Here is a 132,148-nt window from a genome sequence, read left to right as displayed (position 1 = left end):
TTCACTAAATTCTTAGCGTTCTGTGCAAAAAAAAGAAAAATTAAAATAAAACCAAAAAAAAAGCTTTTTTTAAAAAAAAATTTTAAACAAGCTATGTTATCCAATTCAATCAAAAATGTTTTGCCCTCAAACTTTATTTGACATCCTGGGTTTTGTCTGTCATATTAATCAAAGTGAAAAGCTCTGTTTAATTGTTAAACATGTAAAAGAGAGAGAGTAGGATTTAGTTGGCTCTTTTATACCTCATTTTAGGTCGCTATCCTCTCGTCTGTCAAAATATGTGCTGTGAAGTCACTCTATTTTCCTTCTTCCTTCTATCTCTTACCAGCGTTCCACTGGGATTGTTGGTTGCGCCGCTGTGCTTGCACAAGTCCCAGACTGCTTTCTGGAACAAACTTCAAGCGGCTAGACTGGAAAATAGAAGGAAGGGGAAATATGGTGGCGACAGAGAGTGTAAAGAAGTGAGAGGATCTTCCAGTGCCACGGAGTCTCTTCAATTATTCAAATGGTCGCTGTCCCACTGCGCTTGTTCTCTCTTCTTGGTTTGAATACTAAAATGGCTAATCCCAAAGAGACAGATATCCACCAGACGATTCCCATACAGCAAGCATGTGATGTGCACTTGACTCCTCGTAGCCTCACCACAGAAGTCGATGAAGGGTAGACACGTAAAGAAATTGACTCCCAAGAGAAAAACATTGCTCTCACATTTGGAAAAATAGCTTTATGTGTCTACCTGTTTTTTAAGAGACTTTGAAGGAAGATTGATACTACCTCAGTTGTAAGAATATCTTTTATTTCTCCAAATGGTATTCATATTCATATTTTTTGAACAGCAGCACGTTAGCCGACTGGTTAGAGCGTCAGCCTCACAGTTCTGAGGACCCGGGTTCAATCCCCGGCCCCGCCTGTGTGGAGTTTGCATGTTCTCCCCGTCCCTGTGTGGGTTTTCTCCGGGCACTCCGGTTTCCTCCCACATCCCAAAAACATTCATTAATTGGAGACTCTAAATTGCCCGTAGGTGTTACTGTGAGTGTGAATGGTTGTTTGTTTGTATGTGCCCTGCGATTGGCTGGCAACCAGTTCAGGGTGTACCCCGCCTCCTGCCCGATGACAGCTGGGATAGGCTCCAGCACGCCCGCGACCCTAGTGAGGAGAAGCGGCTCAGAAAATGGATGGATGGATGGATATTCATATTCATATTTTTTTAACAGCAGCACGTTAGACGACTGGTTAGAGCGTCTGCCTCACAGTTCTGAGGACCGGGGTTCAATCCATGGCCCCGCCCGTGTGGAGTTTGCATGTTCTCCCCGTGCCTGCGTGGGTTTTCCCCGGGCACTCCGGTTTCCTACCACATCCCAAAAACATGCATGGTAGGTTAATTGACAACTTTAAATTGCCCGTAGGTGTGAATGTGAGTGCGAATGGTTGTTTGTTTGTGTGTGCCCTGAGATTGGCTGGCAACCAGTTCAGGGTATACCCCTCCTCCTGCCCGATGATAGCTGGGATAGGCTCCAGCACGCCCGCAACCCTAGTGAGGAGAAACGGCTCAGAAAATGGATGGATGGATGGATGGATATTTTTTGAACAATCGAAAGCAACTTTTCAGTAATACAGTCAGGGTGAGACACTTCTGGGCGCTGAGAGTCAGCAGCTTATTGTATTGCAGTAGCTTCGACTCACTTTCTATTTTCTTTCTTTCTTTCTTTCTTTCTTTCTTTCTTTCTTTCTTTCTTTCTTTCTCATTTACTGTATTTTCCCTTCCATTTACAATTTTTTTTAAATATTTTGGTCCAACATGTATTGTTAGGGAATGTCAACGCTCTCGTTTGCATTGCTTCACCTACAACTGTGAGGCTGTCGGGGTAGGTCTACAGACTACTGAAGGTCTGCAACGCTTTTAGATCTGGGGATGAGGAAGGCCTGAGGACAGCCACGGCCAATTTGTCTCGCGGCATCGGGGAAGCCAAGAAAAGTACTCCAGGAAGATCGCCCCACCGCTTCAGTGACAGCAGTGACACCAGGAGTCTGTGGCGTGGTAGTCAGACCATTACGGACTATAAACCCTCACCACAGACCTGCAACAGCTCCATCCCCCTGCTAAATTACTTTTTTGCTTGCTTTGAGGCGCACAACAGCACACAAGACTCCACCCCCTCCTGGTGATCAACTGCTGACACTGACCCGGGACAGCGTGAAAAGATCTCTCGACTGGATCAACACACGAAAAGCCCCGGGTCCTGATAACATGCCTGGTCGTGTTCTGAGGGACTGTGCAGCTGAACTCACAGATGTCTTCCCAGACATCTTTAACACCTCCGTGAGTCAAGGTGTTGTCCTCACATGCTTCAAAGCCATCACAATCATCTCGGTCCAGAAGACGTCGTCTCCCTCCTGCCTCAATGACTACCGTCCAGTAGTACTCACTCCCATTCTGATGAAGTGCTTCGAGCGGTTAGTCATGCACCACATCAAGTGCCCCAGCCCCCCACCCCCTCCTTGGACCCCTTCCAGTTTGCATATCAGTCCAACTGGTAAACCGATGACGCCGTCTCCACCACCCTCCACTCTGCCCTCACACACCTGGACTCTAATGACTCATGTCGGACTGCTGTTCATAGACTTTAGCTCAGCATTCAATACCATTATCCCTCAACAACTGAGGACAACACACATTGGACGAGCTGGGGCTCAACACTTCGATGTGCAACTGGCTGCTGGACTTTCTGATAGGGAGACCGCAGGCAGTACCGGTTGGCAGCAACACATCCAGCACCATCACTCTGAACACGGGGGCCACTCAAGGTTGTGTGTTGAGTCCCCTCCTCTTCACTCTGCTGACACCGACATACAGCTCCAACCTCTTTATCAAATTTGCACACAACTGTGGTGGGTCTCAACAGCAACGGGGACAAGACAGACTACAGGAGTGAGGTGAGCCGCCTGGCTGGGTGGTGCACGAACCACAATCTCTCCCTAAATGTGGAAAAAAATAAGGGTATTGTTGTGGACTTTAGGAGAGAGCACTCCCAGCATGCTCCCCTGAACATCAACGGTGCTGCGGTGGAGAGAGTGTGCAGCACCAAGTTCCTGGGAGTGCACATCACATAAGACCTCTCCTGAACCAGCAACACCTCATCACTGGCCAAGAAAGCTCACCAGCGTCTCTACTTCCTGCGCAAGCTGAGAAGAGCAAGAGCCCCGACCACCATCTTGTGCTCGTTCTACAGAGGGACCATAGAGAGCATCTTGACCAACTGCATCACTGTGTGGTGCGGAGCCTGCACCGCATCCTCCATAAAATAGGCAATTTTACCACAATGACAATTTACATCTTCATCTCATATGTGTAGCAAGAGTTTATTGGTCAACCATACGGTTGAGCTGGCATCTATGGTAAAGGCCTCTATAGCAGGGTTTACATGCAGACCTTTTTGTCATTATGATTGAATTTATTTCAATTGAAGATCTCTGGTCAATTGTTTACATGTGATGTAACCTATTCCAATCAGGTTTATGCATGTCCATTACAATTAATCAGAACAGCCGTGTGACAGGCTAACATCGAAGTAAACGTCACGTCATTTATCAAGATGGAAGTCAGTCGTCTATTTACCACAGTAGTAGGGATTGTTTTTACACTTTTATTAAAACAACCGCTTGATAAAAACAAGTTATAAGTACTTAAAAATACGATCTCCGTCAATTACGAGCTCTGGTTGGAGGCCGCCATATTTACGAGCGTAAACGATGACATCACCACACAGTTACGTCAAGACAGAGCATGCGCAGACTGAGTACAGCCCGGCACCATTCTGATTCACGGTTTACATGATCAAAATTCACTTCTGATCGGTTTGGCAAAAGGAATATACCACTTCTGTGAAGCCAAATGAAATTCCATTCAGATTCGGCCTGTTTATTCCAATTGAGGTGTTTATATGGAGGATTTACTTTTGGTTTGGGCTGCTAACCCGATTCTAATCAGAATACAAGGCTCTGTGTAAATCCCCCTTATGGCCCTTAAAACTGATTCTTTGCTTTCTTAATGTAAAGAATTGTGTCTGTAATAAAAATAATAATGAAAAGATATCAGATATCAATAATGTTGCTGTTACGTTCTCCAAGTAAATAGGCTTTTCTGATCTAATAAAAAAAAAAAATCAAATATCTTTCATTCCTATTTTTATGTGAATTACACTAGTGGTATCACTAGTGTAATATCACGTGGTAATCGTGGTAATCACGTTTTAAGTGGCCTGAAATCATCACTTTTTTATTGCTATGTATGATTACTTTGAAAGAAGGTTTAATTTATTCAGCTACATACTGTAGACATTATTTTCCCCACTATTTTCACTGCAGAACACCAGAGTAGTGGTATTATTGGTATCATTGTAAAAATATTGTAATGTTGTTGTTTTTTCCAAATATTGTTCTGTATGTGGATAACGCTTTGATTCCCACACTTACACACATACACCTTCAACCTATGAACAAGCATCAAGGGAGTGATTTCAGAGGACTGTGAGAACAGAGCAATTTTCCTAAGCGCTCAGGAAACAGCCCAACATTTCTTGAGCAACCAGCCCTCAATTCCAAACTGGCTGGTCTAAAATGGGTCCTCAACTTTTCAGGCCCATATTGAATCTCAGATATGTTTTATTGCACGGATTCTCACGGATTCATCACTGCCACCCTTAGGGTGCAATATCTAAGAAAATCTATTTTCCAAACAGCTCTAAATCCATTTTGATTCTTCTGAGAAAAATATCATTTACCCAGCACTGCCTGCAAATTTTATATTTAAAAAAAATAATAATAATAATTTATTCTGGTAAAACAATTGGCTCAAGCTAAACATTCAGTTTAACCAAAAATAATGAATGACAATGTGATAATCTTTTTTTCAATTTTGTCTGTGTGAACAGCTCTCTGTTTTTGTGACAGACAGGTGGCATTTTCCAAGTGGCGCCTTTCTCATTGTCTCTCACCTGACAGTGTGGGTTATCTCCTAGCTGTCTCCCCCACAGCACGCCCAGGTTACCGCAGTCAAGCAGATGGATTGACTTTTTTAACAGATGCAGTATGCTCAGCAAAAACCTAAACCTCTCATTTGCCATAAATACAATGCATCATAATTACGATTTTTTGTTTTTTAAGTCAGCACTAATGTGCTGAAAGCTGGAGTCCATTCGACTAGTCGCAGTTGACATCATTGATATTCAGTACAATACTATAGTTGGAAAAAAATCACAGCAGGGGGGAATGCATAGCAATAATCTATATACATAGACAATGAACAGCTAATACATCAAATTCAGATGGTACATATACATTACAAAAAAAAATTTTAGGCAGAAAAAAATCTCGCTCGGTCTGTTTGCTGCTGGGACAGCTACGTAAGGTTTGCACAACTTGGCCAAATGGAGCAACCTGTCCTCCTCATGGGCCCACCACAGCAGCGGTTTCAGCAAGGTGGTACTTTGTGATGTTTACAAATAATCACAGACATCTTCCTGAGCGGTGGAATAATTGACTGCTCTCCTTCCATTTTGAAAGTGTGGGCCCAAAAATTTTGAAAATTGTTCAATTGTTCTGGAGTCTTGCTTTTTTACCCTTTACTGGGGCTCCTCCACTTGCTAAAGCTGTGCATTCAGAAAGAGACGACAGTTTAAATCAATTAAGGTAACTGACTACTTTCATTCAGCACACTAGTCTGTTGCAGCAAGTGGGTTCTGCCCCCTCCTCATGCCAAGAACACATGATTAGCGACTAGTCTAGATACACTATATTGCCAAAAGTATTCGCTCACCTGTTTCGACTCGACTCAGATACAAATTTAATTGACATCCTATTCTTAATCCATAGGGTTTAGTATGACATCGGTCCACCCTCTGCAATTGTAACATCTTAAACTATTCTGGGAATGTTTTCCACAAGGCCTTCTCGTCCAACATGAGTGTGTGACCTCACCAATATGCTCCTGGAAGAATGGGCAAAAATTCTCATTAACTCACTCCTAAACCTTGTTGAAAGCCTTCCCACAAGAGTTGAAGCTGTTACAGCTGCAAAAGCGGAGACCAACATCATATTAAAGCATATGGATTTTCACTTAAAGGGCACACAATTAGATAAACCTGAAATACAGAATAAGATGTGTAATGTGTGTAGATTATGCTCAGTAAAATCGAATTGCTCTGTTTTGAGCTGTTGTGTGTTGATTACGTTATTTAGGAGCGTTAAAACATCAAAAACACCTCTTAGTAAGATACAGTGCAATTCCACAACTATGAAAACTACAAAATAAATATATTGTTGAATTTATAGTCTTCTTACAGTGTTCTTCATTAACGTAGCCCTTTTTGATTACCAGTGAAAGCCCTGTGACGTCCCAGCGGAATATATTCCAAAATATATATATATAATATTCTAAAAAAAAAAACATTGTAAAAAATATGTACACATACAAACACTTTGTTGACTTCATAAATTCATTGGTAAACAAAATCTTTTTAAGTAAGAATTTACTTAAAAATTTAAGTAAGAAACTAAATGCCTTTAGAGAAAAAAGGACCACCTCAATGCAGTAATGGAACTTTTTGAAGGAATATCGCTAGAAGAGATCAAGAATTTACTGTTGGTGTTTTTATACACTTTAAAAACATTTGACACTATTATTCATAGTACATTAGTGAATAAATTACAGAGATGCGGTATAAGAGGTTTGGCATTCATGTGGATGAAAGGTTACCTGGATGATCTATTGATACCAATACAATATGTATAATTTAACAATGTAAAATCGAACCAATGAAATGTAATTTCTGGGGTTCCCGAAGAGTCTGTTTTAGGCCCTAAATAAGTGGCGACTGGTCAATAGAGGGCACTAAGGTGCCACCCTACCACGCTTGGTTGTCACCCAATTTTGTATTTTTTTTCTCGAAGACAAAAAAAAATTAAACATTGATAGTAAAATACAAATATTTCAAAATATATGTTTATCTACTTTTAGATGATCAGGATAAATAGCATATTGGTAATGATGAGTAAAGTTGTTTCATTCATCTCTGTTGTCTGTTTTAGTGACACAACATCCACTCTGGGATGCAGATACTGTTTCTTTCCCCATTTACTCTCGTTAGAAAGTTCGACATGTGCAGTAATCTCCTGTTAAATGCAAGAGACAGGGCCACGGCGGGGTGGAATATTCCAGCCTTCATACCCCTGGATGTACTGTAACTTCTGACTGTCCACACATTGGTCTCCACAGATGTCTATACATCAAAAGAGTTACTGTAGCTAAGAATGTATTGAGGGTGAAAAGAGTGTCAGATCAAGTGATGAGGCTGAAACTTGAAATTGAGCGTGTTATGTATAATGTGATGAGTGGCTATGCCCCACAGGTAGGATGTGACCTCGAGTAGAAAGAGAAATTCTGGAAGGAGCTAGGAGTTCTGAGCATCCCAGACACAGAGAGAGTCGTGATTGGTGCAGAATGTAATGGACATGTTGGTGAAGGAAACAGGAGTGATGAAGAAGTGATGGATAAATTTGGCATACAGGAATGGAACTTGGAGGGACAGATGGTGGTAGACTTTGCAAAAAGGATGGAAATAGCTGGAGTGAACACTTTATTCCTGAAGAGGCAGGGACATAGGCTGACCTACAAGAGTGAAGGTAGAAGCACGCTGGTGGATTACATCTTGTACAGACGATGTAATTTGAAGGTTACTGACTGAAAGGTAGTGGTAGGGGAGAGCATGGCGAGACAGCATAGCGCAGTGGTGTGAAAAATGACTGGTGGTGGGGAGCAAGATTAACAAGACAAAGGCAGGAGGACAGGAAGAGCCTCCAGAAAACAGGACCACTGGAACTAAAGTGATCAGACAGACAGGCATGAGAGTACTTTGTGTATCGTCTAGTAGGAAAAGGGATAAGGAGACTTGGCGGTGGAACCTCAGAGTACAGGATATCAAACAAGGAAAGATGTTAGCTAAGAAGTGGGACACTGAGAGGACTGCGTAGAGGAGAAAGGTGTCATGTGTGTGTGTGCGTGTGTGCCAGGTTTTGTCTTCCTCTCTCGTTTCTCACACACCTGCTCCTGTGAGCATCTTCACCACCTGTGCCTCGTTCACCCTAATTACCTATTGTATTTAATCTCGTGTCTCATTCCCTCTCGTTGCCAGTTCGTTGTACCTTGTCGTCACGTTCCAGCATTCCTTGTCACAGACTCACAGTAAGACTTTGACCCTGTTCCGATTATCGACCTTGCCTCTTTGCCTCATGTTCTTGGATACTGTTGCCCTTCTTGGATTGCCTGCCCGTGTACCGACCTATGCCCGTCTATTAAACCTCTCTTTTTGGAAACTGTCCATTTGTTTTGGAGTCTTGCATTTTTGGGTCCTAGCCTCTGTTCCGTTCTTGACAGAACGAACTGGCCATAACATGGACCCAGCAGACTCAGACCCGGTGCGCAAAGCCCTTCAAGCGCAGGGTCAACGCCTCTCGAAGCAGGATGAGCAGCTTGCTGCCCTCCACCTTCATCTAGAGGGACTGTCAAGGCATCAGGACAATATGATGAGACAGGTGGCCTCACAGTTTGAACTTCTTATGAAAATTATCCAAGACAAGGAACCAGTTGGCACCACACCCAATACCGCCACGGTATTTCCATGTGAAACAGTCAACATGCAGCCACCTGCCACCTCCGCTGCTGTCTGCCCACAGCTCTCTCGACCGGAGAGGTTCTCGGGAAATTCTGGGAACATTAAGCCGTTCATCACGCAGTGCGAACTCCACTTTGAGCTCCAGGCAGCTGCCTTCCCCACCGAGCGGGCAAAGATCGCTTTCGTCATTTCCCACCTGACTGGTCGTGCGGAGGCGTGGGCTACTGCTGAATGGAGCCGCAATTCCGCCACGTGTCATTCATGGGCTTTTTTCGTAAAGACTATGGAGCAAATTTTTCAATTTTCCACTCCTGATCGTGAGGCAGCTCGCTCCCTTGTCACCTTACGACAAGGCATGCGCAGGGTGTCAGATTACGCGATTGAGTTTCGCATTCTAGCAGCTGAGAGTCATTGGAATAATCGGGCGCTACTCGATGCCTTTTTTCAAGGACTATCCCCCGCCGTCAAGGATCATTTAGTGCCGCTAGACCTGCCGACCGACTTGGACACTCTCATCGCTCTCGCCGTAAAAATCGACAGGAGGCTTTTGGATCGCGAGCTGGATGGAGATCGGCGGAAGGCTGCGTCACCGCGCACTTTGAGGACAAGCCTCGGTGACCAGCCAAACCAAGGCAGATCCCCTGGTTCCGGTCTCAGCCCACTGGCTAACGTCCCCACGGAGGAACCCATGCAACTGGGCAGGTTCCGTCTCTCCCCTGAGGAACGTCAACGCCGGCTGAGGGAAGGGCGGTGCTTCTACTGCGGTCAGTTGGGTCATTCCGTGAGCAACTGTCACGTCAAAGTTGCCGGTGCCGGTAGCAAGGGCACGGGAGAGGTGAGTCTGAATTTGATGAAGGAAGACCCTACACGGGTTCTTCCTAAAGTGACACTATGCTCTCCTGATCAAGAAATTCATACACCTGTATTAATTGACTCTGGTTTGGACGCAAACTTACTCAACTCCATCCTCGTTAAACGTATGCACCTTAGAACCTTTGAAATAAAACGCCACCGCAACACCTATGCTGCAGACGGCAGTTTTATGGGCAAAATCACTCACCGCACTCAAACACTCACATTGACATTTCCCGATTCTCACTCGGAACGCATTAGTTTTCATGTTTTTGACGCCATGAATCATGACCTTATCTTAGGGAACCCATGGTTGAGATTACATAACCCCCACATTGACTGGTCCTCTGGGCAGGTTATGTCATGGGGCAGCAATTGCGCCCGGAACTGTTTCAAGCCGCCATGTGATGTCCAGGGTCATGTTTCTAAGGACAATCCACAGACAATTTATCTCAAGTGCCCACCTGTTACCAGGATATTAAAGACGTTTTTTCCAAGTCCAAGGCCAAATCCCTTCCACCCCACAGACCTTATGACTGTGCTATTGACTTGCTGCCTGGAACCACACCCCCACGAGGCAGGTTGTTCTCTCTTTCAGGGCCGGAACACAAGGCCATGAAGGAGTACGTGGAGGAATCACTGGCAGCCGGCCTCATTCGCCCATCTTCATCCCCTGCGGGAGCAGGATTTTTCTTTGTGGACAAGAAAGACAAGACCCTGCGACCCTGTATCGATTACCGGGGTCTCAACGATATCACTGTAAAAAACAGGTACCCTCTTCCTCTCATCTCCACCGCCTTTGAGTTCCTGGAGGGAGCCAAGGTTTTCACCAAACTGGACTTAAGAAATGCATATCATCTAGTCAGAATAAGGGAGGGGGATGAATGGAAAACAGCATTTAACACACCAACAGGACATTATGAATATTTGGTAATGCCTTTTGGGCTTACTAACGCTCCAGCTGTTTTCCAGAACCTCGTCAATGATGTCCTGCGTGACATGCTGAATGTTTATGTTTTTGTTTATTTGGATGACATTTTGATTTTCTCCCCGGATGAGGAGACTCACATTATTCATGTCCGCTCTGTTTTGCAGCAGTTACTGCAGAACCAACTATATGTTAAGGCTGAGAAATGTGAGTTCCACAGGGCGTCAGTTTCTTTTCTGGGTTTTGTCCTGGCTCAAGGTGAAGTCAAAATGGACCCTTGCAAAGTCGATGCAGTAATTAATTGGCCTACTCCCACGTCACGCAAAGATGTACAAAGGTTCTTAGGGTTTGCAAACTTCTACAGAAAATTCATCAGGAATTTCAGTTCTATAGCCTCTCCTTTGCATGATCTTACCTCGCCACACAAACCTTTTGCATGGAACCCGCTTTGTCAGGCAGCGTTTCAAAAACTTAAGTCGAGCTTTACCTCCGCTCCCATCCTTACTTTGCCAGATCTCCAACAGCAGTTTGTGGTAGAAGTCGATGCGTCTGATGCCGGAATAGGAGCAGTGCTCTCCCAGAAATCTCTCAAGGATGATAAATTACATCCTTGTGCTTTTCTCTCCAAAAAACTGACCCCAGCTGAGAAAAATTATGACATTGGTGACCGTGAACTGCTGGCAGTCAAGGTGGCCTTGATGGAGTGGAGGCACTGGCTAGAGGGGGCACAGACTCCGTTTTTAGTATGGACAGATCACAAGAACCTTGAGTATATTAAGACTGCTAAAAGATTAAATGCGAGGCAGGCTAGATGGGCTCTGTTCTTTACTAGATTTAATTTCACGCTATCCTACCGACCCGGTTCTAAAAATGGTAAGCCAGATGCTTTGTCACGCATTTTCTCCGAAGAGAATTCTTTGTCCAACCCTAAGACTATTTTGCCCAAGTCATGTTTTATTTCCGCTTTTGTTTGGGACATTGAAACGGCGGTTAAAGGGGCTCTGAAAGACACTCCTAGCCCTGACGATTGCCCTGAAAACAGGCTTTATGTGGTTCCGACCTTAAGGGGAAGAGTCATCCACTGGGCTCACACGAACCGCACTGTATGTCACCCAGGCATTGCCAAGACTCAATCAGTGGTCGAACAGCGCTTTTGGTGGCCTAATATTAGGAGGGATGTTATTGATTATGTCAATGCTTGCCAGGTATGTGCTGCCAACAAGCCCTCTCATCAACGTCCTTCTGGGGAGTTGCGACCCCTGCCAATACCACTACGTCCTTGGTCAGACATTTCCGTAGACTTTGTGACAGGATTACCGGCCTCTAAAGGCAATACCACCATTCTTACAGTTGTTGACAGGTTCTCTAAGATGGCACACTTCATTGCACTTCCAAAACTCCCCTCAGCTAAAGACACTGCCGAGCTGATGATTAATCAGGTTTTTAAGTTCCATGGTTTCCCCAAGAATGTGGTGTCTGATAGGGGTCCCCAATTCATTTCGCAATTTTGGAAGGAGTTTTGCAATCTTATAGGTGCTACCGTCAGTCTGTCATCTGGGTTTCATCCTGAAACCAACGGCCAAACCGAGAGGCTGAACCAGGACCTGGAGACGGGGCTCCGATGTCTCTCTTCACAGGATCCGCGATCCTGGTCTCAGAAATTGGTTTGGGTCGAATTCTCCCACAATTCCCTCCCCTCTGCATCCACTGGTCTGTCGCCTTTTCACGTTGTGCATGGTTACCAACCATCTCTGTTTCCTGCCATAGCCCCTGAGTCCACAGTTCCAGCGGCATTAACCTTGGTGAGACGCTGCAGGAGGACCTGGGAGCGAGCCCGACAGATGCTGCTGCGCCAGGGACGGTCCTACAAAGCCGCTGCTGACCGTCGGAGGACACCGGCCCCGAACTACAAAGTGGGTCAGCGAGTTTGGCTCTCGACCAAACATATTCCACTCCGGGTGGAGTCCAAGAAGCTCGCTCCCAGGTTCGTTGGGCCCTTCCCCATCACAAAGATCATCAACCCTGTCACCGTGAAGCTGAGGCTCCCAAGGTCGATGCGGGTCCACCCTGCTTTTCATGTCAGCCTACTCAAACCAGCCCGGGACTCCCCTCTGGTCCCGCCTTCCAGGCCCCCTCCTCCCCCCCGGTTTGTGGATGGGGGCCCTGTCTTCGCTGTGAAGCGGCTGTTGTCGTCTCGTCGGAGGGGGAGGGGGTTTCAATATCTGGTGGACTGGGAGGGCTATGGGCCTGAGGAACGTTCATGGGTACCGTCTGCGTTTATCATGGATGATTCGCTCATTCGGGACTTCCACGTTGCGCATCCAGGGGCCCCAGGGCCGTCTGGGGCCGGCCGTTAAGGGGGGGGTACTGTCATGTGTGTGTGTGCGTGTGTGCCAGGTTTTGTCTTCCTCTCTCGTTTCTCACACACCTGCTCCTGTGAGCATCTTCACCACCTGTGCCTCGTTCACCCTAATTACCTATTGTATTTAACCTCGTGTCTCATTCCCTCTCGTTGCCAGTTCGTTGTACCTTGTCGTCACGTTCCAGCATTCCTTGTCACAGACTCACAGTAAGACTTTGACCCTGTTCCGATTATCGACCTTGCCTCTTTGCCTCATGTTCTTGGATACTGTTGCCCTTCTTGGATTGCCTGCCCGTGTACCGACCTATGCCCGTCTATTAAACCTCTCTTTTTGGAAACTGTCCATTTGTTTTGGAGTCTTGCATTTTTGGGTCCTAGCCTCTGTTCCGTTCTTGACAAAAGGAATACATGGAGATGCGACGTAGGGTTAAGGTAGAGGTTGCAAAGGCCAAACAAGCGGCATATGATGACATGTATGCCAGGTTGGACACTAAAGAAGGAGAAAATGATCTCTACAGGTTGGCCAGACAGAGGGATAGAGATGGGAAGGATGTGCAGCAGGTTAGGGTGATTAAGGCGAGAGATGGAAATGTGTTGCCTGGTCCCAGTAGTGTGCTGGATAGATGGAAAGAATACTATGAGGAGTTCATGAATGAGGAAAATGAGAGAGGATGAAGAGTAGAAGAGAACCAGGTGAACCAGGAAGTAGCAATGATTAGACAGGGGGAAGTTAGAAAGGTACTAAAGAGGATGAAAAATGGAAAGGCAGCTGCTCCTGGTGACATGCCTGTGGAGGTATGGAAGCATCTCAAAGTTTTTGACCAGGTTGCTCAACAGAATTCTAGTGGGTGAGAAGATTCCTGAGGAATGGAGGAAAAGTGTGCTGGTGTCCATTTTTAAGAACAAGGGTGATGTGCAGAGCTGTGGGAACTATAGAGGAATACAGTTGATGAGCCACACAATAAAGTGATGGGAAAGAGTAGTGGAGGCTAGACTTCGGACAGAAGTGAATCTTTGCGTGCAACAGTATGGTTTCATGCCTAGATAGAGTACCAAAGATGCATTATTTCCCTTGTGGGTGTCGATGGAGAAGTACAGAGAAGGTCAGAAGGAGCTACATTGTGTCTTTGTAGATCCAGAGAAAGTCTATGACAGAGTACCCACAGAGGAACTGTGGTACTGCATGCAGAAGTCTGGAGAACTATGTTAGAATAGTAAAGGACATGTATGAGGGCAGCAGAACAGTGGTGAGGTGTGCTGTAGCTGTGACAGAGGAGTTTAAGGTGAAGGTGGGACTGCATCAGGGATCAGCCCTGAGCCTCTTCCTGTTTACAGTGGTGATGGATAAGATGACAGATGAGGTTAGACTGGAATCCCCATGGAGCATGGTGTTCGAAGATGGCATTGTGATCTGCAGTGAAAGTAGGGAGCAGGTGGAAAAACATTTAGAAAGGTGGAGGCATGCACTGAAAAGGAAAGGAATGAAGATTAGCCGAAGTAAGAGAAAATATATGTGCATGAATGAGAGGGGTGGAGGGGGAAGAGTGAGGCTACAGTGAGAAGAGATAGTGGGGGTGGAGGACTTTAATTACTTGGGATCAACAGTCCAGAGCAATGGTGAGTGTGGTAAGGAAGAAGAAGAAACAGGTCCAAGCAGGTTGCAATGGGTGGAAGAAGGTCTCAGGTGTGTTATGTGTCAGAAGAGTCTCTGCTCAGATGAAGGGCCATGATCTACAGCTTAGAGACATGGGCACTGAAGAGACAACAGGAAGCAGAGCTGGAGCTGGCGGAAATGAAGATTTTGAGGTTCGCACTCGGAGTGACCAGGTTAGATAAAATTAGAAATTAGCTCATCAGAGGGACAGTCAAGGTTCAATGTTTTGAAGACAAAGTTAGAGAGAGCAGACTTCGATGGTTTGGACGGGTCCAGAGAAGAAATAGTGAGTCTATTGGTAGAAATTTGATGAGGATGGAGCTGCCAGGCAAGAGAGGTCGAGGAAGACCAAATAATAGGTTGATAGATGTCGTGAGGGAAGACATGAGGACAGTTGGTGTTAAGAGAGGAGGATGCAGGAAAAAGGCTTTAGTGGAAAAGGATGACCTGCTGTGGCGTCCCCTAATGGGACAAGCCGAAAGGAAATTAATAAGGTTGATGCAAGCTCTCAGGCTGGCAACGCTGTACCTGTACTCTCTGTTGGTCTTGGTTGAGTGGATGGAGGCATAGAATTGGCTTATGGTATCACTCAAAACATCAAAGGTGAAGTGTTGAGTTCGTATTTGTCAGATTTTGTTGCAAGAAGTGTGTTGGCGTTTTAATCGGCTATTTTGATGTTTTCTTAACATTGATTTCATCCTTCTTATATGCAAGTTGATTTAAATCTTACTGAGTTAACTCTTTGGGTCGCTTGTCTCTTCATTTTTCCATCAGTTCGTCAGCAGCATCCCAGTCATTAAAGGTGTTCGAAACACCAAATATTGTAAATGATTAAATCACGGTGGCCGACTGGTTAGAGCGTCAGCTTCACAGTTCTGAGGACCCAGGTTCAATCCCCGGCCCCGCCTGTGTGGAGTTTGCATGTTCTCCCCGTGCCTGCGTGGGTTTTCTCCGGGCACTCCGGTTTCCTCCCACATCCCAAAAACATGCATGAATTGGAGACTCTAAATTGCCCATAGGCATGACTGTGAGTGCGAATGGTTGTTTGTTCCTATGTGCCCTGCGATTGGCTGGCAACCAGTTCAGGGTGGACCCCGCCTCCTGCCCGATGACAGCTGGGATTGGCTCCAGCATGCCCGCGACCCTAGTGAGAAGAAGCGGCTCAGAAAATGGATGGATGGATGATTAAATCCCTCATTATTGTTTTAAATTTTCTGATTTCTGTCCTCAGACTTTTACTCATCAAAAAAATCGGACTATGTCAGGTTGCTATGTTTGCTCGTATAATCTAATGGCTAAGGGTGCTGTGCATTATTTGGAACAATTTAATGATGTTATAACAGGAACTACTTGAGATGTTCGAAAGGTGTACATTATCAGCTTACAGTATAATGAACAATGATGGAATTTTCTGAGCCAATCAAAATCGAGACCATGGTATAATACTGTCTGCTCTCACACATTGTAGCTGCGCTTGCAAGCGCCTTAACAAAACAGATTGATGTACTATCAATTTTTTTTAGATATTCATTTTTTGGTTTGTTTGTTTGAGAAAATAGAGCTGTTGTAACAGTCTTGGAAATATGAATATTGTTCTATATAATAGTTTCCATTTTCCATACTTTTCCTGCCTGGAAATTTATTAAATCAAATTCCATACTTTTCCATACTTTCCATACTTGTGGAGGAACCGTCTTTATAACAATGATTAACCTAATGGCTATTACAGAGTTCAACAAAAATTGTGCTTTAGACGTGTCACTGAATAATAACAAGCAGCATAATTTGCAGGCTTTGGAAAACCCTGTGAGAGGATACAAGGGAACGTGAAACCAATGTCTTTTTTTTTCGGTTTTTTTTTAATTTCTGAAGAAACATTTAAAGTAAATAGTGTGGGAGGATGAACTTTAATGGACATTGCATTCCTCTCATTACAACAGTTTCAGATAATTGAAGTGGCATTTTTGTGTGTACGCATATTACACTAAAGCCCTTTTGTGGATTAAAGGAAAACAAGTCAGGAAGAGAATTAGCTGTGACGACGGTAAAAAGTTTTTTGCTCCTTGAGGCAACAGGATGATTTCACATTTTAATGTGAAGCCAATCTTTACTGAGAAAGGTTTAACATTGATAGAAAAGTAAAATATATTTGTGACTCAACAGATATTGGGGAATTTTTGTAAAAATAACAATTCAACAATCCCACAGTTTCTAAAGTTCCTCCACTTCCATTTATACTTTTGACATGTGCTGCTCAACTCAACTATCCATCCATCATTTTCATTACCGCTTATCCTCACTAGGGTCGCGGGCTGCTGGAGCCTATCCCAGCTAACTTCGGGCGAGAGGCAGGGTACACCCTGAACCGGTCGCCAGCCAATCGGAGGGCACATAGAAACAAACAACCAGTCGCACTCACATTCACACCTACGGGCAATTTAGAGTGTACAATCAACCTACCACGCATGTTTTTGGGATGTGGGAGGAAAACGGAATACCCGGAGAAAACCCACACAGGCACGGGGAGAACATGCAAACTCCAAACAGGAAACAGGCGGGGCCGGGATTTGAACCCCAGTCTCCAGAACTGTGAGGCAGATGTAACCAGTCGATAACTGTGCCTCAACTCAACTATTCAGACTAAATTATTTTTATTTATTATTCCAGGTCGCCACTAAAGTTGAATGACATCCTTGTACAAACCCGAAGTTGGGACGTTGTGTAAACCATACTGTAAATAAACAGGATGCATCCATCCATTTTTCCATACTGCTTATCCTCACGAGGGTCGCGGGCGTACTGGCGCCTATCTCAGTTTACTCTGGGCGAGAGGTGGGCTACAGCCTGAACTGGTCGCCACCCAATCGCAGGGCACATATAAACACACAACCATTCGCACTCACATTCACACCTACGGACAACTTCGTAGTCTTCAATTAACTTACCATGCATGTTTTTGAGGTGTGGGAGGAAACTGTACCCGGAGAAAACCCATGAAGGCACGGCGAGAATATACAAACTCCACACAGGTGAGGCCAGATTTGAACCCAGGTCCTCAGAACTGTGAGGCAGATGTGCTAACCACACAATGCTTGTCTGTTGTATTTGATGTGGTGGGTGTAATCTGAGTCAGATACATAAAACATTTACTGGGCACACAATTAGATAAACCTGAAATACAGAATAAGATGTGTAATGTGTGTCGATTATGCTCAGTAAAATGGAATTGCTCTGTTTTGAGCTGTTGTGTGTTGATTACGTTATTTAGGAGCGTTAAAACATTAAAAACATCTCTTCGTAAGATACAGTGCAATTCCACACCTATGAAAACTACACTATTAAATATATTGTTGAATTTATAGTCCTCTTACAGTGTTCTTCATTAACGTTAGGCCTTTTTAATTACCAGTGAAAGCCCCGTGACGGGCGGCACGGTGGGCGACTGGTTAGAGCGTCAGCCTCACAGTTCTGAGGACCCAGGTTCAATCCCCGGCCCCGCCTGTGTGGAGTTTGCATGTTCTCCCTGTGCCTGCGTGGGTTTTCTCCGGGCTCTCCGGTTTCCTCCCACATCCCAAAAACATGCATGAATTGGAGACTCTAAATTGCCCGTAGGCATGACTGTGAGTGCGAATGGTTGTTTGTTCCTATTTCCCCTGCGATTGGCTGGCAACCAGTTCAGGGTGTACCCCGCCTCCTGCCCGATGACAGCTGGGATAGGCTCCAGCACCCCCGCGACCCTAGTGAGGAGAAGCGGCTCAGAAAATGGATGGATGGATGGAAGCCCCGTGACGTCCCAGCGGAATATATTCCAAAATATATATATATATATATATATAATATTTTAAAAAAAAAAAAACATTGTAAAAAATATGTACACATACAAACACTTTGTTGACTTCATAAATTCATTGGTAAACAAAATCTTCCAAGTAAAGAACGAAATGCCTTTCGAGAAAAAAGGACCACCTCAATGCAGTAATGGAACTTTTTGAAGGAATATCGCTAGAAGAGATCAAGAAGTTACTGTTGGTGTTTTTATACACCTTAAAAAACATCTGACACTATTATTCATAGTGCATTATTGAATAAATTAAACAGATGCGGTATAAGAGGTTTGGCATTCATGTGGATGAAAAGTTACCTGGATGATCTATTGATAGCAATACAATATGTACAATTTAACAATGTAAAATCTAACCAATGAAATGTAATTTCTGGGGTTCCCGAAGAGTCTGTTTTAGGCCCTAAATAAGTGGCGACTGGTCAATAGAGGGCACTAAGGTGCCACCCTACCACGCTTGGTTGTCACCCAATTTTATATTTTTTTTCTCGAAGACAAATTTTTTTTAATATTGATAGTAAAATAAAAATATTTCAAAATATATGTTTATCTACTTTTAGATGATCAGGATAAATAGTATATTGGTAATGATGAGTAAAATTGTTTCATTCATCTCTGTTGTCTGTTTTAGTGACACAACATCCACTCTGGGATGCAGATACTGTTTCTTTCCCCATTAACTCTCGTTAGAAAGTTCGACATGTTCAGTAAACTCCTGTTAAGTGTAAGAGACAGGGCCACATAGACATCTGTGGACATCTCCACAGATGTCTATGCATCAAAATATACTCTCTCAATGGATGTCCACATACAGCATCTCTGCTCTGTCTCTATGGAAGCGACACTTCCAACTTCTGTGTTAACATGTCGGGATCAAGCACAGCGAAGTTCTTTCCTGTCTGTTGAAATTGCTATTTATTTATTTCAAGTTTTACATCTCAAAGTATCTGTGCAACTTGGAAGGTAAGTTTGCTAACAGTTTCTGCTTGCTTGTCTCATGACTTGGTTTGGTGGTACTGGCAACAGAAAGAGTAAGGTCTCAGTCGTCACTCTTGTTTAAATATTATGTATATGATCGAAACGTTAGTGGTGTATTCCTCTGACTGTTGTTTATTATGAAACAAACACATATTATTAAATTGTACGTTTTATCAAGATGCACGGTTGCCAGCTCGTGCTGTGCTCATAAGCCTCAAAAGCTGTGCTTGGCCGGCTGTTGCGTCATCCGGCCGTATGCTCAAGTGGTTAACTTTAAAGCAGACGTATGGCTTTTGGTGATGGTTTTAATCTTGGTCTGGACTCCGTCATTAGACGTGTTTATTTGTAAATTTTACGAAAAGAAAAGCACTTTATTCATTGTAAACCCTGAACTGTATGCAGAATAATGTGGAATACTGTAGTTCAGCCATGCCCAAAGTCTGGCCCGCGGGCCAAATCCGGCCCATGTCCAAATTTCCTCCGCCCGAAGCATCATGTCATAAAATCCATAATATGTGGCCCGCCAGCACAGTTTAGCACAGTAAACAATACATCCATCCATCCATCCATTTTCTGAGCCGCTTCTCCTCACTAGGGTCGCGGGGTAAACAATACAGACATACAAAAAAAAAAAAAAAAAAAAAATCCATTTTATATTTCACCAGAGGGTGGCAGTAGACCTGTGGCCGCACTCTCGTCGTGTGACCCCTTTGTGAACTTTTACCACTGTGGTATGTTTTTAATACATTTCTAAAATGGCAACTGAAACTAAAAAGAGGAAAGTTGACAACGAGGCCCGCAGTGTCCAGGACAAGTGGATTTCTTCACTGACATACGAAACAACTGTGTCTGCCTAATTTGCCAAGTGACTGTTGCTGTTTTCAAATAATTTTATATTAAGAGGCATTACCAGACGAAACATGCTAACTACGACAAGCTACCGGCGAACAAACGTGCTGAAAAACTGAAGCCACTGGAAGCTGTTTTGATACCACAGCAGCGCTTTTTCACAAGAGCCCGTGATTCAAATGAAAATTCTACAATGGCGAGCTACGAGTCTCAGTGAATTGATTTTTTGTGATGATCAAACCACAGTTTTGTCAAATTTCTGTCATCTGATTTGACTATACTATAGTCAAATCAGATTACTATATTATACATTATAATAATAGTATAATCACTATACTAGCTGCATAGTCACTATACTATTATTTGTCAAAATGCACTGGGATGTGATTTGTTAAAACAAAATCAATAAATACATGTTTCTAAAAAATTTCAGTCAACTTTCATAAAATAGTTCATTTGTATTTAATGTATTATTATTTTAACCTTTAACTATCCTGGAAATGCAATTGAAAACAGATTCTCATTGGCAATATCGACCTAGCTGCAGACAGCAAAGTGATATAGTTACATATTTACATGTTAATTTACAATGGTAATGGTTCGAGGAATGTCAGGCCGAATGGTCGGCCCCCATACATTTTCATCTGACCAAATCTGGTCCTCTTTGCAAAAAGTCTGGACACCCCTGCTGTAGTACAATAGTACATTCAGATGTAAGGACAAAGCCATAAATATGTTCCTAGCAACATCGAACTGCAGGCTCATTTCTTATGGAGTTTACATAGAGGAAGTTCAAGATTGGTCTTATTCAGAATGAATAGTAAGTGTCATAAAGGCTCAGTCGTTGACCTTACATTTGTAGGATTGCTTCTGATAACAAGCCATTGATCTTCTGTCATATTCTGCTCATTTCCTGTTCATCTGTTTATTTTGAAGATTCATGTCCTATGATCTATTTTCTGTGTCTCAGCTTTACATTCGCCATTTTGGCGGCCACATTGTTTTCATCTGTTCTATGTGCTACATCAGTGGTTCCCAAACTTGTTTTGTCTTATGTACCCCCTGAACAATTTTGTCATACCATGAGTACCTCCCCACTCATACGTGTGATGATCCTCCAAAAGCAGTCATTAACACAACTGATTATTGAACAAAAATAATGTTTATTTAATCTCCTTAATTTGAACATTTAATTCTAGGGCATTGTCTTCTTTTTAACTCAAATTAATCGTTAAAAAAAATTAAAAATATTTTGTCTAAAATTAAGTCGTGTAAAAAATATGAAATCAAAATGAATAATAAACCTGCCTTTGTTATATACTGGATACCTCATAACATTTACCGAGTGTTGTATGAACCCTCTCCTGAATCCAGAGTAAGTGGATGGATTTAAGGATGTGAAACAATTGCTAAGTTTCATGAGGAATGAAGAAGGATGAGTTGTTTTCAAACTGTCCCTGAAGGCAACACCTTTCTTCGATAGACACTGTGGGGCAAAAAAGTATTTAGTCAGCCATCAATTGTGCAAGTTCTCCCACTTAAAAAGATGAGAGAGGCCTGTAATTTTTTATCATAGGTATACCTCACCTATGAGAGACAAAATGAGAAAAAGAATACATAAAATCACATTGTATGATTTTTAAAGAATGTATTAGCAAATTATGGTGGAAAATAAGTATTTGGTCAATAACAAAAGTCCATCTCAATGCTTTGTTATATACCCTTTGTTGGCAATGACAGAGGTCAAATGTTTTCTGTATGTCTTCACAAGGTTTTCACACACTGTTGCTGGTATTTTGTCCCATTCCTCCATGCAGATGTCCTCTAGAGCAATGATGTTTTGGGGCTGTCGCTGGGCAACACAGACTTTCAACTCCCTTTTCTATGGGGTTGAGATCTAGAGACTGGCTAGGCACTCCAGGACCTTGAAATGCTTCTTACGAAGCCACTCCTTCGTTGCCCGGGCGGTGTGTCTGGGATCATTGTCATCAGAATCAGAATCTGAATCATCTTTATTTGCCAAGTATGTCCAAAAAAAACACACAAAGAATTTGTCTCCGGTAGTTGGAGCCGCTCTAGTACGACAGCAGACAGTCAATTGACAGAGAACACTTTTGAGACATAAAGACATTGAGAAAAACTGAGCAATAAAGGGTTGCTAGTTATCTGGTAATGTCGGTACATTTGTTATTATTTTTTTGACAATTGTGCAAAAAGATGCAGAGTCCTCTAGCACTTAGAGCAGTTCGAATGACTAATCTCGCAATTGTCCGGAGCAATGACCATTGTGCAAAGGGCGCCGAGACTTCAAGGAGTGTATGCAGTTTAAATTGACTAGTAGTGCGATAATCTGGGACAATGTTGATTGTGCAAATGTTGCAGATACTCCTCAGTCAGTGTGCAAATGGGGCAGATGCTACTCTGGCATGAGTGGCCAGTATTGGTCAACAACAGATATGCAAATAGTGCAGCGTGGCGCGACTACTACATTGAGTGCACGAGTAGTATATAATTGGCCCGACAGAAATGTGACAACAAACTCAGACAAAAGAAATTGGCAGCATGTTGCAATGGAATTGTAAATTAGCTGTTTAAGAAGCTGATTGCAAGAGGGAATAAGTTTTTGGAATGTCTGCTAGTTCTCGTTTGCATTGATCGAGGGAGATTATCAGTGGTCTTTTACCTATTGCAGATCAGATATGCAGGTCTTCCCAGCCTGGTGCAGGTCTACAAATTTTTTTCTGGTGTCCTTTGACAGCTCTTTGGTCTTGGCCATAGTGGAGTTTGTAGTGTGACTGTGTGTGTGTGTGTGTGAGAGAGAGAGAGAGAGAGAGAGAGAGAGAGAGAGAGAGAGAGCGAGAGAGAGAGAGAGAGAGAGAGAGAGAGAGAGAGAGAGAGAGAGAGAGAGAGATACTTTATTCATCCCATGAGGTAAATTACATTCACCACCTTCATAGTTATTAAAAGCCAAACATGAGCCAAAACACTCGGTGTGAAATGGAAAAAAGAGGACAGATTAAGGTTTACACACACACACACTCGTAATTATGATATATGAGAATACGTGACGTCACAACAGGAAAATATTTTTTATTCACAGTGACAGGTTTACCTGTGATAATACGGTATTTTAATAGTAAAGCAGTGAGTGATTAGTTACAGGATAGTCAGAATGAAATTTGTATTTAGCTGCGGGCTCCTGGGCTAGCTCGCTACACTAGCCCCCCCCCATAGCCAAAGTCAGCAACAGTCCGAATGACTTTGACAGCTCATTTTTCTTTGTAAATGTTATCCAAAATGAATAAGTCCTCCAGTGAATACGCTCCAGAATCACCGTCCATTCCTTTGCTTTTAAACAAGCCACTTTTGGGAAGGCAACACGGCCATTCAGCCAGTGGCCGTGATGGTTACAGTCCATTTAGCCATGTTGTCACCATTTATCCACTTGTTGCACTGCTAAACTCCTGACAAGGTTGCTCGCCCTGCCAGTGAGAAAGCAGGACGAGTGCTCAAATCAACAACCAGCCTCTCTCTCCCTGCATTAAAAATGCAATCCTGCAAAATAATCCACAATTTTAATAAATGTACCTGCAATCTGATTACATGTCTTTTTTTCAGTAACTATACCGGATTGCAGTTACTTTTTTTTGTTTTGTTATCCTGAATACGTAACGCTGGTACATGTATTCTGTGACACCTGTCCTAGCCTGTTTCCTGTTTACCCCCTGCAATGTGCTCGCATACCCCTGGGAAACACTGCTCTATATAGCCAGCGCTGCCCTTCCCCTCAGTGCCAGATTGTCACTCCATCCCTTTGAACCTGAACCTGCATCTGGACCAATCTGTTCTTGGACCCTGACTGATTTACCCTACCTCTGCATCCGGCTGCCACCTGACTGGGTTTGTACTGTAAGTCTCGCCTGCATGCCTTCTTGTTTTTGTTGTTGTTTTTTTACAATGGAAAGTACCTGTGCAAGATTTAGATTTTTTTTAATTGGAAATTCAAGATAGATAACCGAGTGCTGTCTTTTTGACCTGGATTGGAAATTGGATTTGGATTGTACACTACTACTTCACCCACCCACCTGGCATATCACAAAGCACCACTGTTCACTCTACTTACCTGTCTGCCTCTAGTGTCTCCTCCAGCCTATCTGATCTCCTCTGTCATTGTTTGATAAATGCATCTTCACCCTGTGCCACACTTCAGCAGTTCAGAACTCTTGAGCTCAGTCCATCCACCATTTATAATCCTGACATACAGTATTCTACTAGGCTAACAGTCTGTCTATTAAATATTTCCCTGGTTGTACTGAGTCGTACCTGGTATCTTGACATCTTCGATACTAATGTGAAGAATTTTGAATCATGGACATTTATAGACAAAATTAATATTCAGAAAAAACACAGAAGGAGTGTTATTTGTTGGGGTGATAAAATCTTTATCTTAACAAGACCATTTCTTGTATTTTGAAATACTTCAGAACAGTTCATTACATTTAGTACGACCAATCAAAAGATTTGTTCATTTGAACAAACTGTTGGAGAACGACGCAACACTGCTCAAGCTCCATCTCCCGCTACAAAATAAATGGAGAAAATGTTTTTTATTGTTCACTCTCTCTATGTGGCCCAGTATCAGTCTGCGGCTCAGTGGTTGGGAACCACTGCTTTAGAGTGCCTGGAGAATGACGGGGGTTCTAGTAATCATTGAACACATCTTTCATAATACAGTATATACTAACTACATAATTACATAGACTAGCTTGATCATCCTCACAAAGGCGCTATTCAATGGACTCTATGTATGCAGCACTTCCGCATTCAATGTAAGATGCAATGTTAACTTCCGGCTGGCCACATGGGAAATGTGTTAAAACTGAAATCAGAATTGACGCTGAACATAGCAGCACAATGCAGTGTTGGCTGGAGCACCATTTGCCTCGTCTTTGAAAAATAAAAGGTTTGATGCCATTTCGACCTCAAAAAATAATCGCACCAAACTATTGAATAACTGTTCCACAACCCTTGGTGATCACACAATTAACGACAGAGATTATTTTTCGGTCAAATGGCATTTCATTAGCTGGCAACATATTTACAACGGAAACTGTGATGCCATCTGACATTTACACCAGATATGCCTAATGTGTTGCTGTGCTTATGATCTATTCATGCAACAGAGGAATGGTGAAGACACCTCAAAATGACTGACTGTCCAAGTTCCGATTGCACTGGCCTCATATTTCATGATCTGAACCAACTAATCAAATTTCTGCATTCACCAAATGTCTAATTAAGCATAGTTATCTCCCCTGTGTTATTACATTTGCTTTCCATACAGCAAGTCTTATGTTACTATTAATGCTACCACACTCAACTATTCAGAAATCGGTATTTTTCTCTGGCCGCTAGCAGTTGAGGTTTGTGGAAAGACCACCTGGAGGCTTCTTCACAAATCAATACAAGCTCATGGTCGATGCTATCTCCTTAGGAGACGAGTTAAGATTGATTGTCGTAAGCACTTTACAGGATGGTGACAGGATGAGGATGGCTCATAAAACGCCTACCTACACCTACCCATCGCTTTCAGCAGCAACAGAGTACGGGAAATCAATAGGAATAGGATCAGCAGAAAATAATAAACAAACACTGAAAGAAGGAATAAATCTAATTAAACAATGCACCAATTGAAATCATAGGGAATGCATTTCTTGAAAAAGAATACCATTTGATATAGTCATAGTTATTTGAAATATTTCTGTAAGAAAAATGTTTGTCCATCTGGTTTTGGGTGTATACAAAAACTTCAACCAGTATCAGACAGCAATTATAAACACAACTAAAAATGTAACAACTAAAATAATATACTTGAAACGAGGAGGGAACCTGTGCCTTATTATTGAGTCTGAGTTGATCAATTGATTTTAGTTGATCTATTTCAGCAATAATTGGGCAAATGAAGCAAAAATAAAATAAAACTTTCGTTCGTATAAACAACGGAAAGATGCATGACAAACCAGAAATTATATACATTTGGTTAAAAGTTTTAACCCATACATGTTTCCTTCATGTTCGGTTACAACTATTATTGTTTGATGTTAGAACAGTCTTTTAGATTTGCAATCATACAGGAAATAGTGGTATGGCAAAATGCCAAAATGCTAGTTGCACAAAAGGTATATAATTATCTGGATTTGTGCATAAATTAATCATAGAATGTGATCTAATCTTCATCTAAGTCACAGCAGCAGACAAACACTGTTTAAACTAATACTTTACAAACAATGATATGTTTTCATGTTTTTGTTTGACACACTATGTATGCAGTGCAGGGGGGAAAGTATGTAAACTTCCAGGTTAAAGACTTCTTCAGGAGTTAATCAGAGTCAGGAGTCAGCCAACCTAAAATCCAATCAATGTGACGAGATTGAAGGTGTTGGTTTAAGTTTACCTGCCCTATACAAAAACCCATCAGTTTTGAGTCTGTATTTTCAAAAAGCATTGCCTGATGTGAACCAGGCCTTGCACAAAAGAGCTCTTTGAATACTTACAATTAAGAACTGTTAACTTGCATCAACTGTTAAAATGGAAAGGGTCAGAAAATTATTACTAAAACCATTGATGTTCATCAGTCCATGGTAAAACAGATTGTCTTTAAATGGTGAAAATTCTGTAAGGTATTGGGTTTTTTTTGTTAGAGTGGCCATACTGTAAAGAAAGTGTTGTAGAATGTCCGATGAGTTGAAGAAAAATTCTTGAGAATCGGATTAGGGCAGACAGGAATCTCTGGTGCATGCTGATATCTCTTGTTAATAAATCTACGATAAGTACAATATTAAACAAAAATGAATATCAAGGGAGGACAATAGGCACCAGCTGTCCAAAAACACGGGTTTGAAGTTTGCAAAAGAGTGTTGGAATATTATATTCCACAGCGGTATTCGCAAACTATTTTGTGTTCAGATTAAACCAAAGTAGAATTGTTTGGAAGGAACATACAACACAATGTGTTAAGAAAAAAATAAATAAATCACAGCACACCACCCTCAAAGCCTGATCCTAACTGTTAAGTATGGTGAGGGGGGCATCTGGTTTGGAAATGCTTTGCTGCCACGGGGCCAGCAATGCATCCGTTGCTGTCATCGATGGATTATTTTTCTAGTTTATCAAGTAATTTTCTTGTGCACTTAAGCCTTATGCAGGCATTTTTGTACAATTTTCTCTTTATTTAGTGATCTTTTTTTTGTACTTTTTAGCTTGGAACCCAAATCAAACATGGCTGTCGTCATACATAAATATTTGTTTTCTGTTATTGAATTGTTTACAAAAATCACTACAACAATTTCAGATTTACTCAAAACTACCATAGATTAAATAATTTGTTGGATTTTTACTCTTTAAATGCCAGTTTTATATTTTGATTTATTTCGTCTCTTTACAACAACAAAAAAGTCTAGGCCTCATTAGTAGCTTGGCTCGGTATCCAACCTGTTAAACATTTCCAACAAAAAAATTTCTCAGTGAAAACAAAGGACTTTTCATGCAGTATGTTGGATTAAATTAATTTGTGAAACTGTGGACACAATACAAACATATCATTAAATTGTTGTCTTGAACCATGACCACTTCCTGTAGCAATTAGTAACATTGCAGGCATATAGATATTTGTAATATACAGTAAATGAATAAATTATAACAAAGTATGCAATCGCTTTAAAATAGGATCTTTGAAGATATATCAAGTGCAATGCACTTACAGACATTGCTTGGACTGTTAAAGAAGCAAGAAGGTGTATGATGTCGGACTGAATTGTGGGGATACAGCAGTATCGTGATTTTACATTGTGAAAGCTACATACCTTCATTTTCATAGTGCATGTTTACACTGCTGTACCACGCCATCATCATCATCATGCTGTCCTCTCCTCTCATATCACAGCATTTCCGTCCATTGCCTCTTTCCATCCATCCACCTAATGACATTTAGTCCACGTCATCTCATCAGCCTTTTCAAATGTAGCTGTAAATATTTCATCCATCCATCCATCCATTTTCTGTACTGCTTATCCTCACCAGGGGTGCTATTGTAAATATCCATCAACCTCATCATCACTCTCTCTCTCTCTCTCTCTCTCTCTCTCTCTCTCTCGCTCATCACCTTCCTCTATGCCTCTCTTAACCAACCAGTCAAGGCAGACTGTGGCCCCACACTGAGTCTTGCTGAGATAGGCGCCCGCAACCCTAGTGGGGATAAGCAGTATGGAAAATGGATGGTTGGATGCATACTATTTATTAACAGTATGGTTTACACAAGTCACTGATGGTGTAGTGGTAAACTCGCCTGACTTTGGTGCGGGCAGCGTGGGTTCAGTTCCCACTCAGTGACAGTGTGAATGTGAGTGCGAATGGTTGTCCGTGTCGATATGTGCATATGTGCCCTGCGACTGACTGGCGACCAGTTCAGGGTGTAGTCTGCCTTTCGCCCGAAGTCAACTGGGATAGGCTCCAGCGTCCCGTGACCCTAATCAGGATAAGCGGTGTTGAAAATGGATGGATGGATGGATGGTTTACACAACGTCCCAACTTCGGGTTTGTACAAGGATGTCATTCAACTTTAGTGGCGACCTGGAGTAATCAATAAAAATAATTTATTCTGAATAGTTGAGTTAAGCCGGCCTGGTGGACGACTGTTCTGGGACCGGGGTTCAAATCCCGGCCCCGCCTGTGTGAAGTTTGCATGTTCTCCCCGTGCCTGGGTGGGTTTTCTCCAGGCACTCCGGTTTCCAACCACATCCCAAAAACATACGTGTTAGGTTGATTGAAGACTCTAAATTGCCCATAGGTGTGAACGCGAGTGCGAATTGTTGTTTGTTTCTATGTGCCCTGCGATTGGCTGGCAACCGGTTCACGGTGTACCAAGCCTCCCGCCTGAAGATAGCTGGGATAGGTTCCAGCAGCCACGACCCTAGTGAGGATCAGCGGTAGAGGAAAATGGATGGATGGATATACATATATGAAAATGAACAAAAGCAAAACGAAGGTCATGTTCAATCGTTACTGTCCACAAAAAGATATAAAAATGGAGGCCTATTTCCTAGACGCCGTCGACGACTACATCTATTTAGGCCAACTTGTAACAATGGATGGAAATACAAGCACTGAAGTTGAATGCTGCATAAAGCTTGCCTGGCAGGCTTATGGAAGGCTTAGTGTTTTATATATATATATATATATATATATATATATATATATATATATATATAAACAGGTGGGAAACTCAATGGAAGAGTCCTTGAATGGTTCAGGTCCTACCTGGAAGAAAGGAGTTATTTTGGCTACTTATTATTGATTGATTTAACCTTTACTTATCGAGGTAAGCCAATTGAGAACAGATTCTCACTTGAAATGCTGTCCTGATTGCAGACAGCAGAGTAAAACAAAAATGCTATGGCCATACATATGGGGTCCTTCAAGGGTCAGTTCTGAGATATCTTTTGTTCAGCTTGATTTTGCTACCTTTTGGTTCAAATTCTGCATAGCCCGTTCAAGATGACACCACCCACACCCAAGAAGCTAGGTCAGTCCGCCAGCCCCACTGAAGCGCCCAGGTTGATACCGAGAGTGGTACACAGGCACCAACTACCCAACCCCCGAGCCAGCCACCAAGTAGGAGGGCAAAAGCCCACAACCGGCAATCCAGTGACACAGGTCAGTTGGAAATGCAGGGCCATCACAGGGTAGGGAGAACTCCCACCCCAGCAGCCATCCACCCGAGGGGGACAGCCTTGTGAGTACCCACCTCCCACCCTAATATTATGGTCACCAGGAGCCTTTAATTAACCTACAATGGATGTTTTTTTTTTCATTGTGGGAGGAAATCACAGTATCCAGAAAAACACATCCACAAATACTGAGAGAACATGCATACTCTATTCAGAAAGGCCCAAGCCAAGATTTGAAATGGGAACCTTTGACTGTGAGGCAGATGTTCTAACCAAGACTTACACTGTTGCCAGATGGTTGACATATTTTCAATTTTTATAAAGTAACATAACTGAGCATAAAACACTTTATTTACTGGTCAGTGGGAAATTGAGTTCATTTGGCAGTAAACAACCTCTTAGTGTTTTAAAAAATTCTTGATGACATATTGGAGTCAAAACAACTATTTTGGAGCTCTCATGGTGACTAATTTCTATTGTCCTGTTGACAGGAACATTTTCATATCCCAAAGCCTATTTTTGCTTGAAACATATACTTGCATTTTAACACCAGTGTTACAATTAGAGTCACGTAGGAATAGTGGAAAAAAAAGAGGCCATGTGTGTCCTACATTTGTCTTCACTTGTTCATAAAAGTGGTCAGGATAAGGATAACACAAGGACCCACGAGCTAGACAGCGTATGCCAGTACATTGTAAGTGTAAACGGAATCATGCGCTGTAAAAAGAGGAAGGCACACTCCCTCATCCATCATATTTGAGGCTGTGTGTGCCTATGTGGGCTCCGAGAGAGAGGATGCTCTCCATCTGGGTCTGGGAGATAGGCTGAACAGACGGTGACAAATGACGGATGAGGTGCTGTTACAGTTTCCTAAGAGAACAGAAAGACCCCTATTCTGCTGGCAAGTCCAAATTATGACATAGGTTTTCCAGGCATTTGTAGTAATCAGCCGAATCTTGTGTTATTGCAAGCTTTTTGGTTTTGTGCGCTCATCAGTTTTTTGGGGAAAAGGAAATCATCAGTCACAAGAGCATGTGTTTGGTGTAAGACTTCTTGATTTTTTTTATGTTGCCATGATACTGTTCAAAAATAAGTACTGTATTGAGAGATGTGAAATATGAAATACTAACCGGGCACATCCAGGATTGCATAAGCCGAACGTGCTATATTGCCGCGCAGTTAATTTTGCACGTCGTGAAGAAGTTTATACTAAAAGATTAATTTAGCCCACACAACGTGATTCATTTCGGGCACAAGCCAGTGCAAACTGTAGGCCGGTCCCAAGCCCGGATAAATGCAGAGGGTTGTGTCAGGGAGGGCATCCGGCTTAAAACTTTGCCAAACAAATATGGGCGTTCATCCAAGGAATTCCATACCGGATCAGTCGTGGCCCGGGTTAACAAGGTCCGCCACCGGCGCCGTCAACCTGCAAGGCGCCAGTGGAAATTCACCTACTGTGGGTTGAAGTCGAAGAAGAAGAAGAGGTTTAATGCAGTTTCTTCAGAAGAAAGAGAAGAGGAAAGCACAGAGCCTAGAACTGAATGTGGGGACTTTGAATGTTGGGACTATGACAGGAAAATCTCTGGAGTTGGTTGACATGATGATTAGGAGAAAGGTTGATATATTGTGTGTCCAGGAGACCAGGTGGAAAGGCAGTAAGGCTAGAAGTTTAGGGGCAGGGTTTAAATTATTTTACCACGGTGTAGATGGGAAGAGAAATGGAGTCGGGGTTATTTTAAACGAAGAGTTGGCTAAGAATGTCTTGGAGGTGAAAAGAGTATCAGATTGAGTGATGAGGCTGAAACTTGAAATTGAGGGTGTTATGTGATTAGTGGCTATGCCCCACAGGTAGGATGTGACTTAGAGGTGAAAGAGAAATTCTGGAAGGAGCTAGACGTGTGGGTAAAGTACGTGATGGGTAAGTACGGCATCCAGTAAAGGAACTTGGAGGGACAGATGGTGGTGGACTTTGCAAAAAGGATGCAAATGGCTGGAGTGAACACTTTTTTCCAGAAGAGGCAGGAACATAGGGTGATCTACAAGAGCGGCGGTAGAAGCACGCAGGTGGATTACATCTTGTGCAGACGATGTAATCTGAAGGAGGTTAGTGACTGTAAAGTAGTGGTAGGGGAGAGTGTGACTAGACAGCATATGATGGTGGTGTGTAAAATGACTCTGGTGGTGGGGAGGAAGATTAGGAAGACAAAGGCAGAGCAGAGAACCATGTGGTGGAAGCTGAGACAGGACGAGTAATGTGCAGCTTTTCGGGAAGAGGTGAGACAGGCTCTCGGTGGACAGGAGGAGCTTCCAGAAGACTGGACCACTGCAGCCAAGGTGATCAGAGAGGCAGGCAGGAGAGTACTTGGTGTAGCTTCTGGCAGGAAAGGAGAGAAGGAGACTTAGTGGTGGAACCTCACAGTACATGAAATCATACAAGGATAAAGGTTAGCTCAGAAGAAGTGGGACACTGAGAGGACCGAGGAGAGGCGAAAGGAATACATTGAGATGCGACATAGGGCAAAGGTAGAGATGGCAAAGGCCAAACAAGAGGCATATGATGACATGTATGCCAGGTTGGACACTAAAGAAGGAGAAAATGATCGATACAGGTTGGCCAGACAGAGGGATAGAGATGGGAAGGATGTGCAGCAGGTTAGGATGATTACGGATAGAGATGGAAATATGTTGACTGGTGCCAGTAGTGTGCTAGATAGATGCAAAGAATATTTCAAGGAGGTGATGAATGAGGAAAATGAGAGAGACGGAAGAGTAGAAGAGGCAAGTCTGATGGACCAGGAAGTGGCAATGATTAGTAAGGGGGAGGTTAGAAAGGCATTAAAGAGGATGAAAAATGGAAAGGCAGTTGGTCCTGATGACATTCCTGTGGAGGTATGGAAGCATCCAGGAGAGGTGGCTGTGGAGTTTTTGACCAGCTTGTTCAATAGAATTCTAGCGCGTGATAAGATTCCTGAGAAATGGAGGAAAAGTGTGCTGGCGCCCACTTTTACGAACAAGAGTGATGTGCGGAGCTGTGGGAACTATCGAGGAATAAAGTTGATGAGCCACACAATGAAGTAATGGGAAAGAGTAGTGGAGGCTCGACTCAGGAGAGAAGTGAGTATTTGCAAGCAACAGTATGGTTTCATGCCTAGAAAGAGTACCACAGATGCATTATTTGCCCTGATGGAAAAGTACAGAGAAGGTCAGAAGGAGCTACATTGTGTCTTTGTAGATCTAGAGAAACACTATGACAGAGTACCCAGAGAGGAACTGTGGTGCTGCATGCGGAAGTCTGGAGTGGCAAAGAAGTATGTTAGAATAATACAGGACATGTACGAGGGCAGCAGAACAGTGGTGAGGTGTGCTGTAGGTGCGACAGACGAATTTAAGGTGGAGGTGGGACTGCATCATGGATCAGCCCTGAGCCCCTTCCTGTTTGCAGTGGTGATGGATAGGCTGACAGATGAGTATATACTATATGCAAATAGTGCAGCATGGCGAGACAACTACAGTGAGTGCACGAGTAATACATAATTGGCCCCACAGAAATGTGACAACGAACTCAAGTCAAAAAATTTCCAGCTTGTTGTAATGGAATTATAGGTTAGGTGTTTAAGAAGTTGATCGCAAGAGGGAAGAAGCTGTCGGAATGTCTACTAGTTCTAGTTTGCGTTGATCGGTAGCGCCTACCTGAGGGAAGGAGCTGGAAGAGCTGGTGACCGGGGTGCAGACGGTCCGAGAGGATTTTGCACGCCCTTGTCTTAGTTCTGGCAGCGTGCAAGTCCTCAATGGTGGGTAGGAGGGTACCGACAATCCTTTCAGCAGTTTTGATTGTCCGTTGCAGTCGGAGTTTGTCCTTTTTTGTAGCAGCACCAAACCAAACTGTGATGGAAGAACACAGGACTGATTCGATGACCGCTGTGTAGAACTGTCTCAGCAGCTCCGGTGGCAGACCGTGCTTTCTCAGAAGCCGCAGGAAGTACATCCTCTGCTGGGCCTTTTTGAGGACGGAGTTGATGTTGGTCGCCCACTTCAGGTCCTGAGAGATTGTAATTCCCAGGAACTTGAAGGTCTCGACGGTTGACACAAGGCAGCTGGACAACGTGAGGGGCAGCTGTGGCGAAGGATGCCTCCTGAAGTCCACGATCATCTCTACCGTCTTGAGCGTGTTCAGCTCCAGGTATGCAGACTCGTCACCGTCCTTGATGAGGCCGATGACAGTGGTGTCATCTGCAAACTTCAGGAGCTTGACAGTCGGGTTCGCTGAGGTGCAGTCGTTCGTGTAGAGAGAGAAGAGCAGCGGAGAGAGGACACAACCTTGGGGCGCCCCAGTGCTGATGCTGCGTGTGGATGAGGTGGCCTCCCCCAGCCTGACCTGCTGTGTCCTGCCCGTCAGAAAGCTGTAAATCCACTGGCAGATGGCAGGTAAGACGCTGAGCTGTAGAAGCTTGGTTGAAAGGAGTTCAGGGATGATGGTGTTGAACGCTGAGCTGAAGTCCACGAACAGGATCCTCGCGTAGGTCCCTGCACTGTCGAGGTGTTCTAGGATGAAGTGCAGTCCCATGTTGACTGCATCATCCGCAGACCTGTTCGCTTGGTAGGCAAACTGCAGGGGGTCCAGCAGGGGACCTGTGACACTCTTGAGGTGGTCCAGCACGAGACGTTCAAAGGACTTCATGACCACAGATGTCAAAGCGACAGGGCTGTAGTCGTTCAGACCAGAGATTGCAGGTTTCTTGGGGACTGGAATGATGGTGGAGCGTTTGAAACAGGATGGAACTTCGCACATTTCCAGAGATCTATTGAAGATCTGAGTGAAGACTGGATTGAGCTGGTCCGCGCAGACTTTGAGGCAGGATGGGGACACATGGTCCGGTCCTGCCGCTTTGTTAATCTTCTGTTGTTTGAAGATGCGTCTCACATCCTGTTCATGGATGGTTAACGCATAAGTCAGAGGTGTGGTTGTGGTCACGGGTGCGGCCGGATGGGTGTGTGGAGTGAAACTGTCCTTTTCAAATCTGCAATAGAAGGTATTCAAGTCATTGGCTAGTGTGCTATTGTTCTCAGCTTGGGGGGATCGTCGCTTGTAATTAGTCAGCGATTGGAATTCATGCCAGACTGATTTTGAGTCGTTCGCGCTAAACTGTTTTTCCAACTTTGCTGCATAGATCCTCTTTGCAATGTTAATTTCTTTAGTAAGCTGATTTTTAGCTCGATTATACAGGGCCCTGTCCCCGCTATGATCTGCATCTTCCTTAGCTTGGCGAAGCTGCATAAGTTTAGCAGTGAACCACGGCTTGTTGTTGTTGAATGTCCGAAATGATTTTGTTGGTACACAAACCTCTTCACAGAAACTGATATAGGATGTGACAGTGTCCGTATATTCATCCAGGCTGCCAGCTGAATTTTCAAAGACACTCCAGTCTGTGCAGTCTAAACAGCTTTGAAGTTCCATCTTGGCTTCATTGGTCCACTTTTTGACTGTTTTCACTGTAGGCTTCGCACATTTAAGTTCTTGCTTGTACGTCGGTATTAAGTGAATTAAGCAGTGATCAGACGAGCCCAGGGCTGCACGAGGTATAGCACGGTATACGTTTTTTACCGTAGTGTATTTTCCCTGGTAGGACAGTCGATGTGCTGCTTGTATTTAGGGAGTTCGTGGTTGAGTTTAGCTTTGTTAAAGTCCCCGAGAATATATATATATATATATATATATATATATATAATGCACTACAAACACTGATTTCTCGGGAGACAGTGGGATTTGTGCATTACATGTTCAAAACCATTTTAAAAATAAAGAGAAAATTAAAAAGCAGCTTAAAAAACATTGAAAATTCAACGATCATTGAAAAGTAGAAATATTCTAAAAAGCTTGAGAAAAAAATTAACCCAAGCAATAATATACTGTTGCACATTGACATGAAAACAGCCATTTAGGGTGTCACTGATTAAAATGGTAAACACGGCCGCCGCTGCGGGGGCAGCCTAAAACACTTAATTTAAGCATAAAAAAGCTCAACGTTGCTTAATGTCAGAAAGCTATCCTCAACCATCACCAACAATTTATGTGGATAGCTTCACTTATGCCCCCTTCAACTCTGAAAATATCAGAACGATGGTCCAATTATTATGGATTTTATGGACAAAAAAGCAAGACAAGGTAAATCTATTTATATAGCATATTTCATACACTAGGTAACTCAGTGTGCTTTACATGATTAAGAGCATTTTAAAGTCAAAAAACATTTTTTTATTTTTTTTAAAGGATCTGTATCCGCCGGCATGGTAGCCGACTGGCTAGCACATCTGCCTCACAGTTCTGGGAACCAGGGTTCAAATCCCGGTCCCGGCTGTGTGGAGTTTGCATGCTCTTCCCATGTCTGGGTGGCTTTTCTCCGGGCACTCCGGTTTCCTTCCCCATCCCAAAAACATGCGTGGTAGGTTGATTGAGGACTCAAAATTGCCCGTTGGTATGAATGTGAGTGCGAATGATTGTTTGTTTCTATGTGCCCTGCGATTGGCTGGCAACCGGTTCAGGGTGCACCCCGCCTCCCGCCCAAAGATAGTTGGTATAGGCTCCAGCAGCCCACGCCCCTTGTGAGGATGAGCAGTAAAGAAAACAGATGGATGGATGGATCTGTTTCCCTTTTATGCCGGAGCAGTTTTATTATGTCATGGTGGAGTTTTTAAGCTGCCGCTGTGGTTTCTTCGTATTATAATGGATATTTATTGAGAAACAGAGTCTGTTTCGAGAGGGGAGTGAGAAAAGAAGACAACAACAGACAAAACACTAATTGTAAACAAGATTAAATTAAATCATTACATATCGAGAACAATGACACATTAGATATGAGTGTTGTATGGGGCAGTTGTGCTACACCCTGTGAAAGAAGGACAGGACAAGATAAGACAGGACAAGGACAAGAGAGAAAGCATACAGGACAAGGGTAGTGAACCCGGCTGTACAACTGAAGTGTGGTGGAAGGGGCTATGTAACCTATAAACGATTACATTAGAATCAGAATCATCTTTATTTGCCAAGTATGTCCAAAAAACACACAAGGAATTTGTCTCCAGTAGTTGGAGCCGCTCTAGTACGACAACAGTCAGTCAATTGACAGAGAACACTTTTGAGACATGAAGACAGTGACAAAAAAAAAAACAGTCACTGAGCAGCAAAGGGTTGCTAGTTATCTGGTAATGCCGGTACATTTTTTTTTTTTTTTTTGACAATTGTGCAAAAAGATGCAGTCCCCTAGCACTTAGAGCAGTTCGAATGACTAATATTGCAATAGTCCGGTGCAATGACCATTGTGCAAAGGGCGCCGAGACTTCAAGGAGTGTATGTATATATTAAAGTGACGAGTAGTGCGATAATCTGGGACAATGTTGGTTGTGGAAATGTTGCAGATACTCCTCAATCAGTGTGCAAATGGGGCAGATGCTACTCTGGCATGAGTGGCCAGTATTGGTCAACAACAGATATGCAAATAGTGCAGCGTGGCGAGACAACTACAGTGAGTGCACGAGTAATACATAATTGGCCCCACAGAAATGTGACAACGAACTCAAACTCTTAGTTTGCTGTTTTTGGGAGTATTGTTGACTTCCTCCAGTTAATAGAGTAATCTGATATTTGTGGAAATGTTTTAATGAGATTGAAGACTGCCTGAAGAGATGACTTGGGCTCCTGCAGATGAAGAAGAATATTATCAGCATCCAGATTGATTTTGTGTTCCGTCACTGGCGAGCCGATACCTTTAATATTAGCATTCTGACGTATAGCGGTAGCAAGAGGTTCAATGACTATTGCAAATAGCATTGGTGAAAGTGGTCATCCTTGTCCTTGTCTTGACCTCCCTGGGTCATGGGTGGTCTGTGGCGTCCCCCTTGTTGGGTCTCCTGCTGGACGGACTCGCTGACTCGGCTGGGGTACGGGGGGGTAGGCCGAGCTCACCCTTCCTTGATGTGCCAGCTCATCAACTCCGTACACCAGTTGACTATCATGCATGCGATATGGTGTTCATTCACTAATAAGTTCGATAGAAACACAATAGACTTTAATTACTTGTGCTGGGATCACTTATAACAACACAGGATATATTAACATATGAACTCACAGGTTCTTACAGGTGTTTAGACACACACAAAAAAATAATCCCACAGTATACTCGACAGTAGCACTGCCTTCCTCCTACCCCTTTTCTGTCCTTTCTTATCTGCTTCTCTTGGTTAGTTATTGCATGTCCTCACCAGGTGTCCCCCTAACCCCCACCCCCAATCTAATTGTACAAATAACTGTTGTAATGTTACTTGTTTTTAAATATCGAGATTGTCTCACTATTGTTCTGCTGTGGTTCTCACCGCTAGTCTTCTTGTCCAATCTGTCCCCTAAAACCCTTTTCTGTCTGGCTTTATTTTCAATAAACATCAGATTAATTAAAACAATTTTAAAATTAAGCAGAAGGAGTATTTAAAACTCCCCTGTTTCACAGCAAAACTGTTACAGCACAAAGGCGTACAGATCCATCATTCTGCAAGGCAATGCAGCTGAACAGAACAGGTTTTTAAAGAAAATTTAAAAAAATAAATAATTCCATTCAAGTAATTGTTGAGTTGGCGGCACCACCTCACAGTTCTGAGGACCCGGGTTCAATCCCCGGCCCCGCCTGTGTGGAGTTTGCATGTTCTCCCCGTGCCTGCGTGGGTTTTCTCCGGGCACTCCGGTTTCCTCCCACATCCCAAAAACATGCATTAATTGGAGACTCTAAATTGCCCGTAGGCATAACTGTGAGTGCGAATGGTTGTTTGTTTCTATGTGCCCTGCGATTGGCTGGTAACCAGTTCAGGGTGTACCCTGCCTTCTGCCTGATGACAGCTGGGATAGTCTCCAGCACGCCCGCGACCCTAGTGAGGAGAAGCGGCTCAGAAAATGGATGGATGGATGGATAATTGTTGAGTTGATTAAAAACCACTTTTTTGATAATCTTGGCTATGAAGGGGATGTTTGAGATTGGTCTATAGCTTGCTCACATGGAAGCATCCAATGTTCTCTTTTTTTGAAGAAGCTTAGTGGCAGCTACTTTAAGAGCTTTAGGAAACTCGTCTGACTGAAGTGAGCAATTAATTATTTGCTGAAAATCAGCCAGTACTGATTTCATAATAGTTTTAAAAAGTCAGATGGTATTGAGTCAAGACTGCTAGTTGATGGCTTCAGCTGCTGAATTGTTTTCGCTACAGTTTTTTGGTCAACAGTATCATATTCTGACATGGTAATGGTCTTTTTCTTGGGTGGGTATAGATGTAGCATCATTTTGCTGATTTATGCTGATACTTAACCTGATGGATTGTATTTTTTTCCAAAATAGCAAGCAAATTCATTGTATTTCTGGAATTCTGGAGCTATCTGATTTGGGGGGGGGGGGGGGGTTGTTAGCATCTCAAGCACAGCAAACAGAGTGCGAGTATTGATGAGGTTATACTAATGATTACGAGGTCTAAGATATGACCTTGAGTGTGGGTTGGACTCGTTATAGAGTTTGTCAAGAGAGGTCAAATGTGTCCAGCGTAACAGAGAGTTCTTTGGAATTTTTTTCTATGCTATTGTCAACATGAATGTCAAACATGAAGTCTCCCATTATGACACCATAGTTGTAGTCAGAACAGGTCACTGACAGCAGTTCTGAAAATGTCTCCATAAATTTTCCATTGTACCTTGGAGGTCTATAAATTTTAAAACAATGGCCTTTGGATTGCCTTTTACTAAAAACAGAGATATTTAAAAGAGCTAAAATCACCCAGTATAATTTCTTTACACTGAATTCATTATTTAAAAATGGTAGCAATTCTGCCACCTTTTATCCAATTCGACACTTGTTCATAAAATACAAATTTGGTGGTTTTGCCTCATTTAGAATGGTATTGCAGCTGCTTTCTCTTAACCATGTTTCATTTAGTAGTAAAAAGTCTAGATCATAGGTCGTAATGATGTCATTAATCAACGTTGATTTGTTACCCACTGACATGATATTGAATAGAGCTTGTAGAAATAACTGGAGGCAATAGTTTGTTTGGTCCACATTTTTTTTTCATTTTTAAGCTTGTAGCTCTACTTTCTTTGTGACATATTTCTTTTATCCAACTTTCTGTCCCTTGTAATTACAGGGAGGAAAAGTCTCTGATCTCCACCGGTGTCTAATTTACAGTATTCTGGAGAAGAATTTTGTTTATATTTGATATGCAGCCCCAAGCCTACACATATCAATCTGTTTCGCAGTTACGATTCTTCATGGGTGGAGGACGGGCCCTTCGCATTTTAGTGGCTGTTGGTTTCAGGCGAGCTGGAGTTGGAGGAGTGGGTGTTGCTTTCAGGCGAGGTGGGATGGGAGGACGTATTCCAACAATGCTCTTCATCCTGTCCATGACATCAAATATAGCATTTATGCTGGATGATAGTGTGTGTTGCATTTGGGATTCCTCCAATGGGGGTTGGAGGGGTGTCGGAGACTCCACGTATGTATGGATACATGCTGCTGCCTTTCATGCAGATAGCGCGGGTTTAATTCCCAGCCCAAAGCATGAATACCCAGCCACTGTCGGCCCCAAGCTCGGATAAAAAGTGAATGGGTGGCGACAAGAAGGGAATCTGGCATAAAAAAGGTTTTAAAAATCTATGCCGAACAAATCATACAAGTGTCTCGCTGATGGCACAAGCCTAAAGTCACAACAACAACACAACCTTCACCACCGACAGCATTATTTGGACAATTTGAGTCATATTTTCGATATTTTCTTCAAGCAGACAGTGATTGGCTAGTGCTGAGAGGATTGTCCCTCTATGATTGACTGCCACTCTAAATAGTCAAAACAAATGAGAAGCTCACGTCGCTGCCAGATGCCGTTGTCTGCTACTGTTAGAAAGCTTCAAGCTGAACTCCTTCACACCAATTAATACTAGTTTAACAGGATCTAATACAAAGCGGTTCTCTCAAGTACTACTTTAAAATTATGGGAAAATACAACCTTTTTTATGGGAAAAATACAGCGATTGTAGTCTGTCATCATTTTCCGGCTATGTTGCAACAGGATTAGTTATTTTTGTGCGTCATTGAGTGTCACGAGCGGCAATGCCGTAAGGGCAGATCCCAAAAAATAGAATCCAGGTCAGAGGTCCGAACAATTTTAATGAAATGGCAGAGCATGTGTTGGCGAGACATACGAAACTAAAGGAACTCACAACCAGAGAGAATCAAAAACAGATAACGCAGGGAGACACGACAAACGGTCCGTGTGGTATAATCGTATTGAGCCTAAATTTGGACAGCGGTCAAAATGGCGGCAAACACGGGGCAAAAACGAGTGAATATTCCGACACCCACACACTGTCAAGGTGCCCCCTAAAAAGGCTGATGATTACAATGCATGACAGGTGCGTCACCGATTTCCACGCCAACCTTCGCTCAGCCAGATACTGCAACACAAAGAAACAACTTGAAACACAGGGCCATGACAGTATCCCCCCCTCAAAGGAAGCCCCCTGACGGACCACCCGGCTTCTGCGGGTGGAGAGAGTGGAAGGCCCGGAGAAGGGACGGATCTAGGATCCAAGAGCGGGGAACCCAGGAACGCTCCTAAGGGCTGTAACCCTCCCAGTCGACCAAATACTGCACACCCCTGCCTCTTCTTCTGGAATCCAATAGTTCACCCACCGTGTACACTGGCTCACCATCAACCACCCGCGGAGGAGGAGGAGGCACTGCTGGAGGACACAGAGGGCTGGAGGAAACCGGTTTGAGCAAGGAGACATGGAATACAGGGTGAACTTTCATGGTGGGAGGGAGCCGAAGTTTAACTGCCACCGGGTTAACAACAGAGTCAATTTCGAAAGGACCAATATACCGAGGACCCAGTTTTTTAGAACCCCCGTTCAAATGCAAATCTTGTGTGGAAAACCAGACCTTCTCACCCGGACAGTAGGGAGGAGCTGAGATCCGATGACGATCAGCTAAATGCCTGTTGTGAGCCTCAGTACGGGACAAGGCCGCCCTTGCATCCTGCCACACCCGATGAGCCCTTCGGAGATGGACCTGTACAGACGGGACGACCACCTCCCTCTCCTGAGAAGGGAACAACGGCGGCTGGTAACCGTATGCAGTCATGAATGGCGACCGTCCAGTGGCAGAGCAAACGAGGGTGTTATGCGCATATTCCACCCAAGGCAGGTGAGAAGACCACGAGGAGGGGTGCTGATGGCAAACACAGTGAAGAGCAGCCTCCACATCTTGATTCGCCCTCTCAGCCTGGCCGTTGGTCTGCGGGTGGAAACCGGATGAACGACTGGAGGACGCCCCCAGCGCTTTGCAGAACAACCTCCAGACCTGAGAGACGAACTGCGGCCCCCTGTCAGACACCAGATCAGCAGGAATACCATGAACTCGGAAGACATGGTCGACAAGGAGATAAGCAGTCTCAAAGGAGGACGGCAGCTTCAGCAGAGCAACGAAATGGGCCATCTTGGAGAATCTGTCGACAATACTCAGGATGACAGAGTTCCCTCCGGACAGCGGAAGGCACGTGATGAAGTCCAAGACGACGTGCCCATTGGCGTGCCAGGGGCGGGAAGGAATGGGCAGTGGACGAAGAAGACCAGCTGGAGGACGATGGGACATCTTGCTACGAGCACACACTGAGCATGCCAAAACATATTCTTTAACGTCCCTGCGTAGTCCCTGCCACCAGAACCGTTGGGAAATGAGGAAAAGTGTCCGACTGACCCCAGGATGGCAAGCGACTCTACAAGTGTGTCCCGTAAAACGTAAAACGACCGGAACAAACAATTTGCTATCCGGAACACCTCCCGGGGCCTGGACGTCCCTCCCCGCCTCCTCCACCTTCTTCTCAACCTCCCACTGAAGCGCTCCCACCACCCGGGTCCCAGGTAGAATGGTCTCCACAACAGGCTGAACAGCAGCCGGGCCATGCAGCCTAGACAAGGCGCCAGGTTTGCCGTTCTTCAACCCAGAACGGTAAGTGATGATGAAATCGAAACGGTTAAGGAACAGGGCCCAACGTGCTTGACGGGGATTGAGTCTTTTCGCAGTACGGAGGTAAGACAGGTTATTGTGGTCGGTGAAAACTTGAAAAGGTTCCCTCGTACCCTCCAGCCAATGCCTCCACTCCTGCAGCGCCAGGACAATGGCCAGCAGCTCTCTATTTCCCACATCGTAATTGGCCTCTGCAGGGCTCAGGCGCCTAGAGAAGAAGGCGCAGGGGTGCAGCCTCTGGTCGACCGGGGACCTCTGGGACAGGACCGCCCCCACACCTGAATCAGATGCGTCCACCTCGACAACAAAAGGAAGGTCAGGATTAGGATGATGTAACACAGGAGCCTTCAAAAACAATTGTTTAATATGATCAAAAGTCACTTCTGCTTTAGGGGTCCATACAAATGGTATTTTATTGGAAGTATAAATCGCCTATAAAAGTTAGCAAAACCCAAAAACCTCTGCAACTGCTTCCTAGACGTTGGAGTTGGCCAATCAACCACAGCCTGGATCTTGGCTGGATCGGCCCGAAGCTGGCCCTTCTCCACAATGAACCCCAAAAACTGTACCGACTCCACATGGAACTCACACTTCTCAGCTTTGACGTAAAGACAGTTTTCCATCAAGCGCTGCAACACCATGCGGACATGTTGGCGATGTTCACATAGATCATGGGATAAGATTAAGATGTCGTCCAAGTACACAAAACAGAATACATTTATCATGTCCTGGAGCACATCATTAATAAGACACTGAAACACAGCGTGTGCATTCGTGAGTCCAAAAGGCATGACTAAGTACTCAAAATGACCTGATGGAGTATTGAACGCAGTCTTCCACTCATCTCCCTCCTTCATCCTCACCAGATGATAGGCATTTCGCAGGTCTAATTTTGTGAACACCTTTGCAAACTGCAAAGGGGCAAACGGCGAGTCCAACAGCGGGAGAGGATACTTATTTTTTATCGTGATGTCGTTAAGACCCCGGAAATCGACACAGGGTCGCAGGGTCTCGTCCTTTTTATCGATAAAGAAAAATCCGGCGCCCACTGGCGACGATGAGGGACGAATCAACCCAGCAGCTAGCGAAGTCGAAATATAATTTTTTAATGCCTCTTGCTCAGGCTTGGAAATCTGATACAGCCTCGCACATCGTAGTGGAGCCTCGGGAATCAACTCTACGGAACAGTCGTATGGACGATGCAGAGTCAAAGACTGGGCGCGATCCTTACTGAACACTAGTTGCAAATCATGGTACTCAGCCGGTACTTTAGCCAAATCGATGTGCTCGTCTTGAACACGGGGAGTGGTAGTCAACATGGCAGACTGCAGACAATGAGAATGACAAAATAGGCTCCAATTCACAATCTGTAGTTGATCCCAATTAATATCTGGATTATGAAGTTTTAACCATGTTAATCGCAGCACAACTGGAGCAGATTGACAGGGCATTACAAAAAATCGCCGCGATTCGATGTGGTTACCCGAGAGCTTTAAACACAGTGGAGCCGTAATATGTGTTGTAACCGCCAGGAGACGCCCATCCAAATCAAGAACGTTTCTCGGTTTGCTAAGTCTGTACAGTGGACAATTTAGAGTCTCTATCACACAGGAGTCCACAAAACACTCATCAGCGCCGGAGTCAATTAACGCGGAAACCTTCACACTGCCGCCAAATCCTGATACTTCGCCCGGCAATTGTAGTCTCTTGTTGTTTGATCCAGTTCTCAATTCACCGGGTACCAAGTCTTCATCAAAATACTCACACGATGAGACGTTCTTTCCGGAGGGAGAAGGCGCTGTCACCACCACCTGGCCGCTCTGCTTGGAACGCGTAGCGTCACTTCCCTGTGAAGGTCTCGCCATGCAGGTGTAGCCTTGTGTCCTGGTCGGCCGCAGTACAGACACACCCCCGCTCTCATGCGTCTCCGACGTTCTATCTTCGTCAGTCGCCCCCCGCCGAGTTGCATCGGCTCCTCCACGGCCAGGGCCGGCTCCCTCGTTGACGCCGAGGTGGATGGGGGAACACAGGCGGCGTCTTCCATGGCAGACGAAGAATGTACCGGGGAAGCGGACTAAAAAAAAAAATGCGCCGTTCAGCCGCCCGCTCGCGCTGCCGTTCCCTCAGTCAATTTACCAGTCTAATGGCTAGTCCGATCAACTCCTCCAAATTAGTGGTCTTGTCCCGGGCCGCCATCTCATCTTTGACGGCAGGACAGAGTCCCCGACGAAAAATGCCGCTCAACGCAACATCGCCGAATCCACTCTCTGCTGCCAGGATGCGGAATGAAATGGAGTATTCGGCTACTGACAAGTCCCCCTGGGAATGGTCCAACAACCGGCTACCGGCTTCCTTGCCCTTGACGGGGTGATCAAAAACTCTCCTCAGTTCAGATTTGAATGCCAGGAAGTAGGAACGTAACGCTAGGTTGGCGCTGCTGACCGCCATCGCCCACAATGCCACCTGACCCGTAAGTAGACTCATTATAAAAGCCACCTTCGTCTTATCCTGGGCATACGTGACCGGTTGTTGGTCAAATACTAAGGTACATTGATAAATAAATTGACCGCAGCCGCCGGGCTCCTCAGCATAACGAGGTGAATTTGGGAGACCAGCTTCCCTGGCGGGTGGCACCGCGGCCACCGTGTTGGTGGCGGGTGCTTTTGCCAGAACCGGAGGTAATCCAAGTGCACACACCTGATCAACCCGAGAACTCAGTGTACTGAGATGGTCGTTAAAGCCGTAATTGCCTCCCTGAGCTCGTGTAACGATGTCTCGTGTCTTCCTACCAAATGTCCCTGACTTGCCATAGCGTGGCGAAAAGAGTCTGAGTTTGTGGGATCAATTTCTGGTCGGAATATTCTGTCACGAGCGGCAATGCCGTAAGGGCAGATCCCAAAAAATAGAATCCAGGTCAGAGGTCCGAACAATTTTAATTAAATGGCAGAGCATGTGTTGGCGAGACATACGAAACTAAAGGAACTCACAACCAGAGAGAATCAAAAACAGATAACGCAGGGAGACGCGACAAACGGTCCGTGTAGTATAATCGTATTGAGCTTAAATTTGGACAGCGGTCAGAACGGCGGCAAACACGGGGCAAAAACGAGTGAATATTCCGACGCCCACACACTGTCACGGTGCCCCCTAAAAAGGCTCATGATTACAATGCGTGACAGGTGCGTCACCGATGTCCACGCTCACCTTCGCTCACCCAGATACTGCAACACAAAGAAAAACAACTTGAAACACAGGGCCGTGACATTGAGGGGTTAGCGTATGGATGTGCACAGAGGCACAGTTGCATGCTCAGCTTCAACAGGTTAAAGTAGCAAGTATTTTATGTGAAGTCTTCTTACACTTAAGCCATAGCAGGAATTGAGTGCAGGAGTTGAGCTAAGGGCCTATCTCACTGGCTGAGACCTCGTCGAGACCGCCGAAGCTGATCAGTCGCCGGGACCCGGGAGACCAAAATATAGCTTGCACTCTCCCCAGGAAGATGTCTGGGAGACGTCTCCAGACAACGACAAAATCAAGTCATCCAGAAGTCACTGATATATACAGAATAAATATTATTTAAATCAATATACAACATAACATTTATTGTGTGTGTGTGTGTGTGTGTGTGTGTGTGTGTGTGTGTGTGTGTGTGTGTGCGCGCGCGCGCGCGCATGCACGTGTATGCTCAGGGGACGAGGACCCAGAGCATTCAGCCGTGGAAGGCAGTACAAAACGGTGGTGGTGTAGCTTTTTAATATGAGCCCAAAAATGCAGTGGGGACAAGCTGAACAAAGACAAGAGCTATGCGGCAGCCACATGCTTTTTTATATCGAAATGAGACAGCCTAATTTGGCTAACACATTGCTGCCATGTTCTGAAGGAGGACACTTAGGAGAGTGTCAGCTCAGGATTACCTCAACAATTCGCACAGCCACAAGTATATAACACAGACTCTCGTCGTCTGCTTTCTTTCTGGAGGATGATAGATCCCTTTGTACCACCAGTTACCGTTCTAGTTTTATAACTAAAGTTCAAATGAAGGACTAATCTCACACTCTCAATCCATCTGAGGAAGCGTCCCCCAGTTAACATATAAACAGGGATCTCGCTTTGATGGTAAAATATGTATAAAACAATGTGTCATCTAACCTCAACTTGGCTCACAGTTCTGTTAATACAGATGTACAAGTAACCCGATTAAAAACAAGCCTGCCAGATCTACACTGGATGTATCCAATCATGTTATCCATGAAATACATCGTTGGAATATGCAACATTTCTACAGTGATAGCAGAGATATGGGTGGCTGCGTAGCCACTCTGTCTTTTGGTGGTGTCTTAAAGCAGGGATGTTTGCCAAGAGGAAACTAAGTCCCTTTCCAATCCTTTCATCGCGAATGGTTGTCATTCCTCCAATCCATTAAAATTTGATTTGGCAAAAAATATTTTGCATGACAGAACCTTGAGCTCCACTTGGGGGGAGCGGCGTGGGGGTAATTGGTGGGAGGAGAGAGACACACATGCCCAAGGAAGCTAAATGAGTGGAGAAGAGGATTCCCAGAGCACATACAATATATTTTAATGAAGCTAAGTTCATTTTTGAAGTGTCAGTTTATGGTGCTCGGAGCTGCCAAAGAGAGTCAATATATATTAGAGCAAGGGTGTCCGCGGACACCGTGTCGCAGCAGGCACCATATGAGTCGCCCGTGAGCCTGTTCTAAAAATAGTTCAACACTTGTATGCTTCTTAATTTTTTTGTAATACTGTTCTGTAAAAAATAATACACCACTTAACATTGTGCTGCATCTAGTATTTCTTTGTTGCTATGCTTTTTAAATCGGTGTACATTTGGAAAAAATAGTTCAAAGGTCATATTGTAGCGCGTGACCAAACCGTAGCGTCCGTGGAGAGAAGCGAGCAAGCACAACGACGTTGAGACGATTTAACCCCCCAAAACCATGGCAGACAAAAAACCAAAAACATAACTTTCACAGTAAATGGGAGGATGTTTTTCTTTTTTTTTTTTTTTTTTGAGCCATTGTGAAAAAAATCCTGCGTGTGTCTCATTTGTGGAGCGACTTTGGTGAGGCCAAAGTGGCAGAATGTGGAGAGACATTTCAGAACGGGCCACACAAGCTTCAAGTTGAAGGCAGCTTTGTGCATACTGCAGTCTTTTTTCACAAAAACGGTGAAAAATGCCCAAAAAGTAACGGAAGCCTCATTTAGAGCTACGCACGAAGGCATTTTCGGATGGGGAAGTTTTCAATGAAGAAATGATGATAATTGCAAAAACAGAATTTAAAGACGGGAAATATGGAATTTATGTCCAATTGGGGGCAACTACAATGTTTAGAAGAGTGTCGGCTATGGAACGTGGCCGATCGTTTGGACTGGGATCTGGCAAAGTGCAGGTGGTTTAGCATCCAGCAGAGATGGGGGGACTCGAGTTAAATTACTTGACTCAAATTGACTCGAGTTGCCAGTATTATGACTTTCAACTTGCTTGCCAAATACTTCAGAAGGACTTGACTTTGACTTGCTAGCCAAGAGACTTGACTTTGACTTGAACTACATGACTTGACAAGTCATCTGGTTTAGTGCTGCAAATCTGCATTTTAATTGAGACAGTTTGTCTTTTTTTTTTTTTTTAAAAGTAAAACATTTTAGGGATCATTCGTCCCAACCTGGACACACAGTCTGCACTGGTGCGCACTTGCGAGAGTGACGTAGCCACCTGCATGAACAAGGATGGAAGGACCTCCAAAGACAATGCAATTTGGATTCAAGGATTATGTTGTCGAAGTCTGCAAAAAGAGGATGGCAACATGCATGGTTTGCAACTCCTGCATTAAAGACAACAACAATGACGTCAGAATTCATCCATCACTACAAAACTCACGATTTAACACTTTAGCTAGCTGGTCAAACACTACGTTTCAGAGACCTGTTTGGGACGATTAAAAATTTAAACGATATGATTGTGAACGTTTTAGTACAGCTAAGTAACGTAACCAGGGGTGGGACGGTTTCTGAGAAATGACAGAACCTTTCGTTTCAGTTCATAGGCACGCAAAAGTCTCTCTTTTTTGCTCTCTCTCTTGAGCAGAAAGATAAAAAATAATTTAAAATATATAGCCACCCACAGAATGCAGGAGAAGTGAAGCGGTGTGCCTAGCGTTGTGGAAATGTAAAAAATAAAAAAGGTGCGGGAACATTCTCGGGCATGACGAAAGAGTCGGCGCTAGAAGATGCCAGGTGCGTTATTGGTGTATTGCATCACTTTGCATTACAATCACGTAGATAAAAATGTTGACAAAAGTGTGTAGTACAGTACAAATTGTGAGTAGCTACATGTGAATAGAATTATCATACTACGGTGTGGGGTGCCGTTTGTAAAGCGGCTCGCTCTGAAAATAACAGAAGTTTAGTTTTTAAATTTAGTTTCAAACAGTGTTTAAAAAAACTGGTTTGAATTTTCCAGTCACTTTTCTGCACATTTAAAACAATATTTGTCAACTTTAGAGTTAAATCCAAATATTAAATGTTACACTGAAATCATAAATCTAAATGTAAAATGTAAATTTAAATATTAATATTAAATTTAAACATTAAATATATATCTAAATATAAATCTTAAATCTAAATGTTAAATATAAGGAGGAGGGGCTGCAAATCATGTTCAACCTATATTTAATTGAATACACTACAAAAGCTAGATACTTAATGTTCAAACTGATAAACTTTATTGTTTTTAGCAAATAATCATTAACTTAGAACTTTATGGCTTCAACACGTTCCAAAAAAGCTGGGACATGTGGCAAAAAAGACTGAGAAAGTTGAGGAATGCTCATCAAACACCTGTTTGGAACATCCCACAGGTGAACAGGCTAATTGGGAACAGGTGGGTGCCATGATTGGGTATAAAAGGAGCTTCCCTGAATTGCTCAGTCATTCACAAGCAAAGATGGGCGAGGTTCACCTCTTTGTTAACAGGTGCGTGAGAAAATAGTCGAACAGTTCAACATTGAATGCCCGTGACCTTCAATCCCTGAGGCGGCACTACATCAAAAACCGACATCAATGTGTAAAGGATATCACCACATGGGCTCAGGAACACTTCAGAAAACCAATGTCAGTAAATATAGTTCGGCGATACATACAAGTCCAACTTGAAACTCTACTATGCAAAGCAAAAGCCATTTATCAACAACACCCAGAAACGCTGCCGGCTTCTCTGGGCCCGAGCTCATCTAAGATGGACTGATGCAAAGTGGAAAAGTGTTCTGTGGTCCGGCGAGTCCACATTTCAAATTGTTTTTGGAAATTGTGGACGTCATGTCCTCCGGGCCATAGAGGAAAAGAACCATCTGGACTGTAATGGACGCAAAGTTTAAAAGCCAGCATCTGTGATGGTATGGGGCTGTGTTAGTGTCAATGGCATTGGTAACTTACACATCTGTGAAGGCACCATTAATGCTGAAAGGTACATACAGAAACATATGCTGCCATCCAAGCAACGTCTTTTTCATGGATGCCCCTGCTTATTTCAGTAAGACAATGCCAAACCACATTCTGCACGTGTTACAACACCGTGGCTTTGTAGTAAAAGTTTGCGGGTACTAGACTGTGCTGCCTGCAGTCCAGACCTGTCACCCATTGAAAATGCGTGGCGCATTATGAAGCGTAAAATACGACAACAGAGACCCCGGACTGTTGAACAGCCGAAGCTGTACATCAAGAATGCGAAAGAATTCTACCTACAAAGCTTCAACTACAGTGTCCTCAGTTCCCAAATGTTTATTAATTGAAACAAAAGGTGATGTAACACAGTGTCACCGCCACAACGGGTCTGTTGATGTTCTCTGCTAACGACGTTTGACCGCAGGTTTTCAGAATGAGCAGCCTCGATATTGGCGAACAGTGGCATGCACCTTCCACCTGGTGGAGGGGGACGGCCAAGGCTCCCACGGCTCCAAAATCCTCCTGGCCTTCTCAAAAGTGACGGCTAAACACTATAAGTACACATCAAATAAAGTTTCTCCAAATGTGTTTGTTATTTGATGTAGTTATTATAACTATGATCTGTGTCCAAGAGTCCATTTCCCCAGATAAGATGCTTTTAATGTTATTCTTTTAGGACTATAGACACACTCTGATGTTTAGCTTTTATTTTGGTACTTCCTCCGCCTGTCGGCAGTTTGGATTTGTATTTTAGCTAAATATTTATTTCCACCCGAAACATTTAGCTTTAACATTTATATTTAGATATATTTAACATTTACATTCAACATTTAGAAATTTACTTTACATTTATATATATATTTAATATATATATATATATATATATATATATATATATATATATATATATATATATAGAGGCCTTTATATATATATATATATATATATATGCATGCGTCAAACCTTCACTTCACACAGGGCAAAATGAAACAAACATCTATTTTTGCACAAGAACTGCTTATAAAAGTGCTTCATTTTGGGAATTGCATGCAACTGTTTGAAACGTGTATGGTCTGAAAAAAAGTAATGACACACAAAAAAACTTTTTGTTGTTCTTCCTTGTTGTTTTTATTTTCAGACAACTGACTCCAAACTGCATACATTTCATACGTTTGAAGAAAATAATTGAATGAGGGTCTGCACTGTTATTCTAGGAATGTGTTGAGAGAGCTACTCTCACTTCATCTTCTTCTCCTCCTCTCTTTTCCTTTAACATTTCTATCAGCAAAGTCAGAGCAAGCAAGAAAACAAAGTATGGTCTGGGTGAAAGGATTAAAGAAAGAAGAAGGCCTAGAGCTAAGTGCTGCAGCTAGTCTGATAAGCATGCAGACGAGGCTGATTCATATTGGAAGTTGGCAGAGATCAAACCATTCCTGCTTGCAGAGGACATCAACAAATGCAAGCAAATAATACATCAAGAATGTGTAAGTTAAACCTTTAGCAGTGTTCACTGTAGAGTCCCCCAGTAAAGTCAACCTGACACAAGTAGGCTAGTGCCGTCGTGTGCTTGCAGCCTTTGGCTCAGGTCATTTTGGTTTGGTTAGTAAACAAATGTTGGCTTAACACATCCCTTAATCAATGTCTGCACAGTCGGCTGGAATTATTGAAGTCAATACCTAATATTCACGTATGGTACAATATGGAATGAACAGATTTATAGGTTATATTTAATTATATAAAAAAAGTCTTGATTGACCCTAAGTCTATTACTATTCAATCTTGTAGAATCAGTTAACCTATCAATTATTCCACTGAATCATCGCCCCCCTCTCCTTGACTAATGTTTTTCGATCGCAAAATATTCTGTGTGTGTGTGTCCATTCCGTTCACCCCACTTGTATGATTCATGACAACAGTTCAGAGAAAGCCGTTGAGATACTCATACTGTTTGTAACAACGTAACTTTAAGAACACTTAATTTCAAGGATGGCAGACAAACAGAAAAAGAAAAGGAGCAGACTTTGTTGCGAAAATTAGTGTTACTTACCAAGGTGAACCTCAGCATTCCTGAACTTATCTCTGTAAGGCAACAGCAAAAGTTAATATCCGTATAGTTAGCTTTTGGACGTTTGAGTGAAATTCATGATTTGTTGGTTTTGTTCTTTGAACAGTGACTTTGTTTGCAACTGATGCATGGTTAATTTTGTGTGTGTGTGATGTAATGCGTACCTACAGTCCCCTCCCAAAGGTATTGGAACGGCAAGGTCAATTCCTGTTTTTGTTGTATACTGAAGACATTGGGTTTCAGATCAAAAGATGAATATGAGACAAAAGTGCACAATTTCAGCTTTTATTTCATGGTATTTACATGTGTTAAACAACTCAGGACAGAGCACCCTCTTCTCTCAACTTCGAAACGTTTTGCTTTTCTCCCATAGACCGCTCTCTGGTCTTCATGTTTGCTTAACAGCAAATGCAGTTTTCACAGGTGAAACCCAAAGTAAAAAAAACAAGCACATTCTAATGTTTAAGCAATCAATCTAAAAGGCAACACCTGAGCAAACACCCATCAGTCACATGTTCCAATCCTTTTGCTCACTTGAAAACTGGGTGGCTTCAAACTGTAAAACTTGCCAGGTAGTACCTCCAACAAGGTTAAAGAAACTAGTTAATGGTGAGAACATTGGCACTTAATCCATAGTTCTGGACTTAAAAAGTATTGAGAAAATAATTCCCCCCAAAATTCACTCAGTAGTAATTTTAGGCTCACTTTTTGATGAAATATTTGATTTTCAGACAGATTTTGGCCCGCCCACAATTTGAACACATCAGCCTGTCACGTCGATGGCAGAATGCGAGGACATTTGCTCATTGACCTTCTATGTATTTTCAGATTCATTCCCGCATATGTCAGCTTAAAAAAATAAATAATAATAAGACAATGGCCTTCCATACTATTTAGGTCCTCGTACACCTCTGAAAATATCAGAACAATCGTCCTGGTATTTATGATTTTTTTTTTACACATTTCCACGTCAACCACTTCAATCAGGGGCATTCCAAATGCAATTTGTTAAACAATTGCTCCAAAAAATTATTGATATTATTAGAAAATTACTGCCGGTTTCATTTTCTTGTTGGTGAAATCTGGACCATGAAGAGCACATATCTCATTCAAGAACCACTGCTCTAGATCTACAAAGGCACAATGCAGCTCCCTCTGACCTTGTCTGCACTTCTCCAACCACAATGGATAAGTGGTTAATCTTTACATCTTTGTTGTCACTGGATAGTCTCGGAAAAAAAACGGTCATCGTGTTCAAGTGTTTGTATCCATCTGGAAGGTTAATTATATATAACCCATAATGACATTTGAGCACACCAGAGATGAATAAATAAAATGTCTTGTGTGTGTGGCTAGGTTTTATAATCTACTGTTAAATTAAACATGGTGACACATTAACATTTTCATAATTATTTTCAATTCACAAGCTGGCCATTCATTTTGTGTCATTTTCCAACAGTCTCCATTCAGAACTGTTAAATGAGGTCAAAACCTAAGACAAAGTTTTAAGTGGTCTGGGTGTTTGACTGCTGTGCCAAACACATGGAGTGACTTCTGTCAGTAGGATGAATTGAATGAATACATCACCACAAAGACCAACACAAGTCTTTTACTCAACCGAAAATCAGAAACACATTTACAGTTCCATCACTATCTCAGAGAAACTGATGCAGCACTGAGTATTACTTTTCTCATTGAGATATCGTTGGAAATCACAATGTGAATGGAGGAGTAATTTATAGGCTGAGTGATACCAATAAACACTTACCTTACATGAAATAAGCATACTAGGAACACTGGTAAACACTGCCAAAATACGAGTTGGGTTAAAAGAAAAATAACACAAATAAGTTTTTCGAGGGCGTTCACATGGAGTGCAAACCTGAAGAGAGTCGTTTTTAAAAGGTTGCATCACTAAAGGATGAGGGGCCTCTTTTAGTTTGCTTGAGAAAACAGAAATAAGTAGACTCGTGAATTCACAAACTTTTTGCTAGAACCGCATAGTTAATTATTATTTAATGTAAATCTTTGCAATTGTGGCACTTTGTTTTTACGACCATGAGACAATCTCCTTTATGGCAATTTCATCACGGTTAGGTAGGTTCTGTTCAGTTCTCAAAAGACTTGAGGTTGAGGATTTGAATTTGGGCTCAGTCCTTCCTGTGGAGTTTGAAAAAATCTGGCATTTAACAATTTTGGTCATATTGTGTATGGTGTGCTCCGATGCGCTCCACACAGGACACTGCACACAAAGAATATGTTCCACCGCTGAGCTCAAAGTCTTGCGTGATCACAAGATCTCACAAAAACAAAGACGAGCAGACACTTCGGGTTATGTATGCCGATCTTTGCCGAGTGGATCGGAAGCAGGACAATTGACATCAAAGACTTTCTTTGGAAAATATTTCTTGCCGTCGGGGCAACCCACCTCTATACAAAATACAACATCAGGTAGAACATGTTCGACAGTTTTTGTTGTTTCATTTTGAGGTTTTTGTAGCACGCTACTTGGTTGGCTATATTCCGTTCCACGTCATAATTCATAAGTCGGAGAGTCATCAGCTTCGCCCACAACTGAAGAGATTTGGTTGTAAATTCTGAACACTATTCTATCATTACTTAAGATTGTCGGCCCCAAACTGTTTCAGACCTAAAATCGGGACAAAGCCACTCTTAACATATCAGACCAAAAGACAATCTTAGTGGATAATTTTATAAGATATAACATTGTCTGGCATTTGACAAACTTGGTTGGGATGGGGCAAAATTGGCACAAAAACAGGCCGATTGTCTTTGTGTGTGTACCAGAACTTACGTTGGTTTTCTTCAGGTACTCCAGCTCTTTACTAATTTATATTACGTGACAGGTTGACGTGTCCAAAATCTGGCTGAAAATCAAATATTTCAACAGAAAAATGAGTCTAAAATTAGTACTGAGTCTATTTTGGTGGGATTTTTTTTTTCTGCAGATATTATTTGTAAATCCAAAACCACGGAATAAGTGCCAATGTTCACAGCATTACATAGTCCCTTTAAGTGAATTGAATACTCTAAATCGTCGCAGTAATACACATTTTGCACTAAATTTGTAGTTTAAATAAAATAGTGTGTAACTTGATTGACTAAATTCTCATTATGAATTTACTGATTTGTAGTCCAAGCCCCGTGAAGTCAATGCATCAGTAATTTGTAATGTGTTAAATAATGAAGCCATACGAATGTCAACTGGAAAGTGCTAATATTGAAATGCACATAATCAGTGCAGGAAAAGCCTGACTTTGTAATATCTGCAGGCTTGAGGGATATATTCCCCCCTCCCCCCCTTAAACATTGTCATGTGCTTTTTAACGATAATTCCTCAGTAAGTCACCCACAAGCAACAAAATATCAAAGTAAACAAAACTGTGAGGACTCATCATTTTTTGTCTTTTTATGATATCAGATTGGCTGACATTGTAAGCTTCACAATGTCATTTCAATTTATGGGGGAGTGTAACATTTCCTTCATGAATTAGTTTGCAAGAATTCCTCATCAGTAAAGAACTGATCGGGGACATTTCAGGATCCTCACAATTCAAATTTAAATAAGTGACATATTTGGCTGCTGTCTGTTTAGAGCAGATAGATTGGTGGAGGAAATGGGATCGGGGCAGCAGAGGGAGCTGATTGAAGGAACAACTCGTTTTCAAAACATTTGAGTATGCAGCGGATTAGAAGCATGCTGTGGAAGTGGGTACTAGCACTGTGTGATACCACAACAACAGCCACTCACCTGTAAGTGTGCTACTGACAGAAAAGCCAGAATTAGTAGTGTCAGGTCTTTATTAGGCATATAGTGTGAAACCATTCTCAAAATAAATTTGTGTCAGATGATATTTGTTAAATTATACATACATGATTTAGTATTAGGGCGGCACAGTGGGCGACTTGTTAGAGCGTCTGCCTCACAGTTCTGAGGTCCGGGGTTCAATCCCCGGCCCCGCCTGTGTGGAGTTTGCATGTTCTCCCCGTGCCTGCGTGGGTTTTCTCCGGGCACTCCGGTTTCTTCCCACATCCCAAAAACATGCATTAATTGGAGACTCTAAATTGCCCGTGGGTGTGACTGTGAGTACGAATGGTTGTTTGTTTGTATGTGCCCTGCGATTGGCTGGCAACCAGTTCAGGGTGTACCCTGCCTCTTGTCCGATGATAGCTGGGATAGGCTCCAGCACTCCCGCGACCCTAGTGAGGAGAAGCGGCTCAGAAATTGGATGGATGGATGGATTTCGTATTCAAATAATTTAAAACACAATGAGGCAGACAGTTTTGGTTTTTACATTTGTGGAAAATTTTAAAAATATTTTCCCTTGTGGTATACATATCCATTTATTGTTAGTTTAAATCAATGCAAGAAATCACAATTCCAGATTAACTGAATGTCAATGCTAAAGACGGTGATTATTCCCAGTGCTTAGAGCCGTACTCTCAAAGTCCTTCGGATAGGAGGCCTTCAACTCTGAATCCGCAATCATCGTCAGAATTGCAGAGGGCTGGCATGAAAGGAAAATGATTAAAATATGCTCCCTGATTGAACTTTGCTGACCTTCCTTGAACAAGTGTCTCTTTAAAAGGTGCCTGTAAATGTCAAACTATTCCTTTCTTTTCTACAGGAAAAGCTGAAGGGTCCAGTCCACAATGCTTCATCTGAACAGCAACGTCAAACAAGTAGTCATAGCATTCACACCTTCAAATGAGAAGCAAAGCAACATATATTATTGAAACATTTGCATTTGAAAAGGCATTCACAACTGTTCACATGCTGAGAGGTAAATACTCACATAGTCTTGGCTTTTTCCCATGACTCTCCCCACACATACACTCCATGCCTGCGGACAAGGACAGCGCACGAGTCGGGGTACTCGTCCATGGCCCGAGCCATGCGATCTTTCAAGTCTTTCTCTTCTGGGGTATTCTCAATAATAGGCACGACCAGAGTGTCGTCATAGCTGCAGTATACAACAGGACATTTTGCCCATCAATCAGTAGTATGACATACAGTCACACTTATCAGTGCCTCAAGGCTTGACACTCTGCCGTCACACAGACAAGTGAATAGATCCGATCACAATATTGAGCATGAGACAGTTGACACCTGCTGAGAAATTTACTTAACAAAAATGTCTTTACATTTTATTTACTTATTGCAGGTTTTTGTTTTGTTTTTAGAAAGGGGGATAAAATATAGTCACTGATGGTGTAGTGGTACACTCGCCTGACTTTGGTGCGGGCAGCGTGGGTTCAGTTCCCACTCAGTGAACGGTGTGAATGTGAGTACGAATGGTTGTCTGTGTCTCTATGTGCCCTGTGACTGCCTGGTGACCAGTTCAGAGTGTAGTCCGCCTTTCGCCCGAAGTCAGCTGGTATAGGCTCCAGCGCCCCGTGACCCTAACCAGGATAAGCGGTGTTGAAAATGGATGGATGGATGGATGGGATAAAATATTTGAAGGGTTTTCAACTCAAAGCTTTAATCCCGTGTCCGCTCAATCGTGCTAAAGCAACAGAGAGATGCCAAACCATTGCTCCTGACAATGTCATGACTCTTCCATAACAACACCCTCCACCATCATTGTTTACATTGTAAAAATATAGTGCCTAAAAAGTGGGGGGGGGGGAGCTCTTTCCAGTGGCGCAGAAGTACACTGAATCCTTCTCAAGGGTGATGTCAATATTTAACAAAATTCCTGGAAATACAGTAGGTACAGAAAGTATTCAGACCACTTTAAAATTTTCACTCTTTGTTATTTGCAGCCATTTGCTAAAATCATTTAAGTTAATTTTTTCCTCATTAATGTACACAAAGCACCCCATATTGACAATTTTTTTTTTATTGTTGACATTTTTGCAGATTTATTAAAAAAAGAAAAACTGAAATATCACACAGCCATAAGTATTTGGACCCTTTGCTCAGCCTTTAGTAGAAGCACCCTTTTGAGCTAATACAACCATGAGTCTTTTTGGGAATGATGCAACAAGTTTTTCACACCTGGATTTGGAGATCCTTTGCCATTCTTCCTTGCAGATCCTCTCCAATTCTGTCAGGTTGGATGGTGGATGTTGGTGGACAGCCATTTTCAGGTCTCTCCAGAGATGCTCAATTGGGTTTAAATCAGGTCTCTGGCTGGGCCTTTCAAGAACAGTCACGGAGTTGTTCTGAAGCCACTCCTTTGTTATTTTAGCTCTGTGCTTAGGGTCATTGATTTGTTGGAGAGTGAACCTTCGGCCCAGTCTGAGGTCCTTAGCACTCTGAAGGAGGTTTTTGTCCCGGATATCCCTATACTTGCCCACTTTCACCTTTCCTTCGATTGCAACCAGTCGTCCTGTCCCTGCAGCTGAAAAACACCCCGACAGCATGATGCTGCCACCACAATGCTTCACTGTTGGGACTGTAATAGAGGGCTGCAGTGAAGGTTGACTTTCAAGAACTTTCTCCCATCTCCCGACTGCATTTCAGGAGCTCAGCCACAGTGATCTTTGGGTTCTTCTTTACCTCCCTCACCAAGGCACTTCTCCACCGATTGCTCAGTTTGGCTAGATGGCCAGCTCTAGGAAGGGTTGTGGTTGCCCCAAACTGTCTTCCATTTAAGAATTATGGAGGCCACTGTGCTCTAAGAAACCTTAAGTGCAGCAGAATTTTTTTTTAACCATACCCAGATCCGTGCCTTGCCACAATTCTGAGCTCTTCAGGCAGTTCCTTTGACCTCATGATGCTCATATGCTCTGACATGCACTGTGAGCTGTAAGGTTGTATATAGACACGTCTGTGGCTTTCCTAATCAAATCCAATCAATATAATCAAAGCTGGACTCCAATGAAGGTGTGGAACCATCTCAAGGATGATCAGAAGAAATGGACAGCACCCAAGTTCAATATATGAGTGTCACAGCAAAGGGTCTGAATACTTATGACTTTCTGATATTTCAGTTTTTCTTTTTTAATAAATCTGCAAAAATTTCAACAATTCTTTATTTTTCTGTCAATTTGGGGTGCTGTGTGTACTTTAATGATGAAAAAAATTACTTAAATGATTTTAGAAAATGCCTGCAATATAACAAAGAGTGAAAAATTTTCCGTACCCACTGTAACTCTTGATACAATTCATACTGGAAAGCTCCCTGTAAGAAAGATGACTTACCTCGTCCATGAACCCCTCTTTGAAAGATGATTTATGGTTAGCCAACTTTAATAATTCTAGGTGAGCTATACTGACCTGAATACAAAACTTCGAAGCGCTTGGAGAAGAGTATACACTGTATATAAGATCATGTTAACACATTTTGAGGTGACGTCCTTGATTGCTGTATTTGAATTTGTACTCATCTTGTAAGATAGCAGTACAAGCCTACACTTCACTAAGAAATGACAACTGCTATAGTCCAACTGTTTGATTACTGCTTGATTCCATACCAATAGTTAGTGCCAGTGGTGCCTTTACGGATCCCCTTAATCATCTCCTGGTGTGTTATCCTGAACTCCTTACCAGGATACAGCAGGGTTGCTATGACGGCAGCTTTGGAGTGTGTGTGGATAACAGCCTGTGCTCCTGTGTTATTGTTTTTTTTCAAAAACAAAAACAAAATTCCGTTTGAGGTTTTTCCATTATAAAGGATGCTAGAAGTTAATGCATAAATTACTATCAATAACATTCCCTAACCTTCCCACAGAAATCCATACAACTGTTGATTAAACACAATATCATTCCTTAGATCACATTACTGTAGACCAGTGATTCCCAACCAGTGTGCCGTGGCACATTAGTGTGCCGTGAGCACTCTTCAGGTGTGCCGTGGGAAATTATAAAATTTTACTTATCTATCCATCCATTTTCTGAGCCGCTTCTCCTCACTAGGGTCGCGGGTGTGCTGGAGCCTATGCCAGCTATCATCGGGCAGGAGGCGGGGTAAACCTTGAACTGGTTGCCAGCCAATCGCAGGGCACATACAAACAAACAACCATTCGCACTCACATTCACACCTACGGGCAATGTAGAGTTGTCAATTAACCTACCAAGCATGTTTTTGGGATGTGGGAGGAAACCGGAGTGCCCACGCAGGCACGGGGAGAACATGTAAACTCCACACAGGCGGGGCCGGGGATTGAACCTTGGTCCTCAGAACTATGAGGCAGACGCTCTAACCAGTCGGCCACCTTGCCGCCCAAATTTTGCTTAATTGGTCCAAAAATTATATTTACAATAAATAATGTATCGGTCATCTATTTATGCCAGTGAGGCATAGTGACAGACAGAATGGCTGGAAGTACATACAGTAATTAAAGTATCCAGTTTTTGTGACATTTTTGTCTGTCGGCGTGTCGTGAGATTTTTCAATTGTAAAATATGTGCCTTGGCTCCATAAAGGTTGGAAATCACTGCTGTAAACATCTACTTAATATTTAGCTCAGTTGTTTGTCAACTGTTATCACGCTATAGATGAAACAATTTCACCTCTCATAGTGTATGCATTCATAAAAAGTGGGGTGCATTGGCTCTTCTTTAACTTCTTCCAGGCAGGCGGACAGCTGATGTCTCTCTCCTCCACATCACACACAAACATGTCTTCTGGCTGTGTAACACACACTAACTATTTACACAGAGCACATTAATACAGTATACTACACTATTATCCCTACTAACCTGTATTCTCTCTTTCTGGACCCCTGAAGGCGCAATGTAGATGCGATCTCTGTAAGTAACAGAACAAACATGTTGTGTGTTAATATTAAAGAAATTACAGTTGTTGATGTGCATGTGTGCGTGTTGAATGTGCAATTCAACATTATGGGGGGTTTGGTCCCAAGTGGGTGTCCTGAAACCCTCACACACAGTGAGATACTGTTTTCCTTGCTTTAAAATGTGTTTCGTGGTGTGTGGGAAAACTAGGTGCTCACACAGACTTCCTGGTAAACTGCCCCATCAGAGGCATTAAAAGCAGAGGTGTGGATTCAGACTCGAGTCATGAATTTGATTATTTAGACTCTTTTAATACCAATACGTTAAAAGACATACACTTGGACTTGAAAAGACTCACTAGTTTGACCAAAGCACTGAGACACCAACACTCTGTAGCATCCTCTTTCTTTAACAATATGTGAAATTTGTAGTTTTACAACAGAATAATTTGTTAAATGACAATATAATGCTGAAGGTCCTATTGATTATTGATTTACTCAAAGTGACCCACACGATTATTGCTAATATGTAGCCTATGTGTAGATAGTTCTCATTGTCTTTTGACAGTTAACGCCCTGTCGGACACGCTCTGGTAGAGGTTTTGATAAAAAGGTCATTCTTTCACACACTACCTAAAGTAATGGTTTCATTACAGCTAAATAAGGTATACACTGAAAAAGCAACGACATTTAACGTAACAATCTTCTTTTCCTTGCAGGAAAAAAAAATCCTCATTGCATTGTGGGAATCGCACGGCTTGACATCACATAAGCTTGTTTTCGTTAGCATTAGCAGCTAGCTTTGTGAGCGATCACGCAAATGGTTACACGGCAGGCTGGCCGTGCACCGTCTGGGATTCCTGTATATTACAGTCTGGTTTAGTCAGTGTAGTGTTCTCAAGAATGAGTCTTGAACTGTATTTCTTTTTTTATTCACCAACAGACAACATTCTTCTTCACCTCTTTTTGACGTAATATTTTTACACAGTGCCCCCTAGTGTTCTGACTGAGATACCACAGTTGGATAAAATTGTACCTTTATAATAGGATGACAAACTTGTGTTCCTCCTTTTTAAAATTAATTCCTTAAGTTTTTGACAAGAATTGCCAAGTTCAAACTGAACTATATTTCTCTCTGTTTGAAATTGCCTCACTAGAAATGTAGACAAGAAACAATACACAATGTGACTTTAAGAAAAATACTCTTGATTATCCGAAAGAGGAAACCAATTGGTCGTTCAATATTAGGTGAAATGTCTCACTTTGTCTTGTGTCTTCATAATTCCTCTTTAACTAAGCAAACATATATTTTATCCTTTTACTTGATTATTCTGATAGAATTCTTAGTAGAATACTCGATTACTAACTGCAGCACTACTGGATGCAAATTTTTATTTGTAACAGGTCTGCTTAATGTCACTTCAGAAATAAAGTGAGAAAAAGTAATTGACAGCATAGCATTTTCACAGAATAATTGAAAACTTACTATCAATCGGTTTTGAAGGGGCAATAAACTAAGCCCCACCTTGTCGACTGGCTTTGAAGGTGCAAATAGTTTTCTTTCAAACGTTCAATGCACTTTTCAAATTTGTTTTCATAAATACATATGGATTTTAAAATGTAGTAAACATATAAATGTGGTATATTATAATTACATATTAATTAAATATAAATACTCTATATATATATTAAAATATATTTTTAACTTGTAGGTAAAATGACACGAAACTCAAAGTGTAGGACTTGCCTGTCTCGACTTGAGACTTAACTAGAGACTGGAGGGCGAAAACTTGAGACTTACTTGTGACTTGCAAAGCAATGACTTGGTCCCACCTCTCGAGCCGGGATTTATTCACCTGTTCTTTTCAGACAGAACTCCCCAAAGCAGGACACCAGCATGTCCAAAGCGTGCATACACACAGCCCATGTGGCTCGGCGGATTTAAATACAGTGGTGGCTTGAGATACAGTGCGAGTTTAATTCATTCTGTGACCACGCTCATAATTCAAAACACTTGTATGTCAAATCATCCTTCTCCAGTGAAATGAATGAATACTCAAGGACAATGAACACAAAACAGATTAAAACATGTTTTAACCTTCATGAGTGAGGTCTGTAATGGATAAAAAAAAATCTCTTAACATTTAAAGATTTGTGTGTACCAGGGAGTGTTGGGGAAGTTCATTTTCTACACAAACTAGTTCAAAGTTCAGTTCATATTTCAGAATTAAAAACTTGAAACTAAGTTTACCGTTCCAAAAAATTAACTAGATCACAGTTATTTTTTCGCAATATGTTGCTGCGAGCTGTGACCCTCAAAATACTGGCATTTCTCCATTAGTGCCACTCATTCAGTCCACACTTGTAGCCAGCTTCAGTAGCCAGCTTCAGTTTCCACCCTTCACTCTGAACATGAGGAAAAACATGTTGCTTGAATGCAGTGTTGGGAAAGTTCATTTTCTACGTGAACAAGTTCAAAGTTCAGTTCACTGTTCCAAAAATGAACTAGTTCAGTTCATAATTCAAAATTTTGAACATAATTCACCATTCCAAAAAATAACTAGTTCATAGTTTGTTTTTGTTTTCTCAATATGTTGCTGACGCACTATTACCCTCAAAATACTGGCATTTAATTTTCCCATTATTGCTAACCATTCAGTCCACACTAGTAGCCAGCTGCAGCTTCCACCCTACAATCTCAAAGATTAGGAAAAACGTGCTGCTTGAATTATCTTTTTTAAAATGAGGAAAATAAACAAAAAATGACTTTTGTCCTTAATGTGCAAACAAAAACTGGCAACACAGTATGACAGGAATGATGGTGAAAGAACGTTGATAACTTTACATTCCTTGCAGCTCTGGCTGACTATTAACAAAATATGTTATCATTACAAAACAAAATAAATTCAAATAAATAAAATCATAACAGTGTGATCGTACAGTTACAAATAATAATTTTCATAGTAGGCCTAATCAATTTTTACAATTATGTACTACATTATAAAAGAACTCCCATTTATGCAGTGTCCATGAAGGCACCTCACATTCTCACGCAGCTGCGACGTGCCTGCAATGAATGTCGCTGTGGATGCACTGAATCAGTTGCCAAATAGAGCGTTTATCCGCCAACATATGGAGGCTCATATACTGTGTGTTCAGACGGGTTTTTCCTGGAAGTCCCAAAACAAAACCTAGCACTTTTGAAGGAAAATAAACTTTCGTTCGAAAACTGTTCTGCCAGAATGAGCGTGTTCTCAGTTAGGTTCATCAGGCAGAAATTCATTTCAGTTCAGTTCAGTTCACGTTTGCCCAAAATATGAAATAGCTCATGAAGTTTCGTTCATTGAACTCGTTCAGGTACAACACTGCTTGAACTGTCTTTTCTTTTAAACGACTGTAGTCCTTAATGTGCAAACACACAATCTGAGTTAGGAACCAGGCTGAGGCTAAGGCCAGTAAGGTAACCATAAAATGGTGACTCGTGACTTTGGAGTGCTCCAAAGTCAACTGCTTCACCTGCTTTCTTTACCACAGTATCAACCCCCCCCCCCCCCCCCCCCCCCCAGTGAAATCCAAAGGGAAAATGCTCTTATGACTAAGCAAACAGTAATTTACTTATCGCCATCGCCAACCAATATAGATTAACTGACTGAGGTAACCGCGAAAAGCAGGTGTTTTTTTTTACTCCAGGCATGCATCGCATTTTGATGACGCATGCGCCGATGCGACTGTTGGTGGATGGGGTTGTGTTTATCCCCCGACATAAGAAGGCTCGTTTGCAGTGTCAAACATGCAAACACAAAAAGGCATGAAAAAGGCAACAACAACACATAAAAACATTGTAGTGGGGTGTGGGGGGATCCCCTGGGCCCTCGAGGACTTTTTTTTCATTTTAACATTAATTAAGCAATCTGGAAGACTCTGAAAAGTACAATAAAGCAGAAAAACATTTATTTACACCGCTCAAGTAAATGTTGATGTACAAATGTAAGATTAAAATTCAATTTGCCTCATTTCTTTGCTTTTTTGTTTTGGCCTCCAACTTGAGCCAGGCCCATCTCCACCTGCACTTAAAGCTGTGCCACATGAATAGCATCCACCTCTTTAAGCACTCTCATTCTGGAAAAGAATTGACGAAAATCATTGTCTGATTCACTTATTTTTTCACTGTTACTTAAACTTCAAAGGCGAATCCCAAATGCATCCTCCAGGAAAATATTAAGCACAATATTTTTTGTTTTTATTGGCCATTTCTGAATTTGAGGTTAGTTCACTCTGTGTAGTGACATAATCCCTAACATTGCTTTGTCGCTTAATACATTTAACATTAACATCCGTAAACTAATTAGATTATTGTAGGCGAGTTTCCTAATTAATACAAGATGTACTAGCGGATCAGCTCTTGTTGCCGATGTTACGTGTGCTTCGCGGTTCCGCTGGGACCACAACCACAACCCGCAGCACCTCAAAGCGCAAATACAAAAGACCAGTGCAAAAAATACTATACTCGCTGATCTGATGAGCAAAAATGTTGCTTAAACGTAAGAGTAACAATAGAGGATGTCCGCTCCAGAGGTGGGTAGAGCAGCCAAATATTGTGCTCAACTAAGAGTACTGTTACTTGACAATAATGTGAGTCAAGTAAAAAGTAGTCCTCCAAAAAATACTTCAGAGTAAAAAGTACACAGTGAAATAGTTACTCAAGTACTGAGTAAATAGCACAAACAATTAAACCAATTAATTAAAAAACATTTGCAATTTACTGCACGGTGTTTTCTGAAGTTCTAAATGAGCTGAAATATCCACATTTCGGCAGACAGTGCCTGCCAATCATTACAATACATTAAAGCTGTTGTTTTTGTTCGTCTAAATGTAAACATGAGTAGCACGCCGTTGCCTTTATGGTAACCACGACCTTCCCAAAATGGTGGACACGTAGGCACGACGATCAGCCAGGCTTTTGACGTTTGATTGGTGAACTAGACTTAAACGTCACTAGCGCAAGATTGACGCAAACAGTCGTAGTTTCGCTCACGAAATAGTTGATAAATGAGCAATAATTGATGAATAAAAGTAGCGAGCGACATTTTGATAATTGTAACGGAGTAAAAGTAGGCGGCACGGTGGACGAATGGTTAGAGCGTCAGCCTCACAGTTCTGAGGACCCGGGTTCAATCCCCGGCCCCGCCTGTGTGGAGTTTGCATGTTCTCCCCGTGTCTGCGTGGGTTTTCTCCGGGCACTCCGGTTTCCTCCCACATCCCAAAAACATGCATGAATTGGAGACTCTTAAATTGCCCGTTGGCATGACTGTGAGTGCGAATGGTTGTTTGTTTCTATGTGCCCTGCGATTGGCTGGCAACCAGTTCAGGGTGTACCCCGCCTCCTGCTCGATGACAGCTGGGATAGGCCCCAGCACGCCCGCGACCCTAGTGAGGAAAAGCGGCTCAGAAAATGGATGGATGGATAAAAGTACCGTTACTGCTAGCTGCCACCATTCAAGGAGTACGAAACAGCCTATGATGTCAGCGGCGACGACAGCGACCCCTCCCCCCCAAAACTCATCGGACCAATACGATTCACCAAAATGGCCTATTTTGAGTTCAAAATAGCAAATTTCTCCAAAAACCGACTGATATGCATGTTTGCAGTGTCTTTAGCCGGGTTTTCTTCTGGAAGTGTCTAAGGAAAACCTGGCACTCAAATTAACAAAAATTGACTGTAGTTTAAAAACCGTTCACAGACGCCAGAATGAGAGCGTTCACAATTCTGTTCATCAAATAGAAATACACTAACTATTGTTCATTAAACCTATTCAGGCACAACACCGGTAGCAGGCCTTAAATATCTACTGTGTAAGGTGCAGCTGAAACAATGAGTCATATCTTATCTTACCCAAGTCATTGCATCAGCTTTTTTATTTTGTATTGTTCCAAGAGAATACTGTGGAATTGTGCAATGCAGTTCAATTACTGTCTGATGGGGCATATTGAATTTCAGTTTTTGATTTAAGTTGAAAATGCAACAATCCTCCTCATGTGGATTATGAATTGCTTTCATGTTAAGAGTCTTAATAACTCCCTTAATGTAATGGGTAGCAACAAATATTATGAAGCTATACAGGTTATAAGTGTGAATTAGCCAAACATGTATACATAATATAGACCAAATAAATTAATATATATATATATATATATATATATATATATATATATATATATATACATATAAATATACACATATACATATATATATGTGTATACATATATACATATGTATATACATATACATATATACATGTGTATATATATATATATATATATATATATATATATATACATACATGTATATACATATATATATATATATATACATACATGTATGTATATACACATATATATATATATATATATATATATATATACATACACACATATATATACATATACATATATATACATATATATACATATATACACATATATGTTGGATCTATCTCACCCAACACCTATAAAAATGCACAAAAGGAATGAAGACGCTGGTTTCTTTTGGGCATATGGGAGATTGTTCAGATTACAGCCTCTCATCAGGCTCTAAACAATCTCTCCCGTCGCTCCTGTATTTATTTGAAATAGGGAGGTTTCTGATTTACAAGAGTGACAGTAACAGAGCCACATACATTGTCTGTGTGTCTGTACACTGCAGCACATGGGTGAATTTTGTGCTCATTGAAAAAAAATATAAGACACAGACTGAGTTTTGGAAACATAAACACAGCCGACAGTCAGGGCAAGCCGATAGATAATACAAAGTAAGTCAGCCTGATGTAAAGCTGCCTCGCTGAACTGAATCAAACAGTGATGTCAAACAACTTGCCTCCAGACATCAACGAGTCTAAGAAGTGGAAATTATTTTGTGACAAGCAAACTTGTGCCCGAACTGGTTGCATTTGTGAAAGCAATTAATCAATAGTGTTGTTAGCAGATGAGCGAATTCGGCCACTTCGCTATAGGGTTGGGCATCGTTTGAATTTGAGCGATTCCGATCCCGATTCCGGTTCCTCATTTCGATTGCGGTTCTAAACCATTATCGATTCAGATTCTTTTAGGGGTCTGGGTCAAAAAAGTTGCCATGGTTTAAATGAAGGGTGTCCAAATTATGAACATCGATTATCTTTTTACATTTGATTCGGGGTTCTTTATACCTAGTTTCAATATCAAAACTATGAACTCAAAGGCAATATGTGTGGAACTAACACAATTGACTTAATAATCATTAATGAACGTTTCAGCTAAAAGTTAAATACAGCATTGTTAAAATAGTAATTTCCGACTGTTTTATCACATCATACAGTTTAAATGTATAAGTCTTTAACTTGATTTTCTGTTTATTTATATATATATATATATATATAGTGGGTACGGAAAGTATTCAGACCCCCTTATATTTTTCAATCTTTGTTGTATTGTAGCCATTTGCTAAAATCGTTTCCCCCCCCCCTCCTCATTAATCTACACACAGCACCCCATATTGACAGAAAAAACGGAACTGTTGACATTTTCATCTTGCCACTCTGCCATAACGCCCCGACTGGTGGGGGGCTGCAGTGATGGTTGACTTTCTAGAACTTTCTCCCATCTCCCGACTGCATCTCTGTAGCTCTTTGGGTTCTTCTTTACCTCTCTCACTAAGGCTCTTCTCCCCCGATTGCTCAGTTCGACCGGACGGCCAAGCTCTAGGAAGGGTTCTGGTCATCCAAAACGTCTTCCATTTCAGGATTACGGAGGCCACTGTGCTCTTAGGAACCTTATGTGCAGCCGAAATCTTTTTATAAACTTGGCCAGAACTGTGCCTTGCCACAATTCTTTCTCTGAGCTCTTCAGGCAGTTCCTTTGACCTCATGATTCTCATTTGCTCTGACATGCACTGTGAGCTGTAAGTTCTTATATAGACAGGTGTGTTGCTTTCCTAATCAAGCCCAATCAGTATAATCAAACACAGCTGGACTCCAATGAAGGTGTAGAACCATCTCAAGGATGATCTTAAAAAATAGACAGCACCCAAGTTAAATATATGAGTGTCACAGCAAAGGGTCTGAATACTTATGGCTGTGTGATATTTCAGTTTTTCTTTTTTAATAAATCTGCTAAAATTTCAACAATTCTGTTTTTTTCTGTCAAAATGGGGTGCTGTGTGCACATTAATGAGGAAAAAAATGAACTTAAATGATTTTTGCAAATGGCTGTAATATAACAAAGAGTGAAACATTTAAGGGGGGCTGAATACTTTATGTACCCACTGCACGTCCCGGTGCCTAATGCGTGCTAACGTGTCCGCAGTCTCCAGTTTGAAGTAATTTCATTCTTCCGGGTCCCACACAGTCGCATGCACACAGAGAACCCTCGTCCCTCGCGCCACACTTAAAGGCAAACTTTTCAGGAGACAGTAAGTCATTGGGAGACTGTCAGCTATTTGCGTACTGGCCTTTAAGACACCACGTGAGCGCTGTCGCCCATGTTTTTTTTTTTTTTTTTTTTTTACGGTATCAGTACTAAAATAATATATATATTTTTTTAAAAACGTCAAAATACTTCAGTCCTGTATCGTTACTTGGTGCAACACTAATGTAATACAATAACATTTTGCATACTGTTCAATTGCCCAACATAATCATTAGTCTGTAATCGTTAATAAATTATGGCTTCAATATTTATTATTTTAATGTATTTATTGCATCAACCTTGTAACGGCGGACGCATATGCAGTCAATTGTCTTCACTTGCATGCTATTTTTGTATTTCCTGTATTCACTATTGCCGTTGAAATGATAGAAATTTCCCCATTTTGGGACTTGTGATGATCAGTTCATTGTACACCTAGTAGTGACACTTCGATGTGTACTGCAGAAGAAGTGTTTGCGTGTCTCACTAACAGTGATTGCTGCCAGGTGTGATGAATCTTGGAAGACTCCGAGTCTTCCAATCTCATCGATCTACAAACACGAACATGACAGGACAAATAAAGGTTATTTTACATTCTAAATATTTCTTATAATAATGTACTTTTAACCTTATAGGCCCATTTTCTAAAGAGATGTAGTGATGATGTAGTAATTCATTACCGGTTTCTGGTTCCGGTCCCTGTGTGGCTGTCTAGCTTTATCACGTACTACAATATCTTTTTTCCAGACACATTAATTTGCCTGCTATTCTTTACTATAATGCTGGTTATAAAGCTCACACTGTTAGCATATTTGTAGCTATTAACACTTAGTTCATTGATGGCATTTTTCTGTCGGAGTTTGAAATGTCTTATTGTGTGAGCTGTCTTTGAAACATCGTGTTTTTTCTGCTTCTCTCAACACAGCCATTAACTGTTTGCGCAGCAAACTCTAAAGCAGGGTTCACCAACCCTTTTGGAAACGAGTGCTACTTCTTTCGTACTTTTTCATACTACCAGTTTTAGACACACCTGAAATAATACATTTGTTACTCAAATTATTTGGGGGATTGTCGTTTCATAGCTCATCTCCACGAACGGTATGGTTTAGTACTATTTTTACATGGCACTGTTTTTTTTCCTTAGCAACACAACAAAAATTAAACCATCTCACTGGTGAGCTATTTTTAGAATAGGCCCATGGACACCTTATGTGGTCCCTGTGGGCTACCTGGTGCCTGCAGGTGCCACGTTGGTGACCCTTGATTTACAACTACTGATTACCTGTATTCCCTCACATTTTTTTGTTGTGTGTAGATGGCAAAAAGGACCACAATAAACAAACCAATCAATCAGAATACGAGTCTGAGTTCTCCAGCAGGAGCACACCCCTGTGTACCTTGCCACTCTAAAATACAACTAGCTAGAGACATCATACTTCTTTTTATGATCCTACCCGCCAAAACATGGTTCCGGCCAGATCTATGTGACAAGTGTACTGTATCACACACTTATTTTGGTGTTTTACGACTTCATCTCATGATAGCTTAGCCATTAGCATGGCGTCCCAGTCTTTCTCCTGTTAATTACCCCTCGTCCTCCCTTTGTGATAACCATAATTGTCAGTAGTGTAGCATATTCGCTGCCATCGAGGCAATCATTAGTGACTTATGGTGCATTGCCAACGCATGTCAGCATCGTATTTAGCTGCATTAGCTGTAGCTCATAGGTAGCTGGGGCTGTGCAAAAAAGTGTGCAACAAGCATTCCCCTTATTACCCGAACAGAGGAAAACAGCGAGGTTGGATGACTGTTCAATGTTGTTTTTAAAAAAAAAATTATAATATAGTGTACACGACTGCGTGCTGGCCATGGTTTTTGCTTTCCTAATAACAACATCCTGTTTTGACCGTTTTATTTCTGTGACAAGTCCTTTGGTCCAAAACTGAAAATGCAATTTTGGGTCATTTTCGAACAAAACATTCCAGTGGCATAAATTTTGGGCCATCACTAGATACAATGTTATAGTGTGTGCCAGGATACCAACCAATTTACAATTCTACCAATTCTGCCAGCTAGAAATATGCCACAAACTTGTTGATGGCTTCAAAAAGTGTGAAGTTCAGGTGATGCTTGCAAAGGGACATTTGTAGTTCATAATGGACTTGCAAAATGTTCTAAATTCTGGAGGTTGGGGGGCATACAACCATAAAATTATATCAAAGTAGAATTACACCACAGTCATTCTCAACACAAGCTCATTACATACAAACCCTCTTCTCAAACTGATTCCTCCGCCCGTCCCAGTCACCCATCCCAGCTGGTAGAAGAGCCGGCAGAGTTCTGGAATTAGTACACGAGGATGCTCCTTGTCCTACAACACAAACAAATAATTATGGCCAGTCTTTAAATGGTAACTCACAATTTAATGAACTGGACAGGGTTCCTACACATTTGAGATTTGAAAATTCCAAACTTTTGCCAGACCTTAATTTCCAGACTTCTTGGTAAAAAATGAAAATAATTTGTGACATTTTATTTAATAGATGTTTATCATTCTGATTCTTTACATGCAATTATGTCACCAAAATACTTATCTCATGTTGGAGATGTCAAACGATTTCACACAAAGTCTGCATTTGATTTCTTTATCTATTTGGGATACTTAGCCATCCAGTCTTTATAGTTGGAATTTATGAGCCAGTCGTCAGAGATATGTCAACAATCATACAAGATTGGACACGTATACATCAGGGTTAACGCCGACAAGGTGTACAATTACCAGGGATTAATGGACGACGATCCAGAACCGGATGAGCGGTGTTGAGCGTCACGGTAGCCGACTGGTTAGCACAACTGCCTCACAGTTCTGGGCACCGGGGTTCAAGTCCTGGCACCGCCTGTGAGGAGTTTGCATGTTCTCCCCGTGCCTGGGTGGGTTTTCTCCGGGCACTCCGGTTTCCTCCCACATCCCAAAAACATGCGTGGTAGGTTGATTGAAGTCTCTAATTTGCCCGTAGTTGTGAATGTAAGTGCGAATGGTTGTTTGTTTGTATGTGCCCTGTGATTGGCTGGCGACCAGTTCAGGATGTAACCCGCCTCCCGCTCGAAGATAGCTGGGATAGGCTCCAGCAGCCCGCGACCCTCGTGAGGATAAGCGGAAAAGAAAATGGATGGATGGATGGATGGATGGATAATGAACGACGTGGCAGCGTGAACCGAAAAAGAGCAGAGAACGGTTGCCTCCACAAAGTCCATTAATCTCATTAACCGATCACAAGATCGAGCAATGTGTCTATTTAAATGAGCTGTTCATTTACTGTATATACTTGATACTTAATTGCTCCCAAAAATTATATTTACAATAAATAATGTAGCTTTGTTCAGCTATTTATACCAGTGAGGCATAGTGACAGACAGAACAAATGAATGGTCTTCTATTAGATGACAGGAAGTAAATACAGCAATTAACGTAGCCACTTTTTGTGACACTGTGCCGTCCCTCTCCACCAGGTGGAAGGTGCATGCCACTGTTCGCCAATATCCAGGCTGCTCATTCTGAAAACCTGCGGTCAAACGGCGTTAGAGGAGAACATCGGCAGACCCGTTTTGGCGGTGACGCTGTGTTACATCACCTAATAAACATTTGGGAACTGAGGACACTGTAGTTGAAGCTTTGTAGGTAGAATTCTTTCGCATTCTTGATGTACAGCTTCGGCTGTTTAACAGTCCGGGGCCGATAATGTCAGGCGCAGAATTTTTTTTTCCAATATCCGGAACAATCCGAATAATCAACAAGTCAACGTTCAGTCATATCTGTAACAAAAATATGGCTGTTCCCTAACATTTGAAAGCTTTAAGTACTGTACTAGAGAATGCAGTAATGAGGTGACCATCCGCATCGCTGTCTGAATGATTATACCTGATCTTTCTTTGAATCCACAGCAGAAATTGACCATAACACCCCAATTTAAATACATTTTTCATTCTGTTTTGTCAACCAGGTGAAAAGGGTTCATGGGTGGTGCTCAGTTTGTTTATGTCTCCAAGTCACAGTCCAGCTGCTCTAAAAATAACATATACACACTATTTTTGGCATACACTATAGACAAGCTGGCAGCACAGTGTAAGAGTGGTTAGCAAGTCTGTCTCACGGTTCTGAGGTTTGGGTTCTAAATATTAAGTTGGCCTTTCCTGTGTGGAGTTTGCATGTTCTCCTTGGTATTTCCTCCCACATTTCAAAAATATGCATGTAAGAATCCTCATTATCTTCTTTTAATTGACTTTATTGTAGACACTGATGCGGCACGGTGAACGACTGGTTAGCACATCTGCCTCACAGTTCTGAGGACTGGGGTTAAAATCCTGGCCTCACCTGTCTGGAGTTTGCATGTTCTCCCCGTGCCTGCGTGGGTTTTCTCCGGGTACTCAGACTTCCTCCCACATCCCAAAAACATGCGTGGTAGGTTGATTGAAGACTCTAAATTACCCGTATCTGTGAATGGGAGTGTGAATGGTTGTTTGTTTCTATGTGCCCTGCGTTTGGCTGGCGACCAGTTCAGGGTCACGGGCGTGCTGGAGCCGATCCCATGGATGTGGGAGGAAACCGGAGTGCCCGGAGAAAACCCGCGCAGGCATGGGGGGAACATGCAAACTCCACACAGGCGGGGCCGGGATTTGAACCCCGGTACTCATAACTGTGAGGCAGATGTGCTAACCAGCCCTCACCGTGCTGCCTTCATCTAAAGATGTTGAAGATAAAAAGTTATCAACAGCTTTTCATTTGGTATAATGCTCTTGCCGTGGCGCCATCCTGTTCGCCAAGAAACCAACACTGTTTTGAGAGTCTAAACATGCATGCAAACTCATGAAACTTTACACACAGAGAGGCTGGCAAATATTTATAAATATATTACATTATTTATTATTATTAGTAGGATTATTTTATTAAATACATATTTATAAATATTTACAGCCCCAGCTTCACGTTTCACCTCGGTCTACCAAAATTGGGAGGCATATGGAACAGCCCGTGACCTGCAAAAAAGTGTCTTGGAGCCATACCTTAAATCCAACAGGAAGTCTGATATTTTTTATTTACTTTCAAATTCTGACCTATTTTTCCCCTTTAACAGCCATCATATTTTGACGAACTTCTCCTAAAGATTTTATCCGATCGACTTCAAATTTTGGATGTCTCATCTAAACATATTGCAGATGAAAGCTTTTCGTTTCGTATATCGCTGTCACGGCTGATGATATGCTGTTCACCGTGCTATTCGGCAAGAAACCAACGCTGTTTTGAGGGTCGAAACAAGCATGCAAACTCATGAAGCTTTGCACACACAAGCCTGCCAAAGAATTCAATATTTTATAGGTTTATTTTGCAGTTTTTTAAAAATGGCTCAGTAGCGCTCACTACAAAATTTGAACAAAGCAGCCCCGGCTGTATGTTTCACGTAGGTTTACCAAAAACTGGGAGGCATATGTAAGAGCCCAAGACCTACAAAAAAATATTTTCTGGAGCCATACCCTAAACCCAATAGGAAGTCCCCCATTTTTAATTTAATCTCAAAGAAATTCTGACCTATTTTGTCCACTTTTACAGCCGGCATATTTTTATGAACTCCTACAGATTTTGTCCGATCGACTTTAAACTTTGGGTGTCTCATTTAAACATATTGAAGATAAGAAGTTATTCAAAGCTTTCCATATTGTCTCATGCTGTTGTCGTGGCAACATGCTGTACACCACGCTGTTGTGCTGCAATTAATTGTGAAGTGGAATGAAATGATATACCGTTTTACGAGAATATAAATCTGAAAGGTGCTGTGCGCAATTCTATTCAATGGATCCGCAAAGTGCCAACAGCACAACGTGCCAGTATCCCAAAATGCCAGTACACCAATAGTAGTAATAATAATAGTTGTATTAGTAGTAGCAGCTGGAAAAATGGCTCCTGAATCCTGTAACCTAAGTCTGTATCATCATCACAGGTGACACACTACAACCCCCCCCCACCCCCCAAATAAAGTTCACAACACATTACAGAGAGACAATGTTTTAGAAAATGTTCCAACGCTGCAACATTGATTTCTGTCTCTTAAAAAAATATTTAGAGGGTTAGGTTACAATAAAATTGTCTTTTGTCAAACTTTTGTCCTTTTTACAAGAAGAAATGATACATACTTCTATGTGGTTCCCCCCACCCACCTCCATTTACTGCATTTTACAGCACCATTTATGACAAATTCCTCCTCATTCCTTGTTTTTTCTGTCAAATTATATTTACCTCTTTTTCTGCTGAGTTTTGACCTGTATCTTGGTCGCCATTGTTGGTGCCACACAATGATGACATTTGCTGTGGGAAAACATTCACATTCAGTGGTTTACACACGATTTAACAGAAAAAAAACATTTGGTGTGTGTGTGTGTATATATATATATATATATATATATATATATACACATACATACACACACACACACAAACACACAGTTCTGGGTGACACTACACTACCCCAGGTCTCTGCCAAAAGAGGTCCCTTCCAAATCTGATGTTGCATTTCAAAATAAAAAGTACCCTGATTCTGCATATTTCGTAATCACTACCACTGATTTCAATAAATAATTAAAAAAATATATTTTTGGTATCGCAACACCAGTCCAGTTCTGGGGGACACTAGACCACCTCAGGTCTCCACCAAAAGTGGCCCCATACAAATCTAATGTTGCATTTCAAAATAAAAGTCCCCTTGAATATGCATAATTCACTGTCATTACCATTGATTTAAAAATAATAATAAATACATAATCAAAAAAAATCTATTAGTTTCGGAACACTAGTCCAGTCCTGGGTGACACTATACCAACCCAGGTCTCCACCAAAACAGGTCCCATCCAAATGTGATGTTGCATTTCAAAATAAAAGTCCCCTGAATTCTGCATATTTCACTTTCATTACCCCTGATTTTTAAAAAAATCTTTAAAATAAATAGGTCTGTCAAACTTAAAGCGTTAACTTTGGAGATAAATTTAAATTACAGGAAGTCCTCGAGTTACGACGTACTCGACCTACGACGTTTCAACTTTACGACACCTGTGCCTCGTCCGCCATTTTGTCCCCAGCACTGTAGTGTTTCTGCTTAGCTAGTGCATAGTGCTTGTCTGCGTTTGTACGCTGGGAGTATATTTGCCTTTTTCACCCTCCTTTTTTCACACTCTCAGCAGTAATGGTAAGTACAGCATCTTATTTTTTTTATTTTAATGTATTTTAGTTTCTTTATACGAAGTGTTAACCTTTCCTGCTACGGTCACCTGACCGTGGTGGGGAGACGCAGGGGAGACGCCTTCTCCAGTGCTGAGGGGTTAACTCCTTTCTCTCGTTACACAGCTGAGCTGGGTGGCGGCAACAATAAAGGCATAAAGCACAGATTTGCTGCTTTAATGGCTTTATTAGCTCCTCTGCACATTCAACGTCAACGGGTCCTCCGTTAATCGCTACTCTTCCCCGGTCGCCGTCACTACACTTGCCACTGTACACACTCGCACCTGCGCGCACTCCTTCCTCCTTCACAGTCCCGTCTCACTCACACATCGACACACACGCCCACACAGAATGAGCTTGCTGTCACAATCACGTGGGACAATAGCCGTAACAGCAGTATTTCGACATAAATTTTGACTTGAACGGTAAAATCCAACTTACGCGGAAATTCGGGTTACGTCGCCAGCGTAGGAACGAAACTCGTTCTTAAATCGAGGACTTCCTGTACTTAAAGCGTGAAACAAAATTAACTCGGTTATTTACTTCCTGTGGAGGCCTCTAACCTCTGCTCACCTGTGCAGACAAATTTAGAGGCGTCACTGGTGCGACGATGGACAAACACGGACTACAGGTCGTTTTACTTTCAGTTTTACTTGCTTGACGCTTGTTGGAGTGAGTAATTTACACACTTTTCAAAGCCAAATTCAAATACCAATTAGTTGTACATCTTTGGCGTACCATCTCAGCGCAAAATAGCCTGCTCAAATTGCCTCCACGGGGCCTCCTCGCAAATCAATGCTGCTTGCTGGACTGTGACGCTCGCGGGCAGAACTAAACCTGCAAGCAAGAAGTTTTGAGAGCTGTTTCTATGAGAAGAATATAAGAAATATGCCTGTGAAGCTGAGTCATTTTTGATTGTTTTGTTCACCAGCTGTATTTTACAGAAGAATTGTATTCAAGGATCTAAGAAAACTATTAAAACAGTTTTCGGATATAAATATACTTTTTTTTTTGGATGATTTTACATTAAATGCAAGATTTTATTCATTGTATCTAGTATTCAATATCTTTTACAAGCTTCCTAAAAAATAATAAATGTAGAAAAATGTGATTAATCACGATTAAGTACGGCTAATTGTGCGATTAATTAGTTCAAAAAAATGTAATCGCTCGACAGCAATAAAAATAATAATTTCGGTATCGTAAGTCCTGTTGATTTAAAAAAAAATTGTTTTAATCATTTTGGGAACACTAGTCCATTCCAGTTCTGGAGGACACTAGACCAGTGGTTCAAAAATGTTGTCACCCTAGGACCTACATTTTCCCATTGTCACTAAGTCGTGACCCAATTTTATATAATTCAATAAAGAAAATGTATTGTTAATAAATTGCCTTTCAAAATATGTATACTGTATCATATTTTAAACAAACACACTATCACAGTAGTCCTAATTAGAGTAAATACAGTATTTGTGTCATATGGCCATACCGTTACAAACCAAGGACCCTAACATTTGTTTCCTATCTGTCCGCTACCCACCTACAATGAATCCATGACCCACTTTTGGGTCCCGACCCACCTGTTGAGAATCACTGCACTAGATGACTCCAGGTCTCAACCAAAAGTTTGGTAAAGATTTGTATTTTTGTTTAAATGGATGTCTTTCTTCCATATACATTGGAGACTCTGGGTGGTGTAGTGTCCCCCAGAACTGGACTGGTATTGCGATGTGATACTTAATAGATTTTTTTAAAATGTTTTTTTGGCGGCACGGTGACTGACTGGTTAGCACATCTGCCTCACAGTTCTGAGAACCAGAGCTCAAATTCGGAGCCCTGCCTGTGTGGCATTCTCCCCGTGCCTGCGTGGGATTTCTCCGGGTTCCTCCCACATTCCAAAAACATGCATGGTAGGTTAATTGAAGACTCTAAATTGCCCATAGGTGTGAATGTGAGTGTGAATCGTTGTTTGTTTCTATGTGCCCTGCGATTGGCTGGCGACCAGTTCAGGGTGTACCACACCTCTCGCCCGAAGAGAGGTGGGATAAGCGGTACAGAAAATGGATGGATGGATTGATGGATGATTTTTTTTTTAAAATCAGTGATAATGACAGTGAAATATGCATATTTCAGGGGACCTTTATTTTGAAATGCAACATAAGAATTGGATGGGACCTATTTTAGTGGAGACCTGGATGGTGTAGTGTCCCCCAGAACTGGACTGGTGTTGCGATACCTAATAGTTTTTTTTAATGATTTATTGAAAGCAGTGGTAGTGACAGCAAAATATGCAGAATTCAGGGGTCTTTTATTTTGAAATCCAGCATCAGATTTGGATGGGACCTCTTTTGATCGAGACCTGAGGTGGTGTAGTGTTGTCCCCCAAAACTGGACTGGTTGCGACACCGAAAGGATTTTTAAAAATGATTTTTCTTCATCAGTGGCAATGACAGTGACGATATGGAATAGATTTTTTTTTTTTTTTTTTTTTTTTAAATCAGACAGCAAAATACACAGATTTCAGGGGACTTTTATTTTGAAATACAATATCAGCTCTTTATCAAACCTCTTTTAGTGGAGTCCTTGGTGGTCTAATGTCCCACAGATCTGGACTGGTCTTGCGATTTAGTTTATTTAGTTTTTAATTATATACTTGCAGTCATGGATGCAGATATCAAATAAACTATTTTTTAATGCATCTCAAGATTCGAATTAACCTTGCTGGTCACATTTCTGGTTGCATTATAACAGAGATCATATTTAATACAAGTATTAAATAGTATTTTAAAGTATTTTAAATCCGAAACATTGACATCCCTGTAGGTCTATTATTAGTAGGCTTTTATTTTGATGGTGGCTTTCGCTGCTAGTTGGCGACTTATTACCGTAATGCCTAATATGAACAAAATTAGGGGCGTTTGGCTTGATTTCTTCTTTTCGAGTGGAAACTGGCTTGACCGCAGTTTCAATTGTTGATTCGAAAATGTTCAGAGGGCGAAACATCGCCATACGTGACGTGTATTTGCATAAGGCTCATATCCATTTGTAATTTGTATACGATAGTAGGCCTACTTCAGAGGTAAGATATCACCAAAAGGAACAGAGGCATCACTAATTTAATAGTGAGATGCCACTTATCACCTCATGTGAGATTTGTCTTGTTTGTTTGTGCCAAATATAATTAAATATGGGCATCCATCCATCCATTTTCTGTACCACTTAGCCTCACTGGGGTCACGAGCGTGCTTGAGCCTATCCCAGCTATTGTCGGGCGAGAGGCGGGGTTCACCCTGAACTGATCGCCAACCAATTGCAAGGCACATATAAACAAACAACCATTGGGTTGGGATATTTCTCAATCACTACCACTGATTTCAAGAAATCATTTTTAAAAATCTATTAGGTATTGTCAAACCAGTCCGGTCTGGGGGACACTACACCACCCAGGTCTCCACTAAAAGAGGTCCCATCCAAATCTTATGTTGCATTTCAAAATAAACGTCCCCTGAAATATGCATATTTCACTGTCATTATCACTGATTTTAAAAAAAATCATCCATCAATTTTCTGTACCGCTTATCCCACCTCTCTTCGGGCGAGAGGTGTGGTACACCCTGAACTGGTCGCCAGCCAATCGCAGTGCACATAGAAACAAGCAACGATTCACACTCACATTCACACCTATGCAAAACAAGTTATGACAAAGTGTCTTACCATTACTATCGAAAGTGCCGAAAGCAAACATGGTCGCTCAGTATCGTTCCAGTTGTGTGACCTAGTGTGGGTGCACGTAAGCTTTCAATGAGCTTCACAGTCTTTGGGATGCCGTAAAAGCTCTAAGAATCATTCGTTGACCAGCTGTATGTACAGTCTATAACGCAACACGACACTACAGTTTATTAATTACCGGAAATAAGCGTGAATAACCCGATAACTCGTGGTGGGCTCTTGACTTCCATAGGCTTTCTGCCAACCGAGACACCACGTGATCATTTGGTGACGACACGGCGAACGCTCCCATAGAAAAAAGGCTGTGAGTATTTCCATGCATTTCCATGTATGCAGCTTATCGATATATTTTTGATTGGGGGAAAAAAAGACCATTATACCAACGACATTACCACTGAGGACATAGCCTCCTGTATTGGTCTTATCTGTCTCGTTTCATCAAATGCAACTAGCCGACATCCACTTTGACAGACGCACAGCTGAAGGTAGATATTGCCAGGCCAAATATTATTAATTTAAAACACGAAAATGCAAATTAACATACAAACAGACTGACGTGGCAAATGGGAGATAATTCGGCTGACCTCAATGGAAACGTACAGCATACAGTACTCTCTTTTTTTCAACAGTGGAACAGCCTTCGTGTTTAGGCGTGCAAGTTTTCGCTAACTTGATAACGTGACGTGGACTGAGGTCATAAGTATGGAATCAAAATGGACACACCTTCGCGTTACCAAGGCTAAAACACACCAATTCGTTTGATTTCCTCTCCTTGCAAGCGTGTACTGTCGCGCTTACCGGTTTGGAGTCGCACAAGTTGAAATAAAAATGTTTCAAGGCGCGCATGCGTTGTATCCACTTCTTCTGGTGTGTTTCTGACAGCCTTGGCTTCCTTACGGCACTTCCTGCCCCCTGCCGGGCAGTGTTAAAATGTACGGATTGGCGCTCATGAGCTCAATCTTGTAAATGGGACGAATTCATGCAATGCATCTGAGTTTTGAAAAGGTATTATGTAGTACTCGTTGTCCACTGTACTGAGCTAATTTTTTAGTTCAAACTTTTATTTATTGCTTATTTATCATTATCATCTGTTTAAACTACGACTTTCGTATTGGGCGCTGTTTGCTCCATTCAACGTAACCGTTGGTGACGTTTAACTTTAGTTCACCAATCAAACGACACAAGACAGTCACATGACAGCACACGACGTCTTCTATTGGGCATAGGTATTAACACGAGATATGCCATTCCCGCCTAATCGATATGCATACCTGGCGGCCATGTTGGAAAGGTCATCGTTCCCATAGAAGTCAAAGGTGCGCGACTGTGTTTACATTTCAGGCAACAAAAACAACAGCTTTGATGTATTGTGTTATTTGCCATACACTGTCTGCCCAAACATGGATATTCTAGCACACTTATAAATTGAGAAAGCAGCTTGCGGTAAATTTCAGATGTTTTTGTTGTTGTTTTGGATGTGCATATTGGCATTGTGGCTTGTCAAAATTAGTATTTAAAAAAATTGTAGTCTCATGAGTTTCAAGTTATTTTACTGATGATTGTGGTTTTATTTTTTTAAATAATAGAGTACCAATAATTTTGCCAGTGTCATGTGTAGAAAGAAAAGAACACGGTACCTAACAGGCTCAGTTATGTTCTGGGGCTGCTCTGCTAAATCTGGCACAGGGTGTATTGAATCTGTGCTGGGTGCAAATAAATCTCATGACTAACAAGCCATTCTGGAGCAAAATGTGCTGCACAGTGTCAGAAAGCTTGGTCACACTTGCAGATCATGGATCTTCCAACAGAATAATGACACAAACACACCATCCATCCATTTTCTACCGCTTATCCGAGGTCGGTCGCTGGGTCAGTAGCTTTAGCAGGGATGCCCAGACTTCCCTCTCCCCAGCCACTTCATCCAGCTCTTCCGGGGGGATCCTGAGGCGTTCCCAGGCCAGCTGAGGGACGTAGTCTCTCCAGCGTGTCCTGGGTCGTCCCCCGGGTCTCCTCCCGGTGGGACGTGCCCGGAACATCTCACCAGGGAGGCGTCTGGGAGGCATCCGAATCAGATGCCCCAGCCACCTCATCTGGCTCCTCTCGATGTGGAGGAGCAGCGGGTTTACTCTGAGATCCTCCCGGATGACCGAGCTTCTCACCCTATCTCTAAGGGAGAGCCCGGACACCATGCTGAGGAAACTAATTTCGGCCGCTTGTATCTGGGATCTTGTTCTTTCGGTCACGGCCCACAGCTCGTGACCATAGGTGAGGGTAGGAACGTAGATCGACCGGTAAATCGAGAGCTTCGCCTTTCGTCTTAGGTCCTTCTTTACCACAACAGATCGATACAAAGTCCGCATCACTGCAGGTGCTGCACCGATCCGCCTGTCGATCTCCCGTTCCATTCTTCCCTCACTCGTGAACAAGACCCCAAGATACTTGAACTCCTCCACTTGGAGCAGGATCTAATCCCCGACCTGGAGAGGGCACACCACCCTTTTCAGACTGAGGACCATGGTCTCAGAGTTGGAGGTGCTGATTTTCATCCCAACCGCTTCACAGTCGGCTGCGAGCGGTTCGCAGCCGAGTGTGAAGCACAAACAACAGTCAGGATCCGTCCCCTCACCCGAAGGAGGAGGGAGGCTCCGCTCTCGTCCACCGGGGTGAATCCCAACGTATAGGCGCCGAGCCGGGGGGCAATAAGTATACCCACACCTGCTCGGCACCTCTCACCGTGGGCAACTCCAGAGTGGAAGAGAGGACTGGTACCAGAGCCCAAGCTGTGTGTGGAGGTGAGTCCGACTATATCTAGTCGGAACTTCTCGACCTCACACACCAGCTTGGGCTCCTTCCCTGCCAGAGAGGTGACATTTCACGTCCCTAGAGCCAGGTTCTGTAGCCGGGGATCGGATCGCCAAGGTCCCTGCCTTCGGCCACCGGCCGGCTCGCACTACACCCGACCTCTATGACCCCTCCCACAGGTGGTGAGCCCATGGGAAGGGGGACCCACGTTACCCTTTCGGGCTGTGCCCGGCCAGCCCCATGGGTGCAGACCCGGCCACCAGGCGCTCGCCTTCGAGCCCCACCTCCAGGCCTGGCTCCAGAGGGGGGCCCCGGTGACCCACGTCCGGGCAAGGGAAACCTCAGTCCATTGTTTGTCGTCATCATAAGGGGTCTTTGAGCCGTGCTTTGTCTGGTCCCTCACCTAGGACCTGTTTGCCACAAACACACATAATGAAAAACAACAATTTCTCAGAAGAAAACATGGAACGATTCTGTATCGTCCAAATACTATTGGACAGCTGTGAAAAAAGCTGAAACATACTGTACAGTCTTGAGAAGGCACCTTTCAAACCTGAGAAGGTTGGAGTACTTTGTCCATGAATAGTGGGCCAAAATATCTGTCGAGACATGCTTAAATTCTCATTCAGACTTCAAGAAATTGTTTGATTGCACTGATACCCTCAAAAAGTTGTGCAATCAAATATTAAAAGAAGAGTACTATCATTTTTGTCCAGGCCATTTTCATTAGATTACATTTTAAGATTACTTTGTTGGATCAAAAAAAAAGAAAATACATAATTTTCATTTGTTAATTTTCAGTAAACCTCTATTTATTATTACTTTTGTCAGTTTCAAGTTATTTTAGTGATCATTGTGGGGTTTTCTTTCATTAACAGAGGGTTACCAACAATTTTGTACAAGATGGCAGCGTGCAACTATGGCATCTTGGGGCTCCTCCTTTTTAGCCTGCGCTATGGTTAAATCTATCACAGTTTTCAAAATCTGCCGATAAAATTATTTGGCACAAACACACATTTACCGTTTCCTTGATAAGCTTTCATGACATAACAGAGGAAATGGATGGACACTGGGTACTTTGTGGGTTGTATTTGGACTCGCAGTGGAGGAACAGCAGAAATAAAAGCAGAATTGAAATTAGGATGCTAAAGAGATGGACATACCCACCATGTTTATATTGTTCTGCACTAAAAGTAAACAGCAGTTCGTCACTCTTAGTATAAGGCACCATTATGCTGTTGTTTTGTACGGGCAGTATCACTATGATGGTCTCGCTATTACTGTTCAGGCAACAACTATGCCCTTCAAAAGGAAATCAGTTATAACAAAGTTATTGTAACAATCATAGTAATCACTAATGTAATTATTTATTAAATAAAAAGAAAATGTATTTAATTTTTATTAACTTACTTTGGGCTACTACCTTAATTAAAAAAAAAAAAATAAAATAAAATGTAGCTGCATTACCAGTTAAGTAGCAACCCTTTATTGCTCAGTGACTGTTATTTTTTGTCAATGTATTTATGTCTCAAAAGTGTTCTCTGTCAATTGACTGTCTGTTGTCATACTACATCGGCTCCAACTACCGGAGACAAATTCCTTGTGTGTTTTTTGGACATACTTGGCAAATAAAGATGATTCTGATTCTGATACAGGAAAATTCAGTGATTCTGTCTCAATATCAGTCTCATAACCTTAAACTTCACGTACATTGCACCTAAATATAATGTTAAATGAAAGTTAAGGAATTATCTAGAAAATATTTTTTTTCCCCAAAACTAACCCAGATAAATACATGCTCTGGATAAAGCTATGCAGCCAACTGCAAAGTCAGTAAATCTAAAAAAGTAAATTCATGCCGTGATCACACTATGTTCTCTGCAGTTATCGTTTCATTTGTTTTTTGTATTTTACATACTAACACTTATTTAACTATTATTTGAAGTGTCTTGTGTTATGGGTATCATTTGAATTAGATGGATGGATGGATAGATAGATAGATAGATCTTTTTTATAAAGTACCTCGTAACATCACTGGTCATATAATACATGACGTTTTTTCATTCACATGATTTCGTAAGTGTGTTCTTGATATACAGTATTACATTTCATAGTTCAATGTTACATAGGGAAACTTTGTTGTGAGGATTGCAAGACTGGACAAGTGCTCACCCACACATGTTGAGCAATTCAAACGAATTTCGCCAGTTCTTCATTATGCCTAATAGCCAAAGGCTACACGCCTATAATGTGCATCAGTCACCCTTACATCACACCACTGACTCACCTTATACACACCGCCTGTGGAACAAAATCACTCTCGTCTTTGAAATAATGTGGTTAACTTCTTCTCTGGTGAGAGTTCCCCTGAATGATGGCGCCCATGAGGGAAGAATTGATGAGCAATGTGTGTTTTTTCAAGAAGTGTACAGTATCAGAACCACAGATACCTTAACTGAATTTAAGCTCTCTTCATTTGGCAACATTAACAATGTGTTTGCATTTATTGTAATATTGCTACCCCTCCCCCTTGTGTACTTGTTTAATACGATAGCCATAGATGTTCTTCTCATCTGTTATACTAGTAAGACTGCAATTGTAATCCAAATTCATACAAACATAAATATCAATAGTTTATTTAGTAACATTTGTACACAGTGGCGATTGTAGACCAATTTTACTAAGGCTGGCCTGGCTGGGGCCAGTGGTTTTGTAAGAGGGGCACAATCAACCCATTGTTAGCTAACGTTAGTTAACCTTATCACAACACAAAACAAAGCAGTTATGTATCAACTTGGTTGCTAAATGTCGGATATTTATCTCTATTGTTTTTTTGTCTATAGTTCTAAATGAACAAAAAATAAGACAATTGGTCCTATTTCTGCATCATAACGACAAATAACAATGAGGCAGACATTGAGACAGCCGGATAATGGGGAGGAGAGAACTAATGGCAAGTTGAGAGGATCACAGAGAGAGAGCCAAAGGACTTGGACATTGGTTTTCACAGAGCGGACACAGAGCAGGAACAAGAGATAACTGACGATCCTGAGAGTGAGGAGGCTGAGATTGAGATACAAGCATAGTGAGAGACACAGACAGAAAATACAATATATGAGCACTCACACGCACTAGACCATCAGGTTTGCCCATCCATCCATCCATTTTCTTCCCCTTATCCCAGGTCGGGTCGCGTGTGCAGTAGCTTTAGCAGGGAAGCCCAGACTTTCCTCTCCCCAGCCACTTTATCCAGCTCCTCCAGGGGGACCCCGAGGCATTCCCAGGCTGGCCGGGAGGCATAGTCTCTCCAGCGTGTCCTGGGTCATCCCCAGGGTCTCCTCCCGGTGGGACGTGCTTGGAACACCTCACCAGGGAAGCATCTAGGAGCCATCCTAATCAGATGCCCAAGCCACCTCATCTGGCTCCTCTCAATGTGGAGTAGCAGCGGCTCTACTCTGAGCCCCTCCCGGATGACCGAGCTTCTCACCCTATCTCTAAGGGAGAGCCCGGACACCCTGCGGAGGAAACTCATTTTGGCCACTTGTATCCGGGATCTTGTTCTTTTCGGTCATAACCCACAGCTCATGACCATGGTTGAGGATAGGAATGTAGATCGACCAGTAAATTGAGAGCTTCGCCTTTCGGCTTAGCTCCTTCTTCACCACAATGGAGCGATACAAAGCCCGCATCACTGCAGACGCTGCACCGATCCGCCTGTCGATCTCCCATTCCATTCTTCCCTCAGTTGTGAACAAGACCCCAAGATACTTGGAACTCTCATCTCCGACCTGAAGAGGGCACGCCACCCTTTTCTGATTGAGGACCATGGTCTCAGATTTGGAGGTGCTGATTTTCATCCCAACCGCTTCACACTTGGCTGTGAACCACTCCAGTGAGACTTGTCAGGGGAGTGCCCTGGGAGTATTGGGTACCGAACCTCCTTATCTTTATCCGGGCTGTTTTGGTCCCTGTACGACCAGTGTCAGAGTTTTGTCTGCATTGCAGTAAGTCGGTTTCGTTTCCAGCATTGTGATGTTGAGAAAAACAAAACATTTGCCTTTGTGTGTGTGTGTGCGTGTGTGTATGTGTGTGTGTGTGCGTGTGCATGTGTGTGTTACCTTGAATTTTAATTACATTAAATTCATGTTATCAGGGACCATAAATTAAAAAAACTGCCTATAAAAAATGGTAAACTGTAATGTGTATGTGTAATGTGTATGTGTTGTCTAGCTTTAGCTATTTGCAGTCCTAGTTCCCCTGGACAAGCTTTATAATAAAATGAAACAATGTACTCAATACAAAACAATGTACTCAATACAAAAATGCAATTATGAATCCAATAAATAAATAGCATGAATAATTAAATGCAATGTGGCCCTTTAGACAGTGTACTCTATGTGTCTCTTCATTTTTATCTATAGATAAAACAAATTAATGGCAGAGGAATTCACAAACTGCGATTGGCTGGCAACCAGTTCAGGGTGTACCTCGCCTCCTGCCCGATGATAGCTGGGATAGTCTCCAGCCCTCCCGCTACCCTTGTGAGGATAAGCAGCACAGAAAATGGACGGAGAATGGATGGAATACACAACATTTAATCTTCCCAGTATATAAATAACATTTCAAATAGGTTACTCTTGAGGGCTTGCTTGGTTTAGCGCTGTGGTAAGGTTAAAAAGAATGAAATCAACACAAGAGGACATTAACGCATGGTATGGCATGCTGCTATTATAATTCATAAAGTTGCCCAACAACATTTATTGACCAGAAGTCTGAGCTTGTTACAATACAGTAATGTTCCTGCGACTGCCTCTCGTTGGATGGATGCTGTTAACTTTGACCTTGTGGCGTGTATCAACAAAACTTGAACGCTGTTTTCAATGGTGCAATGCACTAAATGATCCTGTATTCACATTTTTATATACAGAATGTATTACCTCGCTGTTGCCCAAGTGTTGACGAGTGTTTTTGCCTTGAGTTGGTAAGAAAAATTAGCAAAAATAATGTATACGCCTTGCCATCTTTTGAACCCTTCACACAAAACACAACAGAGCCAACTAGAATGTTGAGTCACGCACATCCCTTTTGCCTTTGCGTCAGAAGTATTTCACAATTTTAATAATTACACTACTGTATCATCTTTGTTCTTGAGGGGGCACAGGGACTTTGAGACTGTTCTGAACCGCGACTGTTTTTTGTTGTTGTTGTTGTTGTTTTTACGTGGAATCCTTGGAAGAGATTTCAGTGTATAAAGCCTGTCTTTCTGAATATTATAATGCTCAGTTTTGAATGGCACATTTCTAATGAGAAAACCAAAATATTCAAAAGACCTATCTCTATGATGAAGGGCAGTTATACACTACAGCAAATCACAACCACAAAGTTTCAGTGTGCTCTCCTTTACAAGAAGGAAATGGGCATGGGAAATGTGTGAGGAAGAGGGTGTGTTCACAGGTGTTCAACCCCTTGTATTTGTGTGTTGCCAGTCATTGTTGTGCTCATGCAACACAAACCCGGTGCCTTTAAAAGGTTGAGGTGTGAACCTAAATAAACTTTATTGTTACTGTTTGGTACAAGAATGAAGACCTCTCTTCTTTTCGGAATTTTTCTTGGACTTTGGGCAATGGTCTATTCTACTCTGATTAATTGTAAGTGGAAGTCCTTTTGTTTAATATTGCTTCCCCCCATAGTTTTTCTAACTTTGCTGGTGGCTAATTTAGTGTATTATTATTATTTTAATTGTTGTATTAAGTGTAACATTATTTTAACAGGAAGTATTGAGAAAATGAATCACTTCAAATATATTAGTCTTTATACTGTAACACACTGTTGTTATTATAAAGCTCAAGAGCATACTATCATTTTTAGATCGTCCTCCATCTTCAAATGTAATTTTCAGTACATATGGTGTTGATTCGATAAGTAGGTATTTCTCATTCCCAAACTGTCTTTTTTTCTTCACCAAATTAGTGTTATATATGTTTGTAGTGCTACCACCTGAAGTGCTCTTTCTGGTTTGCTGTATTTTTTTTTCAAGGCCTTAAGCATAATGTTTCACTTTCGCAGTGCACGTTTCAGTCGTAGCTCTATATGTCACACTAAGTTCTTTGTAGAATAAGATGTTTGAATTCTTGGTCTAGAAAATGTGAAACTGGAGAGAGCAAAGCGGAAATACACACTCCAGTGCTCCATACAATGTCATACATAGGAAAGAGCGGAACTGACGATGAAAAGATGAGATGAGATGCTTTTTTTAAAATATGTAATCACCCAACACAAAAATAATCAGGTTAAATATTAGAATAAATGGTAGCATTTGTTAAATTATTATTAAACTTACCATAAAATTGACATACAGTTCATTATAAAATGACAAAATTTATTAATCCCAGTTTGTGATTTTGCACCCCATTCTATACTTGAGTTATATTCACAAGGTGTGCCAAAAGTTTGATAAATTGAAGTTGTAATGAAACTTCCTCTCAACCCACTCGCATATGAGTAATCACCCAGGTTAATCATTACAGTCACACCTTAAAAAGCAGACACAAGTTTCTACAAGAATTCCAGGCGGAGCATGCAATCTCCTTTAAGGTCATAGATTACTGCTAAGGGAAAGAAAACTTTCCATGTCAAGTGTGGTATGTAAATATTTGTGGTGATCCTTGTATTTTTCCATCTCTTTCCCACAGCTGTGGCCCAAATTCCCATTAAATCTGAGGAAGACGTGCTCCGTGAGGCTGTGACCGATGGGTTCCTCGTTGAACACTTTCCCTCCCCGTCACTCAAATCCGCACCACTTCAAGAAAACCTGACCACTCAAAAGTTCAACCAAACATCCTCGGGCACAGAAGATAGTGATAATCATACCCTGTTGAATGAGACCACTGAAGGCAGCACATCAGGTGACGGGCTCTTCCAGCTCAGGGATGAAGGTTATTCAACCACAAGCTATGAACGAAATTTGTCAAGTTCCGACTCATCTACGACCCTAAGTCCTCACTCTAACTGGACCTCTTTGTCAGAGCCAAACGCAACCCAGTCAAGTAACACCACAGAGCCCAGTCTGCCCTCCCAAACTGATGACCCAGAGAGTTTTTATTCTGGATCTGGAAATAGCGAGATGCTCGACCAGTATTCTTCTACACAACCTAGTATAACCTCTACTCGAGGTGATGTGGCCACATCATCTTTCTTTAACACAGAACAGGAGGCTCTAAGTGATGAAGATTTGGGGTCAGGAGCAGGATTTGGAATGCCAAAGGATAAAGGAAAAGCCAGAATATTTGAATTTCCATCTGTCCAAGGTAAACATCCTTTATAGATCCATAAAACCGTAACATCAGCTGATAAACATTAAACTTGTTTTGTTTGTTTTGTTTTTTTTAACATCCCAGGTGGTGAATTTTACCAAGTTCCGAAGTCCGACAATTCTCCAGCATCAGAACAACACAAAGGACATGTGACACCAGGTGATTGTCAAACAAATCCAAATCCCTGCATGTTTTAAGAGACATTTTAAAATATACTGTATATCAATATCATTAAGTCCAACTCTCCCCTATCACCAGATTGGATCATCATCTTGGGTTTTGTTGTTGGAGTTGCAGCACTGGTGATGCTTTGTGCTGCTATCGCTACCAGAGACAAGTGAGATTTATAACATCGTAGAGAGTAATTGTAATCTTGTAATCTTATTCTCCTAGCTATTTATGAATCATTTCTTCTTTTTAGGTGGAATGGTCCGAGGCAAGCATCGAGTCCACGAACCAAAGTTGACTCCTCACAGCAGCAGAAAGCAGAGAAAGAAGCATTCCTTCAAAAAGATACACCCGTGGAAAATGGAAATGGAGTAGAGTACACAGTTATCCCGTTGGAAGAGCTTCCAGAGAAAGATTTACAATGAGACAAACATTTTATTCCAAGAATGTGGAGCTCTGCCTCCTCAGACGCTGGTCAAAAAGATTAAGTATTCTTGCAACTTTATATTGCAAGAAATATTTGGCTTCTTGGTGGCATTCATAAATACTTTGCAACTACATCACTACTCATTTCTAATTAGCTAGTGTCATAAACTCTTGTTAACCATTAGAATCTGGTCAATTAAGTAGTTAAAAGTATTTATTCAATACCACCACGTATTCCTGCGTAATATTCAAAGAAGTGTTAATTATTGGTCTGTTGATAGGCAATAAAAAATTATATATATATATAAAATGTAAAATATTGGATTGAAGTATAATATGTAATTATTCATGAGTAATTATAATTATTATGACATTATTTTTGTACATTTTTTGTAAATTTTTTATTGTATGTCAACTATGAAAGCACTGAATCTACTTATGCACCTTTTTAGAAGTTCCTATTCTGTACCATATGAAACATGCTTTGAGAAATAGGTCGACCAGCACCTCATCAATAATTTATTTGTATCATTTGATATTTACATACACATATGAACACATGAGACACACTTTTGGTATATTTTTTTTGCCTGACAAAGACTTATGCCCTGCAGTTGTTCAACATGCTTGTGAATTTGGACAGTCTAGGTCAAGATACATTGCAATGGATGTTAGAGAGAAAAAAGAAATAGAAAATACATGTTGAATTTACTAAAGAGTTCACATTTTCATTTAAAAAAAAGAAGAAAAGAAAGACATTACTACCCCAGATCAGTTGATCAAGAACACTTCCTGGTCAGATCCCGAAAATATACAAGGAAATATAAAAGTGAAGTTTTAAATTCAGCGATAATATATTCCATTCATATGAGTCTGATATTCAGATCGGAACGTCAATCAGAATCAGGACAGACTTTTCCCATCTTCCTGAAAGGTGCTATACTGATAGCCATATTTCATGAAAGCAATGCAGTTCAGTTCAGCATGTCACAGTTTGGTTTAGAACAGTAAACCCTGATCTGGCTAGTGTTTTCACTGAGTGCTGTATTGGTCAGATATTTTAATAAAATACATACATACAAAAGGGATCTTGTGTTCTTCCCATTCCATTCCTGTTGATTGTCACCCAACAACATACTCTAATGCAGTGCCTCACTCAACCCTTTATGTACTGTGTACAATACAGTGCAGCTGATACCAAAGGTAAAAAACAAAAAGGTGGAAAAATGTTGTCGTACATGCAGTTCAGTTATTCTGGTACCTACCACATTTACGGAAATTACAACAAACCGTATACTCAAAGTGAAATGACCTGTACTGCTTGATGAAAATCGCCTAAACGGAACATCTGACACAGGTCGCACTACATACAGACACTTAGCTGCCACCAACGTTTTCCAACTTACAAAGGTGTTTCCCTTTGCTCATGACCCTGAAACGACCAAATACACCATCAAACAACTACACAATTCATTCGATAATTAGGCTTCTTCCCCTTGACCATGATTTGGAACTTGGTAATTACTCTGAAATATGAAGGGAAATTATCTTCATAATAATAAAACTTTCACAAACATTCACAAAAACTACTGGCCCATAGTGGGGTATACTAAACATATTCTAAATTGCTAACTAATTATAGAAAGCATAGCAAAAACCATTCAGAACAATGACGAGTAAGCTCCATACAAGTTGTACACATTTATCTAAAGAGAGTATATACTGTATACACAAAGTGCAAGGAGGCACTTTAAGCAAGAATATTTTTACATTAGCTGTTGCTTTCTTTAGACCAAAATAAATGAGAGAAATTAAAGAGATGACAAAATCAAATGCTGGATACCAAATCAATTATGCACCTAACCACACAAATTAAAATGTGTAGTCACGGGACGAAAAACAAATTGGTCTAAATCAAAGTCTCGCAGATGAGGAAGGCCCAGCCATCCTCAGTCAGCCTTTAAACTGAATACAAATAATTTCCTGCATTAATGGGAGTCCCATATTAACTTATATCCTGAAATTTCACTAATATGCTTACTGCAACATGCAGTTGATTTCTTCAAGGCAATTTAAATATATAGCAAAAGAGAGAAAAAAAACACAAAACAATGCACTGGCTTTGAATAATGTCAGAGCCATTTCTACCTTTTCCCTCTTTACTGACAACCAGCTTGTTTGCCATGTTTATCTTTCCCTTTTGTGCTCAGAAACAGCACATAATGTATCAACACATACATTCCAGACATACCCTGTAACTGCTCCTAAAAATTCAATGTTTCAATCGTTACAAAAATATTTACAAAAACATGAACAAAGCAACATGGAGGGGACCCTCATGTACTTGCTTTACAACAACATATCATGCACTGGCTGTTGCCACAGTTAGATGCCATCCCTTTTCCCCTTTATGTTGTAAAACATAAGATTTCGGCTTAGGCTTGACTGTATGTGCGACATCAGAGTATAATCCCATTCGTCGAAAAGTAAAAGGTACCGTATTGCACCAGCCTGTCTTTGTATCGAAATATCGAACAGAGAGGCGCATCTTCTGTTTACCTTCTGGAGCCTACCCATTGACCATGTTTGCATTTTAAACTAGTCAAAAAAAATCTAAATCCAATCAACCATTCCTGAACATAAGCAACATTCACCGCTTAAAAAAATTCTAAAGCATTGACCTTAAGATTTGCATCAGCCGAATGCTCTCCTTACTCATTATTTGGAGCTCTCTATGCAACACAAAAATGTTAAATACAAAAGTGAAACAAGATATTACAAAACATTGAAGAATTCTGTACCTGACTGAACATGAAGTTTGCAGCAGCACCAAGTAAGGCCCTGATTCATTTTCAACCAAAATGTTGTCAGAACTTGTGTTTGGTTTGTGCAAATGTACATTCTAAGGTGATGTGAGGCTACACAGATGGATAGTAGAAAAATAATTAAAAAGAACATCTTTAGGGTGGTATTCCTGTATAGTCTCTGCAGTAATTGTTGTTTGGGTATCATTTTTATATTTTCGTCATCAGAAGGTAAAAGCTCGTGCAACTCAGGGTAAGGCGCAGCAGCTCCTCGGTCTGCTTTACTCGCATTTCCATGGTTCCTCTTCAACAAGAGAGAACCCTGCAGTCTTGCCATTTTTGCCCATGGTGACCTGAAAGCAATTATCAAAAGTTTCTAACTAAGGGGCCAAGGCACCATCATAACAAACCATTAGTGGTTGGAGCAGAGAAGCCAAAAGTTCTTGACATTTGGGCCATTGTCGTCAGGATGGATATTAATATGGGATTTGCCAGCATCTGTCTTTGAACACTCATGTAATGCAATAATAGGTGTTTTATGGTTACAGAAATACATAAAAACAAGATTAATGCATTTTGAGAGTTGGCCATGTATTTAATGGATTCTCTGCCCAACCGAATTACAATACGCCGAATGATGAGAATGCAACTTCGGCATCATATACAGTACAATGCAGTATCACCACAAGGTAAGCTAACAGCAATTTTGTTGTTGTTGCTGCTCGTAAAAGAGCTTCAGCATAATTAATGAAGGGTCTAAGTTAATTAATCTATGCATTATTTACTGAAACAGCAGTCTTTATGTCATACCACAGGCAAACATTTATCCTTTCAAATATGAAGAGAATTTAAACAGTAGTTTGGTTGGGGCTGCCTTGAATACATAAATACATGTCCAATTATTAATGTAACAAAATAATCACTTTTCTTTCTGAGTGATATCAGATAACCACAAACAAATCATTGATACTTGTGTTCAACATGAAGCATAAGGAATGTAACAAACACATGTTGATCTGGATCAAATACACTGACAACTTTTTTAAATATAAGAAACGATTTCATGAAGAACAAACTAAGCCTTTTGCTAACCTGGTACCAGAAAAACTGCTTTTTCATAAGATTAAATGGCGAATGTGTCAATCCAGAAAGCTTTCTTTCGCTTCACCGACATTTTGCTCATTGAACATGACATTTACACATCCACTAATGAAGGAAGTCACGTAGACAAGACAAAAACAAACAGACCAGAGGAGAATCCTCTACATACAAGTCTCTATATCCGTTAACATGAAATGTACCTTGCAGTCGTCTATCAGGATTGAATTGTGGTGAGCGTATACATTCTGGTTGGTGTTATTTTCAAAGAAGGACTTTTTTTTAGTCATCTCAAAATCCTCCAGCCGTGATTGTTGGGCATCAAAGGAGTCAAGCTCATCTTTGGAAAGATGGTATACAATCCCAGCTCCGTACGAGTCGCCAACCACATTGACTGAGGTACGGAAGCGATCCCTGTATGTCAAAAAGAGTGAAGACAGCCGGCCCAGTTAGAGAGAGATGAAAGGAAAAACAATTGATGCAATGACGAAACACAAGCTTGTTTTTTTCTTTTGCATAACGCAGAGTAAATGCTCTATTTACAGTATTTTACTGCCCTAACCACTTTATGTAAATTCTTATTATTTTTATTATAAATTATGGTAAATTATAGCATTTTAATGGTAAACTATCACATGGGCACAGCATATCTATCATACAAGGTGTGTCAAAAAAGTTCCAGGCTGGTGTCACAAAAGATACATTTTAAACCCAAACTAAAAAATACGATATTTTCCCTTTAATCAGGACCAGAGAAGCATTCCAGCACATCTAGAAAGAGATCCTGTTGCAGGACAACTCATGGCTGCTTCACCATTACAACATGGCTCTCCACAATGCCAGTTCCTGGCCGAGAAGAACATCGCTGTGCCGCAGCAATGTCCCAACTCACTCCACCTGGTCCATTCTGTCTGTGCACATGGTTTGCATTGTTTGCAATAATCCACCAAAGTTGCCCTTTGTCATCACTTCTGTTCAATATTTTTATGGGCAGCATTTCTTGGCGCAACCATGATTTGGTGCCCTGAGGAATTTGGTGCCCTGAGGAACTCCTCACTGCTACTGACAGATCATATGGTGCTGATGATTTTGTTGAGCAGTGATCCAAATGTTGACTGGGGCAGATTGCAGCTGAGTGTGAGGCTGCTGCGATGAGAAGAAGCGCTCTATCAGAGGAAATGGTAGTGTCTCTAGGTCTGGTTCATGAGTGAGGGCAATATGGATCATGAGATCGACAGACAGATTGGTGTCACTTCTACAGTGGTCGCTGTGTCACATGCTTTGGGTAGGGACTGAAAGGACAAGATTGCAAAGATTGCAAGCAGCAGAAATGAGTTCCCTCCTCAGTGTGTCACTCTTAGGAATGGATTAACACTTCACAGTTGAAGGTACTGATGTCCAATTGTTTACTCCCAAGTTGCACAATTCGGTTAAGCGACATGGCAGCATACAGAAAGAAAAAAACCTGCATGGAAATGTATATCCTTAAATTGGAATTAAATGCGAGTGCATGAAAAACAGACATTCTATATATCCCGTCAATGCAAGACTGACGTCATCAAATTATGCACATCGATGAACTTTTCCTAAACAACACCAAAAAAATCACATAAAAACACCAAATATGGTCTGAATAAGGAAAGTAATTGGACTGGAGTCAAGGTTACCCTTATCTATACCAATGGGGCAAAGTGTCAATCTTGACCAACTAAACAGCATGTAATTTAATAATGATTTATTATTTTTATTATTAATTATTTTTAACTTTCCCGTTGCCCTTGCCTGGTGTTGACATTGGCTGGTTGGTTATGTGCTATTTGTCTGTCTGCATGTGTTGCATGAATGTATCGTATACAGTGATGTTAGATGTGTGTTCCTTGAAACGTAAATCACGTCAAACTGCTGTGTAGATTAAGTCATCTGGGAGAGAGCCACTTTGGGCTCATATACAACCGGGAGGAGAACTTTGGGGAGATGTAGGTCTAGCTGGAGGGACTATGTCACAAAGCTGGTCAGGGATCACCTCAGGGATGAATTTTATTCCCAGTCCCAAAAAATTACCCTCTCAAAACAAGTGAAAAAAAATATTACAAACAAGACATTTTGTCCCTAAAATAAGTGTGTGTGTGGGGGGGGGGGGGATCTGCCAATGGAAATATTATGAATTTACTTGATAAGATTCTTTAAATAAGATTTAAAAGTATTTTTGTCTTGATGAAAATTTAGGAAAAAAAAGTCAAAGCTGTCATAAATTAAGCAAATGTTTTATGTTTTAACGAGAAATAAGATAAACTCTTGAGGTAAGATTTTTGGATTTTGCAGTGAGTGATATCAAAACGTTGTCCAAAAGAAAAACAAAAAAACTACCATTATACTTTCCAGCTGAGTTAGGTAGTCATATTTGTCAATAATTCAAGTATGATGTGGTAAAAGGAGAACTGAAACGGTATCCCTCCTTTTAGTGCCTTTTAGGACATGCACACATTGAATGAAAAAAAAATTAACTACGTTTGAAATACAATCTGCATTTATTTCCAAGGCTATGGGATTTAAATTAATTCTGTTGACAATTCAATGCCTTTTTAAAGAAAAGATAATTGTCTGGGAACAGTGAAAAGGCCTATTATTAAAATTATTTGTATTATCAGTGCAAAAAGGATAAGATAGGCGTGAACCTCTCCCCCAAGATAAATCATGAGTCAATTTGAAAAATTAAATGAGGATGCTTGAAGCTGTAAGTGTGACGTGTATGAACATTTTCTATTAGAGATTTTTTGAGGATGATGACATCAATTTTAATGATGTCTATTGGGAATTAACAACTTGTGTTCGCTGTTCTTTGATACGTTTGCATTGAATGCAGCATAGTAAGTAAACTTTGCAAAAGTAAACAGACTGATTATTAAATAGACAGTGGGTGTGTTTAGAAAGAAGTGCTCTTGAATGGACTTGATACACAGAAATGATGATCACACCTGTATAATATGATTTAGAGTGTTTTACTCACAGTAGCCAGTCGACAGCCACAAGGAGGCTGATGTCCTGAGTGGGAAGGCCCACTGCTGTTAGAATTAGCAGCATGGTTACGAGTCCAGCACTGGGGATACTGGCTGCTCCAACACTAGCTAGGGTTGCTGTCATACTGTAGAAAACAGACATTTGAGTCTCAGAGGCCAAATAATGGGCAAAGGTGATGATGATGATGATGATGATGATGATGTGTGTTTTTAATCACGATTACTGGTACTAACTGTTACTAACTTCCATGTTGATCACAAGGAGTGTAGTATCCTCACCTGACGGTGACAATTTGGCCCCAGTCGAGATCAATTCCATTCATCTGAGCGATGAAGATGGCAGCCACGGCCTCATAGAGTGCTGTGCCGTCCATGTTGATGGTGGCACCAACAGGGAGGACGAAACGTGTTACTCTCTTGTCAATTTTCAGATTCTCCTCCAAGCATCGGAATGTGACAGGCAAGGTTCCAGCACTTTCAAAAGTTAGAAAAAAAAGAAAAAATATATATACAGTATTAGAGTTTATGGCAGTGTTGCATACTCAGAATGGCTCAACGTATAAAGAATTCTATTTCATATTTTGGGTTGTGCAACTAATGTAAGTGGGCTGTAATTGTGATGTTTTCAAACAAATTTGCTATGTTCCTCTATTCCCACAAAAAAATATTATTCTAAAGTATTCTGGTTTATTAATTGTTATTTTCTTATTTAAAAGCTAATATAGGTTCTGACTTGAATGAGATTGAAATAATTCAAGAAAGTACACATGAAGATGAAAAAAAATAGCTGTGACTCAACAGCTGCAATGTTTGTTTTGTTTGACAATTAGTATTTCTTGTAGATTGTGGAGCAGCGAGCTGGCAGGAACTTTAAAGGATTGAGCTCACCTCAGGAGGGGAATGAGTGCATCTCATGTCATTAATAAAACACAGAGTAAATGAAAAATATCCCGCATGGAAACAAAGTTGGAAGTTGCTGCTGGCATGAATATTTCAGTTAACACTTTAAATAAAAGTTCCTGTTATTATTTGCCATATGTCCTTGGAAACAAGGTAATTGCGCAAGTAGTCTTTATATTATATGTTAATCGGGATTAACAGGCAACAAACTTGTTCTACCCAGTGTCATATTCACTTGAATCCTATTTGAAAAACACAATTAATTATCATACCTGGATGCTGTTCCAAGTGCCGTGACCCAAGCCTGGAATATTCCCATGAAGAATGTGAAAGGATTTTTTTTTACTATTACAAAATATATTAATGGAAGGAAGATGCCTCCATGGATGATGAGGCCCACTATCACAGTGATCATGTACAGTCCCAGCTGTCGGGCAACCACCTCTAAATCAGCAATGGAGATGATTTTCCCACAGATTAGGCAGGCAATACCAAGAGGCGAGTACCTGGGGCCCAACAAGAAGAAACACTGCATTTATGAATGGAGGAGCATCAACAGTACACTGTAGATAGTGTTAACGTTCCCTTTTCTGGCTTTTTGAGTGGTACACTTACCACATAATTGCACTAACAATCTTCATGATGATCTCATTCAAGACATTAAAGAACTCGAGCATAACCTTGGCCTTCTCCCCCATTTTCCCCATGATGACTCCGAAAGCAACAAAAAATCCAATCAAACCTTTGAGACAAAGCATAAGTGCAAAATAAAAGTCAAGTCAGACAACCAAAACGAAATCAGAGTATCCTTAATACTTTTTGGTCTGGAATTGGATCAATAGCCTACCAAGAACATTCATCCCACTCTTGAACTGAAGTGACCTCTTGATTGTGAACTGCGGGGGTGCTTTGGTTCTGTTAGTGGGCACCGGTACTTTTGTGGTCACTGTTTGTATCTACACAACAAGTACGGAACAACAGTTGGAGCAATGAAGAGATAAGTTATATATACACATCGTATATCCTAACTACAGGGCACTGGACAGCACATTAAGCATCGATGGTAGGAGACTTACCTGTTGGAAGCATGCTTGCACCAAATTTTCTGGAAACAGATTTCGGATGAGATCAAACAAAGCATCCACACTGGAAACGTCATCATTCTTCTTCCCCTGTCCAAGATTAGCTTTTAGCTTGGGGTTCCCGGGATGGATTAGCAGCACTAAGATCACCCCCAAGACGGCTGCAATGACTGTTGTTGACATGTAGTACACCATGGCTCTGGTGCCTAAACGCCCACTAGATTTAGCATCCAAGCCAGCCAGTCCTGTTATGGCACAAATTTGACAAGAATATCAAAATAAATAGCAAGCATTCTTCAGTTACGTGTGTCGCATTTTAACGTGCTGTTTGTATGAAGTGGATAAAATTATGATAGCTCTTTTTCAATGATTATCCATCCATCCATTTTCTTCCACTTAACCCGGGCAGCATCAATTTACGCAAAGAAACCCCAGACTTGCCTCCGTCCAAGTCACGTTATTAAGTGTTCTCCCCACTGATTCCCAACTTCCCTAGTTGAGGTCAGCAGCGCCCCATTGCCACGAAATACAGTGTTTATGATGCACTGCTTTCTCTTCCTGAGTGGACCGGAATTTCGTCAAAGCTGTCCGTAATTCATTCTCCAGACCACTCCAAACTCCTCCCACGTTCGAGGTTTGCCTCAGCTGCATGGCACTCGCCCTGCCAGTCCCACAGGTCAAAAAGGCCAGATAGGACTCCTTCTTCAGCTTGACGGCATCCCCACCGCCTGTGTCCACCACCAGGTTCGGGGATTGCCGCCACGACAGGCACGGACTACAGTACGGCCACAACTCCGGTCAGCCACCTCAACAGTGGAGGCATGGAACAAGGCCCACTCAAGAGTCAATGTCGCCCGCAGGCCCCAGGACGTGGTGCAAGTTCTACCAGAGGTGGGTGCAGACTCTCACAATACATTTCATTCTGCCAAGCCTGACCAGCCCCCCCCAAGCTGTGTGTTGGGGTGAGCCCGACTGTATGTAGTAAGAACCACTTGCCACACACGCACACACACACCAACACACACAAATATATTGACGACATGTACACACACAAATACAGTACATTTTGAAATGAAAACATTTGATGCCAATGTCCCTATTAGCAACTTAAATCATTTTGCTAGTCCCTTATAATTGGATGCCTAATGATTAATTCATTTTCCACACCGCTTATCCTCGCGGGCGTGCTGGAGCCTATCCCAAAACCATTCGCACTCACATTCACACTGACGGGCAATTTATAGTCTTCAATTAACCTACCATGCATTGTTTTGGGGATGTGGGAGGAAACCGGAGTACCCAGAGAAAACCCACCCAGGCACGGGGAGAACATTTAACTCCACACAGGCGAGACTGAATTTGAACCCGGGTCCTCAGAATCTGTGAGGCAGATGTGCTAACCAGTTGCACACAGTGCCACCACTGGATGCATGATTATTTCAGTGGAAATGTTAATTCATAAATTAAAGTTAATTTTCCATCAGGGTACTAGTACAGAAACAGATGTGTGCAATGTTTAATAAAATGCAACTATAGGAATAGGATTTTAATTAGAATTTAGAACTGACAATATTAATTATTTCAGGTTAGCTATGTTGAAGCTTTTAAAAGACCTCTTGTAAACTCAAGTTCTTTATCCTGGTGTTCACTGTTTTAGCTCGAGGCTCCAGACTCTAGACTGCAGACAGCAGTCAAGAACACAGAACACACAAATTAAGCAGCACATTTGCAGCCGCCACTTTCCTTTACCCACCTGTGACCAGACTTGAAACAACAAGAGGCAAAATAAGCATCTTCAACATCCTCATTAGGATCTCCCCTGGGAAGCTTATGATCATAATAACATCAGGAGGGAGAGGTGATATGTGCCGCAGCAGCATTCCAGCAATGGAGCCCAGAAACACACCTGAATCAATGATGAACGACAAATAAACAAATAAGGTAATGCCATTTACATGTCAGACTATGGTCACCATTGGCTTATGCCATTGTTGAAAACATGCAAAAAAAAAAAAAGAAGAGAATCATACTGTACAGGTATCACCATAGTGTCCACTGTGCACTGCTAGTGCTATGAATACAATATTTGTCTTTGTTTTGTTTGTCAGCTAGTGGGCATTCAATATTAATATGAGCTTAAACTCACCAAGAATTGTCAGAGTTAGAACCATGTTCTTCATGATTTTATCACATACACTGCTACATGCACTCTCAGTTGTGTCCACTGTGGGCTCCAAGTGGCCCTCATCTATCCTGACCTCCACTTGCTTCTGCATCTTGTTGGCACTGAGAAGAATACAAGGAAAAGCTTTTCTCAGAAGATGGCAATAAAGAGGTGAACTGTTTGGATGTTTTCTTTCAAATTTGGTGAATCAAATCAACATATTTTCAACAAATGAAAAGGAAAGAAAAATGAATACAATTTTAGTGGCCTTGTTCAAGCAGTGGGAAAACTGTCAATACTATGATTAACATTTGACTCTCAAAATATTCTAGACTTGGTTGATGCACAATTGTTTTCAGCCAATAAGGTTAGTTCTGGGATAAGTGCTCAGATTCAACCTTATACTTGGAAAGTCATTGCATGGCTGTTGTCAGGCTGAGAGGCAGCGCCATTATTACCAAGAACTACAAATAGATTGAATGCCTTTTCGGAGGCCCTACAATGCAACAAACAAAGAAGTACATGCACAGATGACTGAGTGCATTTTAAGACTGATCATGTACTGATGGTTACCGAGGGTTCGCAAAAGAATGATAAAAAATTAAGAATCATTTTGTATTTTACAAAGTAAATACATGTGCAAAAAGAACAAGCTGTTTTCTGTAGCTCCTTTAATTTTGGTGTTGTACTATAATTATAAATTTATCAAACAAAAAACACATTCAACAGCAATGGGAACCTTTTAAACGCATCTTTCATACCCACCCCCTGCACATCCCTATAAAAAAATGCCATATATAATAAAGACATAAATAAATGTATTCTGTATCTGAAGGGTTATTCGGCTCTGCACCTAAAGTTGTGGTCAGAATAAAAGCAGTTTGTTTAAAAAATAAGTAAACCAAAAAATGATTACAACAGCTTCAATTTCCAGACACACAAATGCAAATTAAAAAAAAAAACATAGTGTCTTGAGATTTAAAACTCAAACTTTGCTGCATGAAGTTAACCAATGTCAGGAACCTGTGAATTTGTATTACAGCCCGGATTGATTTGAAAACATTCCACAATTCCTTTGCATTTCTAGTTTAGCTTCAGAAACAGCATTTTTACATCACCCCTAAATTCTCTATTGGATTAAGGTCTGAGGATGGCGCTGACCACGCCATAATGTGAACCTTGTATGTCTGGAATCAAGATGCTGCTGGTTTACTGATATGTTTTGGTTCTTTGTCTTGTTGAAATATCTATTTACTGGTAGATGGCATTTTGTCTTTGGCATAAGGCAACTTGATTAAAAATTGAATGAATTCTAACTGATCCATGATCCGTGGTATGCAATAAATAGGCCCCATACCATAGTATGAGAAACACTGGCTTTCATCAGTCACAAAATGTTGCGCCATTTCTCTTTAGGCAAGACAATGTGTTGCTTGGCAAAATGTAACCACTTCAACGCATCCTGTTTTTTTTTCAACAATTGGACTGCTGACCGATGGCTTCTTGCTGATGGCTTGGTTTCACATGGGTGTCTTTAAGAAATGTAGAAGAATTGTGGCATGCAAGCCAGTCATCCTGGGCCAGAATAAAAGTTCAAAGGTGTCAGAAGCGTGTATAGACTCCATGCTACAAAGATGTGAAGAAATTACAACTACATAAATTAGTGTGGTTATTCACAGAAAAGCAAAATATTCAAGATTGAGTTTATACCAGAAATACAGTACTTGACACAGCTTTTTAAATTTTTTTTTTTTTTTACAATATTACTACCCATTTCATTACATGTATTGTTTTAGAGTAAAATGTGCAGTGTTTCCAATGTTGGAATTTGCTTTTCTAACAACACATTGCTATTACGGTATTCTAAACACTAAACTGTTTATTCAATGTTTTCCTCCTTGACCCATAACCCTTCCTTCTACAGTTTTGTCGAAATCGTTTCAGAAGTGTTTCCACAATCTATATAACTAAAAAAAAAACAGTAATAAAAACAACCCTTGTGGAGGTTACTAAACGTTCACTTAAAGAAAAGATCTAAGTAGAGTATATTATTTCTTCCCACGTCATTTTGTTTCTTACAAATCTCACAGATTACTGCTGACCCAAGCTTTTCATCACGCAGCTTCATCACACCACTGATGCAACATCTTGGATTGTTGTGGTCTGCCGTAAAGCCTCTTGGACTTAAAGATCAGCTCTCCCCTGTGCGGCATTTAAATCTACTGCAGAGTACAGACGTTCACGGTTATGTAACAAAGCTCATGCCATTGAAACGCTTGCCCTTCTTGACTTTAACACCTGGATTATTAGTTGTGACAACAAGCACAATATACTGTAGACACTTTTTATTTTGATTTGAAAAGTTAAAATATAATAATAATCTTGTAAAATATGAGAAATACTGTATATCACCTTGCAAAATATGTGTTTGCTTTAAGTATGGAAAGATTAGTAGGAAAGGAAGCGATTATACGGACTCTGTAAACACCATGCTGGCCGGTCGAGGTTTAATTAGTAAATATCAAATGAACTACTGAAGAACTTTCTGTGCGACATGATTGAAGGAACATGTAAGGTCAAGAGAGAAATGCCAAGCCAATCATGTCTGTCTAATACATGGTGCTCCAGCATTAATGAGACTTAAGTCTTTTCAAGAGGATAAAATTAGCACCTCCAGCACACAAGTTTTGTTACGTAACAGAAAAGGGGCTTCCCGGGAAAAGTCAAGGTGCCACCAAGGTGTGCCTGGTGAATATAATGCAGGAGATTTCCGATTTGAGATCTGTTTCAGAGTTTAGATGGAACCAGTACAGCTCTGAAAATGAGAAGGTTAAAGTAAATGGCAATTATGTTGCAAACAAAGATGAGAGAAATGTTTTCCATTGCAATTTAAATTACATCTGCTGTACTGTACACAGAGCATTAATCAATAAACTATTTTATGTCATGTAAAAGGGAAAAAACGCTTGTAAAAAGCAATAAAAGAAATCACAAAAACAATGATTATAAGTTTATTTCATCTTCTAATGAATCAATAGCACAATGACTGTAGGTGTACAATAAATGGGAAATGTTTTTGCCATAGCAAACAATGTACACCTGCATGGCAAGGCGAACACGTAAATCAAGAATGAAATCAAACTGTTCGACAATAGTTTGACAGATCTACACTTGCAATGTTTGTATGGCTCATCACATGAACTTCCGTATTACAACATCATTCTATGCAACACATGTATTCCAAATGCACTTACCTGATGATTTGCAAGCTGTGAAGAATGTAAATTGTATTTGAGATTGACTGCACTGCTATCCGTCAGGTGAAAATTAATCAAGTCATGGCTTGTGTAGGTAAATCCAATTAGAAGGCCCAAAACAAAATTAATTTTATCTCCTCAGAATGGGTTAGTCAGCCTTGAAAAAGTTGCAGATCACTTCCTATTCAAAATGCAAAATATATCCAGAGTCTCCGTTGCTTGCATATGCAGCTGCAGAGATTTGTGTAAAGGTAAATTGGCTTTCCTGGAGCTCTGACAGAACACAACCAGACAAAAAGGGTGGAGTCAACCTGCCGAGATTAGCGATAGAACAAAATCCTTGCTGCTGTTATTATTTCTCCCAGTTCTGTCCCCTTTAACAATGAAGCATTTGCATAATTTCTTGAGGGTTTCTCCAAACACATTTATAAATTAATAGACACTAAAACACCTTGCCATAGTGACAAAATATTTTTCCTAAAATGATGTCTATATAGCAATGTAGTAAAAGTAGATGGCAAGGTGGCTGTCAAAAAAAATCCAGATTGCAACTCAATATGCAACAGATAATGTTGAAGATTGTTGTGTGTGTGTGGGTGTATGTTTGAATCCTAGATGTAACAATTAATCTCTATGATTTTTACTTCCACAAATGGTCCTCAAAAAGTGACCAAGCTTCTTTTTAAGCTAAGAACTTTGGCTTGTGCATTATACAGATCTTCTACTATATATGAAGTAAATCATAGTTTCAAAACCCTTTTACACACGTTTAGCAATTATTTACACAGGAAATACATCTTAGATTTTGGAAATAGTAGTATTAGATTATATCAATCATCATTGTATCTTATTGTATTTTGTATTTTTTTTTTAGAAAAAATAAACTAAAAAAGCACATTAATTAAACTATATCCATCCAGCCAGCCATTAATTGATCCAGCCATCCATTTTCTACACCACTTGTCGTCATTGGGGTCATGAATGGGCTGGAGCCGATCCCAGCTGACTTTGGGCAGGAGGCAGGGCACACCGTGGACTGGTCACCAGTCAATCGCAGGGAACATAGACAAACATCCATTCACACTCACATTCTCTGAAATGAACGAATGAATGCAATGAAGGTGTGCAGTCTCTTACAATTAAAACAATCCTGACTTATTAACTCCATGATAATTTTGTTTAAAAAATATATACAACAGCTTAACAGTTGTATGAGGGAAGAAAAACCTGACCAGGTTTATGTGCTAGAGATACAGAGTATGTACAGTGAAAGAGTATCTAAGCTATTCCTGCGGTCACTACATACCATGCAAACATGCACCTAGAATACAGAGATTAAAAATCAGATCACTTAGTTAAGAGTTTCCGATAAAGTCAGAACAATTTGCAATCGTCACTGAAGTAACTTTATAATGACAAAAGTATTTCGTAAAATTACTGAAAATTACCCAATGACAATCAGGCATTGCTTTTTTGGTGACCCAACAGAATTATTTTACAAATTCATGAAATTGTCCTGTGCAAATATGATGCCTGTATCATTAACTTTAACATTTTGTTGGACAACGTTTTAACGCAAATACTGCAATCAAGCAATTTCTGTAGCTATCAATGAGTGGCAACTTGTGCCGACAGGGCAGTATTTTGGGCCATCCTCAGTGAACAAATTGCTCCAATTGCTTGAAGTTTTTATAGGTGCTTTATTGTATCAGCTCCTTCCACAGATCTTTAATTGGATTTACATCAGGGCTCACTGAAGAACCACTTCAGAGTACTCCAATGTTTTTTTTCGCATTCATTTTTTAAAATTAAGTTTATGGACAATGTGCACATACATTAATCAGAATACATGTGAAGATTTAGCACCTGATTTAGCAGAAAGGTATTATCGTGTTGAGGTACCATTACCTTGCGATTTCATTGTACCCTGTCCAAATTCAAGACACCTCATGTCAGATGAAGCAAAAAAGCCTCAGAACAATCGATACAGTGTTCATTTCTTTGGATGTTTAATTTTTCATGTGTGAACAGAGCAGATGTGACGAGCCAAAAAGCGTGAGTTTTGTCACACCTGTCCAAAGGACATCCTTTGAGTAGCTTTGTGGCTTGTCACTAAGTCTATTAGCAAATTCCAGCCTCATCAATTTCAAGGTATTTCAGTGACCATTGTGGGGTTTTAGTTTTTTAATGGAAGAGTACCAACAATTTTGTCCGTGTGGGCATGATGTCGCATTTTATCTATTTGCAAAAAAGTCAAATATTCCAGTATCTTGCCTTGACTAAGGAAAGTAATAGTTCGTGTGTGTGTGTGTGTGTGGGTGTGGGTGGAGTTTGCATGTTCTCCCAATGCCCAGGGTGGGTTTTCTCCGGGTACTCCGGTTTCCTCCCACATCCCAAACGCATGCATGGTTGGTCAACTGAAGACTCTAAATTGTCCGTGGGTGTGAATGTGAGTGCGAATGGTTCTTTGTTTATATGTGCCCTGTGATTGGCTGGTGACCAGATCAGGATGTACCCCGCCTCTCACCCAGAGTTACCTGGGTTGAGCTCCGTGACCCTAGTGAGGAGAAGCGGTATGAAAAATGAATGTATATATATATATATATATATATATATATATATATATATATATATATATAATATATATAATATTATATATATATATATATATATATATATATATATATTATATATATATAAGGGTCATTGTCTTGTTGTTATATATATATATAGTCTACCAACGAATGAGTGGTACTTCACATGCACTCATGAGTCCGCTTGAAAAAAACAAAAAAATGCCGAATCATAATGTTCGCATTCAAATGAAAACGAATCAAAATGCATATTTTATTATTACAAGAGCTGTAATGCTGCGAAGCCACATAACTTCCTTTGTTCACATCCGCCGCCATTTTGACTTACTATACACAGTTGTAGCCGCCGTTTTTTTTATCCATGGATCACGGCGCTGTACTCGCCACCGAGATGATGCAGAGATGTTCATGACAGACTGCGATGAATGACAGATGAATTGGATAAAATTATGCAAGATTCATTCAACACATTGTGGAAGATCCAGCTACTGCTAACTATCAGCTAAGCTAACTAGCTGGCTTCCTAGAAGCAGATGTTGCCAGCCAGTGTGAATTTACAGAGACCGGCGCAAAACAGAACACGGTCACGATGCGACGAGGAATCCTGGTTAAAGTAGACCATTTAAAACTAAAAAACATTTTGGCAACTGCTTTTTCCGGAGGGAAAAGCGGTTACTGAAATGCGCCAGCCAAAATGCGTCATGCGTCTTTTCTCGTGTTGTGACAAAATCTGCGACTCCTTAAAACTGCGACCAGGACTTAACTAAGGGGCTATTGATAGTTCTCAAATAATCAAATATGATTTTTCATTTGTTGAACAATGATGTCTATATTTCAGAATAGTAAGATGAGTGACAATTTGATTGTGATTTGATAGTCGTTCATTACTGTAATACATCCATCCATCCATTTTCTGTGCCGCTTCTCCTCACAAGGGTCGCGGGCGTGCGTGCAGTTATTTTAGCTGTGTGCTAAGGGTCATTGTCTTGTTGGAGGGTGAACCTTCGGCCAAGTCTGAGGTCCTAATCACTCTGGAGAAGGTTTTTGTCCAGCATATTCCTGGACCTGGCCGCATTCATCCTGTCTTCGATGAGAACCGGTCGTCCTGTCCTGCAGCTGCAAAACACACCCACACCATGATGCTGCCACCCCCATCTTCACTGTTGGGACTGTATTGGACAGGTGATGAGCAGTGCCTCGTTTTCTTCACACATACCACTTAGAATTAAGGCCAAAAAGTTCTAGCTTGGTCTCGTCAGAATCTTATTTCTCACCATCTTGGAGTACTTCAGGTGTTTTTTAGCAAACTCCACTGTGCTCTTAGGAACCTTAAGTGCAGCAGACATTTTTTTTTTAACCTTGGCCAGATCTGTGCCAATTTGTCACAATTATGTCACAGAGCTCTTCAGAAAGTTCCTTTGACCTCATGATTCTCATTTGCCCTGACATGTACTGTGAGCTGTAAGGTCTTATATAGACAAGTGTGTGGCTTTCCTAATCAAGTCCAATCAGTATAATCAAACACAGCTGGACTCCAATAAAGCTGTAGAACCATTTTCAGGATGATCAGAAAAAATGGACAGCACCCAAGTTAAATATATGAGTCTCACAGCAAAGGTCTGAATACTTATGGCTGTGTGATATTTCAGTTTTTCTTTTTGAATAAATCTGCAAATATTTCAACAATTCCATTTTCAGTCAATATAGAGTGCTGTGTGTACATTAATGAGGAAAAAATTAACTTAAATGATTTTAGCAAAGGCGGCACGGTGGCCGACTGATTAGAGCGTCAGCCTCACAGTTCTGAGGTGCGGGGTTCAATCCCCGTCCCCGCCTGTGTGGAGTTTGCATGTTCTCCCCGTGCCTGCATGGGTTTTCTCCGGGCACTCCGGTTTCCTCCCACATCCCAAAAACATGCATTAATCGGAGACTCTAAATTGCCCGTACGCATGATTGTGAGTGCGAATGGTTGTTTGTTTCTATGTGCCATGCGATTGGCTGGCAACCAGTTCAGGGTGTACCCCGCCTCCTGCCCAATGACAGCTGGGATAGGCTCCAGCACGCCCGCGACCCTAGTGAGGAGAAGCGGCTCAGAAAATGGATGGATGAATGGATGGATTTTAGCAAATAGCTGCAATACAACAAAGAGTGAAAACTTTCCGTACCGTACCGTACCCACTGTGTGTGTGTGTGTGTGTGTGTGTATATATATATATATATATATATATATCCAGTGGAACCTCGGGCTACGAACGATTATGTAAAATTTTTTTAAAAAATTTAAAACTTACCTCTAGTTACGTATTATTTTCAGTCTACGAATGGTTTTGGTATGAACGAACGGAAGGATGTGTGTTTTGCTTCCACTCGCGCTGTGTGACGATCATTGACTCTATGCATAACGCATGGATCTAAGCTGTAAACTAGTCTGGTCCGCGGCGTAAGGCGGAAATCTGTTCTTGGCGGAAGCTCCGCCTCAACATCCTCGATCATCCAATCACAAATCTAATAGCGTTTATGATTGACATCATAAAAAAAAGTCCAGAAATCATAAATCATTTTAACGGTTAATGTTGGCATAATCACGTCAAAATAGCTCTATTAGCTCTGTTCGCTCTGTGGAAGTTCCGCCTATACGCACATTCAGCCAATCAGATGCAACCAGCACCCGCCACCTTATCAAAGTGCGCTATCGTCGCATGTAACTTTTTCTAAAAACAAGTAAAGGGCTAAACAGTCAGAATGGCACCCAAGATAAAAAGGGAAACTGCTAAAGCTAGTGTTAGGAAGCACTTTTCATAGATGAGCAGAAAGATCTGTACATTGTGCAACCGTCATTGACTGTGCATCAGGCAATGCAACCAAGGTAGGCACTGCGTATTTATTGTTTTTTGCTCTTTTTTAGACTGACAAAACTGTGAAAGCGCTCGCTGGTGATAACATGAGTGAGGCAATCCAAAAAATGTTAAGAAAAGAAATGTGGCGCAAATTGCCCAACAGAGCAATTCATCTTTTAAATGACAATGTGATGTCCCACTTTCTGATTTTCTTTCTGAATAGAAAAATAAGTTTTCCTGGAACAGTTTGTTGTGCCAAAATCAACCAATGAATTAGAAGAAAAAAACCAACTAAATCAGAATTTCCCAGTTATTAGAGAAGAAAGCTCTTTTGTCCTCCTCCCCTTTCCCATTCTTAAAGTTAATCAGCAAGAAACAGTTTTATTTCTTTAAAATAGTGTGTTTTCACTTATTTCACTTATTGCACTATATTTATTTTTAACCACACTGATAAGATTCCCACAATGCAATGTGGATTTTTTTTCATCCATCCATCCATTTTCTACCGCTTATCCGGGTCGGGTCGCGGGGGCAGTAGCTTTAGCGGGGACGCCCAGACTTCCCTCTCCCCAGCCACTTCATCCAGCTCTTCCGGAGGGATCCCGAGGCGTTCCCAGGCCAGCCGAAGGACGTAGTCTCTCCAGCGTGTCCTGGGTCGTCCCCGGGGTCTCCTCCTGGTGGGACGTGCCGGAACACCTCCCCAGGGAGGCGTCTGGGAGGCATCCGAATCAGATGCCCCAGCCACCTCATCTGGCTCCTCTCAATGCGGAGGAGCAGCGACTCTACTCTGAGATCCTCCCGGATGACCGAGCTTCTCACCCTATCTCTAAGGGAGAGCCAGGACACCCTGCGGAGGAAACTCATTTCGGCCGCTTGTATCCGGGATCTCGTTCTTTCGGTCACGACCCACAGCTCATGACCATAGGTGAGGGTAGGAACGAAGATCGACCGGTAAATTGAGAGCTTCGCCTTTCGGCTTAGCTCCTTCTTTGCCACAACGGACCGATACAAAGTCCGCATCACTGCAGACGCTGCACCGATCCGTCTGTCGATCTCCCGTTCCATTCTTCCCTCACTCGTGAACAAGACCCCAAGATACTTGAACTCCTCCACATGGGGCAGGATCTCATCCCCGACCTGGAGAGGGCATGCCACCCTTTTCCGACTGAGGACCATGGTCTCAGATTTGGAGGTGCTGATTCTCATCCCAGCCGCTTCACACTCGGCTGCGAACTGCTCCAGTGAGAGTTGGAGCTCACGGCTTGATGAAACCAACAGAACCACATCATCAGCAAAAAGCAGAGATGCAATACTGAGGCCACCAAACCGGACCCCCTCTTCGCCTTGGCTGCGTCTAGAAATTCTGTCCATAAAAGTTATGAACAGAATCGGCGACAAAGGGCAGCCTTGGCGGAGTCCAACCCTCACCGGGAACGAGTCCGACTTACTGCCGGATATGCGGACCAAACTCTGACTCCTGTCGTACAGGGACCGAACAGCCCGTATCAGGGGGTTCGGTACCCCATACTCCTGAAGCACCCTCCACATGACTCCCCGAGGGACATGGTCGAACGCCTTCTCCAAGTCCACAAAACACATGTAGACTGGTTGGGCGAACTCCCATGCACCCTCGAGGACCCTGCCGAGGGTGTAGAGCTGGTCCACTGTTCCACGGCCAGGACGAAAACCACACTGCTCCTCCTGAATCTGAGATTCGACTTCCCGACGGACCCTCCTCTCCAGCACCCCTGAAGAGACCTTACCAGGGAGGCTGAGCAGTGTGATCCCCCTGTAGTTGGAACACACCCTCCGGTCCCCCTTCTTAAAAAGGGGGACCACCACCCCAGTCTGACAATCCAGAGGCACTGTCCCCGATGTCCACGCGATGTTGCAGAGGCGTGTCAACCAGGACAGCCCCACAACATCCAGAGCCTTTAGGAACTCCGGGCGTATCTCATCCACCCCCGGGGCCCTGCCACCGAGGAGCTTTTTAACTACCTCGGTGACCTCAAACCCAGAGATAGGAGAGCCCGCCTTAGAGAACCCACACTCTGCTTCCTCATGGGAAGGCGTGTCGGTGGAATTGAGGAGGTCTTCGAAGTATTCTCCCCACCGACTCACAACGTCCCGAGTCGAGGTCAGCATCGCCCCATCCCCACTATACACAGTGTTGGTGGTGCACTGCTTTCCTCTCCTGAGACGTCGGATGGTGGACCAGAATTTCCTCGAAGCCGTCCGGAAGTCTTTCTCCATGGCCTCACCGAACTCCTCCCATACCCGAGTTTTTGCTTCAGCGACCACCAGAGCTGCATTCCCCTTGGCCAGTCGGTACCCATCAGCTGCCTCAGGAGTCCCACAGGCCAAAAAGGCCCAATAGGACTCCTTCTTCAGCTTGACGGCATCCCTCACCGTTGGTGTCCACCAACGGGTTCGGGGATTGCCGCCACGACAGGCACCGACCACCTTACGGCCACAGCTCCGGTCGGCCGCCTCAGCAATGGAGGCGTGGAACATGGTCCACTCGGACTCGATGTCCCCAGCCTCCCCCGAAACATGAGCAAAGTTCTGTCGGAGGTGGGAGTTGAAACTCCTTCTGACAGGGGATTCTGCCAGACGTTCCCAGCAGACCCTCACAATACGTTTGGGCCTGCCACGTCGGACCGGCATCTTCCCCCACCATCGGAGCCAACTCACCACCAGGTGGTGATCAGTTGACAGCTCCGCCCCTCTCTTCACCCGAGTGTCCAAGACATGTGGCCGCAAGTCCGATGACACGACCACAAAGTCGATCATCGAACTGCGACCTAGGGTGTCCTGGTGCCAAGTGCACATGTGGACACCCTTATGCTTGAACATGGTGTTCGTTATGGACAATCCATGACGAGCACAGAAGTCCAATAACAGAACACCGCTCGGGTTCTGATCGGGGGGGGGGCGTTCCTCCCAATCACGCCCTTCCAGGTCTCACTGTCATTGCCCACGTGAGCATTGAAGTCCCCCAACAGAACAATGGAGTCCCCAGTGGGGGCGCTCTCCAGCACCCCCTCCAAGGACTCCAAGAAGGTTGGGTACTCTGAACTGCTGTTTGGTGCATAGGCACAAACAACAGTCAGGACCCGTCCCCCCACCCGAAGGCGGAGGGAGGCTACCCTCTCGTCCACCAGGGTGAACCCCAACGTACAGGCGCCGAGCCGGGGGGCAATAAGTATACCCACACCTGCTCGGCGCCTCTCACCGTGGGCAACTCCAGAGTGGAAGAGAGTCCAACCCCTCTCGAGAGGACTGGTACCAGAGCCCAAGCTGTGTGTGGAGGCGAGTCCGACTATATCTAGTCGGAACTTCTCGACCTCACACACCAGCTAAGGCTCCTTCCCTGCCAGAGAGGTGACATTCCACGTCCCTACAGCCAGCTTCTGTAGCCGGGGATCGGATCGCCAAGGTCCCCGCCTTCGGCCACCGCCCAGCTCACACTGCACCCGACCCCTATGGCCCCTCCCACAGGTGGTGAGCCCATGGGAAGGGGGACCCACGTTACCCTTTCGGGCTGTGCTCGGCCGGGCCCCATGGGTGCAGGCCCGGCCACCAGGCGCTCGCCTTCGAGCCCCACCACGAGGCCTGGCTCCAGTGGGGGGATCAGGTGACCCGCGTCCAGGCAAGGGAAAACGAAGTCCAAGTCACGACTCACTGCTGTTCAAGTCCAAGTTGAGTTCCAAGTCTTTTCACATGTTGTCAAGTTGAGTCCAAAGTCATCAAATTCATGACTCGAGTCTGACTTGAGTCCAACAAGTCATGTGACTTGAGTCCACACCTCTAACCCTAACCCTTTTATCCTTTTTCTTTACTGCTTGTCCTCACTAGGGTCGCGGGCCAATCCCAGCTCTGGGCAATAGGCGGGGTACACCCTGAACCGGTCACAAGCCAATCGCAGGGCACATAGAAACAAACAACCATTCGCACTCACATTCACACCTACGGGCAATTTAGAGCAGTCGTCCCCAACCACCGGTCCGCGGACCGGTACCGGGCCATGAGGCATTTGTTACAGGGCCGCAGAGAAAGAATGACCAATCTGTTGTATTGCAATTCACGAATCAATGTGTTTATTTGGAAATTTGACCGGATCTTCTCCGCCACACCAGCTGCGCGTCTCAATTCACACGTCGAGACTGCACAGAACGCTTCCATTCCAGCCGGCTCGAACGCTTCTGTTCATGGTCCGAGCGGGCTGGCTAACGGCGGCAGAGCTCAAAGAACGAAATCATTTAATAAACTAATTCAGTTCATTTCGTTTACTGAAAAGATTTGTTCTTTTGAACGAAACGTTCGCGAACGAAAAAACACTACATCAGGAATCCTACTTAAAATACGGTTTTATCGCAACAGTTAACTCTCACGCAACAGGTCAGCTCTTATACAGATACAGTCGTAGGTTGCTGCTCGACACAGGCAGAACTACTTTTTGAGAGTTAAAACTCTACTCTCATTGAGGAGCTACGGAACTGCAGTCTGGTCTGGCTGCCTACAATAACCCCGACCCCCACTCCTGCATCGCGCCCACAGTGGACGCGCCACGAATGGCGAAGGAGGAAGCAGAAGCGAGGCAAACGTACACACACACACACACACACACACACATACACACACACACCCACACACACACACACACACACACACACACACACACACACACACACATACATACATACATACGCACGCACACATATATAGAGTGGTCAGCAGTCGGAGATTACAAAGTGAGAATACAGACACGCTCAGAGCACATGGCAAACCATTTGTCCATGCAATTTCACACTTCACTCCGCCTTTCCCCTCTGCACTCCACACCAAGGCGACCTCATGCTGCAACACCTGACAACACACACAACGCTTAGACAGCAGGTGTCTATAATTAACTAATCCGTCCTGAGCTATCCTAATCCAGCACACACAGAGATGGATCAGACACACTCAGAGAACGGGACTGCAAGTGTAATATTTTACAGCATACTTCCTTGTATCTTTGAAAACACCAATTTCACCTCACAGTTTTAATTCAAATTGCATCATTATGATTTTAGGGCAATATATTAAAAGCCAACGTATGGTACAAATGAGTACTAAAAGCTATACTAAGTCTAAATTTTTTATGTACAATAAACTGCATAAACATTTCTGGACTGTTGTTGCAGAGATCTTGGCATTGCATTGTACTAATTTGCTTTTGTGGTTTAGTTTGCAAGATCTTTTAGATAATTATTAAACTCATCAATAAACTTCATTTTTGCTCCATATGGTGTTTAATTGTGCTGCTTTATTCACTTTGCACTCACTTGTCCACCCAGCAAATACTGTTCTTGTTCAAATTATTCTGATCAAATTACATAGATTGTTTTGTCGCATTTTGGTAAACTTGGAATTTTTACTGGGAACATGAACCAAACAACCCATCAACTAATTAAGACCAGAAAAAGCGAACTACAGTCGTAAACACACCTATATTTTGTGGATTCTTACGTCCATGACATTTACCTAATTTTGCCTGCTGATAATTACAATTTCTAAAATGTAAAAAGTGCATAGTGTTCCAGAGTTTGTTTTTTGGATTTAAAATACAAACCCCAATTGCAATAGGTTTTGTAGTGCATTCAACTGAATATAGGTTGAAAATGATTTGCAAGTCATTTTATTCTATATTTATATACCTTTTACACAATGTCCCAACTTTACTGGAATTGGGTTTTGTAACACTAATTGTAATGCATTAGGTGTATAGTATGTAGCTGTATTTTTGTTTGTTTGTTTTGTCTACATTTAGCAGTCGTGTGATTATACTAATAATAACTATGACACTTTTGGTCAGTGTCCCAAGCCTTCATGTATCAAGCAAAATTTTATTTGTTTCGTAATGTTTTTATGAAAAAATCCTCACGCTTTTTTGGGGCCCCCCAGTGGTCTAGTGTTGTTTCGTTCGCGAACGTTTCGTTCAGAAGAACTAATCTTTTTCGTGAACGAACTGAACCGAATCAGTTTATGAAATGATTTGTTCTTTGAGCTTGGCCGCCACCCGCCGCCATGAGGCGAGCGAGTCGCCTCTGAGAGCACAAACGAAACTGCTGAAGCGTTCTGTCACTCACTTCTGAATCTTCGGCGAATAACCAATGAGCAGGAAGCATGCAGGCGGGGTCGGGACTTCATTAAACGTACTGCCATGTGATTTGCGATTCGCCAGCGTTACCACTGACTTCGGCGAATGACCAATGAGCAGCCAGTGTCAATCAGCGTCGGGCAGGCGAGGGAGGGACTTAAGTGAACTGAGTGATTTGTTCAGTGAACTGGTGTACTGACAAACTGAAGAACTGAAGAGTGATTCGTTCGTTGAACTTATCGTTAGCGATCCGTTAGAGACGAGTGATTCGTTCGTTGAACTTCTTCGTTTGTGATCCGCTAAGGAGCAATCTACTCGTATGATGAGTGATTCGTTTGAGCAAGGAACACGGTGCACAGTGAACGTATTCATGAGTGATTTTAACCACAAGTCCTGACGTCCTCACAACGACAACTTGCACGAGCAGCTTCAAGCTAACGGCTAATGTTTGAGTTAGTCAAGCACATGAAAACAAGCACACATATTTAAAGTAAATGTAAATTAATAATAAATGTATATACGTACAAATACATATCATTCCCTCTGTGTCTCGAATGCGATTATTAAAGCTTTTTATTTCATAATAATAATAATACGGCAGCCGACTTGTTAGAGCGTCAGCCTCACAGTTCTGAGGAGCGGGGTTCAATCCCCGGCCCCGCCTGTGTGGAGTTTGCATGTTCTCCCCGTGCCTGCGTGGGTTTTCTCCGGGCACTGCGGTTTCCTTCCACATCCCAAAAACATGCATGAATTGGAGACTCTAAATTGCCCGTAGGTGTGAATGTGAGTGCGAATGGTTGTTTGTTTGTATGCGCCCTGCGATTGGCTGGCAACCAGTTCAGGGTGTACCGTGCCTCCTGCCCGATGATAGCTGGGATAGGCTCCAGCACGCCCGCAACCCTAGTGAGGAGAAGCGGCTACGAAAATGTATGGAGTAATAATAATACATTAAACTTTTATAGCGCTTCTCAAGACACTCAAAGACGCTTTCCACGAATCAGATGACAATAACAGAAAGGTGAGTGAGCAGAAAGCCCGGCTGAATGCGGTGTTTGTGTCAGCGGTGTCCACCGTGGTGGAATGCAGAAAAGTCACACTGGCTAGCGAGAGCCTAGCTGGACGTCAGGGGACGTGGAAGGATGGACGGTAGCTGGGCTCGCTGCACGCACGTTCACGAGTCACAACCGAAGCCGGGTGTTCAAGAGCTTGCTGAGAGAGAGATAGGTAGGTGATAATTTAGCCGAAGTTTTTTTTTTTTTTAAATAATCTCCCGCCTTTCCATGTTCACAATACAGGACAACAACAACCCATAGTCCTTCAGTGAACGTGTTGAGGGAACGTGAACCTCAAGGATGGATCATTAACTGAATGAGGAAGCACTTGAATGATTTTGTGAAAAAGAACTGAAGGATTTGGTGAACGAATCTTTTGAATGAATCTTTTTTAATTAACTGATTCGATTGATTCAGTACACTCAAAAGAACTGCCGTGGCCATCACTAAGTGGTCATGGGGCCCAAAGCAGCCTCTTAATTCGGTTATGGCTGGTGCTGCTCTCATTTTGCTCACTGTAAGGAATATGTGAAATTTACATTCAGGTACGATGTCTGGCCACAGGGTTGGTACTCCCCAAGGTACTGCTTTTGTACCCTTGACATTGAGTTTTATATCTTGGGAATGTATTGGTTTGTTTACAGTCTTGGAAAAGATAGTTACCATGGGGTTAAATAACTAGCCTATTGTGATGCAGTACATGAGTCATCCATCCATCCATTTTCCGTACCGCGTATCCTCTCTAGGATATATATATATATATATATATATATATATATATACACGGGTATGCTGGAGCTTATCCCAGCAGACTCTGAGCGAGAGGCGGGGTACCCCCTAAACTGGTCGCCAGCCAATCACAGGGCACAAATAGACAAATAACCAACCACTTGGAATGTGGGAGGAAACCGGAGTAAGTAGAGAAAACCCACGCAGGCACGGGGAGAACATGCAAACTCCACACAGGGGAGCCCGGATTTAAACCCGGGTCCACAGAACTGTGAGGCGGATGTTCTAAATAGTCGTCCATCGTGCCGCCTAACGTGGATTATATTATCCATCCATCCATTTTATTTACCACTTATCCTCACTAGGGTCAAGGGTGTACTGGAGCCTATCAACAGCTGACTCTGGGTGAGAGGCGGGGTACACCCTGAACTGGTCGCCAGTCAATCACAGGGCACATATAAACAAACAACCATTTACAGTTACATTCACACCTACGGACAATTTAGAGTCTTCACTTAACCTACCATGCATATATTTTGGATGTGGGACGAAACTGGAGTAACCGGAGAAAACCCACACAGGCACAAGGAGAACATGCAAACTCCACACAGGGAGGCTGGATTTGAACTCAGGAAATCATAATTGTATATACTTAAACATTATATTTTAACATTTTCCAAGCTGTTGCAAATATACGGTAAATATAATATTGCCGGCGGCACGGTGGACGACTGGTTAGAGCGTCAGCCTCACAGTTCTGAGGACCCGGGTTCAATCCCCGGCCCCACCTGTGTGGAGTTTGCATGTTCTACCCGTGCCTGCGTGGGTTTTCTCCGGGCACTCCGGTTTCCTCCCACATCCCAAAAACATGCATGAATTGGAGACTCTAAATTGCCCGTAGGCATGACTGTGACTGTGACTGTGAGTGCGAATGGTTGTTTGTTTCTATGTGCCCTGCGATTGGCTGGCAACCAGTTCAGGGTGTACCCCGCCTCCTTCCCGATGACAGCTGGGATAGGCTCCAGCACGCCCGCGACCCTCGTGAGGAGAAGCGGCTCAGAAAATGGATGGATGGATGGATATAATATTGCCATGTGTGCAGTATTTTCTCAACAAAGTTAAGTTTTTTTCTTCAGACAAATTACAGTATTTTACCATGCTTCACATTCATACCACATTTGATATATCTAACTAACAGAATCTCAAAGTCATGGACATCAAAACCAAATATTAAGGTCAAAAGGTCCATGGGTCTAAAACATTTTCTGAATCTGAGGAAGACCAGTAAATTAAGGATCGTCCTCAAAATAGAATCATTGCTATGGTTGTACTCTAATACTGTATGCTGATGATTTTATGCAGCGTTAATGGTGTACAGAAATGTTACATATGTACTGTACATCAAAAATCAAATTACAGTGTTGATCAAATTAATTGAGATGCTACTAGTATTATACTGCACTGTGTGTGTTGCACTGTAAACTATTTAATCAAATATGAGTACAGTACAATATTTATTGTGACGTGGCATAAATAGTTACAAAACCGTCAACTTTGAATTAATATATTTGCAATTAGCAAAATAATATTAAATTCAAACCATACAAGCAAATTTTTTACACCGTTCTTGCATAAAACTGGTATTCTGGGGTTTATCTGATGTTGGGAGTATCGCTCCACCTTACTTTGCCATTTTGAACTTTTAATGAAATCCATCCATCCATCCTCTGAACTGTTTATTCACACTAGGGTTGCCGGTGTGCTTTGCAAAAACACCATTCAGTTTCAATGGCATTTGAATATTAATTAACTTCTATCGTCTGACATTTTAGAGTGTAATGGATAGACACATCTCTTTGTTCTGCTTCAAGGAATAGCCATTTTATCACGTGTAAAGATATATTACTCTCTTAAATTTACCATAGACATTTGTGGGGTTTTAGCCAAACATCTTACCATCTTAATTTCCCCAATATGACCTGTTATACCTTCTCTCAGTGGGGGAATACAATCATATGTACCTTCAAAGTTCATGAGCAGGTATACTTAAAACTGTACTACTACATTGTGCTACTATTGATATACATAGTACAAAACATGGATAAACAAAAAATTGAACTGTATTGCATTTGATACATCCAGACACCATCACTTTACTAGTGCAAGCTTGCATATTCCCAGATTAAAATGGCATTGGTGCGTATGTGTATCCAGAAATATATTCAATAACATGACTCCAGAAGAAATTTGCTCACCTGTTGGGTGTCTTGTCTTCTTCAAATTTTTTTTTTCCTTTTGAGAAAACTGAAACTGTACTCTCGGATTTTCTAAGATTTTTAGCTAATATTTGACAACTTTTGTTTTGTTTTGTTTGACAAGGAATGACATTGATCTAGCAGGTTCCTCTGCAAAAGTGCACTACAGAGATTCTTGCTCTTCCCCATTAGCAAACTCCAATGACTGTGTATACACTTTCCCAGCACATGCGGTATGCGTGCTGAGACAGAGGGTGGAGAGTGCAGATGTGGGAACAATACCTCTTCTTAGGTGTGGGTGGGGTGTTCTCTCGCAGTAAACCATGAGACCCTGACAAAACACACAACATAATAAAATATATATATATATATATATATATATATATATCAATACTGTAGAATAATCATTGTAATTTGTTATCAGTTGTGGTTGTATTTAATCTGTAGTGCTCGTCCATCTACTGCAAGACTTGTTTTGTGTTGGTTAAATTCATAAGATTCCAGTTGTGTGCGACTGCATACCTTTATTTTATTTGAAAGTTGCCGATATTAGCGAGAGCCCTTTTCATTGTTTAACTGCTCTGTCTTAGTATTCTGCTCAAAGCTGCAAAGGAACGCAGCAGGTGTCTGCATCTTAGGAGTAAGCGCTATGTTTAGCAAATCCTCTCTGTGTGTTCCTCACTGACAGTACCTTGGGCAGTCTTCAGGGAAACTCATGAACGCCTGACCTTACAAGCAAACATGTCTTGATGCACACATACAGTCCTGTACATCAAATGCGAACTACGATACTGCCCCCACAGCAGACAGTCAAGCCTGTGCATGCTTAAAGGACCTATAGCGTTCAAATGGGATATATTTCACTAACAAGTTCTCTTTATGCACAAAGTATTTTTTTTCGCTCCAAATTTTGTTTTAACTTGCAGTTATTTCCAATAATATCAATCTTTTTTGGAACAATCGGTAAATCAGCATTTGCCCTGGGAATGCCCCTTTTTCATTGCCAAAGTCAATATGGCGTCATGTCATGGTGTGATGTCAGCGATGGAACTGGGAACCAAATTGGCTTCATAGCTGGTGCGCACAAAGAAATGTACTACATTATAAATTGGCAATATTTATTCAGATTTTACATATCGTCACTGTTGGACGGAATACCCCCACGTCCAAAATGACAACTTTTCAAGATATAAAAAAAGACACTAAGACATCTTGCTTGAATTTCCAAACTGCTTTGTTCAATTTATTATACATTATATTGAATCAACACAAAAGCACCCAAAGTTATGTTCAGTCGCTAATTTAATATGCTAAAAAAATCACTAATTTAATACAGTGTCATTAATTAAAATGATACAAACACAGCGCCAGCCAGCAGTGCCCATCAAAATCTGGCATTACCACAGTGCAACTAGCCTTTAACTTCACAAAAGCAAACGCCTGTGTTAGGTCACCTTCCCAAACTCTTTTTTAAAGGTGAGCGATGCAATCAATAAAATGAGCTGACGAAACCGGTATATACAGGTGGAAATGAATCTGCATGCATTCACCTCATGCGGCTGCCTTCCTTTTGCAACGAATCACAGTAATCGATTTTAACAAAGCACGCCGACTCAACCCCTCCTGGAAGCCGTCACCTTATCGTGGTGGAGGGGTTTGTGTGTCCCAATGATCCTAGGAGCTAAGTTGTCTGGGGCTTCACGCCCCTGGTAGGGTCACCCATGGCAAAGAGGTCCTAGGTGAGGGACCAGACAAAGCATGGCTAAAAGACCCCTATGATGAAAAATATTAATGGCTTAAGGTTTTCCTTTCCCGGACGCGGGTCACCGGGGCCCCCCTCTGGAGCCAGGCCTGGAGGTGGGGCTCGAAGGCGAGCGCCTGCACCCCGAAAGGGTAACGTGGGTTCCCCTTCCCATGGGCTAAGCACCTGTGGGAGGGGCCAGAGGGGTCGGGTACAGTGTGAGCTGGGCGGTGGCCGAAGGCAGGGATCTTGGCAATCCGATCCCCAGCTACACCAATGCCTATGCACCAAACAGCAGTTCAGAGTACCCACCCTTTTTGGAGTCCTTAGAGGGGGTGCTGGAGAACGCGCCAGCTGGGGAATGGCACCCCCGTTATTGTCTAAAAAAACAAACAAACAAAAAACATCCAAACTTTCAATATAGGCGACAATTACGCCACAGAACACGTACTCGGTTAATAAGGAAATGTCCTGTCCTCCGTCCCTGACATCAGCAGGCTCACACACATTTGGATCTAACTGTAGGCCAGCCAAAATATGGCTGCAAATCAAATATTTCATCAGAAAAAAAGGCCTAAAATCTAAAATGACTACTGAGTCTATTTTGGCGGGAATATGAAGACATCGGTTTTTAAGTCCAGAAGTATGGAATGAGTCCCAATGTTCACCTCATTAGAGAGGTCCTTAATGAATTGGGAGAGCAACAGAGTTTAATTCCAATACCAAGTGAAATCTTTCTTTTCTTTCTTTCTTTCTTTCTTTTAAAATATTGAATGCAATTACATAATTTTTGCAACGTAAGTAAGCAAAGGTGCAAAATGATTATTTTTCAAGACTTGTTTTTACTTGTCCTATTGCATTTACATTATTTTTAAACCATGCTGCAAAATAATTGTGAGCTTGTGTTTACAGACAACTTGAACCTGAAGTAGTCAAAGGTCAAATAGTACAATAATGCAGTGCAGGTACGCATCCCAGTTTTTAGGACAATTTTAGGTAATTTGTACAAAAGAAAAGATAGTAGATTAAACAACAGATGTCCTGTAACTTTTTAGCTCTTTACTGAGAAAAACAGAAAACTGAGCTGTTGATTATTGGCCGTGCTAGACAAAGGTACTTGTTTGTGCGCATCACTCTGAGTTTCAACAAACATACCATTACCCAAAGTGACTCAGAAAAAAAATCGCAGCATTATATTTCACTCAACTCTCTCCTTGCAATGCACATTAAAAATATCACCAAAACGACATTTTTTTCCCCATCTCCTCAATATTGCTAAGATACAGCCCATCCTATCCTATTACTATTGTAAGGTGCTCGTCTACTTCTGGTCTTCCTATGTCTAATATTAAAAGCCTACAGTTAGTACAAAACGCTGCAGCCAGACTTTTGACGAGGATGAGAAAGTTTGATCATGTTACCCTGATTCTGGCCAATTTGCATTGGCTCCCAGTGCACTTGAGATGTGATTTTAAGGTTTGAATACTTACTCATTAAATATTAAATGGCTAAGCACCCTCCTATCTCGCTGACTTAGTTGTACCGTATGTTCCGTCCCAAAACCTACGTTTGCAACATGCTCGTCTTTTGGTAATTACAAGAGCCAGAAAGAAGTCTGCGGGCTCTGGAATATTTTCCATTCGGGCTCCAGTACTGTTAGTGTTATTTTTACACTTTGACATTTAGTTAAGTTACAACTAGGCCTGTTTTACTGCCGCTCCAAGATCTGAGGTGGACCACTTACGCAGAGGCATTGTTGTGGAGGATTCTGCTCCGACCGACCGGGACAGGTCGTGAAGCAGCACCACTTTTCTGATGGGATCTACCTGTGGTGCTTCATATCTTTATATTGACTCTTATGTCTTCATAATTAACATTGTACAGCACCCTATTATGTGATAAATGTTGCCCGCTTGACATTCATTGCAGCCGTGTCTTCGTAAAAGGGGCCCTCCATCTGCGGTCCCTTTTTGTGGTTTCTTCTTTTCTCCCCAAATGGTGTTTTGAGTTTGTCCTTCCCTGATTGGGGGATTTAGATCAGGGGATGTTGTCAGTCTTTGTCGACTGTTGGCCTGTGAAGCCCTTCGAGACTCTTGTGATTCAGGGCTATACAAATAATCTTGACTTGACTCGATAAATTGTTCTAATAGACTTTTGTTGGGCAAAATGAAAGAGTTGCTACTATATCACTGTAAACTTCAGTGGTAGCTACTCACTCCATTGTTGCATCAAATTTAATTCTGGAGAAACTTGTAGGGAACTAATAAGTAATTCCATCCATCCATCCATTTTCTGAGCCGCTTCTCCTCAGTAGGGTCGCGGGCGTGCTGGAGCCTATCCCAAGCATCATCGGGCAGGAGGCGGGGTACACCCTGAACTGGTTGCCAGCCAATCGCAGGGCAAATACAAACAAACAACCATTCACACTCACATTCACACCTACGGGCAATTTAGAGTTGTCAATTAACCTACCATGCATGTTTTTGGGATGTGGGAGGAAACCAGAGTGCCCAGAGAAAACCCACGCAGTCACAGGGAGAACATGCAAACTCCACACAGACGGGGGCTTGGATTGAACCCTGCTCCTCAGAACAATGAGGCAGACACTCTAACCAGTCGGACACCGTGCCGCCTAATAAGTAATTGTCTGTTTAAATTTTAACAATCATTGCCTCGACTTTGGTCTAAAATCCAATTTATCGACCCTTTATCTGAAGTCAAAATCAAATCCATTGATTGTAGGAGGTCAACAGGAGTTCAGCTGTCAAGTAATGCGTTATCTTTATTCATGCTAAAATTAGTCTTAATCTGACTCTTAGTCATTAACTGCGTGACCTCATAGAAGCAGAAACACAAGAACAAAACCTTTGCATGATGAGGAAAAACAGAAGCCCACACTCTGGAACAACAACAACAAAGGCCAGACAACCATAGCAGACAATAATTAATTATAACAACGCAACGTACTGTTGGAGACTGAATGGCATTATTTTTATGGAAACGGAGCACAAATCAGCCATGCCAAACATGGTCGGTCTTCTACATTTCTGCTCTCCATTTTGTGAACCTAAGACTGCTTGAATGAAGCCTCTGCAGGCTTATTCACATTCCTGTCAAATACGTGTCTCGCAGTTGCGCCGAACATCCTGTTGGAGTTATTATTAAGACATTTGAGCAGATTCAATTTGAACACAGACATAGCAAAGCCAGCCTCTTTAATAACCATGGACATGGACTTTGGCTCGGGGCCCTTCATGCAGAGATGTGATCTTCCCAAGCAAAACAACATTAATGACAATCCTCCATTTAGATTTCTATGAAGATTTCTAGATATGTTATTTTTGGTGAAAAAAAAAGGTTTATGTTTCAATGAACAGTAGAAAATTGTGATTCTATTGCACACGATGGTGAAAGAAAATACAGAGTGCAAAGGTAAACAGAAAAGTCTTTGTTTTACCCATTGATAGAAATAATGCATTGAAAAGCAGAACTTTGCCATTTGAGATTTTTTTTTAATTAACTTTAATAGCGCGTATTGACATTTATTGTGGGTGGGCGAGAGATTGCCGAACGTATTTTTAATTGCAAAATAGGGTTATATCAAAATTTCAGCAGGTTGTATACATATTATCTCAGTTAGCTCTAGTTGTACCACATACTGATGTGAAGTTACATTGCCATCAAGTGTCATTATGCTGAATTACAACAGCAAAGCAGTCATTTTGTTCAGATACATTTTCAATATAATTTTACTACCTTCATCTGCAAAAGCAAACAACCATATTTTCATTATTTCTTATTCTACATATAAAAACATAGCAAACAATAATTTTGAAATATAAAGAAAGTATTGGCTTTCCAGGCACATGAGCATCTGGCTTACAGTTCTGAGGTTTAATTGGGGTTTGAATCTCGGCTCTTGCCCGCAATCCTGAGCAGATAAGCGTTATAGAAATTGATGGATGGATGTTTTTCCAAATACATAAACATGAAAGATGTGTATCAACCCAATTTACATCACTTCAATGTTAATAACGTAACAATAACACAAACAGCATCATGTCACTGTAGAGGAAAAGCTGTCCTGATGATCTTTGCAATACCCCACCTCTCTCAAGCCGAAATTCAGGGGGGGGGGGGGGGGGGACATTATAAGGAAGGTCCTTCAATCAGATTCAGTAAATTTCCATAATCAGGACATTCCCACCATCTACCAGCCTGCTTGGGAATTCTGAGTCATGGTCATCAATCATAATGTCATCTAAGCAGTTGGAGGAAAAATGTCTGTTCACAGTTAGGACAGTGTCAGCAGGTCTCATGAAGCATGCTAATGTTAATTGCCTTGTGAGTTTAACTACCACATGTGCCTAAAGCAGTGAAGTTGAAGTCACTATACTTACTGTGCATGTATTTTTGTTGCAGTTTTACCACTTCCATATGACAGTCAATTTCACTCCCGGTGTCTTGACTTATTGTGTGGAAGTGTTTAACTAACTTGATAGCAGAGCCAGGACACAAGAGGGTTAGGGTGTTAGGTGGTACAGGGGGCAGAATTAAGAAAGGTTAGGAGGAAAGAGGGTTGAAAAGTTTGGAAATGGCAAAGGTGAAGTTGAAGCTTAAGATATCGGTACAAGCGTAACAACTGAAGCAATTTTGAGAGTGTGACACACGAAGTGGGTAGAGAAACCTAGTTGTCTGTACTTCCCCAGTCCAGCTGCACACACACTTAACATTCCAAAGGGGGGAGGAGAAAGGGTGTGCATGCAGGGGTTGAGGACACTAACAGGTTGTGTGAGAAACATTTGTAAGGACAAACACAATCGCTGTCTGAGCAGAGTCATACCATAGAAGTGAAATTAGTAGAGGTGTATGCAACAGTGAAGTGTTTTTCACCTGCAGGGACAGGACGACTGGTTCCAATCGAAGGGAAGATGAATGCTGTACTTGGGTACAGGGATATCCTGGACAAAAACCTTCTCCAGAGTGCTCAGTGCCTCAGATTAAAATGATATAAATTAAATGTTTGCAAAACATTATCTTATGTATCCCTATGATAATGCTAATTTTGGTGCTGTGGTTGCAGCCTGTCGAATTGGCTCTAAGTGAAACTACGAATTCAGATTTGTGGTACTCACTTGTGTGTCAAATAATAATAATGCAATGTGTGATGCGACTTGTGCTACTAAGCACAAAACTAAATCAATCCATTGGCTTTGTACTCCAGAGCACAAAACAAAACACAACACCTCTATTCCACTGACACCAGTGGAATAGATGTTAGCTGTGTGCTGATCGATTGGTAAATAAACTGAATAAAAGAAGAAATACAGTACAAGACTGTTGAGAACACTACACTGACTAAACCAGACTGTAATGTACAGGAAGCCCAGAGAGCATACAGCCGGCCCGCCGTGTAACTATTTGCGTGATAGGTCACAAAGCTAGCTGCTAAATGGTAACTAAAACAAGCATATGACGTCAGACGTACAATTCCCACAATGCAAAGTGTATATATATATATATATATATATATAGAGCAATAATTACCATCTTTATTGTTACGTTACATGCCGTTGTCGTTTCTGTATATGTTATCTTATTTAGCCGTCACACATTGTTGATTTATGTTTTTATTTATTTATTTATTTTTTAAATCAAACCATTACTTTAGGTAGTGTGTGAGAGAATGACCCCTTGGCCAATTCCTCTGACAGAGTGCGCCCAACAGGGTGTCAACTGACAAAGGATAAGAACTAAACTAATTAATTAATTAATTAACTAACTAACTAACTAACTAACTAACTACATCCATTTTCTGTACCGCTTTTCCTCACTAGGGTCGTGGGTGTGCTGGAGCCTATCCCAGCTATCTTCGGGCGAAAGGTGGGGTACACCCTGAGCTGGTCGCCAGCCAATCACAGGGCACATGAAAACAAACAACCATTCGCACTCACATTCACACCTATGGGGAATTCATTCTTCAGTCAACCTACCACACGTTTTTGGGATGTGGGAGGAAACCGGAGTACCCGGAAAAAACCCACACAGGCAGGGGGAGAACGCCACACAGGCGAGGACGGGATTTCAACCCCAGTCCTCAGAACTGTGAGGCAGATGTGCTAACCAGGCGTCCGCCGTGCCGCCATTTTCAACAGTGCTTATCCTGGTTAGGGCCGCTGGAGCCTAGAACTAATTACACATTAGCAGTAATGATGTGCACTGCATATCTTAATTAAGACTAATTAGGATGTTTAGCATTACGTCACTTGCCAAATTTTCTTGAAAGAGGCTCTAAGCAGAGCACTGTGTTTTGTTTCTAAATACATAAATAAATGTTTGAAGTTCTGAAATATGCAAAGACTTAAGACTAAAAATATAGTGCTGAATTTTCCTGATTTTGTGGACGGGGCTAAAACTTGCATCACCCTGTGATGTCACAGGGCTGGGGCGTATACTTTCGAGCGTGAGTTCCCTTCCCCTCTATATCAGTACAAAGTGATTTTGCTCACATGTGATCACATGTGTTTTTGATCAAGATCACAGGTGTCAAACTGGTGGCCCGGTGGCCAGAGCCGACCTGCAACATAATTTTATGTGGCCCATGAAAGCAAATCATGCGTGTCGACTTCATGTTTGTGAAAATACCAAAATTGGTGTCTTTACTTGTATAATGTTGAGATATTGCAAGCATTTTATGTTACAATCACCTTTTTGGAAGTAAATGTTATAATAGTGAACATTTTTTATTGGCTTCTGATTTTAAAACTAGTTATCCACCAATTTGTTGTGTCTATATCATTATATGAGACTAATATTTTATATGGGTTCACAGTCATAACAGCCCTCCGAGGGAAGCCATAACTACAATGTGGCCCGCGACAAAAATGAGTTTGACACACCTGCATGACTTAATTGCAAATACCTGTATTGATTGCTGAACCATATTGGTCTTTCATCTCTTTTAAACTTTCTCCTCCTTCTTTCTTAAGAGCAAGCTCCTCACATATTGCAGGTCCCCTTCCCCAATTGTAAAAGTTATATGCATTCTATGACATACGATTTTTGTGTCTTATGGGTACCTTAGCTCAATAAATGTTAGGAAACAAAGCCATGGCCTGGAGAGAGCTTCCACAGCAGAGAGAGCTCTTTGTTTTAAAGTATCAGTCAGGAGTAGAGACAGAATCCTTATCTTAACAAAAAGAAAAAAAAATAGGGCAGGGTACATTTTGCAAAAACAAACTTGAAATCTACCTAACGTAGAAAAATGTGTTATGGTCCGATGAAACCATGGTTTAAATTTGTGGCCGTATTTCAAAAGGTATGTTTGGTACAAACAAAACACTGCTCGTCACGAGCAGAACACCGTACGTGTATACAGTGAAGCATGGTGATGGCAGCATCATGCTTCAGGGCTGGTTTTTTTTCAGCTGGAACTGAGGCTTGAGTCAAGGTGGAGAGAATTATGAACAGTTCCAAATAGCAGTCAGTGTTAGCACAAAACCTTCTGCTATACTTTCGCTAGAAAGATGAAGAGGAACTTCAATAATTACAAGTAGATTTGGGAAAATATTCCCATTTATTGATCATTATCTTGGTAAAAATCTTGTTTCAAATCATATGAGCAATCTGAAATTTCTAAGAAAAATGAGTGCCATTTCAACAATATTATGAATAAGTGTTCATTTCCATGTGTGCAATTTACAGATCACAGTGTATCTATATACTGCATGTACCTTTAATAAATGATCTAGAAATCATTTTAAATGTACATGAATTTAAAGAAACTTAGCCCAGTCGTTTGCAATAAAAAAAGCCAGCATATTTTAGCTAAAACACAAACAAATAATCTATACGAGGTAATTATTGTAGTCTGCATAAACAATTAGTAGCCAATCTTCATTTATTAGCATGCATGAAATTGGATTGTACATCTCAGGCAAGTAGTGACTTTCAGCTTTTTCCTGACAGGGGTCGCAACAGTGAGTAACTTATATTTGTTTGGCACTGTTTTTACACCAGATGCCCTTCCTGGCGCAAGCCACACATTTTTATGCGGGCTTGAGACCGGCAGTGGCTACGAATTGGTGCAGTGACCGGGAATCGAACCTGTGCCGTCTGCGTTAAAGGCAGCAGCATTTACCACTACACTCCCTGGAACTAAACCATTCTAATAAGCACTCCCCATGTAGTTTTTGTTAGATTTCTTTTAAGTTACTTTTGCCGGTTGAGAGGAAATCTTCAACATAAAGTTTCCCTACTTGGTTGGGCCGCTCAGGTCGGGGAACTTTATCTTGACGGTTTCCCGACACAGTGAGCTTTTTTTAGGCACAAGGAAGCAGTGACAGCTGTACAAAAAAAAAAAAAAAAAAAAAAAAAAAAGGCTGCAGTGACAGCCCAAGATTTCAGCAAGGTAAGAGATACTTAATTGGGGGAAAAAAAACAATTCCTGGATTGAAAAGAAAGATTAAAAAGAAGACAAGAACGTTATAAACCTCTGCCTAAGTAACTTCACACTCGTTTGTAATTGCAAATTTGCATGGGGAATTACAAAACAAATGTAGGGATATGGTACATACAGGCGTTGCCTCTGCAGAAGTTCCACAACATTGGTTACTTCATACATGGATCCAACACTTCAGGTTCTACGGCGCTTGTGTCAAAATAAAAGGGTGAGTTTCAAAACAAGATTCTGCACGTATAAATAAACTAAAACTTGCCTGACAGGCAGAACAGTCCCCATGAGTCAGTTCTCGTTTGCGGTCTGTACGTTTGACATCCCAGTTGTACAGGATTTTACCTCATAAATGCCCATATATATATATATATATATATAAATATATATATATATATATAAATATATAAATATATAGATATAAATATATATATATATATATATATATATATTTATATCCTGACTGATGATTTCACTGCCTAACCTCAACAAAAAATATTTTGAAATAATATGCATGTTTACAAAATACAGTGGAACATTGGTTTACGAACAACCCCGTTTACAAATTTTTTTTTTTTAAAGAAAAATTACCTCAGGTTACATACTATTTTCAGCCTACGAAGAGTCTTCCGGTTTCCTAAAGCAGAAGGCTTAGAACTTTGTGCTTTTTCTCACGTCGCATGAACATCATTGGCTCCGTGCTTCAGGCATGTTTTTTTGTGTGCCTAAAATGGCCGCCAGGTGG

At 41.9% G+C, this 132,148-nt stretch overlaps 4 protein-coding genes across 10 annotated transcripts in view; 1 reads left to right on the top strand and 3 right to left on the bottom strand.

Annotated features, from left to right (window-relative positions):
- Positions 1-51,687: 51,687 nt before the first annotated feature.
- On the bottom strand, positions 51,688-81,420 carry apip (APAF1 interacting protein). 6 transcript variants are annotated; one of them, XM_061670243.1, is made up of 8 exons: positions 81,366-81,420; positions 75,864-75,932; positions 71,845-71,945; positions 61,101-61,149; positions 60,912-61,029; positions 59,873-60,008; positions 57,247-57,414; positions 51,688-57,152 (listed from the first exon to the last, which is right to left on the bottom strand). In XM_061670243.1, the coding sequence occupies exons 1-8, from the start codon at positions 81,411-81,413 to the stop codon at positions 57,053-57,055; spliced, it is 789 nt and encodes a 262-aa protein (XP_061526227.1). In that variant the 5' UTR covers positions 81,414-81,420; the 3' UTR covers positions 51,688-57,052. The 6 variants fall into 6 exon arrangements, with proteins under 6 accessions (XP_061526227.1, XP_061526229.1, XP_061526228.1 ...); XM_061670245.1 differs by having other exon boundaries at positions 81,291-81,369; XM_061670244.1 differs by lacking the exon at positions 81,366-81,420 and adding an exon at positions 80,553-81,278.
- A 7,436-nt stretch (positions 81,421-88,856) lies between these two features.
- Positions 88,857-91,700, top strand: LOC133399112 (uncharacterized). Its single transcript, XM_061670242.1, has 5 exons — positions 88,857-89,017; positions 90,062-90,676; positions 90,767-90,841; positions 90,941-91,019; positions 91,104-91,700. The coding sequence occupies exons 1-5, from the start codon at positions 88,948-88,950 to the stop codon at positions 91,273-91,275; spliced, it is 1,011 nt and encodes a 336-aa protein (XP_061526226.1). The 5' UTR covers positions 88,857-88,947; the 3' UTR covers positions 91,276-91,700.
- Positions 91,701-91,782: 82 nt separating this feature from the next.
- LOC133399111 (excitatory amino acid transporter 2-like) lies at positions 91,783-121,434 on the bottom strand. 2 transcript variants are annotated; one of them, XM_061670241.1, is made up of 11 exons: positions 121,211-121,434; positions 102,324-102,463; positions 101,931-102,083; positions 100,172-100,422; positions 99,943-100,051; positions 99,711-99,837; positions 99,368-99,601; positions 98,475-98,669; positions 98,186-98,320; positions 95,382-95,592; positions 91,783-94,433 (listed from the first exon to the last, which is right to left on the bottom strand). In XM_061670241.1, exons 2-11 carry the CDS (start codon positions 102,451-102,453, stop codon positions 94,362-94,364), a joined length of 1,617 nt encoding a protein of 538 aa, XP_061526225.1. In that variant the 5' UTR covers positions 102,454-102,463; positions 121,211-121,434; the 3' UTR covers positions 91,783-94,361. The 2 variants fall into 2 exon arrangements, with proteins under 2 accessions (XP_061526225.1, XP_061526224.1); XM_061670240.1 differs by lacking the exon at positions 121,211-121,434 and adding an exon at positions 105,596-105,851.
- Positions 121,435-131,360: 9,926 nt separating this feature from the next.
- Positions 131,361-132,148, bottom strand: part of slc35c1 (solute carrier family 35 member C1) — a 10,665-nt gene continuing 9,877 nt past the window's right edge. Inside the window, exon 2 of the mRNA XM_061670238.1 lies at positions 131,361-132,148. This exon is cut by the window's right edge and continues 2,315 nt beyond it. The gene's annotated coding sequence lies outside the window, so the exon portion shown is untranslated.

The sequence above is a fragment of the Phycodurus eques genome, chromosome 2 (genome assembly GCF_024500275.1).
Source record: "Phycodurus eques isolate BA_2022a chromosome 2, UOR_Pequ_1.1, whole genome shotgun sequence".
Classification (NCBI taxonomy): domain Eukaryota; kingdom Metazoa; phylum Chordata; class Actinopteri; order Syngnathiformes; family Syngnathidae; genus Phycodurus; species Phycodurus eques.
This window is presented reverse-complemented; position numbering and strand designations above follow the sequence as displayed.

Bases quoted from the DNA above. Each gene is read 5' to 3' on its own strand.
- LOC133399111 (XM_061670241.1), bottom strand. From the start codon at position 102,453: ATGCAGAAGCAAGTGGAGGTCAGGATAGATGAGGGCCACTTGGAGCCC. The intron at 98,670-99,367 runs GTATGATAATTA...AACTTTTGAAAG, and splicing joins GCACTTGGAACAGCATCCAG to TGCTGGAACCTTGCCTGTCA. The intron at 98,321-98,474 runs GTGAGGATACTA...TGTTTTCTACAG, and splicing joins GGCCAAATTGTCACCGTCAG to TATGACAGCAACCCTAGCTA.
- apip (XM_061670243.1), bottom strand. From the start codon at position 81,413: ATGCGCGCCTTGAAACATTTTTATTTCAACTTGTGCGACTCCAAACCG. The intron at 71,946-75,863 runs GTAAATATAATT...TTTGTGTTGTAG, and splicing joins AAAACTCAGCAGAAAAAGAG to GACAAGGAGCATCCTCGTGT. The intron at 61,030-61,100 runs GTTAGTAGGGAT...TGTGTTACACAG, and splicing joins TCCAGAAAGAGAGAATACAG to CCAGAAGACATGTTTGTGTG.
- LOC133399112 (XM_061670242.1), top strand. From the start codon at position 88,948: ATGAAGACCTCTCTTCTTTTCGGAATTTTTCTTGGACTTTGGGCAATG. The intron at 89,018-90,061 runs GTAAGTGGAAGT...TCTTTCCCACAG, and splicing joins CTATTCTACTCTGATTAATT to CTGTGGCCCAAATTCCCATT. The intron at 90,842-90,940 runs GTGATTGTCAAA...CCCTATCACCAG, and splicing joins CAAAGGACATGTGACACCAG to ATTGGATCATCATCTTGGGT.